Genomic DNA, 133,113 nt, shown 5'->3' with positions numbered 1-133,113 from the left:
TGTCAAAATATTATAAAGACGGCTGCGTTAGAATCCGTTTTTAAAATCGTTATTTCCTCCGAGATGACATTAGACCATACCTCGGTGGTATTCATTGGAATTCGCCACTAATTAGAACCGAGATTAGAACAAAAGAATTCGTACGGCTAAATAAAAGCTCACAGCGATGGCTAAGTAAGTAAGCTCACTTACACGTGAACTTATTGTAGCCGCGAAGTTAGTTTTTGGCCATTAAATTATTATCAAAGAGTTAAAGAGCTAGAGAGCATTGAATCTGGACTACGACCTGGATATAATCGGCAGAAATATGGAAGTTGTTAAAGAAAACTTTGTGGCCTTCGAGAGGAAAGATTCCGACCTCGGGTTAAAGGTGAATGACGCAAAAACGAACCGACCGCGCGAGCAGAATGTACAAATCAACGCACACACTTTCAAGGTAGTGAACAAATTTGTGCACCTGGGCTCTCAGCCGACAACAGCATCATGGACGAAATCAAAGGGCGGATAACTTTAGGAAACAGAAGTTATTATAGCCTGTTGAACATCCTCAGGTCCAAGTCGGTTAGCAGAGTTTCAAAGTGCACTTTGTACAGATCGGTAATAAGACCGGTTGTAACATACGGCGCGGAGTCGTGGTGCATGACACAAAGAGAAGAACAGACGTTACTCACGTTTGAAAGGAAAGTCCTGCGTACAATATTCGGACCGATTCTGGATCCGAATCAAAACAGATGGTGCAGACCATACAACTTTGAGCTAAACAAGCTTTATGGAGAGCCAGACATAGTCAGGATCAACAAACTGAATAGACTTTGGTGGCTCGGTCATGTGGAACGGATGGAGGAAAATGGTATCCCGAAGAAAATATTGAAAACCAAACCTGTGGGAAGAGGAGTACAGGTCGACCAAAGGCCAGATGGTGCGATGCAGTCCTATCAAATCTTCAAACAATCGGTGTCACACGTTGAGAATCGTTAGCCGCGGAAAGGTCTGGTTGGAGAAGCATGTTGGAGAAGGCCAAGACCCTTAATGGGTTGTAGTGCCGGTAAAGTAAGTAAGTAAGTAAAGAGCTAGAGAGTACAGACACGATAGATTTTCGATGGGAATGCATCCTGCTGTTCATTCACTTGATTTCGAATCGCTTTAAATATGTTTCGTCTTACCTAACAACTCACTGGAATTGATTTCAATTTCAGAAGTTTTAAATAGAATACGAAACTATTTCAAAACTATTATGTTTGTGTAACATAGAAACCTTCTTTCCTGTTTTATACAAGAGAGCGTACAAGGAGGATGTTATTATCAATTCCGCTCAAAGGGTAGCTATACGAACTGCAAGTTCTTTAAAAATGTTTGTTTCAATTTATCAAAATCCGTTCGTTCCGGTATTATATCGGATAAATAAATGAATTGCATCGATTGTATTGTACATCGAAACGCATAATTTCAACATTTTAATTGAATAAATTCCAGAAAACTTTAAATAGCTCAAAGTTCGTTTTCTATTGTATGGAGTTTGTCTTATAAGTTTCGGGATTTTGTTTACAGGTAAAACATTTCCATTTATACTTTACCCTTGATCTCAAAACCTTTCACGTTTCAATTCAGTAGAAATATATAGATTTCAATATAACTTGTTCTGTTTATAATGACTCACTTCATACTGTGAACGTATATAATGTTATGGTATAGGAACAGAAGCCCCAGTAAGGTTCATCAATAAAAGTACTACAGTATACAGAGGACTGGGTGCAGAGTTGTTTATATGCATTATTCTGTAATGCTCTGTCGGTAGCTATAAATTTTACATCTTTTAGGATAAAAGTTATGGATTATTTTATGTGAATATTTTGGTTCGTAAAATTTCAATTGATGGTTGGCTCGTACGAAACCTTGTTGGTATTACGGCATGTATCAGTGGTATGGTGTTTTGCCCTGTGCTTTGCATATATCATATATTTGCGTATTTATATACACGTTGTTTGTTTAAGCCGCATTTATGTTCGGGTTAAGAAAAGGATATTTTCTTTCATACATATATCGATGTTTGCCACCGCAAAATGTAATTCAATACCATAATCGATGCAGAAACCTATAATGCATATTGAAATTCGTTTCAATATGTCCAGTGCCTCAACGTTAGTAAATACAATGTTAAAGTTAAAATGGAATCTACAACAATGGAATATTGGAGAGTTAATCGATTGTCGTAAGAGAAATATGGTTATAATACTGTCGATGGAGTCGATTCCGTCTCGTTCCAATGTCTGACAGACATGGCCTGAAACCGTACGGAAGTAAATTTACACAAATTAACCGTCTATTGGCACCGGAAAGGCCGCTTACGTACAGACAATTACGAAAGATCATTGTAGTTAATGATTTGGACCGAGCGGCGATGATGATGATGATTATAGTAAGGTAAGTGTGGTACCCCTCATGCCGAATGGCTGAAAATGTGAATTTTGCATAAATCAATGATATCACGAAAATGCAGATCATGCGAAATGCATGGAATGCAGGTATTGACATCGAGGTTGGACGGATGAGAAGTGCAAATGCACTCACATCAATTTGATAAAATATAAAATGACAATCGAACCGAACGGTCGATTGGAAAAATACAGAAATTCAGTTCCAGTTTGACCATTGATCGGATACGTTCCCACTCAGGAAAGAGATTTTTGTAGACCAACTCGGTTTTGATAAGAAATAGTTCGTTTTGAGTATTGAACGGATAAGCTGAATAAGTGATTTCGGGTTGTGACTTGTGTCTCATATAAATCTGTTGAATAAATCGTATATTTGTGTCAAGCACAAAACATCGTATTTTTGTTTCGTACATCGGAAGAAGACTATTTCATAGACGGAACGAGGATCCGACATAAGTGAAGTAAATTTCAATTTTACTCACGCAAACAAGCACTCCACATAGTGACCGCGAACAGTGGTTTACTTCCAGTCCAGATCATTCCGCATCTGAATTATAACCGGTCGTCAATCATTCCACGTTCGATGACACACACATCAACGATGTTCAAGTGGCCATAGCAGACAATAGCGAAGCCAGAAAGTGCGAAATTGTTCAACCGAAATTGTCCAGATCAGCCAAAGTGACAAGATTTTGGTAGGCGATGTGCGGCAAATTATCTTGATTCCTTGAAGCTATCACAACACATTTATCAATGCCTCGGCTGGGATAACATCAATGGAAGACACACGTAAATACGCAACTTTTATGTAATACACGTAAAATCGAACAGTACAATCACAATCTCTTAACGTGTGGTCGTTCGTATTCTGCCGATACGTGTCTTGACTATGGACTATGGACAGCGAAAATGCGATGGAAACAGGCGTTTACATACACCATAAGATCATAGCAACTAAAGCGAAGGGATTAGTCCGCGATGCCATCAATTTTCCAGTCCTGCGGACTATGGTAATATACTGCAACCATGTCATCAATGTATATCGTCTCTGAAACATGAATATACCAGAACACAACCGAAGAGCACTGGAAATGCCCTCGATTTTCGTTGAAATTTAACGAACAAAACTTTGAGATCTGGAGATTTGGGTAAGCGTTGTAAAATTTTTTTTTTCGCTGAAACATGGGCGCGCGTTAGCATAGCGCCCGTGACGCAAGTCCTATTACTAGAAAAAATTTAAAAATTTTTTTTGTCGTAGACTGCAGAACCATATATACAGCAAATATTGAAGTTCTACAATTCAAATCCAAATGACTCCAAATTAGCTTCAAAAAAAACTAGGCGTCCGTACGAGTTCAACGAGCTATCACACGTTCTTGTAGCTTAAAATTTGGCTACGCAATAAATCTTCCAAGAAGCCAATATCCCATACATTTTGGTCTATTACAGTACTTTAAACGAAATGAAAAAATCCTACGTTACTTTGTGGTTTGTCCGTCCGTCCGTCCGTCCGTGTTTCCAGTTAGAGCCTATCTCCTAAAGTCTTCTTTAGAATTTCTTGAAATTTTGGGAGTAGATTCTAGTCGTCATTCTAAGACATTCCAGAAAAAAAAAATTGGGGGGAACGGGCCTCGTTTGGGAGCTAGCGCTCCTCGAAGTTCCCATATAAGTCCCATATAAGAACACCTTTAAGTGTGTGTGTGTGTGGATTTTTTGAGTGTGAAAATTTGAAAATTTGGGCAGTAGGAAAAATTAAATTTGGTGTATGGTTGGGCAGCTGGAAAAATTTGGTCACTTTCGGTGTATGGTTGGGCAGCTGGAAAAATTTGATCACTTTCGGTGTCTGGTTGGGCAACTGGAAAAATTTGATCACTTTCGGTGTATGTTGGGCAGCGGGAAAAATTTGGTCACTTTTGGTGTATGTTGGGCAGCGGGAAAAATTTGGTCACTTTCGGTGAATGTTGGGCAGCGGGAAAAATTTGGTCACTTTCGGTGAATGTTGGGCAGCGGGAAAAATTTGGTCACTTTTGGTGTATGTTGGGCAGCGGGAAAAATTTGATCACTTTTGGTGTATGTTGGGCAACTGGACTTATATACAGTTATATTGACATATATATAGCTATATTGACCTATATATAGCTATATTTACCTATATATAGCTATATTGACCTACATATAGCTATATTGACCTATATATAGTTAGTATATAGCTATATTGACATATATATAGCTATATTGACCTATATATAACTATATTGACCTACATATAGCTATATTGACCTATATATAGTTAGTATATAGCTATATTGACCTATATATAGCTATATTTACCTATATATAGCTATATTTACCTATATATAGCTATATTTACCTATATATAGCTATGTTGACCTATATATAGCTATGTTGACCTATATATAGTTAGTATATGACTATATTGACCTATATATAGTTATTATATAGCTACATTGACCTATATATAGTTATTATCTGACTATATTGACCTATATATAGCTATATTGACGTATATGTGGCTATATTGACTTATATTAACCTATATATAGTTACTATATAGCAATATTGACCTATATATGGTTATTATATGACTATACTGACCTATATATAGATATGTTGACGTATATAGTTAGTATATAGCTACATTGACCCCTATATATAGTTAGTATATAGCTATATTGACCTATATAGTTAGTATATAGTTAAAATTTTAATTTTTTTTTTAAATTTTTTTTTTTAATTTTGAAAATTTTTCAAAATTTGAAAAAAAATTTCAAAATTTGAAAAAAAATTTCAAAATTTTCAAAAAATTTCAAAAATTGTCAAAACTTTTCAAAAATTTCAAAAATTTTCAAAATTTTCAAATCTATCAAATTTTTTAAATTTATCAAATTTTTCAAATTTTTCAATCTACTAATTCTTCCAAAAGAACTGATATCAGTCAAAAACACTCAAAAGAGTAAAAGTGACGCAAGTCACTGTGCATACTTCCAAAACAACTGATATCGCTGGAGGTGACGCATTCTCCGCTTGAACGCAAAAACTGTAACAGCAAAAATTTGACCAAAGAAATTCTAGAAACAAAATTTTACCAAAAAAAATTTTGCGTCACAAGTGGCAGATGTTGAGGAAAGTACTTTTAAGAATTTTTTTAAAATAGGCAAGAATACGTCCTAATACGTCCGAATCATCTGCCACTTTGTGACGCAAAATTTTTTTTTGGTAATATTCATCAAGTCTACTACTTCTCTTCTTCAACATTGTTCAGTGTATAAACAACCTATAAACAACGACACTTATATGTATTATATTAAGCAAATTACATGCATATACCGCAAATTTGTTGAAAGGTGAATTTTATTATAATCATTGCAACAGTCAACATGAATTAAAAAATGATCGTTTTCGTTTTGTTAAATACGTTAATTATGTTCCACTCAAAATATTCAATATGATTTTACTTGAGTTTTGCTTCAATTTTCCGATTTTCCTGTTGTTGCATTTTGAACCTAATTGAATTTCATAATTGGCTATGGTATTGTCGATGAATTCGATTCCGTCTCGTTCCAATGTCTGACAGAAATGGCCCTGAAACCATACGGAAGTAAATGGTCTCCTGCTTCTCGGTCCCTAACTAAATTAACATCAACAACAAAAACAAACACAATCAACAGCCTGATTACAACAGAAAAAAGAGAGCAAATAACAAAAAACAAAAAAACGAGAGTAAACAACAAAAACAAAAACAAACAGAGCTACTTCAGCTCTTCCCTCCAAATTTCACGTTAAGTGATTCAAGAGAAAAATCGCTGTTTCGACCTCAGGTGTTAATAGCGGTCCCAGGCCAGCGTGGTCTGGCCATCGTCAGTTGCTCTAAGAACACCCTTCACAAGACAGCAGCAAACGTTTGACTTGAACTGGTATTTTAAAGTTTGCATGAAAACGTTTTGCCATCTACTGATGGGAAAGGACATTTCAGTGAAAAGCTACTTCGAATAAACCCATCGTAGCATCAGATAACAGAAAAAACCTTTTCGCATCTCGCAACCAAAGCCATCAAAAGTTCCAACAAAAATTCCAATAAAAATTCCAATAAAATCTTTTCTACGAAATTCTCTCACCTCTGCCTTTCGGCCCTTCGCCTCGTCATCCTTTCTCCGCTGTTGCTTTTCCATCGCCGACAAAGAATTCAGGGACTAAAACTGCTCTCAAACGCTAAAATTGCTCAAACCACTCAAACGCTTGAAAAATAACGGAGACAGAGAAAACTTCCTCAAAACACGCACACTAAGTTTGCACGAATCACGAATGGTCAACACACTACAAACGGTCAACGTACCACGAACGGTCAATGCATCATGAACGGTCAATGTATCACGAACGGTCAATGCATGCGTTATGAGTGGACGACAATGCATCATGAGTGGACGGCAATGCATCATGAGTGGACGGCAACGTATTATGAGTGGACGGCAACGTGTTACGAGTGGACGATCAATGCGTTATGACTGGACGGCAAACGTATTACGGACGATCAACGCGTCATGAGTGGATGGTAAACACATCATGAATGGTCAACATATCATAAATGGACAACGTGTTATGAATGACTTGTTATGAACGACGTGTTATGAACGTGTTATGAGCGGGTGGTAAATGTATCATGAACGTATTATGAACGGTCAACGCGTTACGAGTAATGAGTAAACGTATTATGAATGGCCAATGTTTTATGACTGGACGGCAAACGTATTATGGACGATCAAATGTATTATGGATGATCAAATGTATTATGGATGATCGGATGGCAAATGTATTATGGATGATCAACGTGTTATGAGTGGATGGTAAATATATTATGAATGGACAACATATCGTGAATGGACAACATATCGTGAATGGATAACGTGTTATGAATGGACAACATATCGTGAATGGACAACGTGTTATGAATGACGTGTTATGAACGGGTGGTATGAACGGGTGGTAAATGTATTACGAACGTATCATGGACGGTCAACGCGTTACGAGCAATGAGTAAACGTATTACGAATAGTCAATGTGTTATGAGTGTATTATGAGTGTATGGTCAATGTGTTATGAGTGTTTGGTAAACGTATCATGAATGGTAAACGTATTATGAATGGTCAACGTATTATGAATGGTCAACGTATTATGAATGGTCAACGTATTATGAGTGGTCAACGTGTTATGAGTGGTCAACGTTTTAGGAATGGTAAATGTATCACGAATTCTCATTGGCAAGTGTATCTAGACTTGTAAGTGCATCCTGACTGGCAAGCGCATACCTCATAATTTGGGAAGTGGATAGAAATCGTTATGAATGTCTGTAAATGATTGGTAGTGTGTTTGTGGACATGTAATTTGAAATGAAAAATTGGTGCCAGGACGGGAGACGAACCCGCAATCTTCACCTTTCCGGGGCGATGCTCTTACCACTTGAGCTACCCGGCACACTTTTTCATTTCAATCTTTGTAGTTTCATTTTGTCAATGCAATGTTGATATGTTGCTATGTTGTTAGTGTGTACGAATTGATTGTATTAGTGTAATGTTAATGTGATGTTAATTGAAGATCCGGTTGATTGAAGATCCTGTGTAGTTCAAACGTTGCGTCCTTATCCAGGACGTTTGGGTATACCTAAATTGTGATGCGTTAGCACCTTTCGTCGATATGGCGACGAAACCGTGACAAATCTCATAATTTGGGAAGTGGATAGTGTATATGGCTGTATTTCAATGTAGAAATCGTTATGAATGTCTGTAAATGATTGGTAGTGTGTTTGTGGACATGTAATTTGAAATGAAAAATTGGTGCCAGGACGGGAGACGAACCCGCAATCTTCACCTTTCCGGGGCGATGCTCTTACCACTTGAGCTACCCGGCACACTTTTTCATTTCAATCTTTGTAGTTTCATTTTGTCAATGCAATGTTGATATGTTGCTATGTTGTTAGTGTGTACGAATTGATTGTATTAGTGTAATGTTAATGTGATGTTAATTGAAGATCCGGTTGATTGAAGATCCTGTGTAGTTCAAACGTTGCGTCCTTATCCAGGACGTTTGGGTATACCTAAATTGTGATGCGTTAGCACCTTTCGTCGATATGGCGACGAAACCGTGACAAATCTCATAATTTGGGAAGTGGATAGTGTATATGGCTGTATTTCAATGTAGAAATCGTTATGAATGTCTGTAAATGATTGGTAGTGTGTTTGTGGACATGTAATTTGAAATGAAAAATTGGTGCCAGGACGGGAGACGAACCCGCAATCTTCACCTTTCCGGGGCGATGCTCTTACCACTTGAGCTACCCGGCACACTTTTTCATTTCAATCTTTGTAGTTTCATTTTGTCAATGCAATGTTGATATGTTGCTATGTTGTTAGTGTGTACGAATTGATTGTATTAGTGTAATGTTAATGTGATGTTAATTGAAGATCCGGTTGATTGAAGATCCTGTGTAGTTCAAACGTTGCGTCCTTATCCAGGACGTTTGGGTATACCTAAATTGTGATGCGTTAGCACCTTTCGTCGATATGGCGACGAAACCGTGACAAATCTCATAATTTGGGAAGTGGATAGTGTATATGGCTGTATTTCAATGTAGAAATCGTTATGAATGTCTGTAAATGATTGGTAGTGTGTTTGTGGACATGTAATTTGAAATGAAAAATTGGTGCCAGGACGGGAGACGAACCCGCAATCTTCACCTTTCCGGGGCGATGCTCTTACCACTTGAGCTACCCGGCACACTTTTTCATTTCAATCTTTGTAGTTTCATTTTGTCAATGCAATGTTGATATGTTGCTATGTTGTTAGTGTGTACGAATTGATTGTATTAGTGTAATGTTAATGTGATGTTAATTGAAGATCCGGTTGATTGAAGATCCTGTGTAGTTCAAACGTTGCGTCCTTATCCAGGACGTTTGGGTATACCTAAATTGTGATGCGTTAGCACCTTTCGTCGATATGGCGACGAAACCGTGACAAATCTCATAATTTGGGAAGTGGATAGTGTATATGGCTGTATTTCAATGTAGAAATCGTTATGAATGTCTGTAAATGATTGGTAGTGTGTTTGTGGACATGTAATTTGAAATGAAAAATTGGTGCCAGGACGGGAGACGAACCCGCAATCTTCACCTTTCCGGGGCGATGCTCTTACCACTTGAGCTACCCGGCACACTTTTTCATTTCAATCTTTGTAGTTTCATTTTGTCAATGCAATGTTGATATGTTGCTATGTTGTTAGTGTGTACGAATTGATTGTATTAGTGTAATGTTAATGTGATGTTAATTGAAGATCCGGTTGATTGAAGATCCTGTGTAGTTCAAACGTTGCGTCCTTATCCAGGACGTTTGGGTATACCTAAATTGTGATGCGTTAGCACCTTTCGTCGATATGGCGACGAAACCGTGACAAATCTCATAATTTGGGAAGTGGATAGTGTATATGGCTGTATTTCAATGTAGAAATCGTTATGAATGTCTGTAAATGATTGGTAGTGTGTTTGTGGACATGTAATTTGAAATGAAAAATTGGTGCCAGGACGGGAGACGAACCCGCAATCTTCACCTTTCCGGGGCGATGCTCTTACCACTTGAGCTACCCGGCACACTTTTTCATTTCAATCTTTGTAGTTTCATTTTGTCAATGCAATGTTGATATGTTGCTATGTTGTTAGTGTGTACGAATTGATTGTATTAGTGTAATGTTAATGTGATGTTAATTGAAGATCCGGTTGATTGAAGATCCTGTGTAGTTCAAACGTTGCGTCCTTATCCAGGACGTTTGGGTATACCTAAATTGTGATGCGTTAGCACCTTTCGTCGATATGGCGACGAAACCGTGACAAATCTCATAATTTGGGAAGTGGATAGTGTATATGGCTGTATTTCAATGTAGAAATCGTTATGAATGTCTGTAAATGATTGGTAGTGTGTTTGTGGACATGTAATTTGAAATGAAAAATTGGTGCCAGGACGGGAGACGAACCCGCAATCTTCACCTTTCCGGGGCGATGCTCTTACCACTTGAGCTACCCGGCACACTTTTTCATTTCAATCTTTGTAGTTTCATTTTGTCAATGCAATGTTGATATGTTGCTATGTTGTTAGTGTGTACGAATTGATTGTATTAGTGTAATGTTAATGTGATGTTAATTGAAGATCCGGTTGATTGAAGATCCTGTGTAGTTCAAACGTTGCGTCCTTATCCAGGACGTTTGGGTATACCTAAATTGTGATGCGTTAGCACCTTTCGTCGATATGGCGACGAAACCGTGACAAATCTCATAATTTGGGAAGTGGATAGTGTATATGGCTGTATTTCAATGTAGAAATCGTTATGAATGTCTGTAAATGATTGGTAGTGTGTTTGTGGACATGTAATTTGAAATGAAAAATTGGTGCCAGGACGGGAGACGAACCCGCAATCTTCACCTTTCCGGGGCGATGCTCTTACCACTTGAGCTACCCGGCACACTTTTTCATTTCAATCTTTGTAGTTTCATTTTGTCAATGCAATGTTGATATGTTGCTATGTTGTTAGTGTGTACGAATTGATTGTATTAGTGTAATGTTAATGTGATGTTAATTGAAGATCCGGTTGATTGAAGATCCTGTGTAGTTCAAACGTTGCGTCCTTATCCAGGACGTTTGGGTATACCTAAATTGTGATGCGTTAGCACCTTTCGTCGATATGGCGACGAAACCGTGACAAATCTCATAATTTGGGAAGTGGATAGTGTATATGGCTGTATTTCAATGTAGAAATCGTTATGAATGTCTGTAAATGATTGGTAGTGTGTTTGTGGACATGTAATTTGAAATGAAAAATTGGTGCCAGGACGGGAGACGAACCCGCAATCTTCACCTTTCCGGGGCGATGCTCTTACCACTTGAGCTACCCGGCACACTTTTTCATTTCAATCTTTGTAGTTTCATTTTGTCAATGCAATGTTGATATGTTGCTATGTTGTTAGTGTGTACGAATTGATTGTATTAGTGTAATGTTAATGTGATGTTAATTGAAGATCCGGTTGATTGAAGATCCTGTGTAGTTCAAACGTTGCGTCCTTATCCAGGACGTTTGGGTATACCTAAATTGTGATGCGTTAGCACCTTTCGTCGATATGGCGACGAAACCGTGACAAATCTCATAATTTGGGAAGTGGATAGTGTATATGGCTGTATTTCAATGTAGAAATCGTTATGAATGTCTGTAAATGATTGGTAGTGTGTTTGTGGACATGTAATTTGAAATGAAAAATTGGTGCCAGGACGGGAGACGAACCCGCAATCTTCACCTTTCCGGGGCGATGCTCTTACCACTTGAGCTACCCGGCACACTTTTTCATTTCAATCTTTGTAGTTTCATTTTGTCAATGCAATGTTGATATGTTGCTATGTTGTTAGTGTGTACGAATTGATTGTATTAGTGTAATGTTAATGTGATGTTAATTGAAGATCCGGTTGATTGAAGATCCTGTGTAGTTCAAACGTTGCGTCCTTATCCAGGACGTTTGGGTATACCTAAATTGTGATGCGTTAGCACCTTTCGTCGATATGGCGACGAAACCGTGACAAATCTCATAATTTGGGAAGTGGATAGTGTATATGGCTGTATTTCAATGTAGAATCTCATAATTTGGGAAGTGGATAGTGTATATGGCTGTATTTCAATGTAGAAATCGTTATGAATGTCTGTAAATGATTGGTAGTGTGTTTGTGGACATGTAATTTGAAATGAAAAATTGGTGCCAGGACGGGAGACGAACCCGCAATCTTCACCTTTCCGGGGCGATGCTCTTACCACTTGAGCTACCCGGCACACTTTTCATTTCAATCTTTGTAGTTTCATTTTGTCAATGCAATGTTGATATGTTGCTATGTTGTTAGTGTGTACGAATTGATTGTATTAGTGTAATGTTAATGTGATGTTAATTGAAGATCCGGTTGATTGAAGATCCTGTGTAGTTCAAACGTTGCGTCCTTATCCAGGACGTTTGGGTATACCTAAATTGTGATGCGTTAGCACCTTTCGTCGATATGGCGACGAAACCGTGACAAATCTCATAATTTGGGAAGTGGATAGTGTATATGGCTGTATTTCAATGTAGAAATCGTTATGAATGTCTGTAAATGATTGGTAGTGTGTTTGTGGACATGTAATTTGAAATGAAAAATTGGTGCCAGGACGGGAGACGAACCCGCAATCTTCACCTTTCCGGGGCGATGCTCTTACCACTTGAGCTACCCGGCACACTTTTCATTTCAATCTTTGTAGTTTCATTTTGTCAATGCAATGTTGATATGTTGCTATGTTGTTAGTGTGTACGAATTGATTGTATTAGTGTAATGTTAATGTGATGTTAATTGAAGATCCGGTTGATTGAAGATCCTGTGTAGTTCAAACGTTGCGTCCTTATCCAGGACGTTTGGGTATACCTAAATTGTGATGCGTTAGCACCTTTCGTCGATATGGCGACGAAACCGTGACAAATCTCATAATTTGGGAAGTGGATAGTGTATATGGCTGTATTTCAATGTAGAAATCGTTATGAATGTCTGTAAATGATTGGTAGTGTGTTTGTGGACATGTAATTTGAAATGAAAAATTGGTGCCAGGACGGGAGACGAACCCGCAATCTTCACCTTTCCGGGGCGATGCTCTTACCACTTGAGCTACCCGGCACACTTTTCATTTCAATCTTTGTAGTTTCATTTTGTCAATGCAATGTTGATATGTTGCTATGTTGTTAGTGTGTACGAATTGATTGTATTAGTGTAATGTTAATGTGATGTTAATTGAAGATCCGGTTGATTGAAGATCCTGTGTAGTTCAAACGTTGCGTCCTTATCCAGGACGTTTGGGTATACCTAAATTGTGATGCGTTAGCACCTTTCGTCGATATGGCGACGAAACCGTGACAAATCTCATAATTTGGGAAGTGGATAGTGTATATGGCTGTATTTCAATGTAGAAATCGTTATGAATGTCTGTAAATGATTGGTAGTGTGTTTGTGGACATGTAATTTGAAATGAAAAATTGGTGCCAGGACGGGAGACGAACCCGCAATCTTCACCTTTCCGGGGCGATGCTCTTACCACTTGAGCTACCCGGCACACTTTTCATTTCAATCTTTGTAGTTTCATTTTGTCAATGCAATATATATATTATATATAACTATATTGACCTACATATAGCTATATTGACCTATATATAGTTAGTATATAGCTATATTGACCTATATATAGCTATATTTACCTATATATAGCTATATTTACCTATATATAGCTATATTTACCTATATATAGCTATGTTGACCTATATATAGCTATGTTGACCTATATATAGTTAGTATATGACTATATTGACCTATATATAGTTATTATATAGCTACATTGACCTATATATAGTTATTATCTGACTATATTGACCTATATATAGCTATATTGACGTATATGTGGCTATATTGACTTATATTAACCTATATATAGTTACTATATAGCAATATTGACCTATATATGGTTATTATATGACTATACTGACCTATATATAGATATGTTGACGTATATAGTTAGTATATAGCTACATTGACCCCTATATATAGTTAGTATATAGCTATATTGACCTATATAGTTAGTATATAGTTAAAATTTTAATTTTTTTTTTAAATTTTTTTTTTTAATTTTGAAAATTTTTCAAAATTTGAAAAAAAAATTTCAAAATTTGAAAAAAAATTTCAAAATTTTCAAAAAATTTCAAAAATTGTCAAAACTTTTCAAAAATTTCAAAAATTTTCAAAATTTTCAAATCTATCAAATTTTTTAAATTTATCAAATTTTTCAAATTTTTCAATCTACTAATTCTTCCAAAAGAACTGATATCAGTCAAAAACACTCAAAAGAGTAAAAGTGACGCAAGTCACTGTGCATACTTCCAAAACAACTGATATCGCTGGAGGTGACGCATTCTCCGCTTGAACGCAAAAACTGTAACAGCAAAAATTTGACCAAAGAAATTCTAGAAACAAAATTTTACCAAAAAAAATTTTGCGTCACAAGTGGCAGATGTTGAGGAAAGTACTTTTAAGAATTTTTTTAAAATAGGCAAGAATACGTCCTAATACGTCCGAATCATCTGCCACTTTGTGACGCAAAATTTTTTTTGGTAATATTCATCAAGTCTACTACTTCTCTTCTTCAACATTGTTCAGTGTATAAACAACCTATAAACAACGACACTTATATGTATTATATTAAGCAAATTACATGCATATACCGCAAATTTGTTGAAAGGTGAATTTTATTATAATCATTGCAACAGTCAACATGAATTAAAAAATGATCGTTTTCGTTTTGTTAAATACGTTAATTATGTTCCACTCAAAATATTCAATATGATTTTACTTGAGTTTTGCTTCAATTTTCCGATTTTCCTGTTGTTGCATTTTGAACCTAATTGAATTTCATAATTGGCTATGGTATTGTCGATGAATTCGATTCCGTCTCGTTCCAATGTCTGACAGAAATGGCCCTGAAACCATACGGAAGTAAATGGTCTCCTGCAGCGAAGAAAATTGTTTTGCGGTAAATCCGTGTTTCCATTGCTTGCATTTCCAGAATTATTGAATCTTATTATTAATTTGCTCATGCACATATGCAACATGAATTTGTAAGGACAAACTTCCTTGTGTGACTCTACCGAAGAAGGCGATGGCTGAGTGACTGTTTTCTTTTATGAAATAGCTGAAAGTTTCCCTGAGCCCTACCCACCGATCCAAGGATATTGTTTATCAATTTGCTGGAGATTTTAATAAAATCATTTTATATTATTCTAGCCTGTCAGAAACAATAACACCGACTCATTGGACAGATGCCGTACGTTTGAAAACAACAATTTCCATAAATTGCTGGAGATTCGTTCATCCCTTGGTTTTTTATGTACCTGTTTTGTTTAGAATATCGTAATTCTGTTTTAGGTAGAATCAACATCTGCTTTTGAGACTCTCAGTTTAATTAAACTTAATTTTTGAGATCCTCCCTCCACCCTCACGCAAAATGTATTGAAGAATTTTTTTGGAAGTGGACCAGGCTCCGTCGGAGCTGTTTCTTAGCAACACTTTCTTTACATTCCCAGATAGGCCTTGACCCAAATAGTCGAAAACCGCAGTCGTTTCATTTTAATATTCATTTATTGGTGAAAGGCGAAAAAGGGTGTTTTTTGTCCGTGATTTACTGCCGCTACGGGCTAAGGACTAGGACATACATGTGTGTGGGCTCATTGGATAAGTATTGTCCAGGAGATACGAGGCAAGCACAAATATCTTACATGTCCTGTAGTACAGGACCTGTACCATTGTTCGAAAATGTTTCTGTCAAAGAGCAGAAATTTTAATAAACTTCGAAAGGTGATATCTCGCACCAGGCGAATGATTATGATTAGATCAATAATGCCCTGATAGAGGCTAAGCCTAGCTTTACAATTATACCCCCCCAATTGCCATTGCAGACACCGGTTCAGGATACTTTTTTGGGCATAAAGTTTATAGTTTAAAATTTTAGAAAAATACGCGAATTATGCCGTTTTTGATGTGTGTATTCGCCGATCTAACCATAAACATTAGCCAGATGCGAGATATCGCCTTTTGAAGTTCATCAAAATTTCCGCCTCTTGACTGAAACATTATTTTTGTCGTTTTTGAACAATGGTACGGGACATGAACGATATCTGTGCTAGTCCCGTATCTCCTGGACAAAGCCTATCCAATGAACCCACACACATGTATGTCCACAGCCTGTAGCCCTTTTTCGACCCTTTTTCGACTTTTTAGGTGGAAGTTCACCAGCCAATAAAAGAATATTAAAATGAAATGACGGCGGTTTTAGACTATTGGGGCCAAGGGCTAACTGGACATGTAAACAAAGAGTCGCTAAAAATAGCTTCGACGGAGCTTGGTCCACTTTTAAAAAATCCCTCATTACAATTTCCAAAAATATATAAAGACCGTGACGCAGGCCTTAAATCCACTCTTTCATCTTGCGTTACGTAGTTTTTGAATGAACCCTAAAGGATCCACATATAGAGCCTTTACGGCTCCGTTTACAAAGTCAAAGTTTAGATAGTTCCTATAGTTGAAATCTTGTTTTGTCAAGTTTTGGAGCATTCCCACTAAGTAGAGACCTGCTGTCTGACGATATTTTCAACACATTTTGGATTCGCATTGCTGGGGACAAATACACTTCGTGTTACCTTACCAGAATATATGGTAATATGAAAGATATCGTCGAATGAAATATTGTTTCAGACATAAAAGACAAGTATTTTCGTGAAAGCACGAATCGCACAGTATCAGTTTACCAAAAAGTTCTCCGTTTTCATTCCATTTTGCCTCCGTTTACGATTAAAAATTGAATTTGATTTACTGGCTTTTGTTTAATTGTCATGGAAACGAATGAACTGATTCCTAAAGCTCAAAAACACACTAGACATCGGAAATGTGTTTCGACCAAAAAATGTTTCGTTCTTTGATGCTTCACGAATACGAAACTATAGCAAAACGAATTTTGATCGAGACAAGTTTTCGATGCCTCGTTTGTTTTGAGCTTAAACGGAGTGCAATCCATGCTTAGAAATGTGTAGTTATTTTCTCGGACCTTCGTTCAAATCTATTCCACCTATTATGGTAGCAAATTACGTATGCCATAAACACATAAAAAAAACAATGTAAATGTTTTATTATTCGTTACAAAGGCGTCAGTGTATATAAGTCGCAGCCTTTCCTTTAATGTTCCGTTTGTAGGTGTGTATAAGAGTAACATTTAAATCAATTCCGTATAAATCAACTTTATGTTCTATGCACAATTTGATATATAATGCGTGTATATGTGGAGCTGCTCTATATCAAGTAATTTATTATTATATTTTTTATTTCCTCTCCCGAATGAACAAGAAGAAAAAAAAAGAACAGAGGAAAAAAAATCCAAAAACTTTCATAACGTCAAAGAATGGGCAATTTTTAACGAATGAATAAATCTTACTTATTGCCAACAAGAAAGAAAACAGGCGACCAACAAAATGAACAAAAATATCTTCGGGTGACTATATCCTTTTTCCTTTTTATTACATTGCGATATTTGCTTGGGTAAGGGAAAATATGAGAACTATTTTATTTTGTCATTCGTTATGTGTAAGTATATGGAATTAGGTGAAATTGTGAAAAGCTATAACAGTTATGTCTCTGATATTATGCTGGAAAATGGATACAAGCTTTTCGTTTTTCCTTATTTTCATTGTTCAGTTGCACGAACAAGAGAAAGAGAAGAAGGAATCAATTTGACAACCTTATTTGGTAAATTGATATTTGAAAATCTGGAAGGACTAAACGAGCTGTGAAATTGATGTGCGTTTTGTACATTTTAAAGTGAATTGAATTGACCAACTCTCAATTATTTGCTTTTCACTGTATATTACTGTGGTGACCTAGCTGGGGTATGTGTGTGGGTTTCACATTTTGTGTTATATACTCAGAAGAGTGATGTGGAACATTTTCATAAAAATATATGGTAATATGATGTTGTCAAAAAGAAAATAATAAAAAAAAAAATCCAACAAATACTGTTATTGCACCGTCATCACTTTTATAGTCGTCTTCATTTGCATATAAATTCTTATTTTAAGATATAAGATAAATTAAGTGGATCTTAAATTTTGCAGATATATTTTGCACATTTAATAACCAAACAATAAAATGATAAAATGAAAAGTTTATCCCTTGAAAATATTGTTTGTTCAAAAGTCTGCGAAAATAACATCACAAAAGAGAAGTTGTAAGTAGTTTTCTGAAACGGAATAAGTGTGAGTTAGTTCCCTTACCACCAGAGCTCACGGGGAATAAAAGATAATTTTCTCGCTAAAGTTTTTATCGAAAGACTTGTTTCCGAATGGAAACTCAGTCGGAAAAATAGGCATAACCATTTCTAGTGTCTCATAGATTCAACTTAGATGAGATCAGAGCGCAAACAGCGTGAGTATAATGCACACAAAACTATTCGAAGCTGGAGTTATTATATATGCCGACATATCTAACTAGAATTGTATACATACAACAGTTTGTAGGCTTAGTGATGAATTGAAATTACATTTCAATTATGATTCGCTAGACTTGTTCTAGTGCAAAATGGTTTAGTGTTCTCAGAGCATCGTATCAGCACGGCAGAGTTAAGTAAACCAGGCAGAAACGCTTGATTTGACTAGGGCCCTGAATTATCTAGTAGTCTTATATTTTTGCGAATAAAATTATTCAACAAACGTCACTGTTAATTTAAGTTCATTTTCATACAGTGTGTTAGGTCCCTTATTTGACGTTTCAAAAATTAACCGCTACTGCCTGGTTTATTTTACTCTGCCGTGGTATCAGTAACACTGTCGCCAAGGCCTGATTCGAAATGTTATTTTTTGAACTAACATTCCAACGTAAAACGTCGGCAGACGCTCGTTAACCTGTCCATACGGCTATTCATCTGTTATCGATAACGACGACAAAAATAATGACAAGCTCTGGTTAATATGGTCCTTTATATAGTCAAATGCATGTAAAAAAATGAAGTACAAGATTCGAAATGAACAGATTAAAAGTACTTTACGTGTTACGGCATGTTTCATTTTCATTTACATTGCCTAATCACGTAAGGCATTGTACTTACGAGGTTCCAAGTTGTTATTTGACAACACCCCACTTATCAAATACACAACTTGGAACCTCGGAAGTAATATACTATTGATCGATGGATGTAATAGATCCGATAATTGCTTGTTGTCTGTAACCCTCTTGCGGTCTTGTGATCCCTAGTTTCTTATCTCGTAATTTGGCAAATTTTTCTTCCTTGAGTTCATAGGTTACCTGCGTAGCTTTCTTTATATACATGCGAAAAACTTCAACCACCCCTGTATAATATCTCTGGATTCATCAGACCGATCTCATCATGTTCGAACTCACGTTTACTTTTGTTATTACCAATCTAAAGAAAAAATTATCACAATCAGTTACGTTTCTTTTTCAAGTTGAAGGGTCCACTGACTCACATTTTTTCTGGCTGATTTAGCCCCCCCAAAAATCATTCCCTTAATCAGTTATGCGACACTGCCTCTGTTACAAACGTGAGAGGAAACCTATAGTAATACTGCACGTTGTACGGGTCTAAAAATGTTAGATTTCCTCGCCGAAATACGGATGAAATGAAGTCACTTCAATCTGCTCGTTATCATACCCGCCTCCCTAAGGACATGAAGAAATGTTCACAAACCTTATGTGAAACGAAAATTCAATCTTATCGCAAACATCACAAATATCACAGTCCAGAGACAGAAATCGCACCGAGACGTTTAAGATTGTGTTCATTACGATTACATGTTTCATGCAGGTTTCAGTAAATTTAAATGACTATGACGGAAAATATGTTCACATAAGCTGAAGGATTTTAATAAAGCACACAATTAAAATGTGCAAAGTTCACTCTTTCGTATATTCACTATGTCAAATTCTCAACTTTGAACTGGGTTGCGGTTACAGTTGATGTGCATGGATGCGAAAAAGACTGAGATTATGTAATGAAAAAGAATTATCCAAGCAAATGTGAATTGATTAGAATTCAGAATTAAACCAATTTATATTTAATTTTCGACATTTGAAATATAGCACGACAGATAAATATGGCACGTAGCAGTTTTGAATTGTCTTAAATTTTCTTAATTCTTTTTGTTTTATTAATTAAAATTAAGCTTGAAAACATCCGAGCGCAAAATAGTTATTTATGCAACTAGTTGCGAAAAGTGGTAGTTTTTGTCACTAGAAGTCGCTTCGCTCGTTTGATAACCACATCGTGTGACAAAAACTACCACTTTCGCAACGTGTTGCATACAAAATTTTCTGCAACAAGCTGCGAAAAATGAACTTTTGAAATGCAAAACATAACTCTACCTTTAACATCCATTCTCCTGTATCAACGAAATATTGTATGAACGATCAAGTAGACTGCATTCCCAATTAACCAAATTCTTCCGATTTGAAAATCGGACTTCTTTCGGAAAAGCTTCGGAAAAAGAACAAAAGAAGTTCATCTAAGCTTTTCCGAAAGAAGTCCGATTTTCAAATCGGAAGAATTTGGTTAATTGGGATTTATGTACGCTTCAAAAATTGGTTCACAGCTACTATATAGCTCAATAGCCGAATGGTTAGAGGTGTTGCTCGATAAGCATTGGATTTTGGTGTCGGTGGAAATTTGGTCAGGGCAGAATTTTTATTTACAGTTAATGGTTCAGATGTTCAGAAGGAGTGGTGAAAAGTAAATCCATTTCACCACTAGTGACGCAAAGCATATATGAAAATCCATTTCGCAACTAGTGGTGAAAAGTAAAACATATAAAACCAGAGAAAAAAATACCCTTCGATCGCCACCCAAATCACGCATGAAAAAGTTCAGTTTTCGCAGCGGAGTTGCAGAAATACTATTTCAAATGGCAATTATTATTTATATGTAGTAGGTACAGTTAGAAAGACAATCACATCGTCTGGATCTGGAATTAATCTGTCAAAAACTGGAAGGTCTACTGTTATAGACACCTAAAACCAAACTAAATGTCGAGCTCTACATGACACCTTGAAGTAACACGATAATCACCAGTCAAAGAAATTTCTCACAAGTTTCTTGAATAGAAATAAGGACAATATTTACACTTCGAAAGTACTGGTCGTGGTTCATCTGCAAGTGTTGCAACTGATTTCACTGGAAATTTCCACTAGATAATTCTACCTTTACGAGCTTGGTTTTTTGTATGTGGTGTAGGTGTATTAAAATAGAAACCGATCCCCACATCGTTTTTACATTATTCGACTCTCGAATAACACGCGTCTCTATTGCTATAGTGAATTTATTCCATTTTCAAGGCCTTTTCCATTACGACAGCATGAATTATAATCGAAATCGTTAAATACAACTGAATAAAAATCACTTCACGTCAGTTTGCACCGGATACTTGAATGTACTCAGTAAAAACGCATAAATAATATGTCGATTACGATACTGTCTCCCCTTTCACGAATATACACATTGCATCGAATACCGGTAAATTTTCATTAAATATTAATACGCAACCATATCGATGGCTTTACACCATCAACAACCCTCTCAACATTTTCACAGCAAAAATGCTTAAGCCAAAGTAAATAATTACGCCCGAAAGTCTACAGATAATGACTAATGTCCATTTCGGAAAATATAACTAATATCTCCAATTAGGATAATCACCCAACTTATATCTTCGAAATCAAATCGCACAAAATTACCTACAGCCATATGATATTAAAATTAATAGATTTCCATCAAAACCTAAATTCTCGCATAGACCTGCCTGCAGTGTTATATCTACTTTTCATGTAAAAGGGTTTCCCAATTCCATACAGTACAGTAAATAACATTTTCATTCTACTAAACAGTGTGTGTTGACTATAAGAAGCGAAGATACAGAGAGAGTAAAAAAAAAAACTGTTGAGTTGAGTGATACAAATATTGATTTTTTCGGTCATCCATCAACAATATATTTCAATTCTAATTAGGGTTTAACCCGGAAAATTGCTTTGAAAATGGCAAAAGGAAACAAGAACCATCAATGGTGGATAAAAACGCCAACAAAAACCGAACAAAAAAGCAATTCTTTTTCGGAAGAACTCCAACACTTAATGTACAATACAACGTTACATTGTTATCGATGGCTGGTAAATGCGAATATAAGTAATTGGGAAACGTATGTGGCTCATGTTGGATTTGGGGCTGTTAAAGAATTTATTTATTTAAAAAAGAAAAACATCTCCACAGTTTTTTGTGGGTGCTGGTACATATTGCAGGAGCAGGTGGAATTGTGTTCGTACTTGTACACGCTTATCATATGTATTCGACTAATCCTATGGTTACCACTTTGTACGATACGTTGTATCCAATTAATGAAGTTCCATTCCCTGGTGTAGCTATTTGTAACAACAATCGAATATCTTACAATGCAGCGGTTACATTGTCTAAACAGCTGTAATATCTGAATGACCATTAAGGGTGTTATGAAACGCTTTGTTAATTGATTAGACATATTGAATTGGAGAATTCGACCCTCGCAGTCCAGTGAAATGAAACAGTTTCTCTGATTTGGGAGTTGTTGTGGATTGTAATTGTTAAAACATAAATGTTGTCTAACAAATGAAAACCTAGATTCTGGGATTTAATATACATCATAACGCATCCGAGCGCGTACCTAGCAAAAACGGCAGAAAATGAAAACGTAAATTTCCAATCGTATTGGCAAAAGAAATCTTGTCGAAGCCAAAACACCAGATCATAAAACTTGTAGCATTTCACTTTTTTTCGAGCATTCAGCCACATTCCGGAATCCGAAAGAAATTTCTGTCGCCAACGGCAAGAACGAAACCTTTGAATTCTTTTATTAACTTATCAGAAAACCACATGACATGTCTCTTTATAAACATCACTTTTGATGTTATTTTTCTTCTTCAAAAACTGAACAAAACGAACTAAATGAAATAAGACACTGCGAATATCATTTTGACCTGGTGCTCTCACCACCCAAGTTAAATAATAAATCTAATAGTGTTTCAAAGCACCCTTTTAACAACATTGTCAAACTCCAATCGGGAGTACCCTTTTTTACCAGTTATATACAATTTAATTCAGAACCGACAAATATAAAAGCCGTTTCAATGCAACGTATTTTTTGGAAAATGTCAAGTTACTTGGAAAATTGTATGACAGCGAAGCGGTAGTCGAGTCAGAGGCAATAGCATTTCAAACCTATCTGGATATGTTCGAATCAAACGACACGTTAAACCTTAGCAATATAACGACCCTCATGAAAAAGGTAAAAAAAAAATCAAAATGTGTGTGACTATGTGACTCAGGGCTTATTTTTATATTTTATTTCACGAACGTCACTAAATTTCCAGAATGTCACAAAACTCGAAATTAGATCTTTCTTTTAGGGCAAATGATGTCTCGTCGTTGCGAGGGGGGATTACAAGAATCGTTATCATGTTTTTGGCCAAGACATCGATGATGGTACATTTTAGTCAAATGAATAAAAATGTAGCAAACGACATGATTTACGTTTTTAATCCTTTGGCCAAAAAATGATGTTATGGCGTCACGATGAAAAGTCAGTTTGAAGAATGTCTTCAACAAAAATAGACGATCCAACGATTCGTTGGGTTAACTTTGACTCTTTATTTGTAACAAATAGTGTGACGTGTTTTGTGAGCTACCTGTTACAGACGGCAAGGATATGATCAGTATTACTATGGGTCTATTACTTCCATCGATCAAAGTATTTTTAATCTATTTCAAATCTTGTACTTCAATTTTAACATGAATTTTACCATATTACCCAGAGCTTGTCATTATTTTTGTCGTCGTTATCGATAACAGATAAATAGCCGTATGTGACAGGTCAATGCCAGGCCTGTACTGGCTATACTGGGCGATCGGTTGATAGCCGATGCGCTTTTTGCCTTTGGCGCTCCTGAGGCCAATAAAGTTTATTTAGGCACCTCTGAGCCTTTTTCAGCCGATTCGCCCAATGCGCCTTTTGGTAGCCAGTCCGGCCCTGGCCAATGCAGATCTCAGCTCAGATGGATTAAATTTCGTAAAAACAACGAACTCAAGCAAAAGTGAGCATAGTCGACAGCTGCCAAATAGAGTACTATTTTGTTAGAGTTCGTTGGTGAAAATCACTAAATGTTTTGAAAGAAACGTAGGCCTTAATAATTTGAACGAGGCATTCTTTTCATTGTGAAGCCATGATGGGTGATTATTGGTCAAAGCTTACAAAAATGTAGATCTTGTCGTCTACTTACAATTTTCTACGTATGGCTAAAAATGTGCCATCATGGCTCTACGGTGAAAATTCGATTTGAAAATACTTCCACACATTCAAGCGAAAGAGCTTCGAGTGATGGCAGGCAAATAGTTCAAAAATTGTTGCTCAAAATCAATTACAATTTTTTTACATTGCTAAAATTTGCCTTGCCTTGAAATATTTGTTCATACTTTAACTTTTTATACAAAGTTCCAAAAAAATACTTTCATTATTTTACTCACTAAGCCCCAGAAAATGAGCTTTAAGGCTCATGTCAATGAAGCAATAACTCATTTCCCGGGGATGCAGGGATTAAATACCTTTGCCAAAATATGCCACTAAGGTTTACGATTATTTAATGAAATTCGTGAAGTTCCCTAAAATTCGTGATACTTTGTAAAGTTCTTGGAATTTCGAGAAATTCATGACTTCTACAGCAGATAACACTTATCTCTTCATCCACTATTCCACGATTGTCAATTTCACAAAATTGATAAATTTCATAAAATTTCACAAGAAATAGGCCCTTCACTCTGTGTGTACGACGACAGTTGTATGCAATCCTTCTCACATTGAATGTAGCCGCACAAATCTACCTTTGCATATAAAATCTAGATCTAGAAATTACGTTTTCGTAGAAGAACCGTTCAAACAGATTTATAAGCCAAGAGAAAACGAAACAAAATAAATAAAATAAGAAAAACACATCCTTTTTTCTGTTTATTTTATAGCTTTCACCTGAATGTTCGGATATGCTTTTACGATGTATCTGGAGAGGAGTGGAACTGCCCTGCATGATAAAGAAAAGTATGAACGAGTTTCGCTTAACCCAGTACGGATATTGTTGTACGTTTAATTATGTACGCTATGATTACGGCCAAGCGTAAGTACCAAAACTCTAAACAAAAAAAACAAAAAACAGAACATATATACCACTGTAGTACCCGGCTTTGCTCGGGATTATTTTAATGTAAAAATATTTTAATATTTTTACGAGTCAAAATAAAAATTTTCTTTGAAAAACATTTTCACGCTTTGAAAATAAATTTTCCACAAAAAATATTTTCACGCGTTACAAAACATTCCATGCGTCAAAAATTTCACGTGTTACACAAATGTTTCCACGCATCGATGACACAAACAGGCAAAAAAAAAGTACGTCAAATTCACGCCATAAGTGCGGTCGAAATTCAAAATGGAAAGTGCGGATGTCTTTCTAACGTAGCGTCATTTTCATACAAAGAAGCGTTGAATAGTATTTTGCATAACAAGGGGCGGAAGTAAAAAAATTCAAACGTGTGACGATTTGAATTTTTTTACTTTTGCCCCGAGTGATGGATACTATTTTTTATGCCAAATACTGCGGAAGATTTGTATTTTCGGTCCGAAACAAAACATAATTTTAATTAAACTGTTGAGTTATCAACAAAATTTGCTGTAGAAACATCAAAATGCCGAAAAGCGCGGGGGTCCAGGGGGTATAAAAATAAAAACAATTTAACAAATGAAATTACTGTAAACATACATTCACTTGCTCACAAAACATTTGGCTATCGTCAACACAACACTACACTCAATGCGTACTTTCAATCATGTGAACATGTGTTTTCGAGACATATGAGGACCGAAAGTAAAATGATGACAGTGACATTTACTTTCGGCCCGCAAATACGCAAGCCCACGGGGCGAAAGTAAAATGATGACAGTGACAATTACTTTCGGCCCAAGGCCTGAATTTTTTAACTTTCGGTCACCATTTGAGGACCGAAAATACAAACTTTCGCAGTATTTGGCATAAAAATGTATTTTTCATGTGTCGGGGCCGAAAATGAGGGAGTTTCGAGATTTTTTTCGGGTTTTCGAACCCTTACATGAAAATGTTTTTGAGTATCTGTTTTGGACGATTGATTTTAGGCACTTTCGCATGTAGCCCTCACTTCGTTCGGGCTACAACTCGCGAAATTGCCTAAAAACAATCGTCCAAAACAGATACACAAATAACTATTTCAGTTCACTTTTTCATCGAATCGTTCACTCAAAATTCAAATTTTAGGCACACTTACGGCGTGAATAACGCATTAAAGTGAAACAAATTTCACGCGTTCTTTCTAATATTTCCTCATTAGTCGGTATGCCAATTTTCAGGTCTCCTACAAAGAAACAAACAAACACACAAACAAACCTTAAACTTTATATTATAGATTATACGTGGCAGAGAAACATATCTGACGTTGTAGAGTACATAATTCACATCATAAACAACAAATTGTTGAAATGAATTATACTACCGGTATTGTAAACTGAAGTATGCCTTCGTGCATACTACATAATGTATAAGATAGTATATATTGTGGTTACACATTTTATATATATGCGATTTTATACGGAGATATAGGTCTCAATTAAAAGACAAGATAATTTTATTTATAAAATACAATAAAAACATTGCCTTTTTTCTCCGGTTAAATAACATTATGGAATCGTTCCCTGTAGGCTGAAAGGAGATTCATATTTTATTGAAGAAACGGGACCTGATTCGGGACTAATTTTGCTTGTAGATGGTTCAGTGCATGATTACCATTACCCGCTTTTCAGTTTTAAAGGTTTCATTGTAAGTATATACAAAACAAAAACCATAACCTATGGTGTATATATAGATAGACATTATAGACATAGACGAGAGTATCTTTTGCCCATTTACTTAAAATATAAATCATAACACACACAATGTATATATGTTTTGTTGCTTTTGATACTAAAATGTGTAAAATGTTTTTTGCTGTAAATTTTGTTGGTTGAGTAAATAATGTTGCGCTTCTATGTGGGTAGAAGGTAAAAGGAGAAATTTATGCTTATGACTCTTCTTCCAAGCTTATTGCATAAAGCTATAAAGTATGTGTACGTGTGATTTCGTTCTTTATTTTCATTTCTCTGTCGCATGTATGCATCTTCGTTCGGTGTCTGTCTATACTATATAACACGTATATACTACACGGTACGCCTCGCCGTCATTTTTTGTGTGTATAGTATAAAATAGAGCTCACCCAAGACTGTGTAAGGTAGACTTGTTAGTTGGGTATCACATTTTCAATATAATATGTAGCGATACAGGAATGTGTGCGTTGAAAGCCCGAGTGCATATTAATAAACAGGATGTTTATAAAATAATATCTTCTAATTTCACAAAGAAATCATTTTTCGTAAGTGAAGTTGAGTTCTGTTTTACAATGTTATGAATGTTGTATAAATGTTATGAACAAGTTATGGCTCTTGGGAAATAAAGTCAACTGACGCAGACTAATGTATGACTTTGTCATCCAGCAAAGTTAAGTGATAAGATCGTTTTGTTTTAATTTGGAAAGTTTAAATGAAAAAAGTAACGGTTAGCAGTGCTTCCTATGTAAAGAGAGTAATGTTGGGACTTCCTATCGATTATTTCGTTTGAATTCACATATTTTCAATTCAAGTGGCACTTAGTCCCAGTGCATGTAAATCAACGGGTGGTGATACCACACACTTTAAGAAACACACAGAATGCTTAAATTGGGAAGAATGGAGACTGAGCGAAGCAAAGCACAATAATATTCGCCTGGTACAAGGATAAGCCATTATTCGTCACCAAACACAGCAATACAAAAATCTAGATAAAATCTTCAATGACACACAGTTAATGTCAACCGAATTTGTGTCTAAGTCTGCCTCGTCTGTTTTACCAACTCGTCCACTCATCTAAACACGCTGTTGATACCTCTTTGCAGGGACTTCATAGTCTCATGTACGCGCGTGTAAGTGGTAAAAGACACAAATTCGGTTGATATTACTTGTACGATTTAGGAAAATTTGAATGGATTCAAAAACAGTAGCAAAGCCAGTAGCAATTGTGGCTTTGACACATCGAGACCCATGTGGTAAAAGTTACAAACGACAATCACCCACATCTATTTATCACCGCAATAAAATCTGCTATCTTAATATATCCCAAAGTTGTTTACTTTGTCATGCCAAATCTCCGCTTTGCTGCTCCTTTTCATGTCATTTAATTGCATTTTTATTGTGCGGTATACTTCAAAACCATTATAGCCTCAATAATCAGTAGATAATCTGAATTTATCGACGATTATTTCATCGATGTGTAGCATGAGACAAGTGTACGACTGCCGAATGTGTAAGCGTGTATACCGAGCGAATACGAGAACTTTGTGTGTTAAACAATCTAATCTAATCCAAACTAAACTCATCGAGAATGTAATATCCTTAAAAGCCAGAATAGTTTCGGTGAAAGAGTAACTAAATTCATATTATAATACTCCATGAAAACCCTCAAAATTACATGTTGATGTAATTGGAAAATTTTTTGTCAAAACTGGTGATATTAATTTCTCGTAACACAGATTAAAGTTTCCCATTCGGAGATCTAAAGTTGGTTGTGTATAATTGTGTTGTATTATCAAAATGTAGAATATAACATTCGCATTCGTACCCATGTGGAAAGTAGCAACAACAACGACCAACGTTACCCGTATTACAACTATTTCACAAATGGCTATGTGGTGTAGTTTTAGGAAATCCCAACGTTTGGTTTAACTTGAAATCCTCTTATTAGGTACCGTTAGTGATCGCTTTGAATGTTTGTTTGTGGAACAGATAATAATCTGGGTTTTCGTATAGATACGTCCCGTATAACCATATCCTCACATACACATGTGTATATGTATAATGTTTCCATCATTTGTTTGCTTACCTTGACATGGCTTTGTATTAATTTCATACTTAACGTCCACAAGCACTGAAAAGAAATTTTTAAATTTCATTGGGAACATTCGTTCATCGAGTAGGTAACTACACAAAGTGTCTGTTAAAGCTTACTATATGCTAGCAAATTAGCTTTATTCTAGAACGAAGCTTTGCAAATAAGCCGTGGAAATTGATAAGTGAATGATTACTGCTACTGTTCACTTTCTCATCAGGCCTATGGGGACAGTGGCAAAGAAAGGACGAATCTCTTGGATATTATTTAAACCTTTTCACATGTACACTTCTAGCGAATCATTAACAAAATGAAGGTGAAATTAATATATCGTGGTCGTGGTATGCGGCTCCGCAAAGCTGCAGCCATGTCTATTTAATTATTTTTGGTTAGAAATACTATTTTCGGCAAAAACATTTTCTACGCCAATTGCTAACGTTCTTTTGATGTAATTTATGAAGATTCTCTCACGAAAAATTACATTTCGAGGGAAGTCAACCGAGAAAATGAATTTCCACCTTTTTTCGAGGTAAACACCGTGAGGCGTGAATAACTTTATTTTATATGCTTCGCTTTCGCCCTTTTGGCTTACATATCTGTCACTTTCGGCCCGTGGGCTTACATTTTTTTCTTTCGTCCCGCAGTAGGAAGCATAGAAAACTTAATACGTAACTCCTTCGGCCTCCTCAATCGATACGTGAATAACTATTCTCCACTCAAATGCTGTGAGAAGATGGCGTTTTGTTCTCTCTGATGACAGTTACTTACTTACTTACTTAACAGCCATTTTTAACCCAAGCGGGCTTTTGCTCCACTACAGTATTTCGCCATCTTTGACGATCCTCGGCAACAACTTTCCAATTGCGAATACCCAGCTCACGTAGGTCCTCTTCCACGCAGTCAATCCACCTTTTCTTTGGGCGGCCTCTGAACCTAGTGCCGTCAAATTGGCTCACAAAAACTATCTTTGCCACTCTATCATCGTTCATGCGGATCACTTGACCCGCCCATCTTAGTCGTGCCACTTTGATGACACTAACAATGCTTTCGGCATCAAAAATTTCCATGAGCTCGCTATTTGTTCTGATTCGCCACTTTGACTGGTCGACAGATAGAGCGTTGAATTTTTCTTTCGAAACACCTCAGCCTGTTTTCTTGATTTACTGTAAAAGTAAAGGTTTCGCAGGCATAAGTAACAACACTCCTAACCAGAGTTTTATATAGCCGATACTTCGTGGTAATATTTAGTAGATTGCTTCTGAAGAGGTGTTTCAATGCATACGAACACCTACTAGCATGCACCGTTCGGGTTTTCAGTTCTTCATCCAGTCGTTAGCAACGTTGACAGTGGAACCAAGATATTTGATGACAGTTGAGGTAAGAAAATGTTTATTTTCTCAACTCTCTTTTGTCACTTTGTTTTGGTTTTGAAAAATCATTCAACAAATTGATGTGTTTGTTTCGTATATAACGGTTATTCACGCCACGCACGGAAAAAAAATTATGTGTTCACGACAAGGAGAAATTGGAATGCTCAACTCACGACGATATAAAAACAATCGAAGGATGGCTAATTCGAAACACATTGTTATATAACTAATGCGTAGCGTCACTAAACAATTCTAGCAAAACAAAGACCAAATCTACCTTTTTTTCATCGTTTTTTGCTGAAGCCTCTCCGATTCTTCTCCTCTGGAAGACCATCGGATATATTTTATTTCAACAAAAAAAGAATTTCGCTTCCGAGAAACCTAATCATATTTATTAGCAGCGAACTGAATTAAATATCTTGAAGCTTACAAAAACGCTAGAAGTTGTAAGAAATGCTATTTTGCCTACTGATGTGTATTTCTCGTGCGAAAGGTTAGAATTTCTATCGGCGTTAGATCCACTACACACACAAGTAATCCGCTTGCAGTTATCGGTGTACATTTGGAGATTATTCACCTCTCAATGCTTATTTAGACGACTGGGTGGTTGCGATCCTAAGCCGAAGGTGGATAATAGTAGATTATTCACCTCTGTCCACATGTTTATTTAGACACTTGGGGAGTTATTGCATGAGCCGAAGGCGAATGATATAACCCGAAGTGTCTAAATAAACATTTGGACAGAGGTGAATACGCAATTTTATCTACAGACGGTGAAATAATAGCACTTTTTCACTGCTATTATTTCACCTAGGTAAAGCTTTCGCCCCGCGAATTGACAGCTTTACTTTCGGTCCTCTTAGCTAGCATACAAAAATATTAACTAATTCTAAGAATATTCAACGACCATCCCATTATACACAATCTTCAAACGCTACGCACTTCAACTGGAAATAATTTTATTTTCACAGAATACCAAACAAGGCGATGTGTGTGTTAGATAATCAAAGTCGAAAATATCTTTTTAAATAATTTATCAGCACAAAACGAATGTAACATCATTTTCTGCACCTGTAGAGAAAATTGAGTTTTATATTGTTTTGAATACGTTATTGCTACAACTCTCGTATGTATATGCATTATGTAAAAGAAAAAAAAAATCATTTCCCATTCAGGTTCAAATATTCAATCCACTTGAATATCCTGATGTGCCCTCCGGCGGTGTGTCTGAAAAGTTGGTTGAGGTCGGAACGGAAGCTTTTATACGAATTGATTCTATAACATTTATAACCAATGATGAGTCACGGAGATTTGCACCGGAAACGGTTCGTTTAATATTTCAATAATAAATTGATTTTCACAGAATCGAAATGATAATATACAATTGCAGAGATCTTGCTTATTTTCAAATGAACGGCCAGAAACATTCGGACAGAACTATAAAAGAAGCGATTGTGTCGTTGGCTGTCGTATAGCCAGCATTCACTCACTGTGTAATTGCGTTCCATTTTTTGTGCCGGTGATTGAAAAGAAAAATGATTTTTCGAACTTGCAACTGGCACATAAATGCACGTTACAGCACTCGTCCTGCTTGACACACTACAGAGGTATGATCAAAATAAACTAGCCACACATTGAGAAACGTGACCCGAAAATGTGATTGAACTTATGAAATAAGTTGAGTGCGGGCGGTATAGAATGACAGTAAAGGTATATTGCAACGATTATGATGAGAAAGAACCGAGAATAATGCACTTCGGAATGGGAATCAGCAAATGTGAATTTTATATCCGGAAATGATTGTAGAACAAAGGAAATATTAAAACGGTTTTCTCAATCGTTTTTCATCGATTTGCGTTTGCTGGCTGTATATATACTGTGATTTTACCGGATTTTGGGTTGCTTTAGAATATGTTATTCGGGTAATATAATAAAATTTGATGGAGAAAATGGCGCATACTGTCGCGATGTATTTTACTTTCGCATTCATTTTCTAAATTTTAAAATAATTTTCTTCGTTTTCGCTTCATTTAATCGAATGATTTTCGACGACATATAATCGCCTGAATCAGACCAGACGGTCTAATTCGATTGATTTAAATAAAAAAATTCGTTGATTTACTCAACCATTTTTTCCTGTTCTTCGAAGTTTTATGAACTTTAACTGGCAAGATCGACCACGACAATTTTTCATATTTTTTCAAGCGGTTTTCAACAAGCGAATAGACTTGGAACTTTGTATTTCGCCAGGTGTGTTTTACACTGTTAAATTAACCTGTTCCTTTTGGAAATAATAGAAATATGATGGGCCAACGCACTTCAAGCAAAGGTGGTATTAATGACAGTTACCAAGTAGAGATCTAATTTGTATGTAAAAATTTCCAGTTTTTTTTACAGTGCCAAAATTTGTTCGATACACTGTCCAGTTTCAGTACCCTATTTAGAGTACCACTCATTGAAGTGCGTTGGTTGGGCATGATAGTAGAAAACAAGTAGGGCTCGGAACAGTTCATGTCAACCTGAAAACTGACTCAAAATATCTGACTCCTAATTGTTGAACTTATGACCTGATTTAACCTGAAACCTGTATTTACCTGAAAAAGAATGACCTGTCGTGACTCGACCAGCCAGTTTTTCACTGACATTCATTTTACATTGAATTTTCCAATTCCAATTTTTTCAGTGCAGGTCAAGTCATAACCAAATGATCAAGGGGTACCTGACCTGGTCCGAATGCTTTACAATTGATATTTTAAATTTGAAACGGCACCCGTTTTATATGAAAATATTTACAGCAAAGTGGGCAACTTTCCTGTTAACTTTGGAAAAATTTCCCGGTTTGGAGAAAGACATCGAAGACGGTTTATACTGTCCACAATGTTTGGCCACTTGTTCCGAAACCATATACAATGTTAAATCAACTGCGCTTCCATTACTCGTCCCACCGAAAAACAGCAATACAATTTTGTAAATTACACCATCCAGATAGCGGTTACTACTGCTATAAACACAGCATTAAAATTACTGTCATGTGCCGTTTTTTTTTAGACGCAACATTGTCAATGTATCAGACGTTGCAGTGATACGAATCTATCATGGTCAACCGGAAACATGGCTGTATAAACAGGCGCCAGCGGTCCAATGGTTCGAAATCATAAGTAAGTTAATTAAATTGAATTTTCTGTAACACAAAATATTACATTCACTTTCTCATATAAAATGCCATTAAATTAATTGCCTAAAATGCCATTTTCACTTAAATTGACAATTCAAAAGGTAATCTTGGCGGCATTTGCGGTGTTATAACAGGCTTTTCTTTGATAAGTTTGGTGGAAATAATGTATTTTATAGTGAGGAGAATCGTAATCGAGGTATCTAATTGGTATACAAAATCAACGAGGCGTGATGAAACATTGAAAATTATGCCGTAGAAGGGGATCATTTTCAATTAATTAATGTAATGAAAATTATGTACTTTAAGTACACCACCCCCCAAAAAAAACAATAGAGCCGTACACTCCATATAAATATGTATAATTATAGATACAAGCACAAACACACAAGGCTGCAGGGCTTATTTTTGGATATTTAAATTCGCAGAATTCATAAAAATTACGGGCAAATTCTGGAAAAATTCATAAAAATCTGAAAAATTACAAAAAATTGAAACAAATTTTAAAAATTCTGAAAAGTCCTTTTTGGAACTTTTTCAATATTTTCGGAATTGTCGGAATTAAAATTCTCAAAAATAGGCCCTTACTAAGCGTAGGCTAATACTGAAAGTCAATTTATTTGGATTTTATCTGCACATAAATTTTGGTTTTTTATTTTATTCTGTAGATTGGGATCGGTCAAAATAAATATTTAGATGATAAGCGGTTTTTGATTATAACTAAATAAAATTGATATGCTCACGAACAACATCAGCCAGACAGTATTAACGCCAATTCTGCATTTTATAATAATCTATTTGAAAATGTTCATAACATCATATCAATCGGAACTTACCATCCCTAATACACGAAACACACACACACACCTTCCGTATTACGAATAACTAAACTGATAGCGGAAATTACATTTTTCCACAATTTATTCTTTTGTTTGTTATTAGCATAAATATATTAGTTAGGGGAAATTGTGTTTGCTGTGATATGGTGATTGACGAACCATCTATAAATTTCTCCTGGTTTCCATTCACCCGAGCATAATACCATGTATCTCGAATCCGAAAACGATATGCAAAACTAATTGGAATTTTGATAGATTCATACCTAATTTTCCAATCACATGCAAGTGAAATTATTAACCTTTTATAAAATAGAATTACCGATCAATAGCAAACGAGATTATTTCATCTCTGTGTGTGCCCAATCAAACTATATGCAGCCGGTGTCAGACACAGCAAAGATAGAGCAAACAGCAGAAATTGTAGATTTGGTTATGTAGCTGCTCAGCGAATTATATTAATTGGCCATGGCCGGTCAGTGGAACGTGTATTATCATGATAATTTGAACCGTATTGCATTTTGTAAACAGCGACACTTCAGTTCATTAGACTGTAAAATGATTCGATTAGCGTCAATTTGAGTAAAACTATGCCTTAAGTAATTTTCCGAAAATTTATCCACAATAATTATGCTGTCGACTAAAAGTTCTCTGGGCCATATCTGCCTTTGAAACGATGTAACAATAATTTTGCATGGTCGTTATTACATTGGACTTGTTTTGATTAGTTGGAAAATTTAAACAAATGAAAACATAGATCGCTTTACTTCACTTTTACGAACTTTTATTATTGTGCAAGTTAACAATGGGAATTTTGACAGAGAAAAGTTCATATATTCAATATACGGAATAGTTGTTTTGCTCGACTTTGAGTTTTTTTTTTGTTTCTTTTATCTGCCAGCATATTAATTGTGGATACATTAATCCGATGTAATTTTGTAAAAGCGCTCTGTTATATATGACAGCTTACGGCTATTATTCATCGTTTAACATGGGGGTATAAAGTATAAGCATGAATAAGATATGATTTTGTTTATGTTGGTACGAATATAATTAGTTAAATTAAACAGTATCAGTAATTTCGAAGAATAACGCCGAATATGTACGGTGTTTCGTATACTTTTGAGAATTTAATGTAATCCAAAGCACAAATATTAGATTTTAATGGAATTAAGTTGTACAGACAAATGAGGGGTGACACACTTCTTGATTTAGTCCATTTAGTCCTAAACGATACAAAGCTTTCATTACCAACATCTTAAAGCTGTTTGAAATAAAGGCATTCTCTGTGTAGGGAATGTAGGCGATAGCGTTTTTAAAACGACATTCCAACTTTATGTGTAGGATTTTCTTCCCACTGAGAAATTATAAGCATTCGAATTTCTTTTCCGCATTTTCGCCTTTCCGAATCGATCGATTTCACATTTATCTCCAAAATAAGTATAACTGTTCATATGGTTCATGCTGTACAGATCGGTAGTATTTTTGTTTCAGTTCAATTCACCGCAATTCGACAGCGAATATTGAAAACCGAATCTCGTTCATTACCAATTTCACTCACATTTTCAGATTTTGCAAATTTTCCAATTTGAATACAATTACCATTTTGTCGTTGCATGTGTATGGATAGAGAGATGGAGAGCAAAGGAAAACATTTTTTTTTTCGTTTCGTTTATATTACTTTCGTTTATTTTTAAGAAATTATTGAAAAATATCAACTTGTGTTCACATAAATTATTAAATTTACAAAAGGAAAAAACACTATATGCCGTACGGAATGAATTGATTTTTTTTTTATACAATCACTTGATGTTACTTTTTTATTTCAAAGGTGTTCCATGCGGTTTATTAAAATAAGATTATTATTCTATTTCACATTTAAGAAAAAAAATCTCTTACATCTCCATTTTTTACGTTTCAGCAATTCAGTGTTTTTTTGTTTTTTGTTCTTCGTCTCTTGAGTAGTTTTCTCTATGAAATATTCCGAGGGTTTATCTGTCTGTATATTTTTGTTTTTATTTTATTTTATTTTTTTTCTCTTTTGCTAAATTATTTCATGCTATAGAACTTTATCTGGAACGATAAATATTCACTTTGTTTTGTTATACAATTATATCAAATATACATAAAAAATGCAAAAATTCTTAGGAAAAAAACACAAAAAACAAAAGGAAAATGAATATGTATACACACTCAGTACACATCTTTATATATATATTTATAGAATTAATAATTTATAAGAGAGAACAATGTCGTACACATTTAAATTCAGTTTTTTTTATCATCAAAATAATAATAATAAAAAAATGTCAAATGAAAATAATAATAAAAAAAAAGATTTTTCGTTTGCTATATTAATAATTGCATCACAATATTGAAGTTCAAATTATGAAAGAACTATGGAATTAAAATAAAATCGGGGTAGGAGGTAGTGCTACAGTTCAGTGCTCATTTCGCCCACTATTGTGGTCTGAAAATTAAATAAAAAAATGGGATTTTAAATATTTATTTTTGTGTTAATATTTTGTTTTAATTAAAAATATTTTAATTATGTCCTACAAAAAGGGAGAATAGGCAATTTCGTTATCATAAAAAAATACATTTCCGTTTCATCTTGCTCTATTGAATTAATCAACAAGAATTTCATTTTTTTATTTCTTTTATCTAATTGGCGCACTTGTGTTTGCAGTTTCTCAATTCAGAAAGTCATACAGCCTTATTGCCCTCTATTTGCTAAGTTGTTGAAGCAAATAAAAAAAATCTTTATAAGAATTTTAATAAAATGTTTTGCATGCTGCTCGGCGAGATATTGGTTTTAACTCTTTCCTATCTTACCTATCGCCTGTAAAATGTGCTTTTTAGTAGTCAGCGGATGGTATAACTATTTGTGCTGCTAGAAGACTGTAACACTGTTACATGGTATTTTGCATATAGATCATGGACCGCTATCCGAGTTGTAAAAGATTAAGTAATTTTCGCTTTTTGTTTTAATCTTTAAGTAAAAGATTCCCAATCATTTTCGCTTTTTGTTTCAATTTTTGTTTCCAAACAAGTAGCTCTTTTGAATGGGTTGTGATTTTCGCCATCTTGTTTTTGGCAAAAATTGCATGTATGTAGAAAGACTAACAGATGACGCTAGGAGTAACTCTATGATAAATTTGAATATTTGTATGGAGGATGTGAGATTTTTCTGAATTTAAAAGTTTTGGAGTGCGGAAATCAAAGTTTTTGATTTTTCTTGTTAAAATTAAAATGTTTTCTGTCGTATAAAAATAGTTCCGCATGAAATTTCAAGAAAAAATAATTATTCACTGGAACTATTTTTAAACGATGCAGAACGTTTCAATTATAATGAGAAAAATCAAAAACCTCGATTTCCGTACTCCAAAATTTTTAAATTCAGAAAAATCTTACATCCTCCATACAAATATTCAAATTTATCATAGAGTTACTCGCAACGCCATCTGATTTCCCCTGATTTCCCCTCTCGTTGAACGAAACTATATCACAACCCATTGTTATATGCAAACTGAGGTTACGCAGGTCGTGTAAGATAGAAAAAATTTTATGTGAAGTAAATGACATGAAATAAAGGACGTAATCTAATATTAGGAAATAATGACCTGTGAAGTGGAGACACGACCTCCTCATTTTAGTTTGAGGGATTCTTTTGAAAAACAGCCTTTTTTATATGTGGTTAGAAATGTATTTGACCCGAGAAGCTCGAATTTCTCGAGGTACACGTACACAAAACGTACATGGTCGTGTGGGGTTTCATTTGAAAGGTAATTGAATGTGCTTTTGGGCCAAATAGGGTCTTATGAAGTTTGGATGCATCTATGATGAAATATGTACACCCAAACATTTCAACTTCTATTTCATCGTAGATGCATCCAAACCACATAGACCCCATTTGCAAATAGCACATTTAATTACCTGTCAAATGACACTCTGCACGACCATGTACGTTTTGTGTACCTCGAGAAATTTCAGTAAGAACAGTGTAAGTCTTCGGCTTAAAACTTTAACGGCACATATTTCAGTGTCGATGAATTTTAAACCCATAAGTCCCTATTCGGCTCAATAGAACATGTGATTACCTATCTAATGACACCCCACACGACCCTGTACGGCTCGCGCAACTGGAGAAATTTTTGAAAGAAAAGTGCAAGTTTTTGGTTTTTGATCACCTTTCACCAGCCACACAAACCTCGAAGAATTTTTTTGGAAGTGGTTTTGGCTTCTAGGGTCGAATACCTTTCTAGGCACATATAAAAAAGTCCACTGGAAAATGCGTTCGATTTCGGTAGGCTGTTTTTCAAAAGAATCCCTCTTTGTTATCTGTCAATGTGCACTTAAATCACCGCTGGATTGGAAGGTTTAAACTGACTTTCTTCGATTAAGGCAAAAAAGGACTCCGTGTAAGAGACAAAATTGAATTTTTCCAATATTCTCTTTGTTTACTTGACAGCTTGCTCTCTCACATGGAGTACTTTTTGTTTAGTGGAAACCATACTTAAGTGTCTAATGTATGTATAAAATCGTTTTCTGGTTCACTATGATCAGGACTCATTGGTGTGTCTAATTGAATGTCGTTACATATCACAATATATTATTAAAATTTCGTGATTATAGCAACGATTTCGTATTGAAAAGAGCACAAACAATAAAATGACACACATACACCAAAATATTGTACATCCAAAATTCCATTCTCAAAAAGGAACGGGTTAAATGGTACTGTATATCCTACGATATAAGTTTCTTTGAAAACATGGTGCAGATCTGCAGAAAGACTATATTTACATTAATTTATTGCAATGATCAGAGTATCACTCGGCCAATAAAATGCTAGAACGAACGAACACGATATCCAATAGAGATAATAAACTGTTGACCATCACCAAACTTCATAAAAATTCGTTTGAATATTTTATGTTAAGTTATGTTCCGGGTACTACAAACAGTCTAAGTTTTCCCATAAATGTTCTGAACTATACTGAGATGTGATAAGTTTCATCGATTATGGATTTGTATGCGATAAAATGCAAACCATATAGAAAATTAAGGCAATTAAACGTAAAAAATGTGGCACCAGAAATACATTTTTCCCACAGAATGTGTTTGTGTGTTCTCATCCACCACCCCTCAGCATACATAATTCATTGCCGCATTTTTTTTTTCGTTAAAGGTCAAAATTCAAATATCACAAAAATGTACAATAAACTCCAAACGTTACCAATTTCATATCGATTTCTGTAACGATTATGGCAACCTATTTCGGAAAACACAATAACATGAGTTTCTGCGGATACTTGGCATTACAATATCCCAATGTGTATTTATATGTTATAGATCTCGTCTATGCTATTGGGAAAATATAGGGTGATAGTGACAGAAAACACTCGCCGAACGAAGAAATACTACCAATATATTATTTTGAATTTTATCTTTCCACCGTTTTGGGCTGCTGCTGAAGATGAGGAGGAAGTGGCGCAGAATAGAAGAAAGGCAACACACACAAAAAAAACTGTGTGGCGGAAAAAAAAGAAGAAACTTTTGATACTTTACCATTTTCATTTCGTATGTTGAATTTATGATCTTATGAAGTATGGTTCCCATAAAAACCATTGGAAAAGTTATTTTATTCTCTGATCTAATTCAATAGAGCTTTCCGAAATCATATATTTATGTGTTTATTTACATAATCTATGGAATTTTCGGGGTTGGGTATGTGTGTGTTTTGTGGGGATATTATATTTTGTATTACACTCAAAAGAATTATATGTATTTCTATCAGAAAATGTAATGTATGATGCGAATTATACTGGGTAAAAGCTTATAATATGCCTAAAAGCTTTCAGCGATAAAAGCTATTCAAAATTAATAAATACGAAACAATGTTTGGTTGGATCAATGTACAATTATTTGGTTATATCGATACGATTTTTTGTTTATTATGAGCGGGGTATATTTAATAGTGAAGTGACAACAAAAAAAAGGATAATAATATGGTGCAGGTGGTGTTAATGATCTTAATATTAATATATTGCAATGAGTCGCAATAAAAATAATAAAAATAATTGAAAATGTTTTGTTTGTTTGGTGTTTCAAAATATCAACTTACCGTCTACTACTTTGAATTATTGGTGTTAGTATTAACTCTAAACTGTTGGATCGATTGGTGGACTTTGCGCTTGAAGACTTATTTGTCTGAGATTCCGGCATTACATCTCTACAGGGATTCTGATAAACACAATTTTATTGGCACTCAAATTTGATAAAATTCGGACGGGTAATTTTTTTTTTGTGGTTTTGTAAACGAATTAGTTTCGTTCCATTCTTGACAAGATGCATCATGCGTCATTCATCATACAACAATTAATGTTTATAATAGCTATAAACTAGAGACGTTTTTTGTTTGTGCGTGGATAGAAACATGCACACTGCCATGATAAACACATCAAACGTTTCGTTTCAAATATCCAAAGTTTTGGTTTGTAAAATTTTTGAAACGAAAATGCTTTAGAGGAAAGAAAAAGAAAATCTTAATGAAATATCGGAAAACGAGTTAGGAAAATATTGCTTTTTTGAGATTAGCAAGACGATTCTTGAGTTTTTTTGCAAACTGATGAATTGCTGATTGATCCGAGGAAATTTCCAATAATTATCCAGAGTAAACATAAAGTTCATTTCGTCTCTATTCGGTCAATTTTATGTTTCTGATACGTTAGTTCGTTAGTTCCAAATGCAATTAAATCTGTTATACTAGGTGTAAGGTTAATTATTATCAACAATAACAGTAAATCATCCGTCAATGTACATGTTACCCCACAGCAAAGAATCAGCTTTGATGTTAAACATAAATGCGGAGCAATGTTATTGGCTACTTTTCAATCGAACCCGGCCGCCGACAGCGACAATAATATCTAGCAAAGGTTCCATCGAAAGATTCATACTGTTCGCAGAAAACGTCTCTGCGTTATGTGATGAAACAAGCCAATTATTATGTTTACTGCAGCGATAAAGTGTGTGCTTGACAAATGACGCCCGTCGGTTTTATAATATAACTATAAAGGTTAATCTATTTTCCGTGCAAAGATTACGTAAATTAAACAAACAGCCAAACGGTACAAATGTACCAAAAAATATTATCTAACTCACTGATTCCACCACCGAAAATGCAAAATTACTTTCTCAACAATGTGGAATTAATTTTTATCCACGACGCAGCGCCACAGTGTTGGATTACATAAAAACGAAATACCCATTTACTCACGCAATCCAACACTGCACGGCGTAAAAGCCTAACGTTAAGCCTTTGAGTGAAATGCTCTTACATTTCATTGGGACAAATGATGGAAATGGCTTTTGGAGGCATAATTGAACTCGTCCACGGCTTGGATCAAGAAATTTCACACAAGCAGTTCCATTCCCATCGACAAGTAATGAACTTTACGTGCTACGGCAATGTAAACCACGCTACATTCATATCTGAAATATGCATTTACATTGCCTAATCACATAAAACACAGTACATACGTGGCTCTAAATTTTTATTGTAACGAAGGGACCGCTTCGGATCCGGCTATCACGCCAGAGAGCAGCTGCAGAAATCGGATGCATTTTCAAAAAAATTCTTCAAAGCTTGTGTTGCTGGTGAGACTTGTATTTTTCTTACAACAATTTCTCCAGTTACACCAGCCGTACAGGGTCGTGTGGGGTGTCATTTGAAAGGTAATCACATGTACTATTGAGCCGAATAACCGCACATATTTCAGTGCGAATGAATTTTAAAACAAAGAAGTATAATAGTACATGTGACCTTTCTAATGGCACCCCACATGACCCATGTACGGCTCGTGTAACTTGAGAAATTTTTGTAAGAAAAATGCAAGTTTTCGGTTTTTGATCACCTTTCACCAGCCACACAAGCTTCGAAGATTTTTTTTAAAATGGTTTTTTGGCTTCTAGGGTCGAAGTCAGGTGAATATAAAAAATTCCACTAGAAAATGCGTCCGATTTCGGTAGGCTGTTTTTCAAAAGAATCTCCCAATAAAAGTTTAGAACCTCGAACGTAATGTACTAACAGAGTCATTACACAAATGAGATGTATATGAGAAGGAGCGATTATGTTGACTAAGACATTTGGTGCATAAACACAAACTTTTTAGCAGAAAATTTCAGCTGGCAAACTTTTGAGGAAACATTTTGCTATAAAAATCGAACAAAAAGTTTCTGTGTCGACATCATTTTTAAAATTCTGAGTAACACCTTATCGATACATATATCCACTTGCTAATTTCAAAATCGCAATGTAACTGATAAGTGATGAACCTTTATGTCGTATGGAATCTGTCTTCTCTTGTTCCCTCAGTTTTCGATCATTATTTTAAAATAAAAGTTCAAATAAAAGAAAAACTTTCGTCTGCCAGATACAATTGGCTGTGAAGCTAATGTTTTCAAGAATAAACTTTTGTCGTTGCTCGACTTTTTTGTTATTTACATTTTAAACTGAAAAACTGAAAGTTCTGTATGCAAATTCCTATTTCGGGACTATGTCGGGTTGCACCGCATACGTATGATTGAACTGGAGTTATACAGATTACAAAAATGAAATTCTCTTGCTAAAATATTTACATTAAATCGAAAATTGTTTTGATTTTCTCTATGCTTGGTATGCAGTTTATTAACAACTGGATTTTAATTGCTTCATGTATATTGCAATGTTTGCCATTGCGGAAATAAATTTTTGGGTGGAAATAGATGCAGAAAACAATCAAATCATTTTCGAATTTTGTTGATTTTTTTTTATTATTCATTTGGTTATACCAATTTACTGTAAATGCTGTGAGTTCGCAAAATTTTGAGTCTCGATTTTATTCCATTTATCAAAAAAAAAAAAAAAAAATGAGTGTTTTAGTTTGGATGGAACAACAAAAATGTTGTTTACGGCGACCGCTTTCTTTTATTATCCTAATTACGTTTAAATGGGTGTACCAAGCTGTTTTTGGGACTCGGCCGTCAGTTGCAATTGGATTCATTTTTGCCGACAACTGGGAGCACAGATATGTATCTCCATTGTAACACTGATTTACTAAATCAAATTGTAGGTACTTGACGGTGATTTGTGATTTTTTTTGCTTTATGCGTCATTTTAAAACCTTTTGATATCAACGAGGAAAGGTCAACATATTTTGAAAGATCGATAGTTGACGGTAACATCATACCGTTAATAACGGTTCACATGTACCGCTAATTAAAGGTATAACATTTTTACGTGTTACGGTATGTTTCATTTTCATTTAATCACGTAAAGCATTGTACTTACGAGGTTCCAAGTTGTTATTTGACAAGTGGGGAATACACAACTTCACGGAAGAAACACAAAATGTCGATACGTACGTTTGAGTCGATCACGTTTTACGTGTGGGTCGCAAATACTACATCTCCTACGTAGTATGTACATCGAAGTCGTAAAATTCTACGTCTACATCGTTTTGTCCTCACTCAACTACAATGTACAAAACCAATGGTTCACTCAGTCGTTTATTGTACGATTTAGACGTAAAATTTCACGACTTCGATGTACATACTACGTAGGAGATGTAGTATTTGCGACTCAAACGTAAATCGTGATCGAATCAGACGTACATTGACATTTTCCGTTTTTTCCGTGTTGGTACCTCGGAAGTAATATACTATTACTTTACTAGGGAGGTAACAGGGCCATTCCCTCCCTAGAAAAACCCTTTACCTTGCTTGTAAAGTAAAATAGCATACTGCACGCAGGAAGTAATTTTGATATCTCGTATCACGATGAGTAAAAGTATCTGGATTAGAGATATCAAATTACTTCCCTGGTATAGTAATCCATCATTACATGTAAATTTACATGAGCAAATCACTGTAAGCTTTTTCATCCACAAATCACCATCAATTACCTTAGTTCAGCAGACGATTACACCTCTGAATTATGTGGAACCAGTCTCATTTCAGACAAAGACTGAAATCAAAACAAAAGCTTTGCGATGCGGTACGCTTTTTTCGCTTTAGAATTTGCGAGCTTTGCATCATCGCAAAATGGAATAGGTAATCTGAATTCGAATAAAAGGATATTCAACTAAAATCAGCGGCTTAAATAATAGAATGCGGCCAATCATAGCTCACCGACAATCATAAACGGGATGAAGAAAACATAAAATGCAGAAAAATGGAACGGCTACAATTACAGGGTTTTACAATAAATTATTTTTAGAGAACATGCGTCAATCCACATTACACAAAATAAAAAACAACAACGAGACACTGTCATGCCAAATTTATAATCTTTTACTTACATTGTGCATCGCTTGAAATAATTGCGTGTTGTTTTGGCCTCGATTATTCACATGGTCGGAATCTAAATAAAGCAATGGACCTACGTTCGTATTGGATGGGGTTACAAAATTGCTCGTATTTACACGATTTCGTTGCTTATCGTTGGTGCATGGGGGACCACTAAATTCTAATTTACCGCTACTACTTGTGTACAAACACTTATCGGCAGTCTTATAATTTTCTGAATACACGGATGATCCGGACACACCGGATATATGATAGGCAGAGGAATTTGTACAATGCGTTTGATTATTACTAAGGTATGACAGTAAAAAGTCTGACTTAACGGACGGTATTTTCGATTTATGTGCGATGCTACTATTTAAAAACGATTTTGTGGACGGCCGTCGACACGGTACACCAATATCCGATTTTGTGCCGCGTGACACTCGGCCACCATCACCATACGACGAAGCCGATGACATTGGTCGCGAATCCAAATAGCACCCATCACCATTTCGATTCAGGCTAAACGTGTATTGATTGTTATGGAAAACAGTGTTATTGTATAAGCGATTGTTAGAGCTATGTACAGGGACGATGGAATTTCTTAGATTTTGTTGATGGTTAGGATGCATGGGTGGCTTCTTCCTATTACTCACTGAATCATGAGTCACCATTGGTTGGATGATTTTGTGATGACCGGATGTGACCGACGTTCCCGACGACTTATTGGTTCCATATTTTGTGCTATCGCTTGATCTGGAGTGTAGGAAAAAAAGGAGAGAAAAAAAAATTGATTTAACCAAAGTCGTAGCAACAATTTAGAAACCACGACAGTCATTCATTCAATCATAACGATATCATAGGGAAATTGGCATACCAATGCTACTTTTTATACAACAAAAAGGACCAGAACTAAATAGAATCTAAATTCGATTTCTTCATCAAAGTGTTTATCAAACAAACACAAACGGTTTCACGAAGACCTAATAACGTTTACCATCAACACTGCTCATGACAACGGAATTTTGCTTCACAATTTTCCATCAACAATCGTACATGGAAAATGTATTCTGCTTCTGCTTCAATATAAATGCAAAGCAACACACACACACATATTGCTTCCAAATGGATAATGAAAACTTGTATGCCGAGGCCAATTGTGACAACACAATTACTATTATTTGGGGGAGGAATGATATTATTATTTAGTCGAATGTTTCCTTCACGTGCCAGCAAATGAAATAATTTACTTTGACATTCTCCGGTTTTTCCGGTGCTAATTGAAATTGAATGTAAAATGGCTTTGAAAAGTGTTCCGATACACCTAGAGCACGGTGATATTTCATTAATTTGGCAGACGTCAATTGAGCTTTTGATTTAAAATCTTATTGGCTTGATTCACATAAATCGGAAGTTATATCGAATTTAGGGTCTTCCTGGTTCTATATCGTTATTGCCACCTACAATGCGAACAGAGTCACTTACCTTTCCGATGAATACGCATAGTCCTGGTCTGCGCCTAATCCTGAGTCAGTGTGTTCGTGTGATACTCGTAAGCCTGATTCATCCAATGGATTCAAGCATGAACTAGATGGTGATATAAAATCGCCCATGCTTAAACTAGACATCATGCTGGAGGAGAAAGGACGCGTTAATCAAAAAAAAAAACAAAAACAAAAACAAAAAAATTCAAATATTTTCATTGCAATTTACCGAACTAAGCTTGAATTTCTATCACATTCTCTAGAGCTAACGGTGCTCGCAGATCGTATGGATCCGTTTATAGTAGTCGGTTCATTTCCATTCGTTTCGGGCAGATAAATTCTTTGAAAAGTTTACGGTCAAGATAAATCTTTCGCTTTGATATTCCGTTTTCTCTTACCCTCGAATTCGATCGACTCGATCCTTAATGGCTGTGTTTTTATGCACCTTCACGGAATTCGCATTCGATCGCTTCGACGAATGTGTTTCCACCACTGTGTACGGAATTTCGCGCAATTGACTCTCACTCATGCCAGCCGTGTCAACCAGATCGAATTGTAAATGTTTGGCCAGTTCACTCGACCATACGCGAGAGCGACTATCCGATGGTGACCTTCAAAAGTTTGTTGTCATTGTACAGCAAATGGACAAACAAGAAAATGAAAAATTGAACCGAATCCGAAACGAACCTGTTCTTTTTATGCCGTCGACTTCGATGGTGGCTGCTGCTGTGACTATGCGAATCGGTATCATTATTTTGATGTTTCGTAGCTAGGCTACTCTTCATGACCGATGCTTGTTGTACAGCACTGCCGCCCGTCAATTCAGCTTGCCTTCGTTGTACTTCATGCCATTGATGATTGGAGTCAACCAGAACTTCCACTGAACCGGACGATTTTCGATGACCGGAGAAACTACGCGTTCTACTACTATCGTTATCCGAGCCGGAGTCATTTCGACGATGCTTCGATCGTTGCCGTCGATGTTTGCGATGCGAATTGTGCGACCCTCTAGACAATTCACTTTCATTGTCTGATGTGCGCCGTCCCTTATGCCTATGTCTAATGTAAATTAAAGAGAAATTTCTACAAAATACTGTCGAAGGAAAGTCAATGCGGAGCATACTTTTTACAAGATCTGGAGTCATTTGACGATTGACTTTCGACAGAACTGGAACGAAACCGATGTGGAGGAATGTTGGTTTTCCGTGTGGTAGCTGACCGCACCGATCGAGGACTAGCTGTTACACCGAATAAACCTTTCTGCTGTGATCGTGCCCACGGAGCACTCTTAATGCTTCGCGGAGAATCAGGCGCTCGACTCGTATTGTTATTGTTATTATAGGCTGACTGTTGACGAATCGATAACGTTGACGGAACTATACAGGTAGACCGGTACGGACTATCGAATCTATTGGAAGTTCAATTTTATGATCAGTATTCTGTGTGCGACGATAACACTGTAAATTGACTTTACACTTGCGCCGGTTGAGGTATCGATACAGTTTTAATTTCGGATTTAGCGTTATGTTTGTTAATGTCTAAAATTTTCGTTTCAGCTATCTCGTCGAATGAACGCCTTGGTTGTCGTCTAGATGGTGTTCGTTTAAAATTCGGTGGCGACCTGCCATGTTCAAGAGCATCTCTAACAGCTTGTTTTTCTGTTCTGCCACTGAAAAAATGTTACAGGGAGAGAGAACACAAAATTTTTATTTTTTTTAATGTTTCATTAAAACGGTATGCCTGAATAATTTCTCTGAATTTAACGGAACATAAAATAAAGTGCATTTGAATAAAATAAACTTCAAGTTTTCGGATTGTTGGCTTGCAATAAATTTTTTTTCCCTCTCTCTCTCTCTCTCTCTCTCTCGATTTACAGCAGAACTTTATGTGCTGTTATAATAAGAGGCTCAATGCCATTGAATTTAGTTTACTTTTGTTAGTGAAATCATTTATTTTACAATAAGCAAAGTAACTCAAACAACCAACCAAGTAATACGGTAAAGTAGAGGAAATGTTCAGTTTTTATCGTGGTTTTTCCTCACTTCTCTAGTTCATGTTCGCATTGCGAGCATTTAAATGCCGATTACAACTATATGTACGTAGAGGCGAACAGGAAAGCTGTAAAATTTTCTAAAACTTTTTCAATTTATTAACCGAGTAATATTTTTATGAAATTTCCGTTATTTTATGTACGCTCCATGGGAGTGGACCATAATCCTTAAAAATTACATTCATCGATATTTTTGTATAAGGCACGAATGCATTTCAATTGACTTGAGAGTTGTTGTTGAAAGAGTGATATATTTCGATGAATACAGAAAACATGTACTGTTCAGATTTGGTCTCACGATTGGACCTTTCACAGACGTATGTATATTAGCAGCTTTTCTATCGGATCTATTACTTCATTTGATATAAGAAATTCAAAAAAAAAGATTGAAAATCTTTTACTTTGTTTTTTTGGACAAGGTTTTTGCTGCATAAGACCGCATTAGTCACAGCTGATCGTTTATTCATGAAGTCATTATCGAAGAGAGGATAGCCGTCCGTAAGACATATTCATGCTAAGCACAAAATATGAACCAGATCAAAAGAGAAGCAAATTTCTCAATTCAGTGAGATACGATGTGTATGGTCACACTCGACCTACAGTCTTCAACGACTATAGTCATACTCGATACAATGGCCTCGAGTGACAAACTACACCTCTAGTGCCTAAAAAAGCATTTACCACTCGGTAACATGAGTAACATGAGCGAAAAGTACAACTGTCGTTGAATTTTTTTAAATTTTTTTTACACCACCGAGTGATTGACGCTTTTATAGACACTCGAAGCCGTGCACCTCATGTTCAAAAAAAAATCATTTATCATCAAAAAAGCCAACGAAAGTTTTACATTACGTCACTGAGTTCAAAGCGAAAGTTAAATTTTTGTAAGGCAATATTTGATCACGTGAACTTCTCGGCGAAGGCTGACTAAGAATATGTCTTCACAACGATAAAGGAAATTGAAAAATAGAATGACACGGGCCCAAACAAATCCATATTTTCCGAAATCGCCAGAAACTATTCGGGTCGATTTTATGCGATTCAATTTTTAAATTGATTTTCGAAACAAATTGGACCGGTTGATATTGTAATTCGATTCAACACAGAAAACAGATTAGCACGTAACGTCTATACATAGCTTTCGGGGTAGATGCTTTGAAAAGGCGCTAAAACTCTACGAAAATTCAGTAATAATTTATCTACCTGTAACGAAAACGAGAACCAAGTGCAAATAATTCAGCCGGACCCTCCTGAGATTGCATTGGTGAAACACGAACTAATCGGAAGAAGGCGTGATGTTCGACACAACATCGCCATAGGTGTCGACAGGCTGATTTCCGTGGTGTTTCAAAACCGTATGTACTCACCTCATTCTGCAAAAATTATTTTCGTATTTTATAAAATATTATTGCACCGAATGGCGTTAGTGTGAGTAGCAGTCGAGTTAAGTTTAATCAAAAAAAAAAAAAAGAATTTCAAATTCAAATCAAATCTTGTCATAATAGCAGCAGCTTTTGTTGCAATCTAAATAGGTTGTTGAGTGTTGCCAAAACGAATCCTATCCACATTTGCGCTATCTTTATATGTATCGTATAAACAACAATGAAAACGCACATAGCACTTACATTTTTATCACATACTCGTAACATAAAGTAACGTCCTTTAAAGTAAACTTTGGCTATTCGTGGCCAGTAATAGTAAGCTACGGTGGTTTTATTGCGTAGCACAACAATTCCGCTGGGTGTTAGACCAAGAAAGTACTCGACGCTGTCCTCACCCTAAGATGAAATAAAAGGCAACATTATTACGGCTGTTTCTGTGGTATATAGAAGAAATTGTGCAAATAAGTTTTTTTTTCTCCGTTCCAATATGTTTATGTCAACCCTAATGAAAGCTGAATTCGTTGTGCGGTAGATAGAGAGAGACGAAGGATCGATATAAAACCCCGATTTACTCTGGTTATCTGATTATATAACGAAATCGTTGTTGTACCTTGATAACGTAGTCACGTTTCGATCATGAAATTTTATAATAAAATCTCTTTGCAAAATTGAATCAAAGCAGAGACGAAAATATGTACTTTATTGAGCGTATTTACGAATGAAGACATAACATGTTCCGTTCCTTCATGTTGTTGTTGTTGTTGTTTTTTTTTCGTCAATGTTAAGTAAACATAAACACAGCCATCGTCCCCGAAATTTGTTTCATATTTTAGGGGAGCTCATATAATATTTGCATTTTCTGCAAAAAAATGTATTTGCTCTCCGAATGGTCATCTTTTATATTATCTCATTGTACGTGACAATAAGGTTACACTTTTGCGTAGTTCAGAAAGGCTTGTTTAAGAACAGAAAAAACCAATCAAAAGCAATGGTTAGCAATGTTATTTGTTGTTGATTGAAAAATTAGTCGATTAGACCATGTCCGAATGCGTGCTTCGTACCATCACAATTTCCTGTACAACTTAATAAAATAATTATTTCTTTTGGCGTATAAAAAGTTAATAGAAACATGCTATTGTTCCACTCATGGTGTCGTAATTGAAGGCCCGGTGTTCCACCAATCATTTTTATCTCGATGAAGAACATCGACCTCAGCCAAATAGGCTGAGAAATTTCTTCACATTTCCAACACACTTTTCAGCATATTTTCGATAGTAGCTGAATATGGAGCTGTTGTCGAGCACAATGTAAAACTTCGTGAACACACCTTGTTCAGTTATGGAAGCGAGTGTGAACTATATAGCCAGAGACTGGTGTGGTAGAAACCTTGTTCATGTTGCGTTATGAAATGTACATTTTGCTTAATACTTAGATTAGAATAGATTAGATTACTTAGATTACTCAAATACCTGTTCGGGATGTGCTTTTTATGTAGGTGGAAGCACTGTGTTTCGAAAGTAATTTTCTTTATGTTGCACACACTGTAGTTTCAGATATATGTCAAAGGTCTTAAATTTGTGTCAGGCGGATCTCTTTTTTCACTAAGCAATCTGCGTAACCTTCCAATTTATTTCAGTTTGCTCGCCTGGAGTGGTTCATGTAGGAGATGGGGTCCTAAAGGGGCTTCAAGATTATTTTAATGTTGAAATGGTAGTACAAAGGATCCCATGAGTGATCTGTGTGCATTCGCCCTAACCGATAAAATGTTTAACCTTCCAATTAAACAATCTTGAATTTGTCGACAACGCATGGCAACGTGTAAAAAAAAATCAAAACTCACTAGAAAGCGGTGGCGATCTACTTGACAACGAACATAACATCAACCAATTCCATAGTCTATTCATTACCGAACATGAGCGACCTTGCTCTTCAAATTTGAAATGTTTTAAAGTACAATTTCCGTCACTGCAGCCAGAGTTGCAGAATACTTTTAGGAAATTATGTACGCGGAAATATTTGTTGGAACTTAATGTTCTTGTTTTGGCCTGTGACGCAAAGCCACACTTGTATAGTTCTGTTTTAAAGTTGTTTGAAAGGCGCCTTCAATCACAATAAGATTAGCTAGCGTGTAGGTATCTCGGTGTGTGAAAACATCGGCGTTATCAATATTTCAGCGTCTTCCCTTTCCGGTTTACTATAACCACAGAAAGGGGAGTGGGGTACTACGGTACTTAAATATGAATTAATTCATATCTCCACTACTGTTTGTCATTCATTACAACCGTAAACAGATCTCGACAATCCATTAACAACTATGTATATTTAACACATTTGGCATTCACACAAAACATTATGTCATATTTGTGGGTAAAATGAAAGGGACATCTGGCCCATGTGTGTCATGTATGTATTTATATACATTTTGTATACAAAATAATCTCCTGCGAAAAGTATACACTAAAGTACAAGAGCAGCGTATATTATACGAAACTTTTGTTTCCTTTGTTTATAAGTTACTTGTGACTGTGGGACAAAAAGTACTATAAAAGTAATTACTGAACCCAACGACAATAAAATGACTATTCCACATTTCTCCCATATAAATATAAAATAAAACAAAACTCATTTAGAGGCATGCATAAGACTTGTGTTTTTAAGTCTTCTTGCAGTCGGGATATTTTCATGATTTGCATGAGAGCAAATTGTGCAGATATATTTTACATGCTGGATTACTTGTGCTTAAATAACTCAATTTAAAACTAATTTTGAATTGCACATACAATTTCTAGAATTAATTTCAAGTGTCTCCGTATAATTTTCTCCAACTCTGTGAAGGACTTTTCGAGGGTTGACATTATTAAATAAAGGTGTGGAGTATAGTGCTTTACAAATGAAAATTAATTTAAATCGAAAAGAACTTACCAGCACCGGATGCAAATCCACGCCGTACATATCATTCCATTTAACTTTTTCCAAATAGTTTAATTCGGCCGCAGACGGTGACATTCCTTTCAATTGTTGATGAAGTTCCATAACTCGATTTTCCAGCTCTTTTGATTGATTTGCAACGAGTCGAAATTCGGATACATATCCATTTGAATGTCGACGGGGATCATAGTCACCGAGTTCAGCTGGTAGGAAAATACGATAAAAGTTTTAGAGATGGAATGGAAATTGTTAACGATGTCTTATTTCTATCAGCGTACGTTGCGATTTAATCCAATCGTTATCGGTTTGTATGAAAACGATAAACCGCACGACTTAAAAGTCTTTTTAATCGATGAGGAAACACATTCTCAGAAGATTGGACAAAATGGATCAGAAGTTCTTTTCGCAGTTTTCTTCTTGGAAGTATAGGAAAACGAAATCGAAGACACAATTTTTGTCAACGAATAAGAAATCAACTGGTTGGTTGAAGGTCTTTCATACAGATGATTATACACCATCATTATCATATTTAGCATCATCATGAATTAATTTTATACAGCAAATCAGCCTAGTAAGATAACTTCTAATAACAAAAGAAAAATTTAACTTTAATTCGAGCTAATTCTGTGAGGGTAAATTGCGGAAAACATTGTATCAAAAGCATGAATTACTGTCAAATTTATTGGTATTTATCAGGCTAAAACTCGCGAAATTTTAGTCGGCTTTTGTCTGTGTTATTTTCTTTTTCGAAAATTTTTGAAATTTTTTATAAGAAACGCTGTATACGTCGATATGATTTAGGCGCTTGCTCTTGCTTTTGAAAAGTAAAATTTACGAGATTCTTTGGCTTGTTAAAGTTCGGTCAACTTGTGAAAAACGTTATATCAAAAGTCTGACACGGTGATGAAAAAAAAATTAAAAAGTTCTTGTGGGGTCGAGACAAAAGTTTTTTGTTCCGACACAACACAATGTTGACGGTAAATTTTAAAAATATTTGACAAAAACGAGTCTTCTTCATACACTTCAAAAATTTTACAGAAAATGATGATAAATTATAGTTGTAAAAAAGCGTCTCATGCTATCCAATCCACCGATAAAAAATAAAGAGAGAATTTAGGAAAATGTGAGAAAATTAAAGAAAATATTGGTAAATGTTTTTCCCAAAATAGTCCCTGAGCCACACATTGGATCTTTGGTAGTCTGCTAATCTGTTACATTGTCAAAAATGAAAATGAAAAACCACGTCGATGATTAACCCGCCCAAACCCGGCCTTCCGGAAAAGTTTGTACAGAAACACATAATATTAGATGTAGCACAAAATCACAAATAAATCAAGAAAAATCACAAAAAATCAAGAAAAATTTAAAAAAAAATCAGAAGAAAAAAAAAGTTGTTACCCTCTCGCACAAAATGTGCATTTCTGCCAAAGTTTGTTGGCACTGACAGATTTCATAAATAAAGTTAAATCACTGGGTTCTTCACCTCTTCAGTTAATCAAAGAGTTAAACTTATGAGCGTCGGTAAACGTTAACACCTAAATGAAATCTTTTTGATACGAAAAATGAAATTGACATCTAAAACTTGTCAAAGCGTGCAAACAAACACCATTTGCGACAGCGTTCTGGCCAGGTCATACAGTGGCTGAATTAAAACGTACGTCGCCACGGGCTGTACACAAAAGTATAGCACCAATGATTCTAAATTTAAATTTAATTTAAAGAATTTAACGGCCAACATGACTCGATTCTATTGTAGGAAAAATTATCATAATTACGAATCATTTTCTATTGTTGCTTCAAATATGTCGGTTTGATTTGGATGTTTGGACACAAAACTAACCCGACCAACCAATGAGGTGACCATGATAACGAAAAGGCCGATGAGCTGGCGAGAACAGTACGTATAGTAATGACAATATTGTAAGTGGAAAAGAACTCGGTCCAACTTTTTGAAGACAACATTTCTTTTTCGGTTGGAGCTGTAATCACACTAGTCAAAACAAATCAGTAATGATCTTAATGGAGGCATGTATTATTTGAACTGTTAGTGGGGATGATGTGAATAAAATATGTACTTCCGGTAGAACACACTATATAGCTTCGGCTAGCAGATAACATTGGATGCGGTGGAAGTGATTCATTACGTGTGGAATCAATTTGTGATACGAGCCAAACTCACGAGTGTGTTTAAAGCAACGAGGTTTGGAAAGTGTTTTTTTTTTGACAAGTGTAAAGTTTGTATATTCGAGCCGAAGGAGGTATATAACTGCACGAGTCAAAATAACACTTTCCAAACTGAGTTGCTTAAAACATACGAGTGAGTTTGTAAGTTCACAAAATTGATTCCTGCAAGTAATGGATTACTTCCATAAGGGGTACACATGCATGTAATAGTGAACTTTCAAATAGGGCTAGCAATAAATACATTTCCATTCGAAATGTAATTCACACGAAGTATACTACCGCAAAGCATATCTACCAGAACTTTCACTATGCATAGGGGATCGTGTTATGTGAAAAGATTTTTTTTTGTCAATGGGAATTTGATAACGCGTACATAACACGTCTATTTTCCATTTCTAAACGCAATTAGAATTGATAGTATGGAAATTAATCGTAAATTTATTCATTTAATCATAGGAATATAGATGTATATTTTCTATCCACATCACTACTTGTCATAGTGCGAATGGAATGATGGAATCCATTTCATACTTAATGTAATTGCTGCGGCCCTTTTTTACCCGATACAATTTTTTTTTTATTTGTGTTCAATGTTTACACTTCATATATTTTCGATTCGTTGCCATAGTTTGAAGGGTAAATGGCAACATTCAAATGGAAAATAAAAAAAAATTTGAAATTTATTATCATATACACACAGAGATGTATCGTATCTAGTAGCTGCCACATGTATACATTTGTATACATATTTGTACTAAAAGCACAAAACTGCAGCCATACACGTTCTATATAGACAATGTTATTTGGATCGGATCTGGTTTTCTTTCGTACATCTCTCTATATAAGTGTATACAATGTGAAAAGTTATACACGAAAATAGTTCAATGCTTTCAACACGAAAAAAACACAGCGGAGAAATAAACGTCCCTTTTTCCGACAATAAAATTTTCGAACTGTTATTTATTTGGTTATTGAAGGGGGTGAGGTCATGTTATACATGAGGTTGTCAGTTATGGTTCAATATGTTTGAAAGCGATAAAATGAAGAAAAATTGCAAATTTAGTTAGTAATTTCGATTCTTTGTGATGGGGCATTTCAAAAATGTAATCGATGTGTGAGCTGAGCGCTCACATGTCTGTAGGTTCGTAAATTCTGACGAAAGGAAGGTTTAGCAGAAATTTACGGACATCTTTCAACTCTGTCGGAACAATGTTCCCTACCCACTCATGGTTCACGTTGAGTGAATTTAATGAATAAAACAGAGCTGTTTCTACCTCGGTCTGAGCTTGATGTTGTTTAATGTTTAATGTTTTTCTGTTCGAGTGTTGGTTAAAGTTTTTTGCTGCTGCTTGTTTGCTACGCTAGGGAATTTTTCAAAGTAGCTTTCCGTAAGTGTCCGAACTTTTGACCAAAGAGGGGTCAAATGTTTTCATTGTAAACTTTCGAACACAAGTTCATTTGAAAGTTTTTACAGTTGTGTGTGTGTGTGTGTGTGGAAACAACTGATGATGGCGTCCAACGACACAACGATTTATCTTCACAGGATCCACTTCAAGGATTTCGATGCACGTTCGTTCATGCGTAGCGTTAAAGTAGACGACATTAACTGAAGTTAATAAAATGAAAAAGTAAAAACCTGATTATTGGAATTTTTTACAAATTGCATGAAAAATTGTTCTGATTAATTGAGTAAAAGAATATGAAAATTTCTTAGACGTATTTGTCCCCACGAAGCCCTGCTTCACAGTCTATTTCAACGAAATATGTAAAGTGATCTTCGCTTCTGGAATATAATCCTAATGACGGAAAAAAAACTTCACTTTTAAAATACACTTTCATTCAATGATTTTACAGCGTACCTTTTGTCAATCCCAACGAGCTCTGTATTCATTGTATACGGCTTGACGGTAACAAAAGGTTGAAATCATATTGCCTTAGCTAAGAGTTCCGTGGAACTAATGCGTTTCTATTTTCGATGATTGCGGTGTTTAAACACGTCCTTTTGGCAGAAAGTAAACCAACAATTCTCTTTCCCGAGTGTTGAGGTAAAAATGGATCGGTTCGTGTTAATCTTATCTCGCCAAAGAAGAACGACGAGCAGTTTACAAACTGCTCGAAGTTTTAAGAGTAGGCTATACCAACCACAAACATTTATATTGTTTGCTGATGAGAACTAACATACGCTTAAGGCCCGTCATTGGGAAATGACAGGACAGTTTCCCGAAAATGTATGGAAAATTTTATCACGAAAATTCACCGAAAAGATTCAAAGGAACTCACCCATGATGCTTTCCATTGTATTCGTGCACCGTCTCTTTATGTCCCCAAGGCATATTTAAACACTAAAACACTTTTTACTCGATGCAAAAACAAAATTTATTTTTTGTTTTGTCGCGACAAAAACACAGAAAATATTTCGACACAACTGTGACACTCCGCTATTATAAGGACTAGAATGAATGTTTGCTGTGTTCACTTCGGCGGTAAAATATTTCCATTCAAAAAAGTGCCCGACACTTCAACGATGGTAGACATTTATTAAAATTGTAACCTCTCCCACTTCTTTAGTAAGCTAACAAGACTTCGCTGAGTCTAATTAAGCCACCTCTTTGAACAAAAATATCGGCTGAGGTCGAATAATTCTCCGCTGAGCTTTAACAAACCTCCGCTGAGCTCTAATAATTCTCCGCTGAGCTTTGACAAACCTCTAATGAGTTCTAATAATTCTCCGCTAGGCTTCAGTAAGAGTCCGTCAGATCTTAGCACGTTGTAGTAAGGCAATGAAGCTAAGCGAACACTCAATAAGCATCAGCGGATACCTAATAATTGTTGCTATGATTTAATAAGACTCCACTTAGCTTTGGCAGATCTCCGCTGAGTGTCCGACTCGCTCCATTAAGCCTTCCTGCAACTTGCTTAGGCCCAACGGACACTAGCGGAGAATTATTAGAGCTCAGCGGAGGTTTGTTAAAGCTCAGCGAAGAATTATTAGAGCTCAGCGGAGAATTATTAGAACTCAGCCGATATTTTTATTCAAAGAGGTGGCATAATTAGACTTCGCAAAGTCTTCTTAGCTTACTAAAGAGGAACGAACATTTATTTACGTTCAGCGCAGTCAGGTTTCTTTGAATCTTTTCGGTGAATTTTTGTGATAAAATTTCCCATACATTTTCGGGAAACTGTCCTGTAATTTCCCAATGACGGGCCTTTAATGGTGTTGTGGTTTCGTCTCATTTCAGTTTTCAAGCACGGCTCGGCTCGGCTCCACCTCGTTAGGACAAGCTTACGACTAGTACCGAAAAATTCAACTTTTCATCACTCGTAACAAAATGTACTATTCTTTCGGTAATAATATAATAACAATTGCTCAATAAATGCAACGAAAGTATATCTCGACACTCAATTGAGAAAATAACTATTTGTTTGGCTTGTCGCATATTATTACGAATTATAAAAGCTCCTTGATAAATGACACATAACTGTGCCCATTAATTATTTGTATTTTTATGTTGTAAAAATGTGGTTAAAAGATTTGAGATACCGTTAATATGTTATCATTAAAAATGATCATGATTCAGTATACTCAAATGAATTCCAGTATTGAATTAATTAAATTGTTCAAACTAAAATCGAACGAAAAATGCATTTTGTTAATTAAAAAGGCAATATGTACGTTTACAATATATCCCCTGCGAATATACCAGTTGTATGCATTGAATTAAAATAATTGCTGAATCAAATTTGGCAGTCCAATCATATCTCATTCACCCTCATCATTGAATATACTGCAAAATTAAAATAAGGAAAAAAAAATGTTTTATTGAATAGTAGTGACAAGGGGCCATTAAAAAATTACGCATTTAGGGGAAAAGGGTTGCCTCACAAAAGCGCACGCTTCATACATTTTACGAAAGTTTTGCCATTTCCATTTATTTTGACTTATACGTATGAGAAAATTGTCTGAAACTCTAAATTTTTCGAGCCTTTTTCGTTATACAAGAAGTTGCAAAATGGAATTGTTTTTGTCAGTAGTTGTGAACACATCGTGTGACAGAACAACTCCTCCATATACGGTAGATTTCTCTTCTTTTTAGAGATATTTCTGACAGGATGGAGCTTCATACACTTACACATCTGCCTGTCGAAAGTACCTACGGAGAACAAAGCTTTACGCAATCCCCTGCGAAAAGTATCCAACTAATTATTATTGAGAGATTAATAAGTAAGCCAACGCATGAACGTTTAGCTAGATAGCGAAATATTCTTTTCCCTGTTATTTTTACATACTTTTCTCTAACACTAATCATTAAAATATTGCATAGTTCGCTTGGAAAACAATTCAAAAAATTCTAAGTTGATGTATGATTATGACTTCTGACGTCTTACTATTTCAATTTTCTTTTTCATTGGTGATTTTAAATCGATCTTAAAAAACGTTTCTGGACAACGATGAAAATACCTTCGATTTTTGTTGTTTAGTGGCATACACAACTGAAATAAAAACAATAACAAAAATCACGATTCCCGGCTATAAGAGTCACTTTTCCATGAATTCACAGAATGTCGTTTTGAAGATTTTTAGTTCACTGCGTATTTCTGACCGGCATGTTATTCACTTTTTTTCGCACGGAGTGAAATTAAATTTTTTTTCGCCCACTTATTCAAAGAAGGCTTCATTTTTATAATTAAAAACCTTGCAGAGACCAGAATTCGAACCCTCGACACGAAAAACGTTGTAGATACCACCGCCGACTTCTAAGGACAAGTGAGGCTTGGGCACCATTACTAGAAGATCAACTGATACTAGGCGAAAGTAGTTTTACAGCAAAATGAATGAAAAGTGTCCACTGGGCACCACTGATCCCACCGTAGGTATGCTGGTATATTATCGCACATGATGACTAGTCGCTCTCGGCTTCGCCTCTGGTCAACAATCGCGACATTTAGAGCGATGAAATACCTTCATACCTACCTTACCTACGTACTTTATGCAATGTACCTATAAAAAACCATCACAATGTCTACTCATACCCTAATCCTATATCGAAATGAGATTTTATTTCGATACATGGTGAATGAGGTTTCTATGGAACAATTTCTCAATGCAATTTGATCAATGGAAATTTTACTTTGAACTTCATTGTTCTTTGTTCCAGTCATTGTTTTCATGTTTTTTGTTTGGCTAATTGTGATACAGTATTAGTACGAAGTATAATGTGCACCTCGTTGCACAAGTTAATTTTTGTACATAAAAGTGACTTCATGTAACATTGAACTCTATTTTCTAACGCATGGCAATGGGCCACGAGCCAGCGGCGAGATTTGGAATTGAAGTCGATAAAAATCCTCCTAGCATGCGTAAGGAACTACGTTTTCTCTAATGTGTATCGGAAGTGTGTGAAATCGATATATTTCCTCATTATATAATAGTAATTTATGCAACTAGTCACTGCGCTCGTTTGATAACATTACATCTAGCGACAAGAACTACCACTTTCGCAACGTGCTGCATACAACGTTTTCTGCAACCAGCTGCGAAAATTTTTTCAGAAGGAGTGATGAAAAGTAAATCCATTTCACCACTAGTGACGAAAAGTAAAATATAGAAAAACAGAGAAAAAGTTCAGTCTTCGCAGCGCAGTAAAAGAAAATTCCCTTCCTAAATCAAAAATTTTTTTTAGTACAAATATGCTCGAAAAGTATTGCACTGCATATCAAGAACGAAGCGCATTGTTTCAAAAGCATATGTATACGTACAAATCGTTATACCAATCTTATTTATCCAACCACTCCTATGGTCTTCTTTATTACAACATTTTTTACGAATCAACAAATTGAGTATATTATATACAGTTTTCCATTGGCTCGACAAAACAATCAATGGGTAAAATAAAACAACATCACTTACATTGCACGATGAAAGCACCGATCTCAGAAGCTAGCTCAAATGAAACCGGCAGTCGTCCCTGCAGGACATCTTGTTTAACTTGCAGAAATAATTGATACCTAAATAAACAAAACGTAATTACTGATAGAATTGAAATTGAATCAAAATGATTAAGTGGTTGCTATAATGTGGTTGACGGTTGTAATAGTATGTTGTTCTGTTTAAATAAATACAGTTTATTATTTGTTATATCAGAGAAATACCATTAATTTCATTAAAACATGCTTGTTTACAACGAGATGATGTGAAAATTAATTAAACTAAGTACATTTTGTGTGTGTGTGCTCACTTTAGGTAAATGCACTTTGTGGTCATTTACCACGTTCTTAACGAATGTTTAAGTTTGCTGGATTTTGTATGCAAAGCAAACGGAATGAAAACTTAACCAGTTGTATTTACGCTTACTCAGCACATTTTCACAGCGTTCTGCTGTGTTATGTATGACTAGGAATGCAAAGAAAAGGCTAATTTCGGTGGTCAGCCACTTAGTGTGAGTCTGAAATTTGTGTAGAAACGTTATCTCAAACAAGATATATCCCTCGTTTTACATTTTATATGGTGTTTGCGCATCAAATTTTGAGTAATTGGTGAAACATTGCCCTAGTATATTGCAGGGACGTAAGTACTGTTTTTATGGAAGAACTGTTTGAATGGAAACAAAATTTAATGCAGATTCGTTTAAGACCTTGGGTTTGTTGTAACGTCCTCCAAAGTTATATCACAGATGTTTTACAGCAGCAAAATGACTGATAAAATGACTTTCTCGTGATAAACTATAAGAAAATGGCTGATAGGGGATTTCCAATCATGTGCGCCTTTCTTAACCTTAAGAGTGATATCGTCAGATCTTCAGGTGATTTTTTTACTTTGGGAACACGCGGTCTCCGATTTTAATGAATGATAGCTCGTTGGATTCGTCTTTCGATTCTAGGAAACACGTATCTTTCACTTTTTCTAAAAAAATGTGTTTTTAGCCCCGTACGAAGTACGAAGGGGCTTATAGGATTACGATGCCGTGTGTAATTGATGGAATTCGAAGCAGACGGTAAGGGCAAAGTGTTTGCCTATGTTTATAGATGACGAATCCGCAATAAAAATTTGGGCCGTCTGTCCGTCTGTCCGTCTGTCCGTCTGTCCGTCTGTCCGTCTGTCCGTCTGTCCGTCTGTCCGTCTGTCCGTCTGTCCGTCTGTCCGTCACGTCGATATCTTGAGTAAATCAAATCCGATTTCAAAAATTTTTTTTTTCCCTGAAAGATAGTCAAAATAGTGAGGCTAAGTTCGAAGATGGGCATATTCGGGTCGGCCCTTCGTGAGTTAGGGCCACCTAAGTGATTTAAGGTCTTTTGGTGATATTTATGGCAAAATAAACGATGGAAATGTAAATGACACGGCAAATGATAGGTATTGTCAATACCAATCCAGGAAAAAAAAGTTTTTTAAAATCGGGTGAGTGGACCGTGAGTTAGGGCCTTAGAAGTGAAAAGCTACTAGGGCCCTATGTGTATTTTACATAGAACTCAAGTAAATTTCATCCGTTTTTCGTAATTTTTGTTTCATTTGAAAGATAATCGAACACCGAATAGAATGTTGTTGAAAAAAATTAAATTTGGGTCCTTGGACTAAGGCCGCTACTAGGGGCCTATGTGTATTTTACATATAACTCGAGCAAATTTCATCCGTTTTTCGTAATTTTTGTTTCATTTGGAAGGTAATCAAAGGCCGAATAGAATGTTGTTGAAAAAAATTAAATTTGGGTCCTCGGACTAAGGCCGCTACTAGGGCCCTATGTGTATTTTACATATAACTCGAGCAAATTTCATCCGTTTTTCGTAATTTTTGTTTCATTTGAAAGGTAATCAAAGGCCGAATAGAATGTTGTTGAAAAAAAATTAAATTTGGGTCCTCGGACTAAGGCCGCTACTAGGGCCCTATGTGTATTTTACATATAACTCGAGCAAATTTCATCCGTTTTTCGTAATTTTTGTTTCATTTGGAAGGTAATCAAAGGCCGAATAGAATGTTGTTGAAAAAAAATTAAATTTGGGTCCTCGGACTAAGGCCGCTACTAGGGCCCTATGCGTATTTTACATACAACTCGAGTAAATTTCATCCGTTTTTCGTAATTTTTGTTTCATTTGAAAGATAATCGAACACCGAATAGAATGTTGTTGAAACAAAAAAAAATTGGGTCCTTGGACTAAGGCCGCTACTAGGGCCCTATGTGTATTTTACATATAACTCGAGCAAATTTCATCCGTTTTTCGTAATTTTTGTTTCATTTGGAAGGTAATCAAAGGCCGAATAGAATGTTGTTGAAAAAAAATTAAATTTGGGTCCTCGGACTAAGGCCGCTACTAGGGCCCTATGTGTATTTTACATATAACTCGAGCAAATTTCATCCGTTTTTCGTATTTTTTGTTTCATTTGGAAGGTAATCAAAGGCCGAATAGAATGTAGTTGAAAAAAAAATTGGATCCTCGGACTGAGGCCGATACTAGGCCCTATGTGTATTTATACTCAATAAATTAAAATTTTAGGGCTATTTGAAATTTTTGTTTTATTTGAAAGGAACGTCGTACGGGGCTTCATAATTGCGCTATGCGCAATTTCTAAGATGTACACATTACATAATAATTTTACTTTAACTACTTTAACCGGCGCATAGGCTTACGGTCAAAGTAGGGTGACAGACGCACTAGGGTCACGTACGCAATAGATATACGGGTTTGTACGGGGCTCAGTCGCAGCAAACGCTCCGACTGTTCTGATGGCTCGTTTTTTCGTAAAAAGCGTTCAAAAGTCAAGACATGTGAGGAGGGTACCGAAAACAGTTTTTCGACAATAACTCAAGAAAACAAGGCATCAGAACAGTCGGAGCGTTTGCTGCGACTTAGCCCCGTACGACCCGTAATCCTATTTCGTCCGTAACCATAATAAGTCCGTAGCCGTAATACGCCCGGAACCCTAATACGTCTACAACCCTCTAATGCGTCTGTTACCAAAATGCAAGTCAAGTTGGGCATGGTCAAATTTACTGAAAGTGTTCATTTTTAAAATTGCGCATAGCGCAATTACGAAAGCCCGTACGAAGTACCTCTCAAATAAAACCAACAATTTACGATATTATTTTAGAAACCCAAAATTTTTTGCCAACTTTCTATTGGGTATTCAATTATCTCTCAAATGAAACAAAAACTAGCAAAATCGGATGAGATTTACTCGATTTATGTGCAAAAAACACTTAGGGCCGAGTAGCGGCCTTAGTCCAAGGGCCCAAATTTGAAACTTTTTCGCCACGTTCTTTTCGGTATTCAATTACCTTCCATAAAAAACTAAATCTAGCAAAATCGGATGAAATTTACTCGATTTATGTGCAAAAAACACTTAGGGCCGAGTAGCGGCCTTAGTCCAAGGGCCCAAATTTGAAACTTTCTTTGCCATCATTCTATTCGGCATTCAATTATCTCTCAAATAAAACAAAATGTAGCAAAATCGGATGAGATTTACTCGATTTATGAGCAAAAAACACTTAGGGCCGAGTAGCGGCCTTAGTCCAAGGGCCCAAATTTGAAACTTTTTTCGCCACGTTCTTTTCGGCATTCAATTATCTCTCAAATGAAACAAAACCTAGCAAAATCGGATGAGATTTACTCGATTTATGTGCAAAAAACACTTAGGGCCGAGTAACGACCTTTGAGCCCTCCCAACAAGCCCGCGTTGCATCTCACCCAAAAACGATGTTCAGCAACTTTGTTCTACTCGTCAATACCTTTCATTTGATATATCGCAAGCAGCTATTGCGTGCGTATTTCGGTAGATATCGTCGAAAGACTGAAAAACACCTATAGGGCCCTAGCTCTGGAAGGTCCGACCCTACCATGTCCATTTTCGAACTTGACCTTACTTTTGTCGATACCAATCAGGGAAAAAAAGAATTTTGAAAAAAGGTTGTGATTTACTCAAGCTAGAGGGGTCACGGACAGACGGACAGACGGACATTTTTTTTATTGCGGATTCGTTATCTATGAACATATACAGATGCTTTGCCCTTACCGTCTGCTTCCAATTCAACATGTTACAAACGGCATATTAATCTTATAAGCCCCCAGTACTTCGTACGGGGCTAAAAATATTTTAAATTGTTGTAATGTTGTACGAATGTCGGTCTTGGAAAGACCTACAGGTAGAGTATACGCACCGCTTGGTGCTAGTAGGTCCACGAGAGTTTTGACTAAAAATATAGTGAATGTTCGGAGAGTCCGCTTTCTCTGCAGCTTCGATGTTCCACGGAACTGAGTATGGGGTGTTGTAGCTGGCCTCACCCCCTATGGTGACGCATATAAATGAACCCAGTACTTTTGGGATGCAAGCCTACAAGTCTTGGAAAAAAAGTTGGTGCCAAATTTTACTTTTGAACGCTTTTCACAGAAAACAAATTTTTTGAGAAAAATTGAAAGATACCTGCTTCCTAGAATTGAAAGACGAATCCAACGAGCTATCACTCATTAATATCGGAGACCGCTTGTTCTCAAATCACCTGAAGATTTGGCGATATCACTATTAAAGGAGCAATTGAAACAGTCGGCAGAACTAAAATGTTCGATAAATTTTGAACGCTTGGTGTCAGGTGGTCTGACAGCTAACTCAGCATCAGATTTATTTTTCATTTTCCGTCTCTTCGAAAGTTTCGAGTCGAAAGATGATATTTCGGTTTTCTGTGATGCTACAAATTATAATGGTTCTGAGACATACTCGACTCGACTCTACCAGCTATACCAGAAATACATCTAAGAATAAAAGGATTATAGCATTAACTACCTTAAGGATTATTAAAAGAAACATGGAGCTGTGTGAAATACGTCTGACAAAGCTACGTCCTTTTTCAAAAGAATCACTCTTAAAATTCATTAGTGTACTTGACAGTAGGTGTAACCATAACTCCCACTTCGTTGGTGCGGGAGAACATGTTTAGTTACCACTAATCAGTTGTAGCACTACACTGCTCTCAAAATGCGAGTTGAATGAGTATGAAATTTGTTTGTCAGATGTGAAGGTTAATTTTAATTGTTTTATATGGTCACCACCCAGTCAGGAGTTACCTACCGTTAGAAATTCAATTGCTTACACCAAATTATTGCTAAGAAATTTGGAAACTTTTTCGTGAAAAAAAAGCTTTTACCGCAAATTACAACCATTGGACACAGTGTATTGTTTGTGTTGTGTATGATGTCATATCTTAAATTGAGACCTACATGTATGGATCAATTCAATTATCGGTTTGAATCGGTTCAACGCACACACAAAATTGAATTCTATAAAACTAGAGCTGGGTTTTTATACGTTAAACGTTTTTTAAGTAATTTAATTTGCGCCTCGCACATTAAAAATTATCTGGTTTAATGTCGACATGAAACAACACAGAAAAGATGTTTTTGTCGTTAGCAATCAAAAGTGTTAAAAATTAATTTGTTCGATGTCTTTACGTTCATGAGCTAATATGCCGTATGTTGTGTGTGTGACTGATTCGTTAGGTTTTTTTTCCTTTTAGACAGAGAAAGCGCAATTTTAATTAAAATGAGTCAATTAGGAACGTTTGTGTGCAGCCATTTATACACTTTAATTGTGCTATTAAGTCAGTAAAATTTCACATATGGTTTGACATGTTGAAATGCAGTCGAAGAGAAATGAAATTGAAACATACATTTACATGCGTGCGCGTGCGTCGTGAATTAGTTATTTAAGTATATGTCTTGGACGATTGATTTTAGGCAATTTCGCGAGTTGTACCAGCGAAAGTGCCTAAAATCAATCGACCAAGACAGGTATGCAGTGTTTCAAAATTGACCTCATTTTCTTCTCCGAAGCACGAAAAAGCCTATTTTCTCCACTCAAATGCGGTGAAGTCATAATCGTCATTTTCATTTTGTGTTTTGAGAATTTAGGTGAGATTTTTTTTCCACTCTTGCTTGCCCGTCGGCCCACGAGGATTGAAAAAAGTGGAAGAAATTGATGTGTCCGATTCGTGGATTAATTTAGGGTTATTTGGCGCTGCGCCGCATGAAAACCGTTGTGATTGTCTTGGAAAGAAATAGGAAATTCCTATTTTAGCGGAAAGAAAATGGTACACTTATCTTACTCTGAGAATTGACCACTCAGTGGAGAAAAATTGATTTAGTGAAAAGAGAGAGAGAGAAAGAAAGAGAGAGCAGGAACAAATAGTTATTTATGCAACCCAGAGATAGAATTAGAAATTTTTACTAAATGCGCACATGAAAAACATTGAGTTCCCCTCGGAGAAAAATAGGAAACTCCAACTCGATCGAACTTCGCTCTTGTTGAAATTTCCAATTTTACCCCCTTGCTCAACAAACACCAATTGCTAAATCTTACCTTGTTATTTCTTCGACCAATTTGGTTGGATCAGCTGCATAGAACTTTACACCGAAATACATATCGTAAATATCTTTGGAGCCTTTCAATTGTCTAGCTAGTCGTGTTGACACGTCCAACCAATGCTAAAAGAAAAACAATTGCATTGACCGACATTAATTACAGTCTGTTGAAATCGAAAATAACAAACAAACCGTTTGATTTTCAGCATCCAGATATCGAAGTCCAAAATAAGCTGTTTCGATTAAGTTCAATTTAGCAAATACAACATCCAACAAAACTTGACCGGATAAGTCATCCTGAAAAGAAAAGAAAAGAAAAATAAAATCTTCATTGTTGTACTACGTATAAATAAAATGTCTTTATATTTATGGTTTATAGAGAAGAAAACGAATGGGGAATACATATAGAAAGATGCAGCATTTTTTTTTTCTTATATATAAATCACATGATTTGTGATAGTCAACGTACAACATTGTATAATAAGCTATGTTACGTATGTACATAGAGTGTATATGAATGTATATATAATATAGAGCAATAGCACGCTGTTTTATTATAAATCCTGCACTGGACATCTAGAAATTGGCTATAAATAACTTTCATGGTTTTCTTTGGATAGGGGTCAAAACATCGTGCCATACCTTACATTGTTGGTAATGCTTCATAATGATGTGGCAAATTAGTACTTACAAGAAACATTTTTTTTTCAATTACAAGTTTAAAATTATAGTACGTGCATTTGCAATCATTTTGCTTGCGACAAACAAAAAATTGTCTAGTCATATCATTATGTTGTTGGATTTACGCCAGCGACCGCTTGTCACCCTTACCTCATAAAAAAGCAATATTTATTTAAGGATGGTAATATTTCCGTATTTAAGTCGTCAAAACGAAAAACTTTACGAAGTCGTAGTTGAGAGGAGGCTTTCAAACTGTTATAAGTATCACCCTCCCTCTTACACACTACAGATACTCTGAACAGATACATGATAAATCGTCTTGAACATACATTATTAGACATTTTAGGAATCTTGAATTATTACTTCCAATAGGGCGCACCACTATGCGATGGACTTTTTAATAGTTTGTTAGTCATCGAATTTTCTAATTTTTTTAAACATAACATATAAATTATCTGTTTATTTTGAGATCTCACTAATAAATGCAGAAACGGGATGTGTCACATTAGCGAATTATAGGAAAAATAAAATTTCATTGATTCAACTGCATTTTGATTAGAGTTACACCGACGAACATTTGAAATTTTATAACGTTCCACACATCATTTTAGTGGAAGATCCACATTGATAAGAACCATCCCGTCCAAATAATCGTTATTGTGTTCAGAGATTTAGTATTGGGCAGTGGCGAGTTAACTGCGATTAAATCGAATTCTCTATGGCAGGATTTGGTAATAAGACTGCTTAATTTTCATTGAAAAATCTCGATTCATTTTTCTTGATTGTCGGCCATACCCACTTTTAACTGAATCTACAGAATGATAGTCGACAAAACCCTGCCTGATACTACACATAATCATAGTTAGACTTTAAATATAATCGACTGAACGAATGTTCCTTTAAATGCCTACGTTGAAAGCTGTACAGTCATTTTCACGGTAACGTTAAAGTCCAAGAAGGACGGATGAAGCTGTCTGAACATCAAATTGCTATTGCAGAAAAATTTTATCGTCAATTTCCCCCTATACACCCGTCGATACATGTTCATGAAATATAAATTAGTTAGCCAAAATGAAGAACTCTTCGTAAGCTATTTATACCTTTTCCAACCAAATTTACACAATCAATTTTCTCTGGCCTCTTTTTGTAAATAAAAGTTTCGCACAGCTGCAAAATTCTCAGGAGTAACATTCTCGAACTGATTATAAAAACAATCTCGGTATTTTCCATCGTTTCACACACTCAAGCCACATCCCATCGATTTCGGAAATGTGTGTATAACGACATATAGAAGCGTGCGGATAATTTCCATGAAAGCTGCCGACGTTTTTTTTTTATTTTGCCATTTTTCTTGTTTAAATTACAGGAGAAAATAAATTTGCTTATCGTCGCACTGACTATAATGACTACCGGATGATAATTCAGATAAATTCTTTACAAATTCGAAAATGATATGCTGAACCGCCCAAGTATATATTTACTCTATCAACAAAACGTTTTTCCTTTACTTGTTATACTAGAAACCCCTCCATTAAAATAAACAATTTTACCATCTGAAACCCATAAACGTTTCCATATATAAAATAATATTTACAAGTCAAGTCAAGTCATCTCAATTTAAAGTAATGCTTTTATTGTCAATGCTTCTCGATTGTACAAATTATTGTTCTCGTGGAACAAATAGGTTTCTCATTGAATTGTATTATATATGCCCAGCATCAAAATACCGATGTTTGTTTCATTCCATTACAAAATTTATGATATTGTCGATTGTTAAATATTTTGAGACGAAACCAAATCCAAGCGGAAAAGTGTGCTGTGTGCTGCTATAAGAGGCCTAAAAACCAATATAAATGTACTATGCAATTGCAGACCACAATTGCACTATCTCTCTGGTGTATACTTACTTTGCATGAATTGTGGTTTATCTTGCTGGTCAGTTGTCTACCATATGTTGTAATCCACATGTACAAATGTACATATAATTTAACATTATGTGTGAGCGAATATATGGAAAATTTATTGGACGACCATTTGTGTGTACGTGGTGGTGGACGCAAATCAAATTAAGAAATCAGAATTTTGTTGATTTATGCAAGTTAAGATGATGTCAATGTCAAATAACCAATTTGTTTATTTTTGCCAAATTAAAATTTGGAGTGTGGAATGAAGTTTACAGAGAACAGTCTCATGCGACGATAGTTAGCGTTTCGGGGGTCACACTGTCTGAACTAATCAACTGTTTCAGAAAGCTATATCTTTATGAACCTCGTTTAAACAACGTTTAATTTAGACGAGGCGGAGAGTGAGGATCCAAACTGAACCGAGAGTTTTTGACCAAGATCCATTTCTAAACAAACTCCACTCTCAAATGATCCTAACAGCCATATCATGTAAGGTCAATCGCAAAATAACTCAAAATGATTCCATACAGCTGCATATTTTGAGGGGAATTATTCAGCAATTACGAATTATTACCTGTAAAGATATCAGTTTCCAACGAGGAAACAGGCGTTATAAACAACGCTTACAATAAAATACAATTTCTTTAACCAGTTGATACACTAGTTATGGTAAAGACATTAGCAAATTTGAAAGTAGATTGTCGCGTACATATTACAAACATAGAAATTTGAGACCGATTCTCGCACATAACATACATTACACATGCATAATAGTGCCGGGTGGTCACCACAGCAAGAGTAGTTCTTTAACGTCTACTGGCAATTCGTCATAATTCGACAATTTGTCATAATTGCATATATGGCTATTGATTGATTGGCAATCTTAAGATTTTATTATTAAATAAATAAGTGGTTTTATGGATAATTTTGAAGTTTTTACGACACCACAGTTGTGATTCGGTCGGTGATGTTGATGGCTAAATGGTTCGTATACTTTAATAAATAAATATATTTCACTCTGAATTTCATAAAGTAAAGAAAATGATTTTAACAAGCATGCAAACACATAATTACAGCGGTGTTGTGTTGTTGTATACGAGTGGGATTTGTGTGAGTTATGATAAAATAATTTTGATTATAGCGAAAAGTGGGCAGAAAAGTGAACAATAAACGTCTATGTTGAATGAGAAAAGTGTATAAAATATTGCTAATAATTTTAATATTCGCTTCGCACAGACATTTCTAGAAGTAAAGTAAATTTTGGTCACTTCAGCTCAACGTTCAACGTTCATATTTACCTACAATTAACTGGTGTTAGCTTGCTTTGCATTATACTAACTAATTGTACCGGTAAACTTTGCTGCTATACGTATGGGGAAACGTTCTACTGCATTTTGTAGGAAAGTGTTTCAACAATAAACATTTTAAATTGGGGTGTTTCAGTTAAAGTGGGAGAGAGGGTGTTTCATTTCTAATTGAAACTTTTCCTTCATCACAAATCGGTATAACGAACAGGACGGATACGGAGAGTCGAATTATGCATAGAAACGTGGATCATATATCTAACGTTACATTGGCGTACATGCATTATAAATTCGACAGAAAGTTTTGAATGGATGGAATGTAAAAAATTTCACATGGAATTTCAAAGAAATATCTGATGGAACATTGGCTCTGCTAATAATCTACTGTTTTGCTGCTAATCTGTTGTCATACGCAACTCTTTTGAAGAAGTCGTTGTTTCTAACTGGGTCCATGTGATTTTGATGTGGATTTTAATTAACCTGTTACAGACAGCTGTTATCGACAACGACAGTAATAATAGTAGCAAAAAGCATGTTCAAAACCAATGAAGTAAAAGATTTCTGAAATCACTCTATTAAAATCAAATCAAATGAAGTAATAGACCAGATAGTAAAACTGTTACTATGCTTCCCGTCTATGACAGGTTAATCCTGCTCCGCCAATTCTCGTTCTGAATCAATTCAATTTTTTTTTACAACAACAAAAATTCACTTCACAAGCCCTTTTGTGCAATCGGGTCTTCTGTTCAAATGACACAAAGCACTTGAGCTCTGAGCTCAGCCCAGTCTCCATGACACTCCACTGAGGAGACCTGGAAACCCGAGGTTTTTACCAAGTGGCGCACGTCCTCACCCACTGTAACGACTACAGAGGCTTATGCTATGCCAAAATTGATGTTCTTGCTGTGATTTTTGAAGATGACAAACTTATTCCAGTTCTAAAACGTTTGCCTGCTAACGGGAAGGGAAGTGTACCTTATATGTCACTGTGTTTACTGTTTACCTCATGTTACAAGACGAAATTATACTTAAGAGGAACATGCTCATATAATTTACGAAAACGAGTCAACAATTAGGATTGCGTACAAGATAAGGCAGATAAGGACTTTTTGTTAACGTTTTGTGGCACTCATATAGAGGTGTGCACCGCCGATTTTACGCCGGCGCGCCGCCGATTTTTTGCTAAATTTTCGGCGCGCCGCCGCCGAAAAATAATAGCTCACGCCGCCGCCGCCGCCGATTGTATTTTCGTCGCGCCGAAATTTTATACGTTTAGTGCTTTCAGAAATTTTAATGGGCGACAATAAATATAAACTTAAATTGAAAAATCTATACAAAAGTGTGTGCCTGAGTACATGTACAAGGTTTTAGCAAATGTTTATCGCTCTTAATTTATAAGTCAGGTTTCTATATGCGTAGAAAGGAGTTTTTTGTTAAATTTTTTTTGTTGAAACTTTGGGTTTTTCTTCTTACTTGCACTGTACGACGGTGATTTTGTTTCTGATGCTACGATAGGGTTATCTTCGAAGTAGCTTTCTATAACGTATCCTATTTCTATCAGTAGATGGCAAGTGTTTTATGCATATTTTTAAATACTTCTTCTTCTTCTTTTTCAGCCTGTTTCTATCCACTGCTGGATGTAGGCCTCTCCAACTTCTTTCCATTTCGTACGATCCATTGCCATTTGCTGCCAGTTTGTACCTGCAATATTCTTAATTCCGTTTGTCCATCTCTCTGGTGGTCTACCTATAGCTCGTCTTTTATATGGTCGCCATATAAATACTAGTCCAAAGAAAAAGTTGGCTGCTGTCTTGGGAAGGGTATCGATGGATACTACTGAGGATGGTCAGATCACGCTGGCCCGAGACCGCCATCGATACCCGAGGTCGAAACAGCATTTGTCTTTTCTGTATCCTCACTTAACGTGAACTCTTGGGTACGTTACTCTATTTTCTGTGCATATAAGAGGAAGAAGAAGGAGAACAAAATTCAGTGAATCAGTCAAAACTACTGTAATTGTAAAGTGGCAAACTTGAGACCTTATGTGGAATTTGGGTGGAAAATGGCGCAAATCACGTGTTTTAGGAATTTATAAAGTGGAATATCTTTCCGGTTTCAAGTTTTTTCGTCAAAAAGACGAGACACGGGTATCTTTATTTTCAATTTTTAGCTGCTTTATTTAAAAAATTTGGGAAAAAAAATCATTTTGGCGTAGTCTATGCACTTATTACTTATAAATTTAAGTTTATCTAAATCTCTTATTTGCGAAAACCTTCTACTACGATCTCACTCCTTCATCGAAGATGGACTAAAGGCAACGGGAACGGTTATTGCATAAATCGAAAGATAATAGTAGTGAGTTTGCGTAAATGACATAAATTATAAGTTGGAAATAAGAAGCCTGCAGAACATCTGGTATGAAGATGTGACTTAAAATTTCCAAATTATAATTTGACTTATAGCTTACATGTCATTTACGCAAACTCATTAATCATTCTTGGATTCATTAAATTAGATGTTTTCAAAATAATAGGTGATTGTACATTGTACACAATATAAAAGGTGAGATACGCCTCAGTTGATTCCCCTTGTATAAGTGGTTGATACTTCAGATTGCAAGATAGTAAGATTTCAGTGTTCGGAAAAATGATTGCGCACGCTTTTTCAAATGTTTTTGCATTATTTTCGAAAGTTTAGATTTTTTGTAAATTTATCGGCGCGCCGATCGGCGCACCGCCGCCGACTATAAATTTCTTCCGGCGCGCCGCCGCCGATCCCTTACCAGTCGGCGCACCGCCGCCGACTATTTTAAGATCGGCGCACACCTCTACACTCATATAACAAAAAGTATGACATGTCACGTGGAGATCTCGTAACACGGTAGGTGAAAGCAAGAATATGTGCCGTTGAGGGGATAACGCTAGGTAATGTATGCGGGTGACATCCACATGAGATGAATTATTTTGTTTGAAAATTCGGGTGTTACCGTCAACGTTCAACTAATAAAATGGTGGATGACCTTGCCTTACTTTCTTGTAGTCTTAGGTGGAAGCCTCGCGATATTTTCATGAACTCAGTGCCATCTTTAGCCAAGTGAAATTTCTTAAATTTGCGATACTAATATTCACTATGGGCGTTAAATGTATATGAAAATGTCTTAGATGACCAAAAAAAAAACGTTTTTTGTAGACCCTGTCCCAATATTTGTTTGTACGACACACTTCCCTAAAGTGTTTATATGGAAAAAGCGACACTGTATGCACTTGGTTTTAAGATCTTCGTTTTTAGTTTTAATAATTGATGTCCTGAATAGTGACGACGTATCCCTTCCGTCGCTTCACACGTCAAAAATATGAAATTGAAAAGTTGTCAATAAATCACATACAAGAGAACCATTTGCTGTATTGCCTTCCCGGGCAAAGAACACATAAGTTCATTCGTATCCGGGATTAATCAATGCGACAAAGAATTTGCAAAAGCAACGGCGACAAAAACAACTTAATGTCTTCACGTCCTGCGTTCATAATTCATTTTTCTTGAATCTAGTTATGCGACGCTGATACATCCTTTCGGAATATTTTCATGTTCTTCAATGCCTTTCATGCCTTATTCATCGTAAATATCAAAATAAGGTAGAAAATAATTGTAAAAATAAATTGACTCTAGTGGCAATTTCATATAAACACGTTAAAAGCCATTTTAAAAGCATCTCGGCGGATGTATACATCAAAAAAACTATGTGTAACCATCAATGGCAAAAAAAAGAAAGAAAAACTTCAAATGGTAACATGCACGGCTGTAACAAATAAATAAATAAAATTTATACTCCTCAACATCATAATTTCCACAATTACATCTTCTGGGTTCGACGAGCAAATAATACAACACCCAGAGTCCCAGACCAATATAATGAGTTGAATTTATTAAAAGAGTCATAAATAGAAGAAGTGAGTGATTTAATGCTCAAAGCGAAGCAATTATTATGGCTCTAAAACTTATCATTAGTGTCCTTTTAAATAAATGGTGCAAGAAAATACGTTATTATAATTATAAAGAACTTATTTAAAATACCAACAAATTATCTATAATACTGCAATACTCTTGCATTGGTGCATGATGGGTACTTAACTTAATACCGACCAACCGATGTATAATATACCTCCAGCAAAAAACGTTCAGATCCATTTTTGCTGTGTGTCGATGTGTATGGATGCTTACATTTTGAGAGAGAGCAAAAAAAAGTGCATTCTATTATTATACTTACGTACAATGTGTACATACAATCATATATATCCACACACAAGTTGCAGTATATGATAATTGATGGTTACGATCAAGAAGAGGTCACAATCTTCCGCACAAGATTCTTTGAGGATGGTTTGATGGTAATCATAATCATATTAGTAACAAAATGATTTTAAATGGGCGTTTCGTTATTGTTTGATTGATTCGTGTAATTTGCTACGATAAGATAAATACTGTATAAGTGCTTGATGTAAGTATTATGTAGTTAAACGTTTCTTTAAGTTGAGAAGTTTTGTTCTTTTTCCTTCATTTATTTTACTTTATTTTGTAAATTTATATGTAGCACCAGATTCATTGATATTTAAAGTTCGTTATTTCTTGTTTATTATTGTGTTAGAATAGTACTTAATGTGAATTAAGTCCATTATTATTTAAGAAAATGATACAGCGGTCAGTGATTGGATTTATACATTACGGTTGCTTGGTACGGATTCTGTTCTTCTTCTTGTAACATTGTCGGATATCCGACTTTACAACGAATATTATGGGCTCTAGTTGGTTTTGCTCTTTAATGGCAGTCTCAACAGGTTAAGGTTTTATTCATGCAGAATGATCAAATTGTCAAATGATCAAAGAATGATGAAAAATTGATCAAATAGTTCTACGAAACAGATGATTTGTTTTGAATTTCACAGATCTCTGTCAACTTTGTTAGTCTGAGTTTTGTCAGAATGGAAACTTTATACCAGAGATATAGAGTTTCAAGAAGGGAATGAATATTGGCATAAAACATTGTAAAGACCTGCTGATCTTAACACAGTCAGACGTTGAATTTGAAGTTCGTATTAGATAAATAAAATACAGACTCCAACACTGGATTAATGTCAAAGATTTCTTTCCTCTATCTGTGTAAGAACTTATTGGTTCTCTTGATTCAGAACGGTTTTGAACATTGAACTGTAACCGATGCCTTTTAGTGGATGCGCGGAATCAACAAAAAAAAAACTATTATAAGCACAGTGTCTACCTCGAGACAAAATGGTAATGTTTTTAGCACACGTCCTAAATTTTCATACTCGCTCATAATATAGAAAACTTGGGACTAGTGCTACGACAATATACTGTTTCTAAGCTCAGTTACGATAAGCAGAACTATTGAAGTTGAAACTTTCTTTGCCTGGATTGCCTACAAGTAAGTGATAATAGTTCTTCATTTAGTATGAATAGTATGAAGGTTATTGCACCAGACGTAAGATTTCTAACCCAAGGCGAAACAGAGGACAACATATCATGTACTTTTAAATACTAGCACTACCTGAATCATCATGTTCAAAATCAATCATTGACAATACTTTATTATACTAGTGTAATAAACGTAATTTGTGCACGGTGTTGCACAAAGTCAATTTAGTAGCACTAGTCCTAATTTTTCCATGCGAGCGGAGCGAGGGTGTGTACTACAAAAATCAACTTGTGAAACAGAAAAACATCAAAATAAATCAAAGAAATATTTTATTTCCAACAACTGTTGAAGTCAAGTGATTTGCACACCGGCGTAAGTGATGAATTCCTTCACTAAATTGCTTAAGGGCATATTTTGTTGAATTTGAACTTTAGAGCCTCGTCAATTCTCCGCTATCAAAATTTTTTCTCCGCCAATAACGGATTTGTACCACAGTTTTTCCGGCTCTTTCCATCCCCGAAAGTTTTGGTTGTCCTCCCACATAACTCGGCGGTTCGCTGATGGTAAATTTTCAGAATCTGTAAAATCGTCTATCAGCGGACGCCTCAGTTTCTATGGTAAACGAATAAAACTTGGTGGAGACGATAGAGCGTAAAAAACCATGGAACAAATCCGTTATTGGCGGAGAAAAAATTTTGATAGCGGAGATCGCCGTAGAACATGGGTTTGAAAATGCAGACCTCCGCCAATTGCAATTGTTTTGTATGACCAGTTACGCAACAGACCGTTATTGGCAAAATCTGCCCTAAAAGGCCAGGTTATGGTCCGATATATCGCACATATGTCAGGACGCATAACGTGGCCTTAAGAGTTTTTTTGGGCACACCATGTGTTGTGTTTTGTAACTCTCAGTCTGCAGCCTAAGTGTACAACTACACTCTCACTCTTCCAAAAACAATAGAATTTGACGAGTGAGTAAGCCCATTTTGACAAATGGACGGTTCCATTTTCACTCGAGGAATATTTGTTTGTTATTTGAATTAGAATGGCCTGAATACACAATGACCCATCTCTAAAAGCCGAGAGATCGAAAGTTGGCTAATTCTCATTCTCACACCAAGGACCATTCCAATTGATTGTAATTTATCTTTATTTACCTGAATTTAGTAGACAAGTCATTAGATTGAGAGAATGTTAAAAGCAATCAATGTTCCTTGTTTGGATGAATTTGCAGCTGTGCTGTAAAACCTTCGAACTTTCCAAATTTTTCACTTTGTTTATGTACTTCCATACAATCAGTTTCATTTCTCATTCAAACAGCCGTATTTATATTATTACACTCTATGTAAAGCTATAGATTGCTGATGTAATGATAACACATCTTAATTAATTGAAATAATAAAAAAAAATTACACCTGAACACCTCAGGTAACCTTATGATTCTGTTTTTTTATTATTATTATTTTAATCGTTATTATTAACTCCACATGAACTGAACGCAAAGTATGAACTCCTTTTCAAAACGTGTGATTCATGATGTGGTGCTTATAGATATTATATGTGCATACACTTTGACTCTTGTGATGAAAACGTACACGAACAACAATCGAAGGTTAACTAATGAGACGTATATAATATTCTCAATCCATCAATTTTTATTTATAAATACATGATTGGTATTATGTGGCTGTGTACAATTAAAATAGAAAGTAATAGACTATATGATTTTGAAAAATTTTTATTCTGTGAATATCATTTATCATAAAATATTCCAAACAATCAATTCATATTATTATTTTTATTACAATGCCCGTGTTATTATGTGATCTGAAGAAAATTGTGTAACATAAATAATGCCAACGAATTTAATTATCTTAACTTGATTTATTAAAATCATTTGTTATACATGAGTATAGCCCATAATATACTAACCCAGTACCCAGTACACGTGAAATGAATATTGTTCAGTTCGTAGATGCGGATTTTAATAAACCGATTTCGATTTTAATAATTTCATTGCTAACAACGATCGAACAGTACGATTTTACGTCGAGACTTCGATTTTGAAATAATTTGCCCTCAGCTTTGATTGAAGCTATTAGTTTTGAATGCCTAAAAATGGGTTCAAAAGGGATGGTCCCAAAAATTGGGTCATTGAAACATCTTGACGGTCCTGTGGTTCAACGTGGCTCTTCATTTCATTTCATGAACATTTCATTCGTAGTGAAAAGTCTCTCTAAAAAATGCCTCATTGCCGATGGAGGACACTAAGTTTTAGGTTACTTTTTGAATTTAACAGAGTCATCCCTAAAGGTCTTCGGATCGAGAAAATGTGGTACACTGACAAAAATTGAAAATATCACCTGTAACGGGTAATTTAGCTTATAAATACTTTATCTCCGGATAATCTACATTATATCTATTCTGTGGGGCGCAACAGCTATGACAGTTATTATAGATTGTCTCGAGACAAAGTTAACCGTTGCAGATAAGATTTGAAATTCTTTTTTCAGTGATCTACATTTTTTCACGGTTATCGATTTAGAGACTGTCCTGGCAAAAAAAAATCTCTAACTTTTACAAGTAAATGAGAAAGCATTGACGTTCTCAAAAGCTGATGGAACGGTCAACCGAACAACAATGTAGCAATGTTCACAGTGTTCACAGTTGTTCATTCATTAGTACAATATTTGTGGTTCGTTTGATGCAATGTATTTTTGCGGTGTTACAATTTCGTTCATGTGGAATATATGGTCAAAATGCCCCGTCCAGTCTAATTTATATCATTCATCCGTTGCAATCTTCGTCCCATTTTAGTTTTTTTTTTTTTTGATAAAAAGAGACATTTTATTTTTATTAATTTCTTTACCTTAATTGCTTGGCTTTGCAACATCCCACAACGGTTTTTGCTATAATAAATAGTTTGCAAGATATGGATCTTGATATCATTGGAGTGCAAAATTTAAGTGTACTTCCATGCGGGTTTAACAAGTCATCTCTTAAGCTACTTCTCAATGGGACCGATAAGAAATAACCTAAACGGAAATACCAATAAATCTTTCATCAATTAGGCCGAACTGCAGTCAATAACAATTAAATTTATATTATTATAAAAAAAAACATCATCAGAGAACGCCCCGTGGACCAGCAACAAATAATCACACATAACGAGTGTATCCTCCATGAACAAAAAGAAGAGGAAAAAACGAAACTCACACACATACTGCAATTAAGAGAAAAAAATAATTACACAAAATAAAATTGCAAGCTTCAAAAAATTAAAAAAGATTTTTTTTTTATATATAAAATAACTCACGCAACTTCAATTATATTATGTTGTTTTCCTTACAAGTGCTCTAAGCATTGCCATCATACTTGTAATAATGTAAGTATTATGTACGTAACGTTACATAAAAACATAAAATATAAATTTTTTTAAGAAGAAAAAAAAATCTTTTCTTTGAGGCATATTTATCCATTGTGGCTATAAACATTTTGACTTTTTGTTATAAGACCATTTTCCTTCCAGCTTTTTTTTCTGTTGCTTATGATCACGACTTTTTTACCTTTATGCAAAAGCGTAATTACTTTTGAATGCATTACGTTTATCACTCAGTTGATTGAGAGCCAAACCGATTATATTATATCCTTTAGGATGATGGTTTGAAATGATCGTGTTCGTTTTCGGTGGATCTCTGCTTCTTTCAAAAAACACGGGGAAAGAATTTAAATGTTCTTCCTATGTAAGTCCTTTTACCACCGTAGTCATTGGATTAGAGGGTAACACAATCTTTTAAAACAAACTATGAGATAAGCATTTTCCCACCGGGATATTGCCGAAAATATTGGTAGTACCTGAACATGAGAATCTTTCAGGCGTGAATTGTAAAAAGGGAATTTAATTACTGCATTGTTTGAAACTCTATTATAAACATTTCTCCTACCCCATGCGGAATTTGACCATAACATCTCAATTTGCCCTATGCGAATATGATCCATTACATGTAGACTATTTTTGGTTTATTTTTTTTCCCCTATGTGGAAACCAACTTTTGCATGGGGCACTGGGGCAGATAGTAAGTCTGAATACATTGGATTTTGATACACATTTTATTACTTCGGAAACCACGCAAACTCACTCCAACGTTTCTGAGCAACTTGTTTCGGCACCTGTTTTTCGAAAAGTGTAGTTGTATAGCTCACCTTCGGCTTGGATAGACAAAATCTACAATTGTCGAAGTCTGATGCTCAAAAACACATTTGTGAGTTTGCTTATATCACAAAATAGTTACCTCATGTAATGAATTACTTTCGCAGCATCCAATGCCACCTACTGTTCTTTCGACATTATTTTCGCGAGCCGAAGACTATCGTCCACCACAGGAAATCAATTGACAGAGGGCGAAGAGCTTTGGATTTTGTAACCCACGTGATTGTGTGGCTCATTAGGATCGTGACTTTATTCAATGTCTTCAAGAAGACGAGGTCCTGAGGGGTAGATAAACGTGGAAAATCCTTTATAAACTAAAAAAATACTTAGAAAATCTTTTAATCGGTGGAATTTCTTGAAAATCCGGCAATAATGGTTAGCCATTATCCTCTTTTAAAATCAAAGAAAAACCTCAGAAAATTATTGAAAATTCTCAGACAATTTTCTTTTGGAAAATCCTTTGTCAACGAATTTTACAAATATCAGCTCTTGCGGGGCTCAACCATTCCATCAACGTCGAGATCAACGCGTAGAAATAAGATGACAATACCTACTTGTTCAGTTTTTCAGCGCTGTGGATATTTAGGTGCCGTTGTTATTAGTACGATATAATTACACAGTCTTATCATTTACTCCATCTACTATAAAAATCATACACTCCCGCTATGGAACTCGTCGGGTATTCTATGTGAATATTTCGACGCAGCATAATTTTTAAATGAATTATCTCAATGTAATATGATAAATCCCGATGCTAATAGTCAAAATAGCTTTCAATGTTATACAAATTTGTTGATCAAATTGCAAATAATTCCCAAAACTCCCATGAAAAGAGCAACAAAAGTTTGGCTGGGTGTGCATCAGAGATGTTATAGTAAATAAATTTGTTGTTCAGATACAGTTGTTTGCTATAAAACTAGAGGCTGACGAAAAAAAAGTTACTAAATTGTAGGACGAATGTAATCGCTGCACTGGGACCCCTGATTCAATTCACGTAATGAAGCAAAAATGCCACAAGATATCCGTCATCAATAAAATGTAATCTTATATCGACAACAATAATACGATTCTGCTGAAATTTACACTTCACTTTCAAAATTGTCTAACGCAAATGTATACGCAAAATATACTGAATGTACGCGATTTTTTTTCGGTTCAATTTCCATGCTAACAAAAAAAATATGTGTAGCGATATTGCGTATATGAATCTGCAAGGACACTGTTAAAAAATAACAAGTTTTCGGTTCAAGTCAAGAAATAGCATGCCATAAAAAATATACATTTTCATTTCCAAGTACATTGTGCGTGGACATAGTTTTGCATATTCAACAGCGCGTTTGATTGATTGATTACTGACTTTTGTCACCAATACGGGAAAAAAACACACGTAACCACTAAAAGATATTGTGGATAAAATAATGTTGAAATTGCAAAGTTAATGTGTTTGCTCTGTGGCGAACAATAAAAAAAAATTAAAACAGACACAGCACAGACCAATATTTTTTACTTTTTGTAATATAAAACATAAGAAGAGGCCCGTAAGAATGGGGTAAAGAATATAGCTAGTGTTGTCCATAAAAGTCATGTATCTTGAAACTACACTGCAAAATTAGGTTTTCACAAAATTTCGTTAACATTCACAAGTTTCGAAAATTTCTCAAAATTTTGTTAATCTTCACTATATATATAGTGACTATATAAACAGCTATATTTTACAATTATATAAATGAACATTTTACAGCTAAATATACCGCTCAGTAGTTGTGTACTGTACACCCATGTATAGCTCAAAATGTCTTCCCTCTTGATAGCAACTCCGTAAGTATCATTTTTACTCCCTTGTCACAAAAAAAAACAATATGGCAGCTTGCGGCCATTTTGCTAGGTAACATTTTCGAATACATTTTCGATCATACCTTGTTATTAGTTTGTTTTTGAAAAAAGTGGCTTCATCGTTTGGTGCAACAACATATAAAGTTTCGACAGCCACCAGAATTGTCAAGATTGATATAGTCTTAAAAGTTCAAAAAATATCACAAAGACCACAAATTTTAGGATTTTGAGTTTTCACGGAGTACACTGCATCAATGTGGACAATTCCAGTGGCCACTTTTATTTAAAATAATTCGAATAAAAAGTTATCATCAAAAATGTATTTCATAGGGGGTCGGAGTGTAGACTGCTCTTAATGATCATCGAATCAAATTGATTCGAGCGAGAGCCCTAACTTCCGATCAGCCGACTAATACCAATCAGCAGCTTTTACTATATAAGTTACCGGTCTAAAAAAAATGAAGTTGCATTCGTTACCATATAATTTTGATTTGATCATTGCCCAATCGGTTAAGCCAAAAAATTTGAATGCCAAAGAAACAAGGCACAAAAAAGAAGCTTAAACGTAAAATCAATCACCGAATCAGATTCCTCAAATCGTTTGTAATATGAAAATCATTTCAAAATATGCCGCATTTAACTGGCGTAAAATTCTTCGATATTACATATACCAGAAACTGTCCATAATTGGATGATATCATTACATTCCCTTTCGAATGATTTTATCAACACCTTATTCTTATTTAATTTCAATATTTTTTTTTTTGTTTGGAGTGTGTATGTGAGTTTATGCAAGTATCAAGGCGTTTGAAATTACTGTGCGTGAAACAAAGTAATGCAATGTTGCTGGCCGACTACAAACAGAGAGATTGCTTGATATTCCCTTTGTTATTCAATTTTATCATTTGGTTAAATCAAGAAATGCGTGTTTTTATTGATATAGTGCAAGTAATTTTATTACAAACATTTTATTTTATGTGCTTATCTCCACTCACTGCTTGTGCACAACTTATATATATATATATATATCGATATATATCTTTATAATGTGCAGTAGGATATAATGTACGACGAAAATATTTATTTATTTATTTTTATAAAAGGTGTGATTCAGTGAAGTAGCTACAGGTTAAACGGTTTACAGGTTTTATTCTCAAGATAAATTATTTTTTTTTGTTTTGTTTCGTTTTACATATAAATATAAAACTTCTCAGTTTTTATGTTTATCTTTTTAATGTTCAACCACGACTCAGAATATTACAGTAGGTATAAATTGCGTAGATTGAATAAGATTGACTTTTTTTCCGTTCAGCTGACAGCCATATTTTTGATTGACTTTATTTCGTTTCAGCACGAACCGTTCTGTACCAACTTTAGAATGCCATCTCTATGTAATAAAAATTTAACTTCAGACTAGTTTCGTTCTTTTTTCTTATTTCATTGACTGAAAGTCAGTCGGGGTCTTACGGATGAAAATCAATCGAAAATGTCCGTCACAAAATGTTCACTATAGATCATTTTCAAGGACGTTTGGTTTCAGGGAAAGTAGAGCTTACGGAAGCATATAAACGTTTCAACTTCTCATAATTCGTCGTAAATGCTTGCAAACTCCAATAAGACCCTATTTTCCCTGAAATAACACGCAATTACCTTTCTAATGACACCCTACACGACCATGTACGTTTCCTGTACCTCGAAGTTGTGGATGAATGTGAAACCCAATAAGACCCTATTTGCCCCGGAAGTACATGCAATAGACCGTGTGAAGTATAAATAATTTATTTTTAAATGATTTAGATTATTATTCTGTAGAACAAAAGTGTAGACAGAATATCTGAAAAATGTATGCTTGATTTTATATCTCACTTTAAAAGATGTAATTTGAATGAAATTAAAGGGATATGCGAACCATTCTAATTCATTCTAATTGGATTCTTACTAAGATTCTAATAAGTGGGATGGCATCGGGATGGCAACAATATTTTTCAATAATTTCTATTAAAAAAATTAAATATTTTTTTCAATGGTTTTCATAGTAAATCTTCATTTTATTGAAATATGAAACTTTTTTCTCAAAATCGCACACGGTCTATTACCTTTCTAATGACACCCCACACGACTCTGTACGGCTCGTGAAACTGGAGAAATTTGTGTAAGAAATGTGCAGGTTTTCGGTTTTTAATGACCTCTTACCAGCCACACAAGCTTCGAAGAATTTTTTTGAAAGTGTTTTTGGCTTCTGGGGTCGAATACCTTACTGGGCACATATAAAAAATTCCAATAGAAAATGCGTCCGATGTCGGTCTTCTGTTTTTCAGAAGAATCCCTCTGAATGTATGACTAAAAACCTTGAATAATGAAAATGTTGGTACACTTCTCAATTCCTTAATATCACGCTAACTTGAGTACTTCACAACGGATTTTAAAGAACTTTAATTGACCAGGAATGAAATTCTTGAGGTTAAGTTCAAAGATGGGCTCCAAAGGATTGGTGATCTTAGAGATCCCAAATAAATTTTTGTCTCGTCTTTGTATGATACGACAACTTGAGTAATACGCCATCCTTCCAGCGCATTTTAGCATAGTTCAATTGTATATTCTGAAAATTCGTTTTGAGTAAACTCAAAAGAATGAGAAATTGATGATGATGCAGTACCATTTCCTGATATTTTGTAACAATTGCAAAAATCTATCGCGAAAATCAACAGTCAAGGGACCTGACCCACCCGAAAGGTGTGGCCTAGTATATATGGCAAAGATGGATCATTTGTATGAAAGTGAGAGACGTTTTATTACAATTGTTTTTAACGAATAAACACCAGTTTTATCGTTGTTTCCAGACAATCACAAGTTGATGTATTGTGTTAAAATTTAATTTGAAATTTGAATGCAGAAAAAAGAATTTATAAATTGCAACGTGCATTTCATTTCAAATCTTTGACTCAATGTCTCAAGTTCCCTTTGGTAGAGTTCCGTAGCCAGCAGAGTTTTCTTTTCAACTTGAAATTTCAATAAAAAATGTTTTTTTTTTTCAATTAAAGCGAGAAGTGGCTTTAAATTCTCTTATTTAACATCTTAACGCTAATCATGATCTGATCAGCGAAACGAATAAACACTTTTTTTTACAATTATTATGGGATTGTAAATTCTGAACTCAGTAATCTCTATCGCTCACTCAGGGATGGCATCAAATTGTCTATTTCGTCGTCCATAACTATCTTAGGATAAAACCGTGACGCATTTGTATATAGCTTCGGGTAACGTATTAAATTGATTATACCAGAATAAAAGTATGCGACGCGAACGTAGGAAAAGATGAATGCGTAACGACTGACTAACTAACTAGCAAAATGATTTTCTGGTTTACAGCAAAAAAAAAGTTTTTTGTTTTGTTTTAGTCGGTATGTATAAGTATAATAAACCCGCAGGGATATTATCCAGGCTCGTGAAATTATTTCCATTTAATCGAACTCATCCATAATCAGTTTATAAAATTAAATTATCAATAAATTTGTGCGACGTGAAACATAAGGTATAAAAATTCAAGTTTTATTAAAACGTAAATGTCTGTAATTACTCCAATCAATATATACTCGGTGAAACAGCTACAACATATTTAAAATTGTATACCTTGATGTTGACTAGCAACTATTCTTTTCCACCTTTGCCCATATATCGAGTAATGAGGCAAAATAAATAACTAAAATGAAAAATATAAATAACTTCGTTATGATACAAACTGCACATAAAGCATCGTTTATTGCATTTTCTGTGTGATGATAGAAAATAAAAGTGCTCAATTTGTGAAAAAGAAGAGAAAATAAAAATCGTGGTGCTATCAATGCTTGGGCTCAGCAAAAGTGAAGAACTGAAACAAAACAGTTCTACATTCTACATCAATTTAGTTTTTATCTGGTGCACCCTCCCTCCGGTCATGAAATTACACCAAATCCATGTTTAAATATATGTTTTTCAGCTCATTGAAAATCAATAAAAATCAAGCTTGTTGTATAATTAACATCTATATAAACAGTCAGACTCGTTTTCCTTTCAAGTTTGCACCGATTTACGGAAAAAAAAGTTCTATCAAAACGACCATTAGCAAAATTTATATAAAAATCCGTACGAATGGAGATGTTTAAAAAAAATGAAAAAAAAAGTTCTAAAACCCTCGGATATTTAATTAGGGGTGTTCGTGTGGTTGGTAGCCCAGCAACCAAACTCGTCAACAGTTGTAAAATGAATAAAATACACAATTGTGACCAATTAGGTTAAAAAAAATTATTTTTCCCTCAGAAAGTTTTAAGATTTTCAAACGCAGAAAATAACTTTTTATCACCGAGCTTAACCACAACCACTTGTTAAGCCATTACCATATTGCAAGAAAAGTTTAGTACGGTTTTCCAAGTCTTCTTGGATTTGAAACAGAAATTCTGACAGACATTTATAACACATCCATATAATACAAACACAGATAAATTGGAGCCATTTAAACTGAAGATAATTAATTTTAAACGAAAAAAAAAACGTTTGCATTCGATCTCTGTGTAATTAGTTAATACAATTATCATCATTAACTGCTATTATCGCGAGTCCAATCGATTATTTTGCAACCAGTGGTTATATCTTTGCAATAAAAAATATAAAAGAAAAAATGATGGAGAAATATCTCTTGTTATATTTGGCAGATGCACCGTTATCACATTCCGTAAATTTCATTGTCGTGAAGTTTCAGGATCGTAGTGATATTACAATACAGTTGTAAACTTATGCACCAAGTTTTGAAATGTTGATTTTTTCAGAAGTGCATCGCTCGCAAGAAAAATTTAAAATTTCAAAACTTGGTGCACTCGGTTCTGTAATCCGAGTATCAATAGACAAAAAAATAGTTAAAAAAATATGCCTCTATGGCAGGGCTTATTTTAAGGCCAGTTCATGTCGTCTTACATATTTGGGATATATGCGACCATGAACTGGCCTTAAGGAATTTAATTTCCAAAAATTTCCAAAATTTCACAAATTTCACAAAAATTCTTAAAATTTCCAAATTTTGTTTTCTGTTAGATCTCATTCCGAAGTAATCAGTTAAGCTCAAAGACATGAAAAACAACTAAAAAGGCTGTAAAAACAACATTTACGATGCAATCTGTTGTGTTTTTAGATGAAATGACGAAAAGTGATGGAAAATTTTTAGAATTTTTGGAAATTTAATTTTCCTAAAATAGGCCCTGTCAATGGAAAGCACTCCATACAGTGGTTTCTTTTAGTTCGGGACATATTTGAGATTTTAAGAGTTCCAAAAGTCATCGATCTTACATTTGCTCACTCAAATGAGTTACAAAATAATTCGTATTGTGACACTTGGTTGCAGAGAAAAAAAATGATATCGAATATGCAACAGGTGCTCTGTGGGTACCTAGCTGAATCAGTATCGGAATTTCTGTTTATATTAATTTACCTGGCCTTGTTCGTCTGTTGCGGAGTTATTAAATGACTGCTAACACTTTGTGAATTCGCATAAAAGTGAAATTCCACTTAACACCGAAAGCTGAGGGTGATTTTTAATTAATTCTTGATATGCCTCAGCGTGTAGTAATTACACAATTCTAGTTAAATTCAAAAATGTACGAATAAAAAAGTGTCTGAAAGCAATTATGTTTTTAAGATTGAGAGCAGTTAAAGATCGAAACGAAAAGGAATTCTTTTCTTTACTCAAGTTTGAGGTTTTTGTTTCGAATTGTTCTTTTGTGGGTTCAGTTCACTAAAGTTTCAAAAGTAGTCCATTTGCTCCGAATGCTGATGGTAATTAAGTTTGACTTAATCTGAAGGATTGAAGACACATCATTATTACATGTTGTGTTTTCCCAGCATTCCCATCAAAATGGTAAACCTTACTTTCAAGAACGTTTGTAAATCTCAACTTTCAATTTTTGTTTCTTTCGCTTTTCCTTCTCCAATCAATATATTTTCCTATCGGTTTCAGAAAAAATCACAATTTCCCATTCCAAATGCCTTTTAAGTTCTGTCGAAATTTCCACTATTGTAACACTCGTTCCAACAATCAACACACCGACTGTCGGATCGGCATGGCTGTCCGGAGCATGGGAGAAGTAATTAAATATCCATAGCAAATTGAGCGGACAAGCTTGAAAGACTAATAGTTTTTTTAATCATTGACATTAAGTGCGATGTGGTCACAGAATAATTTTCAACAAAACTCGTTCTCCTTTTTACTCCAATTCATCTCTTTGTCAAAGTGTTTATCGTACATTAACATTTACAGTGCAATTGGATCGCAATCGGATTAAAGGATGACTATGGTTATATGCTGGGAAGTATTTTTTTATCGTATTCTCATAACTTAACAAAATACAATTGAAAATGTTCAGTTAATTTTGTTAGTTCACAAACAGGTCCATAATTAAATGAGACATTTGATGTTTAAAATTGGAAATTGTAGAAAGTGTGTCTTAATATGGGCTAAATGAGCTCATTTCTCATTTCGTTTCTACTCTCACCGTCCCCTATAAACCTATCAAACTTTTATGTAGAAGGGAGGACAACAAACCTTGCCATAGTTTCTACTTTTTTCGATGTGAGCCAGAGCAAAACTGGCTCGAAAAAGCCCTTCGGTCAATGTATGAAGAAAAATTTTTAAAAGCAAAAAAAAACGAAAGCCCTTCGAACATCGCCCATAAAGCCTTGGAGGTAAAACTGAAGCTGGTAGGTATAGTGCAGGACTCATACGCTCATAGTTTTCGCTATTAGAAAGTTAATAATTAACACAACTGTCCTGCTCAGACTATCCTGATCATAATACGGTATCACTAAGACTAAAAACGAAATTTGTGTTGTTGAAATTTTCGAAAATAGGCCCTGGATCTCATACTCAAATGCTTTTACCTACCATGTCAAAAACATATAAATTTTTAGTTCGTCGGTTCCTCTTCGTTTAGATGGCCACAAACAACAATGGATAATAACAAAAAACAATTCTTCAATATCCCGTAACAACCCTCCTCCCAGCCGTGAACTTTCAATAAAAATGGGCAAACGTTATTATGTCCTTTTGTCCTATATGTCCTTATTATGTTGATTAGAAAAGTTACAATAGAAAAATTAACAATGAAGCACGTCAACACTACCTCCTCAGTTCAAAGTTTTCAAAGTATGGAAAGTCATCTATGTAGTAGTAGTAATTGTTGTTGTGCTTTTGAAATTCTATAAGTACAGTTTGACAATCTTTTGAAATTTCAAAGAAAACTACCTGAAATTCCTTGTAAATTTTCATAAATGCAAAATCGCATACTAGTAACGTTTAAACCCCATTTTTACGAGCCCCCATATACGTCGTCGTCTGAAGAACAGAGAACATTATGCGAAAGTTTGTCGAAATCTTTGAAACCCGATAGTATAACTTTGTATAATTTTTTTTTTTATTCTTCTTCCACTCCATTGTAGAGTATGCGAATCCGAAGAATTTCGTGTTGCTCTTTGATTTTTTGTTAGTAATGTGAGATTATATCACAACGAAAACGTTCGAAATTTACGACACAGTCAAAAGCATTTTGTATTCAAATTTTGTAAAATGCTGTAAAAAACCCCGTAATGTAACCGGCAGACGAACATTGAGAGGAATCTAACGCCTTCCGGGGAATAATTTCGTTTAAAATTACGATAAAATGCATTAAGACGGCAAAGTTTTCGGATTGATTTTGGGTTTTTTTTTGTTTGGAATCATAGTTGACATTTTGCAGCTTCAATTAACTTATACGAAGATAAGATCAACATTTAAATTTTTTAGGCAATTTTTTTCTATTTCGGTTTTATTTGAATTGACTTTTAATAGAACGTGTAAATGCCAAAAAAAATATTTATTTTTAATTTACAATAGATTGTGTATTGGCTGCAGGCGATACTTTTCTAAAATATAAATAATTTATTATTGAAATTACGGTGAAACATTTATAATGCTCAGAGGCGATAATGTAACATTATACTGACGGTCGTCAAACTAACGTTTTATTACAAAAAAAAAATTTATAAAAAAGATAATCGAAAATTAAAAGAAAAAGAAAAACGTTACATTCGTCATATAGCCACACATTATGTACGCACATCATTTTGGTGTCACGATATATGTACATTAAAATGCCATGACAGAGTAATACAAAAATCATTCTATATTTTCGTTCACATATATAATTTACGAACTTTTTTTTAAAGAGTATATATTTTTAGAGTACACATCTTTCGCATTATTTTAATAATGGTTATATATAAAAATAGGTATTCAGTATACCGTAAAAAAAACAAGGAGAAAAAACAGTACACACTCCAAGAGAGTAAAGCTTACGAAATTAAATTAAAAAATGGATCTTTTGAACCATATAAACGGTATAAGGGTATATACATATATGTATATAGTGTGTACTCTCGTGTACTAAGGTAGAAAAAAAGAAGAAGATACAAACAGTTTGGAGTGTACGAAATAAAAGTGGATTTTATGTACTTAATATTATAAACGCAACGAAAAAGAAAAGTAATTTTTTTTGTTATATATATATAGAACATATACTCAGTATATACATGCTTACGTTCTTTATATTTATATAGATATCCAAATACACATATATAATAACAATTATTTTACCTTTATTTCGTGCAAGAAGTCAGTTTCATCCAAGAGCACAATACGGACTGAAATTGTCCTCGAGGGCCGACAAAGGCAATTCATTTTGTTTTGTTCTATTCACTTGCCATCCATAACCATAACCACCTCCTCAAGCTTATTCTATTATGAAATATTTTTACTTTTTTTTTCTTCTTATAATAAATTTTTGTGCTTAAAAATCACAATAAACGCAGAAAAACAATTAATCAACATTATATTCACATAAAATTTAGTTTCTTTCTCTTTCACTCTTGTTTTTCGTTTTGTTGTTTTCTTAGAAATGCAAAAAAAAAAGAAATTGAAACCGAATTCACCGTTAAATAGCGCGGGCTTAGCTATTTATTTTCATATATCTTTTCATGTTATAAGTTTCAACCAAAAAAAAAGAAGAAGAAGAAATGCTCAGTGTGCAAAATGAACCAATTTTTTAAAAGTATTTCACTTCAGCCAAGAACAAAAATTTACCAAACAAAACACACATTAGGGTTTATTTTTAAAATATACTCGTTACATTTTCCATTTAACTTTGTTATTCAAATTTCTTTCTCTCTCTCTTTCGGTTTTTTTATTTTTATTTTATTTTACTTTTTCTGCATTCACTTCAAACACAATATAATGAACATGTCACAGAACTTTTCACCCCTAATTGAAAAACACTAATTACTTTCACTTCACGATTTTCCGTATTTCACGGTATTTTTCGTGTGGTTGCTATACCGGCTAGACGGTATAGAATTATTCTTAAACCATGTATAAAGGTGAAATCACATGCACAAAGCTGAAGAGATGTGGATTATATTTCGTATGGTGATACTACGTCGGATACAATGGAATCTGAAAACAAATAAATAGAAAATTGTATATTGAAAATAGAAAATGTTTTTTTTTTATTTTGCCGTCGGAAAGATGTGTTTGAGACAATGCAATAACCATGGGGGCAAGTGAGTTTTCCTTTTATTCTTCTCGCTTGTATAATATCAATAATACACAAAACATGTGAACAGGTGGGTGGTATATTAAACAGACTTCGATCGAGTCCATAGACTTGTATAATGTTTGTGTTATTACATTGATAGCAATTTAAATTTTTCTTATTAAAAAATTATTTTGCCTGAACAAAGTAATAAAATTCTTCTCGTACGTACATATCAAATAGCTACGTGCTGGATGGATATAGTGCGATCGATGTGTGATCGATTTACATAAAAAAAAGATTTTCTGCGACACTGTACAATGCTAAATTCAGAACATTTGAATGCAAAAAGATTTCAGGTAAATACAAAATAGAAATCTAGACCATAGGACATTTTATGCTGATGGAAATGTTGTAAAAAAAACCCATTTCATTTACCGAAACAAAACAAAAAAAATTGAAGCAAACAACGAGCATTGTTTTTTTTACCTAAAATATTGAACAAAAATTCTGTTACGTATATGAAAAAGGAAGTATTGATCACGTAAGAAACGTGATTCATGAATTATTTACGAGATTGAACTGAAAGAGGCAACAATGTGTTTTTTTTTCGCTGTGTAAACTCTTCGTATTTAAAAAAAAACTTGATGCACGGTAAGGCATAAGCGACGAGATGTTCTGGATATTTACCTTTACTTGTAAAACGTACACTTTAAAAAAATATATATGCAGATGATGGCAATAGCCGGCTATTCACATTTCATCGCAGACATTATATGACCGTAAAATATTAATGAAAATATTATAATTTATAATTATTATGACTCGTGTGTGCTGGGCGGTATTTGTGGAACATTCTTTTGTATTTCGTATGATTTCGTAACGTTGTTGCAAGCAAGCAAGGGCAAGGTGACGATAATATTTCTTCTTCTTTTTTACATATTCAAAAGAATTAGAAATTTTATCGATGAATAAAATTACTTTCGTTCGCTTAAAATGCAGATAATGTAAGTGATAATAAATCACTGAAACGATTTGTTGATTAAATTTGCTGGCATTTTATTGTTCTTTTATGAAGATTCGTCAGAATGAAATTACCCATTTTTACGTTCACTGGTGGAGCACTAATTTAAAGTTGTTTTTTGATAATTGGATGTGAGTTTTGATTATCTCCGAGAAAATGAATACCTGAATGGGAATATAAACCGAATGCAATTTGCTGCGTGGGGTTTCTTTTTAAATAAGATGTGTGGCCTGAACTTGAAATCACTTTTTTTGTGTTGATTGTCCAATCAAACCATTATGAGTACCAATAATACCAATAATACCAAATTATAACGCAGATCAGAGTAATGGTTCAGCATTGAACATTGATGTTCGAGCATACTAAAATAGACAGACAAACAGTTTTCCTGCAAAAAATCAACAAACTGGGTGCAAGTTCAAATTGAGCTGTTTCTGGCCGACGAACCATATACTGAAAAAGTTTTAAACAATCTGTCGGCTTTAAGATTGGTTGGCTCTTAGAGAGCATTATGAACGTATATTAAATGCATTTTTTTAAGGTATTAAATCTGACAATATTTCTATCACCGTTGCTATTGCTTTGATGTGACGTCATTATTATTATCCTGGGATTTTTAAAATGTTCGTTAAGCCGTTGCTGCGTTTACTTTTGAAATGTGTTTTCGCTGACGCAATAAAGTAATGTATTGCTACTGGAAGTTTTAAATCTCACAGAAACCACTCGATTCCCTCAGTATTAACGTTAGATTTAAAACCTAGCAGCAATAATAGACAGTTCACGCAAATGACATAGAATTTATAAGTCAACTTACAAACTGTAAATTATAAGTAACCTTCCAGAACTACTTGTATGAACATGTGACTTATAATTTCCAACTTATAAGTTGACTTATAAATTCTATGTCATTTGCTCAAACTCTCTAATATACAACAATGCTATCATTTAGTGTAGGAGTTATTGGAATTAACAAAATGTTCCGGCCAAACTTGATGCTTTAATTTAGATTCGTATAATAAAAGCCGCCCTTTGATCATAATAATATAAAGTTTATTGCGAACGACCTGTTAGTTTGAAGATCTAATACAAAAGAGACAGAGTACTCATTGCATGGCGTTCACAATGATGAAAACGTACAATCAGTGTTGTCCCATTGATAATCGGTGCAGAGTTTTCATCGCATAAGTAATTGTATTCCAACAGGAGTCAGCACACTGATAAAGAAGATTCTAAACCTAATGCTGAATATTGCACGATGAATTGAAAAAAAAGAAAAGTTTGCTCGAAACTCGAAATAGATTTTCAACTCTTCTTTTAACAGATTCTATATCCACTACAAATCTGTCTACAAATCATTTCGATTCTTTCTCTCGAATCGATGCTATTTGTTACCATGATGTTACTGCGATTATTTCAATGTCATTAGTTGTTCAGGTGATATGCACATTTGTGGTGGACTGTAATTGGTGGATAATTCCTATTGTCCATCAGTCAGTATTTCTGAATACACAGTTCGTGTGTCCTCATCATAATTCAATTGTAAATCATGATTATAATTCTCATATTATCATGAAATATTGTAACGTGTTGCATATATTGGTGTTGAACACGGGCAAATACGTTTCCATTCAGTGATTTTCTGATGACAACTATATGAGTAATGGATACCTTGATTGTTGCTGTTGTAAAATATCGACGACGGTTCTAGCCATGTGAAGAAAAGTAGGGAAGAAAAAAACAATAAAAATAATTCGCACTTATCCGCAGATGAAAAAGATTACTATCCAGATCAACATTAATCAAATATCCAGCCAACCGAACAAAAGAAATAGTTCTCAATATTCTCACAGCCAATGATGCATTATTCGAAACAAAGTCAAGCGCAAGGCATTCATGAAAAATTGTAATAAAATCCAAATTATAATAATGTAAAACCACAATTTATCACAAGTCATATCACGATAAATCAAATACATTAATACATGTAAATTTTACAAATATCTCCAACGGTTTTTGCTACAAACGCTTTTATAGATCGAGAGATTGAAGAATGTGAAATAATGACGATAACATTTTTCATTAATTTTTTTTTTTTTAAGCAAATATATCATATGCAGACAGTGCATTGATATTACATTAACAGGTACACAATTGAAATTTAATTGAAAATACCAGTTCATGGATGATGGTTTTTGGCTGTAAACCAGCCATGGGAAGTTTTCTGTGTAATACAGCAAAGAGCGTGTGCATTAAATTACAAACGGTTTTCAGTTTAAAGCTACATAGAGAGACGAAACAAAGAGCCATAGAGGAGGAAAATATTGTAAGGTATAAACTGTGTTTTATTACGAAGAAATTTATTCGATAAATAATATGCCGTCTGACTGGGAAGACATGCTATTTCGGTATATACACCTATATGTTTATGCACATGAGATACATTTCCATAGAAAATGAGATCAAAGAACATCAAAGTATAATTGACCTGACAAATTATTAAAATGAAAATGACTACAAATTTTCCGGTGCCTGCTGTGCCATATTATAACACGATTATTCTTGCAATATTTACAATAGAGTATTGTGGCTGCGGGCGCGATAATCCGAAATGAATAAATTTGGTATGACTTTTAAATGAAAATAAATTCTGTTTACCTTAAATTACCAGACGAGGGGGATGCTGAATCGTGCTTAAAAGGTGATTATGCCAACGAAAATGTAGAAGAAAAATCAACATTTTATCGTAAAGTGAATATCCATTTGTATTTTTAAGCACATCATTCATTTTGGTAGCATTCTCGTATACTATACAAATGCGCAGACACAATTTGGCTTTTAGGTGTCCATCAATATTCATATATACTCTTTGTAATATAGAACTATTATTGAAATCTATTACACTGTGATGTTCACAGTGAGAACAACCAACATCCAATTAGGAATTTTAATTTGCATAGCGGTGGTACTCAGAGTAGATATCGTTGATAGTATAATAATTGCACATTTGAGTTCTGTTTTCAAGCTGAGCGACGAATGATGGGAGAACCTCTAACTTAATAGAAAATTAATGAAGTAATCACATGGAATCGATTGATCACTTCGGGTAATCTCTCAACGTCTAGGACACCAATTTTTTTTGTTAAATAAAGTATAAAAGCAAAACAAAACAAATTTTTCGAGTAAAACTGCTGAAGACAGCTACATATAATGCATCATAGATTTTCCGCTAGAGCAAAGATAATGAAGAAAATTGTTATAATTTGCAGGGCAGGCTCTCGCTAGAATAGCATTTTGACCCCTTCAAAATTCAAAAACAGTAATAAACATCAGGGCCTATTTTACGGAAACATGTTTCTCAATTTTTTGAAAGTTTCCAAAATGTTTCTTAAAGTTTCTTAAGGAAACTTTTCTAGAAACTTTAAGAAACTTTGAGAAACTTTAAGAAACATTTCGGAAACTTTCAAAGGCTTGAGAAACATGTTTCCGTAAAATAGAACCTGATAACCATTAAGTGAAAAACTAGACTATGTTGTTCTCATAAGCATTAAAAATAGTAATTAGAGCACTGCGTCAAGTCCGCGCCACCTGTACATAACTAACTTCTATTTTTTTATATTTGAATTTTGGCAAACATATCTCTAACGACAAACGAAATGACATTGCAAATGTATTTTTCCGGTAATTTCGAAAAAGTTGATCATTTACGAACAGCAACGGTAAATGACCCTATTTTGAAGAGAGGATCAATTTACTTGTTAAATAAATAACAAACTGTACACATTGATGGAAGCGCCCTTTTCACCAAAATAATGTCATTTACCGTTGCTGAACCTTATTGCGCAAATAAACTACTTTTTCGGAAAGCACAGATGATGATGATGATGATGTGAGTGATTTGTTTGCCAACATTCAAATGTAAATACTGCGTGAGTGTGTTGGTGTGACGGAAAACATGTTTCTCTAAATAGTGTTGAAATATCGCTACTTCGTCGAATATTTCCAACGTCATTAAATTTTAGGAAAAATGTTGTTCCTAACTTATGCTGAAAGACTTTTTTAGCGAATTCAATTAGTGACTAGTGATGGAACAGTCACTTCCGCTGTATGTGCATTAACACACTCTCGCCTTTTACAGTTAAATATGTTTCAAAAATTTTGCGTCACAAGTGGCAGATGTTGAGGAAAGTACTGTTCTTTTTTATAAGTGTATAAAAGGACTTACGTCACACATCCACTTGTAAGTGGTTTTGGGCGACAGACCAATACCCACGTGGTGTGCTCTTTCCTCGTGCAGCACACTCGGTACACGTACACACCTTGTGTGTATTGGCCTATGTTGAAATCTACTGTTATACATGCAAGCGAGCGTTAATAGCATATTACGTCCGTGGTTCAGCATTTTGACGTTATAGACCGACAGATTGCTTGTAAATTATTGTTTTGGTTTGTGTGGATACTTCCATTGCCTTCGGCTCACACTTGTTAAAAGAACAAAGGAAGCAGGTACGTAAAGCAGTTTATCTGCGAAGTCTTTACTGTAGAGGGAAAAAATATCAAAATTACATTTTCTAAACACTGACATTAAAACATCAAATCTTGCCGAAAAGTTTTGTTTTCGATTTTTCATAAATTTTCTGAAAGATTGAGCAGGTATAAGTTGACATGAAAACGTATCGAATGGCCGTTGTGACGGCCATTACTTCTGACAAGAGGGAAAGGTAGAAAAAAAAAACATGTTTGTGTATCTAATTTGGAAACAAACAACTAAAATCATAAAAAGTCAAAAGATAAACAACATTTAATGATGAAAAATGAAAAATATACGGAAACATGAAAGAAAACAATTTCACCCGAGTTATCAGAACTTCGTTTTACCTTTACGTTCTCAAATTCATTCGTTGCTTTTACTCTTTGTATCAAGAACTGTTATTTTATAACAAGAGAGAGCGCGCGCACATTATTAATTAACTTCAAAGTTATACTTCGATATATACCCATCTATCTATCTCTATATATATATATATATATATATATATATATATATACTTATACTTATATTGTGTAGTATAAATATAATTTAGAGTATTTTATATAATATACATAAAATGTACGACGTGAGTATATAAATTACGACGATAAGTTAAATATGTATTCTTGTAAGTACGAATATTTCTTCTTCGATGAGAAGAAGGTATAGTATAGTAAGACAAGGTATAAGAATGTTGTGTAAATGATCAAATGAAACGGAAAAGAAGTACTGTTAATAACCGTAAATGAACTTATAAATAAAATACACAAAGAAAAAGAAATAAAATAAAAAAAAAAACAAAAGTTATATAAGATTTCTTTTACTATGCCTTTTATTTACGGTCCATATAAGTGTTTCGTTGTACATACGAATCATCGATAATACAATTAATGCACACATGGATTAGACATGTACATATAATATTATATTGATACGTAGGTATAAAACACCCATTATACGTAAAAAAAATAAATAAGAAGAACAACAAAAGCTCTTCCTCTTCCGTTGAGTAGAAATCAACAGCATTGACTGCTTTTCTTATAAAAATTAATGAATTTAATTGGGTTGAGAGCTGATTTGATTCGATTATACTTGTTAAGCTGACTTGAGCTGAAAGAATTAATTATTCGCAAAGAACGGTTTGCACGGAGCTTTGTTATGGTAATCAATTCTTTACGATAACAAAACATTGAATGCACGTTTAACCATTTTCTCTATTATTCTAGTCGAATAAATAAATAACGAGTTTCAGCAGCATATAGAAAAAGAAAAAAAAAAGAAATGTGTGTTTGTAAGTCAAAAAAACGAGTCAAAACATTCATCAAAATTTAGTTTTAAAATTTTCGTTTGAACGGACTATGCTGCTTCTGCAAAACATTTAGATCTGTTTTGATAAAACTATAAAATATAACCGTAGTCATGTTAAACACCATAATAAACAGCACAACATTTGCTAATGTGTTAATACGGTCGCCTTGCAACTACTCTCACCCAACTCATTTACTTAATAAAATTGAAAACTTATTGTTAATTAGTTTTTTTTACCGTCTCACCTGCTAATACTCTTTTAAATTTTATTTTCAGAGTTGCAGCTAGATGGCTTTGCAAGTGATGACACTATTCTCGGTGTCTCACACAGTGCTGCAGCGTCTGGGTAGAACATTTTATTCACAGCCGACTCCAGCGCAATTTAGATAGGAGTTGGTTTTAGTTGTTTTGCAGCTGGTCCACTCAGAAACAAAACTGCTTGATATGGTTTCACCATTATGCCATACTGCAGCTATTCCACCCCTCTGAACAAGTATAAGCTGTTCTGTTTGGATAAGGGACCAGCTGAAAAATAGCCTAAGCAAATTTCTAAACGTCACTGACTTCGACAGTATAGTTTTCTAAAATTTCCTGCTCTTATTCTTTGATTTGGGTCAATAAAGTCAGAAGCTAACCTTGACGGGCGTGCATTGCACACTGTAACTGATATTTTCTTTATTATTGTAATTACCTTATTGTGATTGAATTCACTAACTCACCGAAATTCAAATTCTACGTACTGCTCTATTATCCTACAATTCCATACTTGTACTGTAATAGAATTGTATAGCAGAGCGAGAACCCCACCCACTGATGTTATAGTTTATCTAATGTGTTTTGATAGTCCTCGATGGGATTTTTTATGGCTTTATTTAAGCGTTTTATGCGTAACTGAGTGTTTCGTATGTCTATTGAAAATACGAAAAGGCCGTTTTTCATCTCAAGTAGCAATTTTTCAACTGCAAGTTCGGTTCTCAACTGGAAATTGTCTTTTGTTAAGTGTTCGTTAAGTTGACGATGCTATCAGCGCACCTCTCAGATTTTACCGATTAATACACTATTTATATCTCAATAAAAGAGCAGCAAAAGTCGTTGGCAATCCAGTTTCCCGATTGAGCATCAACTTGATGATTACAACTATATTAAATAATTAAACATCTCATTATTTCAGATAAATTCTTTTATGATATAATGGGTAAATATCTCCATCCATTTACGTTTTATATGTGTACATTGACACAGTTATACTGGTCTGGGCATTATATATATTCGCTTATAATTGCTTGTAATGTGCAAACGATTTGTACTTAAACGAAGGCTAGTTACGAGAGAATCTTGTTCTTGAGCACTAAATAGTAATCGTTAGGTAAGCAACATAGCTCAATGGGCAACGAAAAATAAAATATGACATAGCAAAACACGAGGAAAACCATCCCAAACATAACCCATTCAACGACCTCATTTTACTGATTTTATTTATTATATAAAGTTTAATGTTTCCTTGTTTGTTTTGGCATTTCGACTAATGAGAAAAAGTTAGGACGAACGTGTGAAATTTTTTTATCACTTTCATGCGTTATTTGACCGCAAAATTTGTTGCCTGTTTACGTCCTTGAACGGGGACACATTTTTCAATGTGTCAATCAATCAATGTGTTTATCAATGTTTGTTTGTCTAAGCCCAGACAAGAAGTCTTAGAGACTTGAAACTGGACATACTGACTACTGAGAAGTAAGTAGTTAGGAAGAACACGCGATTTTTTCCGCTCATTTCCATGCGATATTTGACGCGCGGTTTTTTTTGTCTGTTTCATAACAGTTTTATGACGCGCGTGAAATTTTATTTTGGGAAAAATTCAATTTTTACGCGTGAAAATATTTTTGGATTACTTTTGTGACCTATGTTAGTTCAAAATCATTGCCATGTATTTATATCGATGTATGCTTACTTTTAAACTGATACTGTAAAAAGGCATGCTACTAATAATAAGCGAACTACCACGACATTCTCTCTATTCTCCCACGTATTATATATTCATGCATGTTGCTTGTATCGTAAGGTGCTTTTTGTATTAAACTTTATATTTATAAAACATTATTTCCGCATCAGAAAAGATTACGTCTTCTCCTAAAAGCTGAAGTGCTCCATATGCTATGATAACATTTGTTTCATTTGTGGGATCCTTCTTTGTGAACACAAGAGCCAGAAACATCGTTGGCAAAAAATGTGATAACAACAACATTTGAAGCAAAAGCAACAATGCAAACGAAAAAAGAAAGTTCTTTGTAATTTCTATAAGTAGCTTGGAAATTGCAGTAAGATCCGAAAGAATTTCATCTAAAAGCTGAAACTTGCAAAATTCAAGTGTGCTTCAGAAGTCGAAAATGCTTCCTTAATGGTATGTTAATTAAAGTTTTTGTTTCTAAAAAAAAAATAATAACGAAAATTTAGTGGCTCACATCAGTTCGTCTAAATTTCTCTTTCCCATCCAAGCATAAGAAAGCATTTAAGAACTCAATTGCTTTTTTTTTATTCAAAGGGAAGAGGGAGACAGCTTCAATGAAACCTTTTTGTGTACTTTTTTTAGTGTGCTTAAATTTGTATTTTTTTCATATATAACTCAGAAAACTGAAAATAAGATAATAAAGGGAATAAAACAAGTCCAACAAGTGAAGCAAAAGTCTCTTCAACAGAATATTAAATCAAATTTTCATGGAAATTTGGCTTTTAACGAAAAACTGATACGGATTTCTAAAGTTACTTGAGTTTACGTTAATGGTTGGAAAATCAGCAAAGTTTCTTATTCCAACTTTTTTTTTCTTCTGCTATATATCGTGTAATAACATCCAAATTGCCCAACCAACGTAATTTCAAGACTTGAAAGAAAATGAAGTCGGGCGAATTTTCATACATTTTTTAACAAAGGGATTGCTTTCTCAAAGTAACATTTAAAGTTCTTTTATCGTTTAACCATTTTTTTTCTACATCACAGGTAACAAGGAGTGTAGAAAAAGACAATAAGATGTACACAGTTTGCAGAGAACTTACTTTTATTTTAATGATGTGGGAGAAACGGTTGAGATGATAAAAATATAATGTTGATAGAGTAGAGTAATTAATTGTTTAATAATTGACCTCGGCTATCGATTACATTTAAATTACAACGCTCATAGAAGGTATGTGGTATGAGGTTTAACACACAAAAGAGTTCGAATGTGAACTTTTATTGAGTATAAGCTAGGTTCCAAGCATCTTTTTGGGTGTGTAGGAACGCTGCAACAACATCAAAATTTCATTTTTCTTATAATTCGCTTTAGCGACATGTCACTTTTTTGCATTTAACTATTCAATTCAAGCGAAGAGTTTTAGATATATCATTTTGGAGACATTGGTTTTAATGGTTACAAGTGCAATTATGAAAATAAAATATTTATCGCTCTGAAAATGTGTCTCAGAAGTATATAAATGCAAACCGACTTTACTGGAGCTGTGTATTATTATTAATCGTATGGTTTTTCGAATGCGTCGCATGTCCAGTACAGCGCCATCTATGGAGGACTAATGGGGATGTGTCAACGTTTTTTCCCATCAATTTCCTTGCTTGACAGTCTATCAAGTCGCCGTTGACATGCATTGTGTGCGATTGTATGCAGGAATGTCATATGTTTGTGACGTCAAATTTGAACATTTTTTCCTGATACATTTTCGTTGCTCCACAGCAACTACCCAATTTTTAGAAGCTTGGGTGGACTTAGGGACGTTGTACAATGTATTATTTGTATGGAGAAAAATTCCTACTTTTGTCAACACCGGGGATTGAACCCGAGCCTTCTCAGTGACAGTCCAGTGCGTTCACCACTGAATCAGTGGTGACACTGAACCGTCCGTCCCTGGGGCTGTTGTACTTTTCAAACACAAATTTTTTTTTTGATTTATCAAAAATCCTGTTGTAATTATCCCAATTTAACAACAACTCGCTCGAATTCTAAAGACAAGTTGAGTATAATGAAAAAAAAAAAAATTGATTTCATGGCCAAATAACCACCACCCAATAGCCACATGTTAAAATCAATTTAGCATGGAAAGCCATAAAATATCTGAACTGGAATTGAATCGTCTGAAAAATTGTTTGAAAAATGTTTTGATTCAGAAGTGGAAATTCTACCAGGGAATTTAATTAATTTTCCGAACGAGCAAAGACACAAGGTAAAGTACTAAGAACGAAAAATAGTTTTTTTTTTAAATGTGTAAGTACCGTTCCGGTAACGATCAAAGGTTTGAAAGGCAAAAAAAGAAACGATAAAGGAAAATAGTTATTTGAAAATACGGAAGTTATATTCCGTAAGAGCGTACAAGCACATTTGTTGGAACGTATATTTCACTAGTCAATAGGATCAATCATGTTAGTAAGCAAATACTGGTCTTCAATATGCGCAAGATACAAGGGCAGCGGTGAATTTTTCATTTTTTTTAGTCTGAAATGTATTTCGATATTTTTTTAGTAATTTCTTTCGTTCGCAAATGCACGTAAGTTTTGATTGTGTCCTTTGAGCCCCTGTGTTTGATCAATCGAGAATTGTATTTGTCCTTATTTTGATGATTACCATTACCCTTTTTGCCATTTTTGTTTTGTCTTTCCCGAATCGCTATAGTAACGCCTAATTTTAATTTTAATTTTAACTATGCCAAGTATCGTGTTTTTTTGCTAATTATCTTCCTGTGTATTGTCGTTAATGTGTTGTCACCCATATCAAATGTAAATATTGTTATCTTAAGCTTAATCGTAAGGACATTTGTATAAGGATTCATTTCCTTCTTGTTCCTTGCTTAATAAAATGAATTGAATTGAATTGAATTGAAATGTTCGCCACAGTAAAGAAAATAAATTTTGGAGGTATTGTTAGGTCAGGTTTCTAAAAATTTTGACGCCGGCCTGCCTTTTTTCTATAAGTTTTCTATACATTTTTAGTGCCAAAAATGAGTCATTGAATCCAATTACATTAAATGAATCACGAAATCCGACTGAAGATTGTTATTTTTGTTTATGAAATTGGCGACTTCTCGTCTGCCACATTTATACAATAAACAGCCTCGATGAAGCGTCATCGAGGCTGTTTATTATACAAGTTTGAAGTTTTTATCCATTTTCCTGAGTCCTAACGAGTTTGGGTCAAATGCACGGGATTACTTGTGGTCTTACTTATTTTCAAAAAAAAAAAATTTCTACAAATAAACGAAAACTAACATTCTCACGCCCAAACGTAGACCATGATTTACCAAAGTAGAGTGTGTCCAGAATATTGTACGATATTAAAGTTACGGTACATACTACACCCAATACAACCCATATACGCATGGAAGGACCCATATATATCAAATTGAGTACCAGAGCAACCAGAGCAAATGTTAAAGCTATAAAGTCAGATCGCATTTATTTGTATTTATTCAATGCTCTAAGGTATAAAAAAAACGTTGAAAAGCCGAAAAGCCTGACAACGTTTAATATGAAAGTAGAAATTTTAAGTAAATGAAAGCAGGAAGAACCGACGACTACATACATGCCGAAGATAAATATGTTTTCCTTTTGATATTCTCAAGTGAAAATTTTCTAGGAATTCCTTTTTCATTTCACTGCTCTTCCCACATTTATCCACACACACACGTCTTTCTCCATTCTTATCGCAGATTTTTGTTGTTTTTGTTGTTTTTTTTGTGAGTGATGTATTACTGATGTTGTTATACACACATAAAACGAAGAGGAGATATTAAATTTCTTCAGATTTTTGATCCACATCTTCTTTAAACTTTCTAACCAGATTTCACGCCTTGTGTTTATAACCGCATTTTCTTTATCATGCTTTGCATGGGTATAATATATTTACGTCTCATACATTTTTGTATACACATGAACCGTCAACTCTTTCAAAATAAAAAAGAAGAGCCGAACCAAAAGAAATGTATAAAGAAAGAACTTCTTCAAAAATAATTTTCAGTGACTTTTAGTTATTTTCGATGAAACTGATTATATCTTTGTACCATTTCTTGTTCGCTTCAAAAGACGACATATGTACACAAAGGCGACAGAAATTGTGGTTTCGGTACATATTCTATCATCCAATGTCTTCGGCTAAAACACATATAGTTTATGTATCCCATCTATATAACAAACATCTAAAAAGTACTTTACCAAGTGCAAGGAAAAGACAAAATAGAACGATTATGTACAACGGAAAAGAGAGTAAAAAACAATATTTAACAAAAAAAAAAACTTTGTAAGAAAAGTTGAACGAACTTAAGCCACCGCGCTATGGCACTATGGTGAAGGTATTATGACATTATCTTCTCTCGCGCGGTAAATGAACTAAAAAGAAACAGCTCGCATAGGTTTTTCATTTTCGTATATATGTAGGTATTATACATATGGAAGAAATTCGAACTAATGCTCAGTGCGAAAATTAATAATGCCATTCCCCATTGTTGAAACGAAAATTTAATTTATTTCACTTCATTTCGGTAAAAAAAAAAAATCTTCAGATTATACAGTCGCATACAGTGGAGTTCCAAATGCTAAACTATCTTGACGGTGCGACTATACGTGCATTGTTCGGTTTATGTTCTCGGAAAGATGGGTATGTAAATAAGGAAAGGTGAGAAAATATTTTGAGTCTAGAGTCTAGAATTCTTTATTGTGTGAATGTTCTCATTGAGGTAATTTTATTTATTTTATTATATTTTTCATTATTTCTGTTGGGTTTTTTTCTTCTTCACTTTGTTGTTGTGTTTATATTGTGCAAATATGCATTTTTATTCAAGTGTATTGTGCTGCGCTAATCATTAACGACAGTACATCATCGAAATGTTTTTATTATTTTTGATTCATTTCTTACGTGGGATAATATACAGTGCCGTGTATAAAACGTGTTCTTCTTTTTTTTTGTTAACCTGAAGTCAACCTGGTCCTTGACCTTTTTGATAAATAAATGTACATCGGAAGAAAGGTGACGTACAATCATAAATGGAAATGAAATGCATTGCGCAAGAAAGAGTTAATAGAACATTTTCACTTCGAGTTTTCTTGAGCTCGTTACATTTTAGACTCGTCGTTTATTTAGTTTTGCAAAAAGATTTTTTTTTTAGTTTTCTATATTCAACGTTGTGACACTTTTATGACATTTACGTTCAGACAAAACTAATTGGCATAAACGTTAACATGATATGAACGGATGTAAAACGTTTCAACATATCGCAACGGGTATGACTGGAGCAGATTGTATGGATTCGATGAAAAAAAAATGCTGAGGGTAAAAAGATGAACCAGTTATACCAGACACTGCCATCGAAAATCAATGTCTTGGATAATATTTCTTGTACAGATAGCATAGTGTATGACTTTGATGTTTTAATTGCATTTCTAGAAGTTTTCGATGAAAGTCTGATAAGTCCTGACACTTTATTCAGCAACAGGAATGAAATATTCAGCTGCAACTGATTTCCTTAACTCACGTAAACTAGTACATTGCTAATGAAAAAAAATTAGCTGTAATATACTTTTCGCTTATGTATGCTTGAGTAAAAACGAAGCCTCAAGGGTATTCGGTCGAAAACAGAAGTTTCGCCGAGAATTTTGTGTGTTACGTTGCTTTGCTAGATTAATGTGGAACTTATTGCGGTTACAGCCAGATTGAATTGTACTCAACAGATTTGAAACATGCATCAAAAAATCACCTATTAGCGATGGGCAAAACGAGTTTACCCTTCATTAAACAGTCTGAGAGTATTAATGGTCTTAAGCTTTCGTTTTTCCAACCACCAACGTTGAATTAGGCAAAATGTTTCGCTTGCGGTCAAATTATCTTTTCACAACACAGTTGAGAAAATAGCTAATTGAGTGCTTTGTTACGAAATAGTCTTTTATATAACAAGAGACAAAATTTTAAAAATCGAGTTTTCGTTGATGAGTCGTAGCTGAGGCGAATAAAAGCACGAAAACGAGGCCGTTTAACTTTTTATCCCGAGTATTGTAATGGATTTTACAGACTGACGGCGTCGAAAGTAGTGCTTGAAACATGAAAAGTTCGCTATTTGCAAGGCATATGGCAACGGTTTGAAATAAATCAAATTAAACGTGTTTGATGGCTGTCTAATTAGAAATTCATTAATTTGGTCGACGTAAACATAACAAATTGTGACAATAAAACGTTGGATCCCATTACGGTTTCACATTATTTAAATGAAAAGCCAATCCGTATTTGTTTCAATAACCACAACATATTTGATGCCACATCTCGTTCGAAGAACAAATGTGCAAATATTCGGTTTGTGACAAACATTTTATTTCCGCTCGTGTCACATTTACTTCTTAACTGACCAATTGAACCGCGTTTAGTAGGACCTGGTTGTTTAGCACTGCAGCCATCTATTCATTTCATGTGCAGCCTTTTTGCCGTTCATATCGGAAATATTAATTTTGACAATAAAATTGAGTGAAAAATATGAATTGATGCTCCGTTAAACAGCGGGAGAGTATTCATCACAGGGTAATAATCTTTAATAATTCGAAACGATTTTGATGCTGTGTGTGGCTCGACATATATATATTCAAAATTCTTTTTTTTTTAATCATTCTCATTTTATACGTCCAAAATCATTAGCCTTTAATACCTTGGTTGATATAATGTAATGCGTATGATCCGTAGAACAGTGTAATATTCACATTTTACCATTTACAACGATAACAAGTTAAGTGCATGCTAAAATAAACATATTTGAAAAACATGAAATGTATGTAATTATGTCTGTGTATACTACAGTAAACACATGACAAAGTTTCGTCTTTTTCGAGTAAAGGAAAAAAAACACAAACGCCAAAAAGTTGAGATGTTCTCGAGATAATTGCAGTCAGCAAAAAAAAAATCGGAAAAGAAGTGAATGACATAAAAAAAAGTTTATTTCACATACAAGATACACATATACATGATATATGTGGTAATGGAATTTTATGTTACATTACACAGAGAGTTACGGGAGTGTATACATGTGACAAAGCATTTTATCGAATCCGAAGGGATAGTGTGAAATGATTTATGATACTTGATAAACTTGACTTTTCTCTTGTTGGCTGTTACTTATACGGATAGTTCGTTGCTGTTGATGATGATGTGTTGATAAGAGATCACCTTTTGCGATAGATTTATTTATATATCTAGTAAATTGGGGTTGCTTTTATGGCATCGTGAGTGTGACGTTGTGTACACATAAAATATATATAAAAAATATGATGTTCCAATGGAACATTGATATACACATATATATTGATTAGGGTGGTCCGAAATAAACTTTGTTTAATTATTTGGCAGGGCTTATTGTTCGGAATTTTTTCGGGAATTATTAGGAATTTGAAGACTTTTTAGAAATGTTTGGAATTTTAGGAATTTTTCAGAACTTTTAAGAATTTAAATTTAAGGCATTTTTAGGAATTTGAAGAATTTAACGAACTTTTGAGAATTAACCTTTCAAAATTTTGCAATTTTTTTTAGAATTATGAAGAATTTAAGAATTGAAATTCCACTTAATAAGCCCTGTTTCTTAAGCTTCCCTAGCAACTCTGAAAGCCCTTGACGAGAAACGAAGATTGACTATTGACATAAAAAAATTGCTCAGATTGAGAAAAAACAAATGGTCCAAAAATCAGGCTTCACAAATTCAGTGCTAAATTTGAACTTTAATCTGTTTATCAATTTTGAAATGGTAACAATTTATACATGAGAGTCTGGTGTATGCAAGAAATACGATTACAGCCCTTGTCGATATAGTACTACCGAGTGACAATGTCTCAAAGAAACAGATCTAACTGGAATTACTAGAATCTGTTCCTAGTTACAACTAAGAAACAATTATAAAAATTTGGTTTGTCATTTAGGGTTTTCAGAATCGCTAGGGGGACCCAAAAAAAATAGGCGCCATAAATTGTTTCATGCAAATTTGAACCACCCTAATACTGATATATACATAGAAGAGCCGATATGGCATAACTTGTGCAAAATCATTGGCATGGCGTCGCGTTATAATGATACTGTTTTTGAAAATATAATTGAAAATTTCCTCTCAATTTTCTCGCTTAATGCTGACAATGACTTGCATCACACACACACAATATTTTTACTTTGTCTGGTTGCACACATGTCGATTATACGTACTATAAAAATAAAAATTACATTGAAAATTCATCTCACTTATTAACTGTAAATATTCACATTTTATATTGTACATTAAACATCCCGTATCCGGTTGATCATCATACACAAACTGAAAACTAAAAATAGACAACAATTCCTTTATATAGTTTATATAAGGCAATTATGCAAATATGCATGGATCTAAAGATCAAGATTAAATTGGTACGCTTTGGCTATGTATGGCATACATGTTACTTTGTATGCATACCACGATGAACGATGTACAACTCAAACATGAATGCTCAGTCGAATTGTAAATAAAATTAATTAAATTAAGTGTTATGTAAGCAAATTTTCTGGAAAAGTTTTCTTCGCTCAGTCGGTGCATTCAAGAACTGTTGTATAAGCTGTATTAAATATGTGGGCTGCTGGGTTGGTTGGACTTTCTTTTCAACATTATTTTAGTAACAGAACGTTTGTTGTTCTTTTCCAAATCGAAAATGGTAATCTGACTTTTTGTTGGTTGGATAGGCGAGAATAAGTAAATTGCATTTTGAATTACATATATTATACGAATCTTGTGCGACTTTCGATGTGAGAGCCAGGGTGTTGATGGTAATCAACTACAACAACGAAAAAAAAACGGGAAACTATTAAACGCGAAATGGTAGATATTTATGCGAGACTCATTTACATCTAGCGACGGTGATTGACTTTCGAATAGGTTGAATGACAAGTCGAACTGTTTGAAGTGAGTTTTACATGCCAATTACAATGTAAAATGCAAACAGTTCAGTTCACGATTACATTAAGTTTGACCTAGACGACTTTTGTTTCTAAATTCTAATTAGTACGAAATGCTAGCTGAATTTGGAAGTCTGACTGTGCTAAACTTAATAATGATGATAATCAATGTTCTTGCTATCTCTCGACTATGTCATCTGTTACAAACTGCAACGCCAAAAATATGCAACGAATTCTGTTAAATGTTGTTGTTATAACAAATTGAACATGTTTAAACAAATGAAGTAATAGATTTAGGGATTGTAAACAGATCTTTACAGAATCAGTGAACCGGCTATTGGGCATGAAAACCCACTAACAACTGAGGGATTCTTTTGAAAAACAGCCTACCGAAATCGGACTCATTTTCCAGTGGACTTTTTTCTATGTACCTAGAAAGGACTTCGACCCTAGAACCCAAAACCACTTTCAAAAAAATTCTTCGAAGCTTTTGTGACTAGTGAAAGGTGATCAAAAACCGAAAACTTGCACTTTTCTTACCAAAATTTCTCCGGGTACACGAGCCGTACATGGTCGAGTGGGGTGTCATTAGAAAGGTAATCACATGTACTATTGAGCCAAATAGAGACTCATTGGTTTTAAAATTAATCCACACTGAAATATGTGCAGTTGAAGTTTTCAACCGAAAACTTGCACTTTTCTTACCAATATTTCTCCAGTTATACGAGCCGTACATTGTGGTGTGGGGTTTCATTTGAAAGGTAATTTTATGTGCTTTTGGGCCAAATAGGGTCTTATGGGGGTTTGAAAGCATCTACGATGAAATATGAGAAGTTGAAATGTTTAAGTGCCCATATTTCATCGCATATGCATCCAAACCCCATAAGACCCTATTTGGCCCAAAAGCACATAAAATTACCTTTCAAATGACACCCCACACCACCATGTACGGCTCGTGTAACTAGAGAAATATTGGTAGGAAAAGTGCAAGTTTTCTGTTGAAAACTTCAACTGCACATATTTCAGTGTGGATTAATTTTAAAACCAATGAGTCTCTATTCGGCTCAATAGAACATGTGATTACCTATCTAATGACACCCCACACGACCCTGTACGGCTCGTGTACCTGGAGAAATTTTGGTAAGAAAAGTGAAAGTTTTCGGCTTTCGATCACCTTTCACCAGCCATAAAAGCTTCGAAGAATTTTTTTGAGAGTGGTTCAGGCTTCTAGGGTCGAAGTCCTTTCTAGGTACCTATAAAATGTTCCACTAGAAAACACGCGGGATTTCGGTAGGCTGTTTTTCAAAAGAATCCCTCACTGTCTTTCCAATTACGGAATTAATGAAAGTGTGGTTCATATTTGTGATATTATAATGTTCAAAATTTAAAAAAAAAATTGAATCAGGACGAAGCAAAATTTAAAAGAACGAATCAACAAAACAATCTCTCATTTTAGAGACTATTTTCGGAAAAAAACATTATCCCACACTTTCTCACTGAGAAATTCTCAATGTTTTCCAAAATTTTCCGATTTTTTCCCTTAAAATGAAAGCAAAATAAAATGATCGAGTCTGGTTTTTGACATTTGAATTTCAATTGTCAAAAACCAGACTCGATCATTTTATTTTGCTTTTACCTTATTTTCACAGCTTTTATTTTTGGAAAATTTGGGAAAAATGGAAAATTGTGAGAAAATTCTGGAAAATATAGGAACAATTTCGCTGCATAAATATAATAATTGGAGTATAATTATACCACAGCCTACAATAACCAGCTGTGGCCTTTAAATTAGTCAGGATTTTTTTTACATTAGAGATAGGATATCACCAAACACCCCAGTAAGTCTAAGAGAACTCGTGAATTCACCTAAAAGATTATATGACATATCCTGGTCATTTCCACTTCAATTCCGCTAAGGAAACCCCTGCTGGCTCCTGAAAAACCATTCCAGGTAACCGGTTTTAGAAGCATAAATTGCAGAAAAAAACAGGTTTTGTTTTTTTTTGCATTTTGTTCCGGTCTTAATTCCCTAAACAGGATTCACAACAAAACTGACAATTTAATTGGTTGATCAAGCATTCTTTGTAGACATTTCACTAATTTCTTAGTTTTAGTTATTTATTTTGCATCAATTGAAAACGATTCGCCCGAAACGGTTTTGCCTAAATAAGCGTGAGAATTATCAAATCAATCATCCGATTCAAATTCACTTCAAATTTTTGACGCAGAAATCATGAATCATGAACGTACTTGTTGTTATATAAGTCAATTCTAATGCACTTGTTGGTATATTTTGTTCAGGTTGAAAGAAGTGACGAAGATAAATAGCAAAGACAAAAAAATCCGTGCACTTTATTATTCATATTTAAATGTGGTCAAACGATTTTCTTTTCACCCAGGTATTGTACCATTCATAGTTAAAACGAATCGACCCAAGCCCAATATGGAACACAAACAAGTTCTTTTTTTTGTCTCTCGATGTATAAAACTCAATCAAAATAAATTCAATTAATGCTTCAAAGATTATTGCCTCCATTATTATATGACCAAATACATAAGTACGATGAAAGGATTATAAAATTATTAAAATGGCCTTGATGATAACTAAATCACTACATGTGATTCAATCACTGTCAATATTTCAAATCAAATACACCCATCTCAAAAAAAAATATTTGTTGGTATAATGCGGATCGGGGAGATGTATAGAAAAAAAAAACAACTTTTGACAGGCCAATGAGAAATTCAACTACCAATTTTGACTTAACTTTTTTTCTGATTGTTAAAAGTTGATCGATTTTGTGTACATCTAACGATGGTAAAATCAGTGTACCCGGAAAGTCAAATAGAGTTTTATGGTCGTAACATTAGTAACCTTTTGGTATTCGCTTAACCTTAGCGGTACAGTAGGTGGCAGGCTTTAATCTTTGAATTAATGATATGTCTCGGTAATAATGAATGACAATACGTGATTTTCATATTGTCGTACAGTTAATATTTGCGTCTCTGTGTAGCCCATCATCAGTACGATTGTCGAAGCGCACGTGATGCGACTACGATCAAACATTAGTAATTAATTGAAGAACAACGTTACATTTCGTTACTTTCGAAAAATTTGAATTTACTTTGACTAATATAACCTTAGGAAAAGAGAAGCACCGAAAATACAAAAAAAAATAAAATAATGAAACATCTTCGGAAATTATAACTATGTTTCGGACTACCTATACCATCGTGGTAACAAATAATGGTAAATTGGTCTATAATTTTACGAAATATTTTGTTGGTATAAATCGAGGCAAGGCGGTGAATTTTTTCTTCTTCAGAAATTGATTTTTCCATTGCGTATTGGAATCGATGCGTTTATATGCATGACAGTCTTGAGGCTCGGCTTACAATAATACATAATGCGTTAAGCCGAAAACACACGAGCAATTTTGCGTTGCTCAGATCGACAGTTATGTTGCGTTTTCCATTGTTTAACGTATGCTTCAAATCGGATTACAATGTAAAGCGCTGCATATCAACAACTTAAATTGCTCGTGTATTTTTGGCATTACCAGTACAAAAGATTGTCTTAGCAATCTGGCATTGTTGAACTTCCACACTCTGAAATTACACCGAATCTATGCACGTTTTGATCCATAAGTTAATTAGACAGACGATTTCAGATGTTTTTGTAAAAAAAAAATCCAGCCAGTAGGTTCATACCCATAACGACAGCTTTGATTTTTAATTAAAAAGAGATAAATTTTAGTAACGAACGTCTATTGATTCAATTCTCCGGTTTTATTGCAAATTTGAGCTTCAAATCGCACATAACATGAATGTATTAATCAATTTATTACAGAAGCATATATTCAAATAGCAGTAATGCCCTCCCATATCAAAATCCGCATCATAAAATTGTACACAATTTGGTACATTACAGAGTGGGCTTTTTTTTCATACCAATATTTTCAACATTAGTTTCGCACGTTCATGATTATCGAGTGCTAATTGAATTGTATGATAAATGTAAGTGTGTGGAATATCATATTTGATAAATTAAAATTAGAAATATTATTGGTGTATACACAGCGCGACCACATGTGAATTTTAATTAGCAACGAAAAAAAAATCAACTCATAAACCCATTGGACGAGGAATTCTATGAGAATTGTTGTATGGGATCATTAATACAATGAAGAAAAAAAGAGAATATTTTGTTTAAATTGACATGATATTTTTAATGAATACACTCGATCACTGTTTCTATCTCCCCATCAAGTATGCTAACAATGTTCTAAATTAAAAAAAAATTGAAATGAAGAGACAAACCAAAAAAACTTCTCATTCTTGATGCTAACACAACAGAGATACAATCGTACATAAGTAATTAGTGATTTTACAATTTGTAATATTGTGGATGAACTATTGTACGGTTCGTATTATTCGTATATTCTTTTACATCTTGCATAAATTAAATAATTTTTTTTTCTCGTCTTGATCAGCGTACAATGCTTACTCACGCGTTGTATATCTACGCCTTCAAATGGATTTGACCATTTTGACATTCGATGCCGCCTTCTATACATCTAATTCAGCCTAAAAATACAATGTCAGTTTTAGATTAATATTTACAACAAAATATAATTAGAGCTGAATACGATTTGTGTTTTTGTTTGTTGGAAAAAAAGAGTTTTTTTTTCGCTCTCGATTCGTTTTGCCTAGCCACTAACGAACTATGAAACTGAAAACTTTTTTTTAATTCCAAGCGAATTAATTACATTTAAACGTTGTGTCAGATGGGTGTAAATTGATAAGCAATAAAAATGATTTTTTTTTTGTTTTAATAAAAATTCGGATTTTTTTGAAATGATAACAAATGAGTCACATTTCCTCTTCTCCGTTACTAATACCAAGGATAGAAACTCTCGTCCAATCATAGGATACCTCCGTTGGCCTGTAGAGACGCCAGAATATTTTTTAGTACACTGAGGAAAAAGAGTCGAAAATCTCACCTGTTGCTGGTAATTTTGGCTCCAGGTAATCTACAATAGCAGCCACAGCTGTGTCGCCGCATATAAAAAAGTACAGCTGTCGCTGCTATTGTAGATTACCTGGAGCAAAGCACTGTCAAGCACCGAAGCTGACTTTGACATCACTCAATTAGAAGGTCAAAAACACACCTGTCCTGTTAACTATTTTTTTTTTTAATTTTTGACAGCCATTGCATGAAAAAAAAATAGCCACTTTGATCGGTTCAGTCCTCTATTTGAGTGATGTCAAAGTCAGCTTCGGTGCTAGACAGTGCGTTGCCTGGAGCCAAAGTTACCAGCTACAGGTGAGATTTTCAACTCTTTTTCCTCAGTGTTAGTACATTCTTTGCGCTATATTTTCTAGCAAATAAGGCAAAAAGTAATACACCTAAAAACTCAGGTCAGGTCACGTAATTTCATTACGACAAACCTGATCTGACAATAACTTGTTTTATTTCAACCTGACAGATGAGGTGTCAGCTACACGTGAAATTTTCATACAACTTTTCTGAACCAGATCTGACCACCTGATAGGTCGAACCTGATGATTATCTTCAGGTTGCAGCTTAATTCAGGTCAGGTTGAAATTGATTAGGTTCAGGCAAAACCTGACCTGTTTCGAGACTGACTGAAATCGCTTCACTCTGTTGAATATCCATGAAATGTCATTAGTCATGAAGTTCGTTCACAAAAAAATAGATCGCTAACATCGATAATATGTATTATGACAAAATGTACTAGAAATTTAATTTTACAAAAATCTATTACATTTGAGCTTTAGTTTCCAGACAAGCATTTCCCTATCGATTTGAATATGTATTTGCAAATCGCTGCAAAGCTACCAATCCAACCTCAACGAATATAACATATAAATCTCAATGGGATTAGTAAATCTCTTAAGAAGCACGTACAAATCAATGATTCGCCCGATGCTTACCCCTCTCATAGGTTTAGCCTGGCTGTTTTTCAAAACCATTTTTTCTTTCTCGTATGCAAAAACAAAGCATTGAGACGAGGTATAGAAATGTAGCGATAAGTGGGGAAATCTAGAGCAAACAAGTGCTTGCATTGAGTGTACAATGTACTCGAAAAATGTATTCCTTAGTGTTTTAGTGACAACAAGGAAGAATTGTTGATAAGTTCAAATTATTAGAATGGCAAAACTAAGTTTAAATCTGGACCAGAATCTGCGCTCTAGAAAAGTCTATATTTAAATGGACATCAAAAGATCTGGCTCATCATCTAAATTAAACATTTCCTAATTACTCACCAATTTCTATTTGGTAGTTTTCTTGCATTATTTTACTATTATAATGGTCCATTGTTTTAAGAGGAATATTATTGTGTACATGGACCAACAATACAAAGGCATAGAAAAAAAGGAATGGGATGGAAAGAACGAAAATAAAGAGAGTGTGGTCAATTACATAAGATTGTTCTTGTGATTTTTTTTTCTGCTTCATTACTCTGAATAGCAATCTTCTCTTGAAATTAACATTTTATTATTCCATTTAATGATTTCCAAACACAATCCCCAATAAATTCCTTTGTGTTCGGATTTGTCGCAGGTGTGTCAAAATAAGCAAGATTTCCCAGAATATGCCGAGATTATTTATTCGAAAATTGTTATTCAACTTTTACGATTTTCGATGTAAATTTGATTTGGTTTTCAAAATCTGAAAAAAAAACCGTTTTGTAAAGTGAAAGAGAAACAATTTTAAGCTTTGCATGTCACCAAGGTGTGCTTCTTTCCGGCTAAGCCAGGATTACTGGCGGCATGGCAACACAATTTCGTAAGGTGTTCACATTCGATGAATGTGTGGTGTGGTGGGATTGAACAGGCCTGGGCAATTACATTGTTTCCATATTTTCTCTAGGATTCGATTGATTGACTACTGTTACGAGGCATATGAGGCACATTGTCGAACGTTATACAAAATCAATTACTCAAACCAGAGATCCATAATTAACAACTGCGTTTCACAATACAGAATTTAATTTTCTCTTGATGTATCAGGTGAATTTACAGCCTTAAATCCATTTCACGTCTATGAAGCATGTTACTGTTCAACCTTACCATACCGATCAAAAATAAATTTTCTCACGCGTTCGTGAATTAGTACATCACGAATCTTGCACAATTTAAAAGTGAATCTGAAGTTAAGGTCTTTACGAGTGACGTAATTATGTTAACATGTATAGAATCTATCTATATCCATCCATATCTGATGTATTATATATACAAAATACATGTTAATATGAATCATAATTACGATCCATAGATAGAAGTTTAAGTGAAATTGTGCAGTTAAACGCTCTCTACAACCAGATGCTTCGATATGGTGTACTCAATTCAAGATTTAGACAATTCCATTTAATATGTTTCGGGCTACATCATTAATTATTTGGCAACATGTGCGCGGATCATTCGAAATTATGTTACTTCGTCAGAGGTATGGTGTGCTACGTATGGTGGATGACAAAATATGATGTCATTTTGTCAGACGCGTTAGGAAAATATCCATCAGCCTGCGTAAAAATAATAGTGCCAAGTGGAAGCTATATTTATACACTAAGTGTTGTAATGGTAGCCATGTATGAGTTAAATTATAATGCAAGAATCAATTTCAGTAATTACTTTCAGCATAAATACAGAGGTGATTTATTCATAAAAGGAAATTGAGTCTTCTAGTTGTGAGATAAAATAGATTTAACCATTCTATGGTAATTGTTTAGTCAATAGCGTATGATGTATGGCATACACTGTATGCTTCACTCATTTCACTGCTAGAAAGTTTATATCCCGGCATTGAGGAATAGTAGATGGGTGAGGCACACAAGGTAAAATACAAAGTATCAAACGTAAGTTATTTCACTCATACGCACTCAGCCGCGCACTGACAAAAAAGAGTTGAAAATCTTACCTGTTGCAGGTAACTTTGTCTCCAGCAGGGCCTACTTTTTGGAAACTAATTTCTTGAATTTATCGAAATTTCTCGAATTTCTTGAATTTCCTCGAATTCGAGAAACTTCAAGAAACTTGAGAAATTAGTTTCTTGAAATTTCTTGAATTTCTTGAAGTTTCTCGAATTTCTTAAATTTTCTGGAATTTCTTGAAATTTCTTGAATTCGAGAAATTCAAGAAACTTTGAGAAATTCAAGAAATATTTCTCGAAATTTCTTGAATTTCTCGAAGTTTCTTGAATTTCTCAAAGTTTCTTGAATTTCTCGATTTTCTCTAAAAGTTTCTAAAAAGTAGGCCCTGGTCTCCAGATAATCTATTTTATCTGCTACAGCTGTATGGGGAGCTGCAGCTGTGGCAGTTATTGTAGGTTACCTGGAGACAAAGTTACCTGCAACAGGTAAGATTTTCAATCTTTTTTGTCAGTGCGGGAAAATATTTTAAAACGTAATGACTCATTTTCCGTGAGTGCAGTGAGTAAAATAACATTTGTATGGTCCAAAGAACGCAAAAATTACTTCTTGTAAGATGGATGGCGAAAACAATATTTCTGGAATTGATTCTCACATTAGTGAGACTCTCAAGTCAGCTCTAACAAAATGGGTTAGGCGGTTATTTGGAAGAGACGCAACTATAGGAATTTTAAGTGAAATGTGAGAGGCACAATCGGGTTTGCCTGATTTGACCGTGTTAGTCAATAGATACTAGAACTTGCCCCTGAATTCTACATGTATGACAAAACCAACATTTTGTTTCATATCCATTATATCTTCAGCATAAGCAGTATGTGCGGATACGAGGAAACTGCCACCTACAATTATTACCCGCACTTAATGAGCTCACCACAAATCCATTTATCTTAAATCTTACAAATTGGCTAATTGAATAAAATGAAGAAGAAAAAAAATCCGCAATGAAACTCGCTAATAAGCTCACTAATTGAAACAACCTCTTCGATATTAATTGATGTACAGTCATAGCACTCTAGAGTAGCTACGGTACAGCGTAAGTGTTTGTCTTGGTCGTTTTTTTTCGACGTAAGAAAGAATAAACATTTTTTAGTGGGAAGTATATTTATAGTGTGAAGAGCAAAACATCGACTTGATCGAATGAAATTGATATACTAAGTGCAGAACACAAATAAGAGAAGCTCAGCACTTCTTCAGTGTGGTACTTAGATTCTAATTAGATCCAATCAAAAAATCACAATCGGCTGAAAGTTTTCTCATTAAAAATCTTATTCGATTTCAGATTCAGATCTCTTTCGTACCGATTTTATACAACACATTGACAAACGATTTTCCACTCGTGAAAATCGCTCACCAATAACCCTGAATTGTATTAAGTGTGTTTGCATTCACAGTTCTGATTAGATTTTTTTTTGTGAAGTCAATCATTCTTGTAGTGTATAGTAAAATCATGCATATCAAGGGTTTGAGATGGGGCAACAAGTACACCGGTTTTCCGTTTCCCACGCTGCATCGCATGCACATTATTCATTACTTTATTCGTTTACAGAACTTAACTTAATGGCCGTTGGATCCATTAAATTTTAAATATTTCGATTGAAACAAAATTTTATTAATTTGCGTGGGTGTTAAATGGATAAGAAATGAATGTTAAAACCGAAAAAGAACCGACAATTCCACTAAACAAACATTTTATAGTAAAATCCGTAAAATCGCTGAAGATTTGTAAACAAAAATGACACAAAGTAGGACAGTTAATGTTCTCTGTTTTGATAACCAGTCGTTCAAACTCGCATAATATTTATGTATATATAAATATCATTGTGTACACACAAACCGTATTATACTCTTACTCTTAACTCACAACAATCGAAAATTCAATTACGCTAAAACTAATGACACAACCAATTTTTTTTCGTTTTTTTTTTTCATTTCGTATAAACAATCAAATGAAGCACACAATCAATTACTCATTCACTTTTATTTTTTGAGCTATTATTTAACAGCACAATTATTGTTTCATTAACGAAAAATAATTGTAAGCAAATTGCATTGGAATTGTGACACTTTTTTTGTGCTTGTTTCTTTGCAACACTTTTCATTTAAATTTAATTATCGACTTACGGCTAAACAGTTTGTGCTATTGAACTCATTTGTTAAAAGACTTTAAAAGTTATTGACGTGATTTAATTTGGTGTTCTTGTCTTTAATTGTTGATTTACAAAAAAAAAAGAGAATTGCGAAGACCTGAATGCACACCAGCCGTAAATACAAAGATCATGACTGTAATTAATTTTTTTTTTGGTCGTTTTGTTCCTTAATTTTATCGCATTACACACTTTTGTTATTTGGCATTTAAAACCTTATTTTACCGCTGAAAAACTGTTTGTGTTGCTGGTCAAATGTGTATAACATTACACCAAACTAATGTTTCTTTCCATAACATCCATTTACCACATCGTAATACCTCTTCTCAGCATTTCAGGTGTGTGTCTGTGAGTCTGTTTTTTTTTCTAATTAATATAAATTGATCTATTGATTGCAAGCAAAAAGTTCATTATCCTCCATCAGAAAGCAATTAACTTTTTATCTGTGATGCTACTACATTAATAGCTAACAGGTATTAAGGTATATATGCGGCTAAATCTCCATTTCAATTAATTATTATTTTAGTTGTTGGGAACATAGAAACGAAGAAACCGATAAATCAAAAACCGATTTTGAAAATGTAGCAACTCTACACACGGCGAAAATTAATATTCTCAGAAAGAAAAAGGAATGTTTTCAGCTGTGTGGCGGTACGAACTTGGGCAGAAATGATAATAAACCAACTCGACTCATCTTTTAATAATTTGTTGTTTGAAACCAATTTTACGTTTGAATTATAATGACGGAGGGAATAGAAACGGTTGAAACATATAAACACATAAGCGACAGGGATTTAAATTCGGATTACAGCTATTAGGATCGAGGATTTAATTTTAAGGCCAAACATTAATATCAAATGTTTTGTTTAAATATACGCACCATTAAAAGGATGGTTCAAGTTCGATCTTTTATTCCCAAATATAATCCGAAAAGGATACAACGAATTAATCCGAATAAATTTTTGAACATTCACATTAACATTTTATTAAGTGTTGGGGAAGGTTGATTTTGTAATATAAAATAATTTTGTTCTGGCTTATTTAATTGGTAATAATTGTTTAAATTGACATGTCATTCAATTTGGAATAAACTGGCCACATCGAACACGGAACATAATAAAGAACAAACTGTACATTTTTGACTTACTCGATTCAAATTCTTTTTTCCAATTCAGATATTTCTTTTAAATTTTTATATTTCCTTTCAACGGACAAGTCCACTCCACTAAATTCACCACACTTCTCTCGTCAAAACATTAAACTTAACCGCAAAAATAAATAATTTTTTATTTCATTTCAATTAACCGTAATATTTAATTAGAACCAAAAAAAAGTCTTATTTTTGTTGTTGATATATTCCAACTGAATAACATTCAAATCGCACACACCAGGAGCCACACGACCGTCTAGATATCGAATCGAAATGCAACTGAACTGACAAACGTTACCGGCAACTGAATTGAATCAGTGAATGAAAGTAAAGGAAAACACTGTTACAAAAATCAACATGATACACGAATCGGATTTTATGAGCAAAATGTTTCAATATACAGTGTGTGTTGTATATACCTCTGTTGTGTATTATACAAACATCTATGCATGTTTTTGTATATCACGCACTTTTTTGTGAGATCAAAATATTCGTCTGAACTCGGCGAAATTTCAACTCAGCGAAAAGTTGTGTTGCTTCTCAAAATGTTCAATGCTCTCTCTTTACTGTTTTGTTCTTTGAGATGAATTGTGTTTTCTGTTCTGAAATAGTTTCACGAACTGGGAAAGTTGAACAGAATGGAAATGTGTCACACCAGGAACGGTAGTTTTTATTCTAACAAATAAATGGAAACAATCGGAATAATTGGAAATTTGAGCTGATTTATCAGAAATTGATTCGAAAAACGAATCTATTTGGAAAATAAATCATGCACCAGTTAGCTCTCATACATATGGTATATTGTTTACAAAAATACACTGTTTTAGTGTTTATACAACTCAATTTATACCGAAACAATATATACATTCACTCAGTAAATACCTCGTTACCACTCTGATGATTTCTATTACTAAACGTAGTGAAAAATTGAGCTGCGTTTCAAGCTTTAGGTTTTCGAATTTGCATAAGTGCGAATTTTATATTGAAACAAATTGCGGTAAGCTCAAGCCACAAAAGCGTTTTTGTTTATTCATTTTAACGGAAAAAGGTGGTTTCAAATTTTTGGCTGTATAATATACACATAGCCAGCGTGGATGCGCATACGAAATATATCAACCATGATGGATAAAATTCTGTCGTTTTGCAACAATGATGTTATAAATAATGCCATGCCATTAAGTGTCTTTATGTTTCCTTCCGTACGGCAACTGTAAAATAAAATATCAGTGAAACGGGATCTCCTGTTAAAGAAGAATTTTTTTTTCACATGGTGCCATTAATAAATAATGTACTTCAGTGTGCAGCTGAAATTTAAAAAGGCAAAATGCGATTGTAAATATTAATCAAAGAGTTGTAAGTGTGGAGAGATGCAAATCTCCTGTTTCCAATGCTGTTAAAACTAACATTTGGCACCTGACGAGAGAGACTGAAGAAAAGCTTTAAAAATTTGAAAAGAATGTTGATTGCGTGCTGACTTTTACTTGTTGCACATATAGGGGATGATCAACCACGGAAGTTTTGAAAGTCTTCAGTGGCTTTTTCAGATTTTTCTAACTAATTTTATCATATAGTTTGTAATTACTGTCAAAGTGTCTGAACTGAAATGGGAGCTCCTATTATGTGGTTATTTTAGATGCAACAGAATATTTCATGTTTCTTCAATTTATAATGTGTTCATCATATCAAAAGTGTAGTACTTTGCATCGTTTTCTAAGCTTTCGTCGGAGGTAAAGTAGCTGCAATCACTCGTATCGTGTCAAGCAAAGAACGTAAAGTACCGTTGCGCCCCATAGCAAGGACAAGAACAGAATTTTCAAGAATGGCTTATTATTGCGAATTTTAATTTTGAGTCTGTTGGCTGTAAGAGATAAGACAATTTCTAAAATGTCACCAATGTTACATTAAATTTAATAATTCAAAAATCCGGATGGCATGGCTAGCCGATTGTTCGAAGATTTCCCGAAATAACTCTTAAAGTTATTCGGAATTAAAATTCCCAATAATAAGTCCTGTTTTCAAAAGGGGCCTCGTCATTTTTCATATAAAAGTATCTCCTTTGAAAATTGAAATTTATTTCCGTATTATTTGAATTTACAAATAGAATATTTCACTTAAGTCCTTCGAAGGCGGAATAGTTCCCAAAATCGATGCTACATTCCCCTTCTGGATAGCGATACTAATTCGTTGAATTAGATACGACGTCGCACGCTTTTCGTTTGTATATTCCGTGATTTTGCTTCCGATTTTCTTTATCAATTCCAATCCCAACTTTCCGAAAACACCAGATGTCTCAGTAGCGACTGGGATAAAAATAAACTGGCTTGCCAAGTGAGAGTAATGATCTATCTTTTTAGCCTCAGCTCTCCTTGCTACAGAACCAGCATTTCGTGACGAAGAATTTAAGTACGAAGGAGCAAACGTATCGCCACAAGTAAAATCCCACAGCAACGATTTTCCTCTCGCCCACGGTATTAGTGTTAATCCGTCCGGTTTTTTCCCATCGGGTCTGGAACATCCTGGCGGTTCAAGAATAGCCGGAATTGCTCCCGATTTCAATGCTCGTTGTAGGATGTTATTTCCACTTGCATGACGTGAATTCGTACCACTCGCTTTGATACACGACAAACCATGGTACCCATATTTATTGACCTTGTCTCCACAAATACAGACATGAGGCTGAACGATTGGTGCACCAAGTCGTAACGACAATGCAACACGAAACTCATCGTTTGTTAAATATGTTCCAAGTTGCGGAGATGGTAATACATTGAGCCAAGCACCTGATTCACGTACGGCGTTTGCTTTGAAACGAGCTTCATTAGTTTTATGTTTCAACAAACCACCCAGGAAATTAATTTTGTGATCTATTTCCTTTGACTCCCAGATTGATTGAATATTTCGTCGATGTTTTTCGGGAAGATCACCAAACTTTTCGGACCAAATTTTTTCTGCCTCCAACAGTGCTGGATCAATTTGTCGGTAAGGTTCAGATAACAAACTGTCCACCAAATCGGAGACTTCATAAATCGATGACAAAAAGCAGGGCAATGCTATTTCGGTTGAATGTCTGATTCCAATTCCGCCTCGTTTAATAGGTAAGGATGATTCGGACCAGGCGTTAGCCGTCAATTGAACATTCATAATCGATTCCAGAGTGTCTTTAAGAATCTCCTTTGAATTAATCAGATCAAATTGTAGCTAATATTGTATGTTAAGATTTTGTGTACTGTCGTGTCGTGTACTGTGGTTTCTTGTAAACATGTCGAGAAGTTTGAAATTTTTTTCTTCTTAGAATGCCTTCCACACACGAAGATTTTCGAAATTTTTAAAAGTCCAACGTGTTTAAAATGCCTATTAATGACTACAATTTCGGATAAACCTGTTTCTAAATGTTAGAGATATCAATCAAAAACGATATTGACTACCACTGTGTATACCAACTTTTGAACAGTTCCAGAATGAAACCAAAATTATTTAAAGACGAAATTTTTCCTGTAACTTACTACCCCTGAGTCATTTGACGTCTAACATTCAAAAATTGCCGGTGGGTTGTTTTTATATTTCGTTCATACAACTTGTTTGTAGTCTACCTCTATGGTTTGAAGTTTTCGCAAATTGACTCTTAAAGCTTCAACTTAAGTTTTAAATTGTTGAAAAATCTAAAAAAAAGACAAAATGAGCTCAATCTAATTTATATTCAATACGGCAACAAACCACCTCAGTCATGTTTTAAGTGGCTGAGAACATGATCTTTTTTCCTTTTTTACAGCGTAAAGTTTGCTTGTTTTTGCTGCGTTGCGTTGGGGTCTTTTCGTAGTAGCGTTCCATTATATTTCCTGATTTTCCATCAGAAGATGACACTTGTTCATATGTAACAAGTTCAACCGAATGATTTACTGCTGTCTTGTGTAAGAGGCTAGTGGAAACAACTGAAGATAGTCAGTCCAGTCTGGCTTTTGGACCGCCGCTAGTTCTCGAGGTCAAAACACGTTTTCTCAATCCATTCACCCAGGGAAGGGAAAAGCATTGGCTTTGTTTGTTAACTTGTTTTCTGTTTTAGCTTTTCATTTATATTTCATTTATTTTCTCGACGTTTCACCCAAAATGAGGTTGTTAAGGTGGATCGTCTTCCAGTTCTCCAATGAACGAGAAAGTTTCGGAGGTCTGAATTTGTTTTAATAAAACGCTGAAACAGATTTGTTGTTTTGATTCAGTTAAATGCAATTTAGGCTGCCAAAATTGGCGTTTTCGGATGATTATTTTTATTCCAGCATCTTTTGTTGCCCGTCGGTCATTTCACTACTTAGGTGGCCTCTTCTCTCTTCAGCTAGCTGTACATTGTGAGATGTTGAAGACAGCGTCCGTTGCACTTTCTCGTTGCAACGTTAAAACAACCACTAGGAATGGCTTAGTGTGCCTCTGCCCCAACGTTTATTTTACTCTACCGTGTATTCAATACACTTGCGATATACACATTGTGATAGATCATCTTCAAGGCCGTTTGAAATGCCATCCACGTTAAAAATAATGTCATTTGGACGAGAGATTTTGAACCCCCGCTATTGTTCGGTCTATTTTCTATTTTTTACACAGGATTTTAAATTCAGTCTTTAGGTGGCAGCTCTTTTTTCACATAAAAGTTTGTGTTAAATAAAACAAAACGAAACTAATCTGAGGTTACGTTTGAAAGTACCGTAACTTGAAGATGATCTATAGTTGTGACAGAGAATTGAATTGTAATTGTAACTTCTTATTGTTCCTCGTCTGTAATCTTCAAAGTAAAACACTTAATGGAATCAGTGGATTTCGATGGAATGAGAAAGTAGAGTTAACACATTTTTTTTTATTGTGTATTATCAATTAATTATTATTATTATTATTAATGGCCTACTCTTAAGGAGCAAGCCTTAATCACAATTCCACATTTTTGGAATTTCTAAGGATCATTATTATCGGCGTCGAAACTCCCGGGGATTAGAGAGGTCCATATACGGACACCGCTACCATTTGCTAAATTAGGTACCACTATTTAATTAACAGCTGTGTGACTGAGAAGGCAAATTTATTTTTTTCATAAACTAATATGAAAAAGTATTTCTTTCTATCGTTTTCATCTAAAATGTGAAATGCATTACAAAATATTTTGTAATTCCACATAACACCGTGATGAGCATGAATGATAATTTTATTTCATTTTTTTTACAACCAATGAAGTGCACATAAAACGAGTCTTGAATGGCTGTGAGATAAAATATTAAATTTGAAAATTATAGTTTCTTTTTAATTACAAGCACTCTATACACAGACAATAATTTCTGTTTTAAATTATGAGTCTGATTTTTATATTTTCACAAAGAAAAGTAGATTTAGGTTTTAACATCAAAATGAGTATAGCACTACACACAGATGTTTAAAAAAAATTATATATTTATTTGATACCGAGTATCCGAGATGCAAAAAAAGGCAAACACAAACCTATTGAATGTGGTAATTGGGATTATATGTGGTATGTTTCAAAACATTTCTGAAAAAATGTTTTTTTTAATGAAATGCTTGTTTTTAGTTTTCTTTTTTTTTTGCTGGGTACTTCAGTCAAATATTATTGTGGAGCAATTGCAATGTACTGTTCTGCATATATGGTTTCTATACATGAAAATGTATGAATCAAAAAAAAATTCCCATAATTAAAAAATAAATTAATATTCAAAAAAAATAAAATATATATTCAGTCTACTCATGACTCGTCGAATGGGAAATTCAAAGAAGTATAATTATGAAATGTACTCTAATTTCTTTTCTTTTCTTTTTAAAGAAATTTAAATGAAGTCATTTTATCCGCCTGTGAACTATCACAATCAGCAATTAATAATTCGTACTAATTTATTCAATATTTAATTAGACTTCAGGTAATTAATAGAAAACTGTAAAACTAAAGAAAAAAATAATTCAGAACAATTTAGAATTAGTCACACGCAAATCAAATAGTTACATATTACGTTGGGAACCATTCTATTTTACACCCAAACATAAATTGTCTTTGCATCATGTTTAACACACGTAAGACATTCATCACAATACTGGAAAATTACGTCATATCAAAGAGCACAAATCGTAATTTTCACTTGGCAGGCAGATTGATCTCTCGTATATGATATAAAAATAATGTGTCCCGATGCTTATCAAAACAAAAAGATGCTAAAGAGGTTAGTCTTCTACTTTGATCCATTTTCTTCCATATTATGTTAAACGATATAGCACCAATATAGCACCAAATGGTGTAAATCAGACGTGAGAGCCGCCAAATTTTAGCACCTATCAATAAGCTGCCGACAGATTTAAACTGAATCTTGATGTTGCTTAAAGTCAAAGTATATAAACTAGGACAGAAAAATATCTGTCAAAGGTAATACTTGCCAGATAGCCGACTTACATGAAGCTTTGGGGCATGAATTTGGTTGAAACTTTGATTTTTTTATTAATCAAAGATTAGGGTCAATAAATTGATGACGCTGTGAAAAATGGATATTTACTGTCGTTTCATCGATAAGAAGTCGAGAACATTATTTCCTGCCTAATACGCTAGGTAATAATCATATGAATTAAGTTTTTTTTTTAAATAAAAAGCACACTAAAACCACCCTAGTACACACTGAAGGTTGTTATACAAATAAGCAGTTACGCACGGATCCCTACTTTCAGGTGAATTTCGTTTTGTCACGTTGCACACATATTGAGTTCGTTTGGGTCACGTTGCAGCTAGTGGTGACGTGAATTATATTCCATACAAACTTAGCTGGTGCACAAAACCAAAGTATGTATATAAACACTGAAGGTAACGCAAATCCGCAAGAACACACGGACCCCTACTTTCGGGTGAATATAGTTTTTATAATGTTGGACACAAGTCAAATTTACTTTGTTAGGTTGCAACACATGCCAAAACTCAATACTATACAACACACTTCCAACAACATTATCGCGGCAAATGTCACGGATGCAACATAACAAATCTTATATTCACCTGGAACTTGGGGTCCGCACTCTAACTCTGATCCACTGCAGATTTGCATTACATTCATATCTTCAGTGTTTATATATACTTTGGACGTTCCTAACAGATATTTTTACAATAAATTTGTAGGTAGGACAATTATTCGGCGAATTTCTTAACACGTTGCCGGTTATTGTCAACTTGAAAGTGCTGAGGGAGTCATTTGGAGTAAAAAGATGTCGTGTCAAAACGCTTTGTTCTCAGCTTCAATTTCGTACGAAATATCAAAAGTAAACTAATATTTACCAAAAATGACGCGTCAAAGCTTCAACATCACATAAATTACCCTTTTTGCTTCAGTTGCCACTTTTTAAAATTAGCGAATTAGTTAATTAATTTTTGCTCGGTTGGAGAATTACGTTAGATCTGCTAAAGAAATCGTTTGGCGAACGCAACTTTGGTAAAGGGCATGCACAATACTCTCTCTAGCATCCAAACTCTCTCAAAAAATCGATGTAGGGGGGAAAATAAGTTTGAGAAACGCTGATTTTTAATATGACTTAAAACCAACAACAACAACACGAGCGAACAAAGTAGCAGTGATTCATAAACGTATCTACCACCTTAATAATTGTAGTTTGTTTGCTAGGAAGAGTATTGGCATGCAATAAAACTTTGAGTTTCTTTGAATAATATTGCGCAATAGTTTGTTTATTATAAAATTGATTTTATATGTAGTTCCTCATATTCCAAAAAGTACCTGACTGGACAAAGAATAACTTTTAAAGTAAGAACTTAGAAGTAGAATGGTACCGTTACTATATAACCTACGACAAGTGATAAATGAGTAGTCTTGATTAAAAGTTCATCCCAATAGAATACACCGGCTGTAACAAATTTCCTCAAAGCTATTGAAAAACCCAGTCGATTTCTCATCCAGAATATTGATCCGACCTGACTGAAATTTTCTAAGATGTCCAAATTTTCGGGAGGTTTATGTTCAATGGTTCAAAAAAGTCTCAGATGCACCCAGAAACTCATAATATAAAAAGTCGAACAGGGAGTTGCGGGATATTATAAAAATTATTAAACAAAAGCCAATACGAAAATTTAGCAGCAAAATTAATAAAAGCGTTTAAAACATAGGCAGTTCGAAGCTTTTTTAGCAACGTTAAACAGCCTATTAGGTAAAATTTACAATTTTTGTTTAGAAAGGAGGTAATAAACCTCATCCAGGGCATGTGTTGATGGCAATGTTCCAATAACTGATGCTGCATTGCCACGTTGTATGTCTATACTTATTCTTTGTTTTAAGTATAGTGTCGATTTTTTTCGTTCGTTGCGCTAGTAATTTTTTTGCCCAACACGTTAACAAATTGCTTAGCATGTTCACCCCAAGGTCCTAGGGTCTCGAAACCAAGTGGAACGAAAAAATATTGAGGTAACAGTGGTCCATACAACGATATCTTCTTTTCTTCTGCTGTATTTGCAACCCAGCCCACATTTCTTGAAGTGTGACTTAGGTATGATTTAGCAACTGTGTCACGAATTGTTGCATCCCACAACAGACATTTACCGACAGACCATGGAATCAGAGTAAGTCCATCAGGGTGTTTTCCATCTTCCCGAACAACTCCTGGTGGTTCTAGCATAGCGGGTACTCTAGCGGAAACCAAACCTCTTCTGATTGTTTCGTTTACAGAATGATGCCGTGGAAGACGTCCAGCACATTTTTTACAGCTTAACCCATGATAGCCGAATTCATCTACGTTTATTTCGGGAGCAACACCGAGAAAATAAAACAAACTTGCAGAAAATTTATTGTTGATTGATATACAGCACGTTTGGAATCACTGAAAATACCCCCAGCTGAAATGCCTATAAATGAAATGCTAAACAGAAAATAATTTCACAAACAAAGCCAACGCTTTTCCCTTTCCCAGGGTTCACGTTGAGTGAATGAATTGAGAAAAGAAAGGCTGTTTCGACCTCGAGAACTAGCGGCGGTCCAAAAGCCAGAGTGGGCTGACTATCTTCAGTTGTTTCCGCTAGCCTCTTACACAAGACAGCATAAAATCGTAACGTTGAACAAGTTGTTGACGATTTTATATTCAACCTATTAGGTTGAACCTAATCATTTAGCCCGATCGTTTCCAAGATTGTCTGTTTCGTATGACGTGCGACCATACCAAAACATTACGTCTTTGTTTGCTTATTTCTTTTCAAGAATTATAATTTGGTTGAATTTGGTTGAAAAAACTTAAAAGTGAATTTTCATCATTCTAACCGTTTAAGTGACATATGAAATTTACCTTTGAAGGTAACACGCACGTCAACCACTGTCAATGAGATAGTGAATAAAATTGCTTAGTAAATGTTTCATCCTGATCTACTATACTGTAAAATTAACATAGGCGGAAGCTCAAAAGTCCAAAGTGGAACAAGTTCATATTCAAGATGAATGTTACATAGATTATAGATATGAAGATAAGCAAATGCATCAAACCATCTTACAGATTTTATTCCCTTGACTGAAAGTCAAGGGTCTTACGCCAGAAAATACCCTACCATTTTTTTTTTTGTCATCACGATAACTCGAGTAATTCTTAACCGATTTTGATGATTTTTTTTTAATCGACGAGGAATGGGATTCCTGAGGTTAAGTTCGAAGATGGGCCATCTAGGGATAAGGTTCTGGAAATTATTCCAGAAAAACAGGATTTTACTCTGTTGATAATTGTTGATATATGATAATTGAAAATTGATATTTATAATTATTTAATGTGTTGTGTGACATTGTTGGGAAACGTAATTGTATGTATTCATTTTTTTGTCACGACGATGACTTAACCGATTTTAATAAAATTTGTTTTAATCGACGAGGAATATAATTCAAAGATGGGTCATGTCGGGCCTAAGGATCTGAAAGCTATTCCAGAAAAATCACTTTACGCTGTTTATAATTGATAATTATTGGTAATCGATAATTGATAATTCCCTTCAATGAAAGGAAAGGGGCTAACGCCATGCCAGAAGATATCCTAAAATGTTTATAACCACACAAAGATAGTTGGAAGATAGGTCATGTGGGCCTAAGGTTTTGGAAACTATTCCAGAAAAACAGGATTTTACTTTGTTCATAATTGATGATTTAATGTCTTATTCCTTTGACTGACAGAAAATAGTTAACAATTTAGGTTCCTAAAATTATACATCTGACATTTGGATGGTTAAGTTCGACGATAAGCTATGTGTGATCAACGCATCGGAAGTTATGCCAAAAAATATAAATACAATGTAATTAATGAGCAGTATAATTGATATTCGATAATTGGTATTTGATAAATTGATAATTGATATTTTATATTTGATAATTAACAAGCAGCATATATCTAAAATTACATATACACTACAGTGAGTATATAGTATTACAAAAGTCAAACAATTCTAACATTAGATAACTTCGACGAGTGTGAAGCTTATGGCCCGAGCGAAGCGAGGGTCGTAATTCACACGAGTTGCGGTATCATATTGCAATATTAGACAGCTCGCACGAGCGAGAAGTTTGCGATTAGACCAAACCTATTAGACAACTCCGACGAGTGTGAAGTTTGCGGCCCGAGTGAAGCGGGGGTTGTAATTCACACGAGTTGCGGTATCTTATTGCAATATTAGACAGCTCGGACGAGCGATAAGTTTGCGATTAGACCAAACCTATTAGACAACTCCGACGAGTGTGAAGTTTGCGTCCCGAGCGAAGCGAGGGTTGTAATTCACACGAGTTGCGGTCTCGTATTGCAATATTAGACAGCTCGGACAAGCGATAAGTTTGCGATTAGACCGATTAGACCAAACCTATTAGACAACTCCGACGAGTGTGAAGTTTGCGGCCCGAGCGAAGCGAGGGTCGTAATTCACACGAGTTGCGGTATCGTATTGCAATATTAGACAGCTCGGACGAGCGATAAGTTTGCAGAGCGAAGCGAGAGTTGTAATTCACACCAGTTGCGGTTATTTATTGCAATACTAGACAGCTCGGACGAGCGAGAGTCCAGAGCGAATCGATGACCGTAATTGACACGAGGTGCGGTATCTTGCTGCATTAGTGAACAACTCGGGTCTTATTGGATTATTTGAACGTATGCGAAGTGACAACATTTCATTTTTGTGGGGGTAAAGATATCAAATTGAGGGGTTGTCTTAGATTATTACATCCGTAACGTGACGAAAAGGCTTCAAAACACAATAGAATAGAATTTATTTATTTGTTGGTTTTTGAGACCGTTCTAACAGCCTTTTACAGCCAATTACAAGTTCAGTCTGGACCACCGGCTTTACGTGACTTCCGAACCACGCCTCGAAGTATGTAATTACTCTCTGAGGAAAGTTAGGTGCGAAATTGATATCTCGCCTTAATGTAGGCTAGACATATGTACACAAATTCATCGTATTTGGGTTACGTCATACGATTCATTCAGTGTGTACATCGTTGCAGCCACCAAACACACCGCAACTACCCAAATTATGAAGCTTGAGTGAACTTAGGACGTTACCAATGCGATATAATCGCTAGAAAAATTCCATGCGGAATTTGTCTGTCACGGGAATCGAACCCGGATCATTTTGGTGGAAGGCTAGTACGTAACCACTGAGCCATCCCGTCATTAATTTGTCACGTTATAGACGATTAATCTGATATGAGATGAAAAAATTAGTTAAAATAAATTAAGATATTTATAATAGTGTAACATAATTGATTATTTTGGAGAAATTATCAGTCAAGGGACCCGACCCGCCCAACAGGTGGGACCTAGTTGTTGAACTTTCGAATTGACTTCTGTCTTATCAATTTCAAACGATTCCCGTAACTCCCTTAAACTAAACAACGTTGCAATACCAGCTCGAAATTCAAGCTTTTGTGTGCTTATTTAGAGGTAC

At 34.6% G+C, this 133,113-nt stretch overlaps 2 protein-coding genes and 1 long non-coding RNA gene across 3 annotated transcripts; 2 read left to right on the top strand and 1 right to left on the bottom strand.

The window, feature by feature from the left end:
- Positions 1–21,683: 21,683 nt before the first annotated feature.
- Positions 21,684–33,939, top strand: LOC119067936 (pickpocket protein 28-like). Its single transcript, XM_037171251.1, has 11 exons — positions 21,684–21,697; positions 22,351–22,557; positions 23,215–23,398; positions 25,123–25,274; positions 26,885–27,006; positions 27,503–27,591; positions 31,684–31,833; positions 31,899–32,115; positions 33,304–33,475; positions 33,557–33,666; positions 33,785–33,939. Exons 1-11 carry the CDS (start codon positions 21,684–21,686, stop codon positions 33,937–33,939), a joined length of 1,572 nt encoding a protein of 523 aa, XP_037027146.1.
- Positions 33,940–36,558: 2,619 nt separating this feature from the next.
- On the bottom strand, positions 36,559–121,478 carry LOC119067877 (band 4.1-like protein 4). The gene is made up of 18 exons (XM_037171146.1): positions 121,182–121,478; positions 91,709–92,077; positions 91,223–91,414; positions 67,402–67,506; positions 67,208–67,332; positions 60,779–60,876; positions 52,681–52,889; positions 50,002–50,154; positions 49,580–49,749; positions 47,801–47,995; positions 47,450–47,734; positions 47,014–47,385; positions 46,725–46,937; positions 46,556–46,666; positions 46,328–46,474; positions 44,857–45,598; positions 40,644–40,762; positions 36,559–36,986 (listed from the first exon to the last, which is right to left on the bottom strand). The coding sequence occupies exons 3-18, from the start codon at positions 91,304–91,306 to the stop codon at positions 36,977–36,979; spliced, it is 3,138 nt and encodes a 1,045-aa protein (XP_037027041.1). The 5' UTR covers positions 91,307–91,414; positions 91,709–92,077; positions 121,182–121,478; the 3' UTR covers positions 36,559–36,976.
- On the top strand, positions 37,582–61,251 carry LOC119067900. The gene is made up of 3 exons (XR_005086061.1): positions 37,582–38,033; positions 54,068–54,076; positions 61,240–61,251. It is a non-coding gene; the product is annotated as an uncharacterized LOC119067900 (long non-coding RNA).
- Positions 121,479–133,113: the final 11,635 nt, after the last annotated feature.

This window comes from Bradysia coprophila (genome assembly GCF_014529535.1).
Source record: "Bradysia coprophila strain Holo2 chromosome X unlocalized genomic scaffold, BU_Bcop_v1 contig_130, whole genome shotgun sequence".
In the NCBI taxonomy this organism is placed as follows: domain Eukaryota; kingdom Metazoa; phylum Arthropoda; class Insecta; order Diptera; family Sciaridae; genus Bradysia; species Bradysia coprophila.
Note: the sequence above shows the minus strand (reverse complement) of the source record. Positions and strands in the feature narration are given on the sequence as shown.

Coding starts and splice junctions, on each gene's coding strand:
- LOC119067936 (XM_037171251.1), top strand. Junction 23,399..25,122: donor TAACGACCCTCATGAAAAAG/GTAAAAAAAAAA, acceptor TTTATTTTATAG/CTTTCACCTGAATGTTCGGA. Junction 32,116..33,303: donor CTGCTTGACACACTACAGAG/GTATGATCAAAA, acceptor AAATATTTACAG/CAAAGTGGGCAACTTTCCTG.
- LOC119067877 (XM_037171146.1), bottom strand. CDS start 91,306: ATGAATTGCCTTTGTCGGCCCTCGAGGACAATTTCAGTCCGTATTGTG. Junction 47,996..49,579: donor GGTTCTCGTTTTCGTTACAG/GTAGATAAATTA, acceptor ACATTTTTTCAG/TGGCAGAACAGAAAAACAAG. Junction 47,386..47,449: donor GACTCCAGATCTTGTAAAAA/GTATGCTCCGCA, acceptor AATTTACATTAG/ACATAGGCATAAGGGACGGC.